The 112368-nt window shown below is 43.8% G+C and overlaps 2 protein-coding genes and 1 pseudogene across 6 annotated transcripts; 1 reads left to right on the plus strand and 2 right to left on the minus strand.

Moving 5' to 3' along the window:
* The first annotated feature begins 3167 nt into the window (after positions 1 to 3167).
* KIAA0319 (KIAA0319 ortholog) lies at positions 3168 to 80072 on the plus strand. 5 transcript variants are annotated; one of them, XM_055406212.2, is made up of 22 exons: positions 3340 to 3505; positions 5261 to 5318; positions 32524 to 32680; positions 37225 to 37967; positions 40545 to 40722; positions 43342 to 43440; positions 47040 to 47137; positions 48093 to 48180; positions 49310 to 49402; positions 51364 to 51496; positions 54984 to 55212; positions 58664 to 58787; positions 59434 to 59566; positions 60880 to 61028; positions 62755 to 62906; positions 66420 to 66558; positions 67252 to 67411; positions 69404 to 69546; positions 72133 to 72255; positions 73564 to 73654; positions 76168 to 76259; positions 76530 to 80072. In XM_055406212.2, exons 3-22 carry the CDS (start codon positions 32626 to 32628, stop codon positions 76706 to 76708), a joined length of 3201 nt encoding a protein of 1066 aa, XP_055262187.2. In that variant the 5' UTR covers positions 3340 to 3505; positions 5261 to 5318; positions 32524 to 32625; the 3' UTR covers positions 76709 to 80072. The 5 variants fall into 5 exon arrangements, 4 of the variants coding, with proteins under 4 accessions (XP_055262185.2, XP_055262187.2, XP_055262186.2 ...); XM_055406210.2 differs by lacking the exons at positions 3340 to 3505; positions 5261 to 5318 and adding an exon at positions 3168 to 3329; XM_055406211.2 differs by lacking the exon at positions 5261 to 5318.
* Positions 80073 to 86559: 6487 nt separating this feature from the next.
* Positions 86560 to 109973, minus strand: ALDH5A1 (aldehyde dehydrogenase 5 family member A1). Its single transcript, XM_055406578.2, has 10 exons — positions 109613 to 109973; positions 102396 to 102479; positions 101509 to 101679; positions 100127 to 100243; positions 97909 to 98052; positions 94741 to 94884; positions 92999 to 93157; positions 91035 to 91204; positions 88735 to 88793; positions 86560 to 86801 (listed from the first exon to the last, which is right to left on the minus strand). The coding sequence occupies exons 1-10, from the start codon at positions 109937 to 109939 to the stop codon at positions 86596 to 86598; spliced, it is 1581 nt and encodes a 526-aa protein (XP_055262553.2). The 5' UTR covers positions 109940 to 109973; the 3' UTR covers positions 86560 to 86595.
* LOC148774201 (putative ribosome-binding factor A, mitochondrial) lies at positions 103267 to 104858 on the minus strand (annotated as a pseudogene).
* Positions 109974 to 112368: the final 2395 nt, after the last annotated feature.

The following is a 112368-nucleotide window of genomic DNA, read 5'->3' on the forward strand; positions in this document are numbered from 1 at the left end:
TAGATGGAAAAACAGTGGAAACAGTGTCAGACTTTATTTTTTTGGGCTCCAAAATCACTGCAGATGGTGATTGCAGCCATGAAATTAAAAGACGCTTGCTCCTTGGAAGGAAAGTTATGACCAACCTTGATAGTATATTAAAAAGCAGAGACATTACTTTGCCAACCAAGGTCCGTCTAGTCAAGGCAATGGTTTTTCCCGTGGTCATGTATGGATATGAGAGTTGGACTGTGAAGAAAGCTGATTGCCGAAGAATCGATGCTTTTGAACTGTGGTGTTGGAGAAGACTCTTGAGAGTCCCTTATACTGCAAGGAGATCCAACCAGTCCATTCTAAAGGAGATCAATCCTGGGTGTTCATTGGAGGGACTGATGCTAAAGCTGAAACTGCAATACTTCGGCCACCTCATGCGATGAGTTGACTCACTGGAAAAGACTCTGATGCTGGGAAAGGTTGGGGGTGGGAGGAGAAGGGGATGACGGAGAATGAGATGGCTGGATGGCATCACCGACTCTGTGGACGTGAGTTTGAGTGTACTCTGGGAGTTGGTGATGGACAGGGAGGCCTGGCGTGCTGTGATTCATGGTGTCGCGGAGAGTCGGACACGACTGAGCGACTGAACTGAACTGAACTGATCATTTCCTTCATATGACTCAGCGTCCAAGTTAAATACCTTCCCATTTACTGCTTATAGTGACAAAATCTAAGAAACGAGTTAGAAGTGAATAAGAATGATAAAACTACTTTTCATCTGCTTTCCATAGGCAATAGTTGTTAATGCAAGAATAAAGACACTACTACTCAGTATCTTTTTTTAATATTTATTTTTAATTGATGGTTGGTTTACAGTATTGGTTTGATTTCTGTCATACAACAACATGAATTAACCATAGGTGTACATATGTCCCCTCCCTCTTGAATCTCCCTCCCACCTCCTGCCCTTTCCCACCCTTCTAGGTTATTACAGAGCCCCTGTTTGAGTTTGAGGTTTTACTTTGAATCTCAGGTTTTCTCAGTATAGTAGCTTTGTGTACCTTATTTCCGGTCTTGTTGAAATTCCAACTCAGAATCTTATGTATCAATATGGTGAGCAGCATCTTTGCCACTGATATGGAACGTACTTGAATCATGCTAGACCTGTTTCTCCCACCTTCAAAGAAGTGTACGTCCTTGTCTTTTATTGTGCAGTTCAGTTAAGAACAAATGTCCCAACCAACAGCATATAAAGATCAGATAAAGTCTGGAAAGATGTACTAAAAATACATCATTTTATCTTTAGTATTTATGATAGGGTCTGGCATGTAGCAGGAGCTCAATAAATGCTGAAAAGAAATGACAGTGGCTTCTCATTTGTGTCTTAGAGAGGCAGCTAATATTTTCATAATTCAGTATGAAAATAGATATTATATGTATTGTGAAGTGAAGCTGCTCAGTTGTGTCCAACCCTTTGCCACCCCATGAACTGTAGCCTACCAGGCTCCTCCATTCATGGGATTTTCCAGGCAAGAGTACTGGAGTGGGTTGCCATTTCCTTCTCCAGGGCATCTTCCTGATCCAGGGATTGAACCCAGGTCTCCCACATTGCAGGCAGATGCTTTACTGACTGAGCCACCCGGGAAGTTCACCGATTATATGTATTACATATATCAAAATAGATATTCATTATAATGACTCTGAGTTTAAAAGTCTAGGCTAAACTTACATGTATATGTAAGCATATATATATATATGTAAAGATTTTTAAGCCCATGTATTAATTACTTAATTTTTATTTAGAGACTCCTGGGGAACAGCCTTATTGTCTGAATACATCAGATTTCTTGACGTGGGGAGAAAGGGCATTTGGGGGTACAGTGGAATGCCACTGTAAGAAGAGAAAGGACAGTGTCTTGTAAGCTTTGGGTTTCCTTTGAAGGAGGGTCTTGGAATCAGAGATTGGTCCTGTTGGGTTACTTTTTTTCAGAGGCAGGTTGGGAGAAGCAGGGATTAACTATGGATTGGGCACTGTCACGAGGGAAGGAGAATTCAGCAATGGGGTATCACTGGTTACTAATGGAAATAGCGAAGCAAAGGGGGGCGGCTGGTAGGAAAGCAGTCATTGTAAGGGGAGGTTATCATGTCATTTTACTGCTATTGCATGACTTTGGGAGAAATATTTCCTGTTAATTTCACTTCTGGGTTAATCTATACCTGTCCTCCCAGTCTGATCAACTGGTGTTTCCACTCCTTCAGTCCTGAATAGTTTTTGTCCTTTGTGCAGTCCTCAGATCCCCACAGTCATCTTACACAAGTGCTATTACCATCTCTATTTTATAATTGACAAGATAGGTTTAGCAAGTAACTCATTCAAGGCTCCGCCATAGCCAGGGCATAGCCTAGAAGGGGATGGTTCATCAAACACTACTCGGGACTGAAAGAGTGGAAATACCAGTTGATCAGGCTGGGAGGACAGGTACAGATTAATCCAGAAGCGAAATTAACAGGAAATATTTCTCCCAAAGTCATTGCTTCCAATAAGCACTGCTCTAAACTTAATAGTCATGGGCATGTACAAGGAAGCCCTCAGCAGTGCCCTGGCTTTCTTTTCGGTCCTATATTCCCATACCTCGATGTGTGCATCTTTCTTACAAGGAAACTATAAATGCAAGGGAGAATCTTACACAGGGGTTTTCTATTGTTCAAATGATCACCTTCCCGTAATGCAATACTTCTATCTAACACCGGTTTCCATCCTTGTTTTAGAAAGCAACACGTGCTCAAAATTCGTGGTAAGCCTAAAGAGGCTCCTGCCGGAGGAGTAGGATGTGTGCATCTGGGGTGACTTTGCTTTGGGGGAGACATTTGCAAAGGGTCTTCGACCCAAGTACTGTGCTCACACCTCATTTGAACCTGGCCCGGGTATTTGGAAGAGGTACTCATCCCCTCAGGCTGTTTAGGACCAAGGTGGCCTGAGGTTGGTGAAGGAAAGGTGGAGCAATGCAGGCCACCCTGCTGCCCGAAAGCCTTCTGCTTGGTCCCCTGATGGGTGGGGGTCCGGGTAGCTTGCGTACCCATCTTTAGAGCACGAGCTGGGAGCCAAGAGCTGGGTAAGGACTGCTGCCCTCCCATCCCTGGGGGCAGGTGTGCGCGTGCGCGCGCGTCGCCGTGGTAACCACGCAGCAGAAAGGCGCTGAATCACGGGCGCGCGCTATCCCAGCTCCAGCAGAAGCTGCAGCGGGGGGCGGGCGGGGGCCCTCCTGGTTGCATCTTGGCTAGACCCGTGCCAATCCGGCGGGACTGGCTGGCCTCGCGCAGAGAAGCGGTGACCACAGTCGCTGTCACTGCTGGAGGTAAGAGCGCAGCAGTAGCCTCATCCCGTCTCCGGTTGGGCAAGTCTCTCCTGGCCAGCAACGCCTCGATAAAATATCCCCCTTCCCAACCCTCTGGCCGAGTAATGGGAAGAGAGGGCAGGAAGTAGGCAGGTTATGACAAAGAAAAATAAAATCAAGACGCCCTGAGTTAGGAGGTGAGTTTCTTAAGGTTCTTCTGGCCATCTAGGAAAGGGTTTATTCTTGGTTGCTGCACCGATTGATTGTTTCTTAGTAGGGTGGAGTCGAGAAAATTTGCATCTTTTCCCAATCTCGTGAATTGCATTTCTTAGCCCTGTAGAATCGGTTTTCTTTAAACTTCGTTTGGGATTATTTATGTGATCTTTACTATCATTTGCTAAATTCATTTTGTCTGTGTATCTTAACCATAATTTGAAGCTAAAAACCTTTTCATGGCTTTTTCTTCCTTCCCTTTGAACTTCCTCTACAGAATGGATATTCTTCACTATATTATTAATCAAGAGCATAAACCTCGTTTGTGAAAGTCATTATTCTATCATTCATTCCCTTAAGTATATGGAGTGAGAAAAGAATATGATATGCACACTCATCCATTTTTATTGCTAGATTTCTCATCTAAACATTTTTGTTTGTGGGTTAAATGTTAGTGTTTTTTCCAGTGCTTAAATAGAAAAATTGAATGATATCTTTGATAATAATAGAAAAAGTCAATTTCAGACAACCCCCTCAAAAGAGCAAGAAATTTTGAAGGGAGTTTTAGTGTTTTTCTTTATTCCTGAAATGTATGTTCATTGTCCAGATGTTTCAAATTGTTCCTTACAAGAAGACCACAATCATGGAGACTCCTGAAATTATGCCAAATGTAAAATTTTATCTTGTGCTTATTACTATACATCATTTTTCATATAGACAAGGGAAACTGGAAATATCAGTTCAGCTGTAGACTTTTGTTTTATATGGAAAACTGAATTCCTCTTTGAATTTGAGAAATTTGAAAAAGAGAAATACAAATATATATCAAGACTTTTTTAGGACCTCAGGTGATAGATTCATCATACCTTTGCCATCTAAGATGCTAATTTAGGAAATTAATTTTCTTTCAGAATAACAAAAATAATTCAGCCAAACTCACTATGCAATGAAAATAGTCGAAAGAGAGCTTCAGTAATTGTTAACTGTAAAAGAATGGATTTGCTGTTAAATTTTCTCAATTTTTTCTAGTCAAACAGGAAAGATGCATTCTCTTTGAATGAATTTGTAGGATCAAGCATGACTGTTTCTTGGGCAGTGGTGTCGATTGCCAGGTCAGGTGGCCTGGGTTTGGTCATCCGTCTGCCAGTTAGTGGGTGTGTCACATTTGACAAATTCCTAACTTCCTCTTAGACTCAATTTTTTCATCTGTAAAATAGGGATAATAATAGGAACAACCTAATGGAATTCCTATAAGAATGAATTAAAGCAGTACGGATAAGAACTCTTTACTCATTGCCAGGCATGCAGTAACACTTCAGTAAAAGGTGAAATTCTCTCAGCCGAGTCCGACTATTTGCGACTCTGTAGTTCATGGAATTCTCCAGGCCAGAATACTGGAGTGGGTAGCCTTTCCTTTCTCCAAGCGATCTTTCCAACCCAGGGATCGAACCCAGGTCTTGTGCATTGTGGGCAGATTCTTTACCAGTTGAGCCACAAGGGAAGCCCACTTCAGTAAAAGTTAGTTGTTATTATTGTTCTCAACATAAGTTTTCTTTTCAAAAAATATTTTCTATGTCTTCAGAATAACTTGGCACTAAAAATAGAAATATTTTGATCTGACCAAAACTTGTTCTGATTTGTAATGTCAAATCATCAGAAATGCATAAATATTTCTTTGCAGCATCTTTACAACAACAATAATAAGTATAATCACAATCTTAAAGGCATGTCAATTCCAGGTAATTATATTTGATTCCATAAGGAAGGAGCTTCGCTGTAATGGGCCTGGTGTAATTGGTGAGTTATTGCTCTGTTTATTTTTTTTAATGTGTATTTTTAGACACTATTCATGTGAATTCCATAGTGAGAAGCTTTATTTCTGTTAAGCAGTAAATATGGTTGGACCAAAATAGCATCTATTTTTGCATCATTTGGCAGAGTCTTTTAACCATAGGTGGTTGTTTCAAAATAAGTCTTCTTAAATGACACACAGATAGATTAAAGATACGGTGTTGGACTGTAATCCCTTCCAAATAACATTGGTCAAGTATGTTACCTGTTGGAAAGTGGTATTATGTCTAGCCTGCTGTGCATTCTTTTCCTTAAGTTCATAAAAGCAAGGGATTCTAGGAAAGATCTGTTTAATTTAAGCAATGTAGCTAGAGACAGGATAATTCCAATTTCAAAATAAAATTTCAAAGTTAGTTTTATTCTGTGCTATAATTTAGAGAATTATTAAGTATAGAGGGTAAATTAACTCAATGTTGCCACCTACAAATTTTATTTTTAAAAATATTTATTTGGCTGCACCGAGTCTTAGTTGCAACATGGAGCTCCCAGTTGTGGCGTGTGGGGTCTAGTGCCCTGACCAGGGATAGAACCCAGGTCCCCTGCATTCAGAGGGTGGAGTCTCCACCACTACACCACCAGGGAAGTCCCCACCTACAAATTTTAAATGTTGGTGTATGTGGTATGTTTTTTCATGTGATGGGGAAGTATGGATTACTCCTCTCTAGGATAAAGGTCCTGTTATTCTAAGGTTGTGATTATCAGCATACTTTACCACGTATTTTCTATCCCCCTCATTAAAATAAAGAGTAGGATGTCTTCTGGTCAATATAACATAGTTTTCATTCTTTCAGTATTTGTCTCTCCTGTTCTCTCTCCCAGTGGAGTTTTCTTATTGTATTTTAATAGATTCTCTTCACATTTTGAGTCTTTTTGCATATTTTAATGCTTCTGGCCATGCCTAGGAATGGGCTGTCTCTAATTAGTGCTCTATCTGTGTATTTGTCTGCTTTATACAGAGATGCTGTTGCTTCAAAGAACTTTGCTGATCTTCACCAGCCTGGTTGTATTAACCCTTGTGCTCATATTTCTTTCACTAATTTGATGTCTCTAATGATGAGGAAACATCTTGCGTTATTCTCTTCACTGTCTCCTTAATTATCGGATTCTTAGAACACTGTTAAAAGAGCACTTTGACTTTTCTTTTTTTCCTTTGGCTTGTTTCCCCTCCTGTTTATTGCCTGGTCTGCCCTTTGGAGCATCACAGAATCTGTTCAATCGCCATTCCACATGAATGCCCATCCTGTGTTTAAACACCAATGCTGGATCATGTTTCCCTTAATTCTAGTTGATTGCCTAATAGGAAATCATTTTATACTGTAATTGTAAGGCATTATCTCTGTTGCCAGTAAATTCCTGGGTTATCCTCTTTGTGGGTTGGCACAGGTTTTTTCTAGGACTAACTTTATCCTCTTTCGGTGGAGAAATTCAGACCATAGGTCACTGTACTGAAACATTGCCCAGTGTTCACCTTCCTGGCCTGGCATCTAGTCGTGTCTGGGCTTCCTCCACCACCTTACTTCCTTGGTTTGTTGGTGAAGATCTGAGGCCTTGAGAGCCCTTTGTAGATGCAAGAGCAGTGGGTTGAAGCTTCTTCCACAGGTACTTTCTGAGCTGCTTAATCTTCAGGTCCACTCTCCAGGCTCAGGCAGGTCCAGGATGAAGGAGTGTGACTCATGAAGAGTTTATCAACTGCCTTGGCATAGGCAGTGTTAAAAGTGAAAAAGATCAGGAAGAAGCAACCTTGACTGTTTTTCATTCTTTGTGTTCCTTACCCATTGAAACTTAGAGACTTGCTTTGGAGAAACTGGAAACTAACTTCTGACTGGTGAACCACAGAATTTCAGCTCATTCAACCAGAATATTCTATATACCTGTTGTGGATGACACGTGTCTGTCTTACCTCTCTCAGATTCTTAATGGGAACTTCAAATAATATGAAAATAGTATGTAAAACTGCCTTGTGAATAAAAGGACTATTATCAATGGCTATTATACTGTGATGATGATGATGAATATTATAAACCATTTAAAAAACTTTCTTGTTATTAATAGGATAAATTATTAACCTACAATAATAACCTATTTATATTAACCTATTTTATTCCTTTTCTTACATAGGGAATAAATGAATAATTACTTAATGCCAGAAAGTGAAATTCTAAAGGAGAATTTTTTTTTTAACAAAGTATAGTTGATTTACAGTATTACGTTAGTTTTAGGTATACAGCAAAGTGATTTGAATCTTTTCTTCCAATTCTCTTTCCACTATAGTTTGTTACAAGATATTAAAGATAGTTCCCTGTTCTATATAGTAAATCTTTGTTGTATAAAGAACTCTTAGACCATCTAATTATAGACATGGTGATAAATATTAATAGAATTGAGGGCTTGAACAGTCTCAGAATTGATGAACAGTTTGCCGGTTTCAGAAGTTTGGTAATCATCACCTGTCTTTAGAATTTGGCGTAAAGCAGATTCATTGTCATTGACACAAAACCTCTAGTGTCTGAATTTAAACATCGCTGAGCACTGACTGGGTTTTCCCCTACAGTGGGTGGCAGATGGTGTCTGCACTCTTCCTGGCCTTTCCTCGTGCATGCTCTCTAAAGGTGATGATTTAATTTTTAGAGCGCAGGACAAAGCATTTATTTAGAAAGCAATGTTGACCCCATTAGTAGGAATTAAATTTAGGGAGAAACAACAATGCTGAGCCAACTGAACGCTAAGCTATTCCCATAATTAGGGAGATTATTTAAAGCTCCAAGATGTACACTCAAGGTTTCACCTTCTGAAAAAATTTCCCTTAATGTAGCAATAGTGTCTCCAGGAATACCAGTGTCTGGTGTTATTTATAATATGAGGACCCTGAGACAGTGTGTCCATTGCTAGAAGTTCAGAAAGGATGGTTTACTCTAGGAATCAGTACCTAAGTAAATATAACTTCCCTTTATCTTTTTTTTCTCCTCACATCCAGCCTTTCACTATCCACCTGTCCTTTGAATTGTTTGACTGTTTTATCCAGTTACTTCCAGGAAATCACCATGTTCCTCTCTAGCGTCACTTTGACTCCTTGAGTGCAAGATGCTCAGATGGTAGCCCAGGGCCTGCAGTCACCCCTGTGGATAAAGACTGCCTCAGCAAAGACAGCTTTGGCCACAGTAGTGACTGATAAAGCTTGGAGGCTCAGATGGTATAAGAATAATATGACAAACAGAACACCTCGAGCCGCTCCCAGGGGCTAAGTCGGAATAGCAAAATACAGCTTATCTTGCTGGAGTTCACTGGCTCTGAAAAGCAAGAGTTTACCAGCCTACTTTTGCTAGCCAGTTAACTGCAAACAGGACCAACTATAAACACAGCCTGTTCCCGAATAGCCCGCAGGAAAATGCTGTCCAGAAGATCCTTGAGGTCTTTGAAATGAGGCCCCATTTGAGCTGTTTTCATTTCCCTCAGGCAGACATGCTAGAGCTTGTTTTCTTTCTGAGCCTGTAGAAGCATTTCACTGCACCATTACTGATAAAGGCCAAATATCAGAAACAACCAGTCATCCAGCAGTAGGGAAATGGCAGCCCACTCCAGTATTCTTGCCTGAAGAATTCCATGGACAGAGGAGCCTAGTAGGCTACAGTCCATGGGGGTCCCAAAGAATCAGACACAACTGAGCAGCTAACACTTTCACAAGGAAATGGTGAAGTCAGTTATAATAACCACCTCCATGGGATATTGCAAGATAACAGAAAAGAATAATGAATAAGAAAGTAGCAATGAGGGATAATGAGGGATAGAATGTGAAATGAAAATGAGAGCTATATTTCACGAAGAGGATAGCTGAATAAATGGAAGGAGAGCCTGGAAAGAGAAAATAGCGATTCATTAGTATGATTTGAGTGTAATGTTTTTAGTGTACATTTTGGTCATCGTAGTTAAAAAAGGAGTTATTTCATTCATTCAGCCTCCATCCGGGCAGTGTACCGGAGGTTGGAGACACAGACAACAACTAATAAAAGGCAGTTCTCCTGGGTTTTTGTAATGTATCATTTTAAAAAACAAACTTTTCTCTTTGATCAGAAATGTTAGCACAGAAAAAATGGCAGCCGTGGAGTAAGAGCAGTTTCATCACGAAGTTGATCTTTCATAGCTCCTTCTGGCTTTTCGTTTCAAAAACTAGCAGCAGCCATAATAAACCATCACCACGCAGTGTCTGTAACTTCTGGCTACAGTGTATCATGGTCTGGATTGGAATATCCTGAAGTCCTTTACCATTCATCCTACCTTGGTTCTGATTTGGCTGGTTTCCTTTGGGCAGAGATGAAAGAAAATCCCCAGTGTGTGGAGACCTGAGTTATTCTTTCTTCTCCCTGTAAAATGGTTGGCTTTTATTTGTTTTGTCCACCCTTGAACTTAGAAATGCTGTCTGTTTCAGGTCCTCTGTGGGGTCAGTAATGGGAAAAGTGGGAACATTTCAGAAAGCCCTTCTGTCGAAAAGGACAAAGGATGGTGTTGTATGTTGCACTGTGTCCTCCCCAAAAGATAAGGTGAAGTCCCAGCTCCTGGTACCTGTGAATATGACATTATTGGAAATAGGGTTTTCACAGATGTACTTGAGCTAAGATGAGACCATTAATCCAGTATGACTAGTGTCCTTGTTAGCAGAGAGAAATTTGGACCCAGAGGCAGCCTGGGAGAGCATCATTTGACACAGACGAAGACTGAAGTGATGGAGTTACACGCCCGGGAATATCAGTGACAGAGGCAAAGGGGGACTTGCCCCAGAGTCTCAGAGGGACTGTGACCCGGTGATTTCAGACATCTGGCCTCTAGAATTGCGAGTGAATAAATTGTTACTGTTTTAAACCACCTAGTTTGCTGTGCTTTATAACAGCACCCCCAGGAAACTAACACATGTGAAAAGCAAGGGTTATAGTCAGTAAATAACCACTTCGATGATCATCGGATGGGAACGTAGAAATGGATAAGGCATTCTGGACCTGGTCAGGCTTTTAAGCCCCTCCAGGATGATGATGCTTGAGAACTTTTGTCTGAGTCAAACACAACATATTAAAACAATTTAAAGAAGAGAACTTGCAGGCTAGAAAACAGGAACACATAAGGTTGCTCAGAAAACTTTTTTGCACTGAAAGCCAACGACTTTAAAAGTGGGAAAATTTCCCTCCAGTCTAGGTGGGTAGGGACTCCCCAGGTAGCCATGGGGAGGAGAGCTCTGCTCTTGAGGTGCATGGCTTGGGAATGGTATATGTTTCCTTCCAGGACAGTCTTCACATTCTCTTGGTTCTGCTTTTTTCATAGGCCCTCTGCTGCCACTGACACCCTATGAGAACCAATCTCTCTTTTTTTTCCGAGATTAAAAAAATTATATATTTATTTATTTTTGGCTCCCCTGGATCTTTGTGGCCGTGCACAGGCTTCTCATTGCGGTGGCTCTCTTGTGGACACAGGCTCTAGCCACACGGACTTTAGTCGTTGCAGCATGCAGGCTCAGTATTTGTGACACACGGGCCCAGCCGCTCCTCAGCATATGGAATCCCCCCAGATCAGGAGTCAAACCCGGGTCTCCTGCATTGGCAGGCAGATTCTTCTCCATTGCACCACTAGGGAAGTCCCAAATCTCTGTTTCCTAAGAGAGAAGATTCCTGGCATAAGCTTGAGACCTGGCGTTCACAGAGGTTGTACATTGGCCCATCTTGTCTTGGCTTTCATGGGCTCAGGGCTCCTCCAATGCTCCCTGAAAGTCCTGTGCTTCCCCAGTTTCTAGAGAATGGGTTTCCTTTATTTCCTCAGTTCCATGCCACCTGCTTCCTATCTTCCAGGAATTCTTTGGAGTTTCTGGTCTATTAGTAGTTCTCATTCTTATTTTTCCAGTGTTAGGGTTTCTTTTGTCCCATCTGTTCATATGTCCTGCTGCCTTTCCGCTTTATTTTCATTTTTCAGAAGAAACATAGGAAAGAGGGGAAATAGATGTCCTGTATCCAGTCTACAATTTGGAACTAGAAAATTTTCTTTTTCTTCTCAGTTATTTAGTGAAGCTGATTTCAAAACTCCAAAGTCCTATTAATCCTGTTAATGAAGCTAATCCTTTTAATGAAGCCAGTTCCCCCCAGGAAGATTCAGGTGAATATATTTGCTGTGTGGGCTGGGTCTCTTGGTATAATGGTGACCCTAATTTCCAGGATCTGCCCCTTTGGAGAGCTCAAACAGCAAAGGTGGAATGGTCCTTCTCTAAGGAACACCTGGGGACTTGGTCGAGTACTACAGCATCTGGCTTGTCTCCAGCTGCTTTGAGGACAAAATGGGTGTGTTAAGAAGCTGTAATTAGAGAACTACAAAGCAGACACCTATCCTCCATCTGTCTCCCATACCCTTCTGTCAAAAATACCTAAAATAGCCCGTGGTCACTGGGAATCTCCTGTGACATCCTCATAAAGAAAAAGACCTTAAGGTTTCATCAAGTAATAACAGCCAACAATTTTGCCTGGAAGCCTGGGTTTATAGAGACCTGCGGGGAGGGGAACCAATGGAGGGGAAGGGAGAACCTGACCAAGACTCCCTGAAAGGGGTGTTGGTTTAGTCGCTAAGTCGTGTCCGACTCTTGCAACCGCATGGACTATAGCCCTTCAGGTCCCTCTGTCCATGGGATTCTCCAGGCAAGAATTCTGGAGTGGGTTGCCATTTCCTTCTCCAGGGGATCTTCCTGACCCAGGAATCGAACCCCAGTATCCTGCATTGCAGGCTGATTCTTTACTGACTTCCCTGGTGGCTAAGACGGTAAAGCGTCTGTCTACAATGAGGGAGACCCGGGTTCGATCCCTGGGTCAGGAAGATCTCCTGGAGAAGGAAATGGCAACCCACTCCAGTACTATTGCCTGGAAAATCACATGGATGGAGGAGCCCGATAGACCCCAATCCATGGGGTTGCAAAGAGTTAGACACGACTTCACTTTCACTTTCTTTACTGACTGAGCTACAAGGGAAACCATCCCCCTAAAAGGGGAGACAGGCATAATTGTGTGCTTCTCAGCTCTGTGTTCCAACACTCACTGGCTGATCTCTTGTTGCTTCCGTTTCTTGCTTCGAAATGAAATACTAAAGAGAATTGGCAGCAGGAAGATGAGTGCTCTGCATGCACAGGCCCAATGAATAGGGCTAGGTTTAGGGCTAGGCTGAGGATACAGAAAGCAAAAACTCAGTTATGGATTGTCAGCATTCCCTCCAGGGTAGAAACGGCAGAGGCCCTCATATTTGGAATCTTCCAAGCTGAGATTACAATCAAGCTCTGAATTGCTGCAGCCTGGCTTACCAAAATGCCTTTTTAGAAGTTTCTGAAGTAGAATTGCATAGTTTTGCACAAAGTCTGACTTTCCTACTCTCCTCCAATGTTGTTAAAATATATTAAAAATAAATTTCTAATCCCCCCCCCCAGTGGTATATTATTAATGGAGGAGATACAAAACTGGGTTTTACATCAATTCTTCTGGTAGTGGTAGAATTGGCAGTGATCGGAATCCACTTAATGGTCGATGTTGTTGGTTAGTTCTTTCATCCAACCAGAGCTCTGTTTGGTTGGCCCTGGCTGAAGTAGCCAGGGAGCAGCTGCCATGTGATTTGCACTCCCTTTGACAGCAAAATGTAGTGCTCTCTGAATCACAAGACGTTATTTTAAGGTTTTCCCCTTTGCACATCAGGGCCTCCCCACGGGTCCACCTGACTCGGTGAGAGCGGTCGTTGATGGACCCGTTTGAAGACAGGCCGGTCCCTCCACTCCGCGCTCAGGGTCACCACTCAGGCAGTTCTCCCCCCGCCCGGTCTTCTCTTTCCTTTCTGTTTATACTTCTCCCCCGCAGTGCTCTTAACCAGTCTTGCGGCTTTTAAACCCACTGTGTGGCTCCGCGTTTATACCTCCGGCTCCTCTCCCCTCCGAACTCCAGGCCTGTTTACCCAGCGCCCTGATCAGCACTCCACTTGGCTGTCTTGAGTTGCTCCCCATTTCGTGTCATTCCAACCCCATTCTTCCGGCTTCTCCGTCATCCTGATCACTTGTCTTCATCTCGGGCCCTCCACCGCATCCAACAGCAAATCCTGCAGTCTCTACCTGCAAAATAATTCAGGTATTTTGAGACCCAGACCCTCACTGCTGCCACCTCGGGGCAAGATGCCATCCCCCCACCTAGATAAGTGCATGGGCTTCTCAGTTACCTCTCTGCCCTCTACACTCCCTTCAACGTGGAAGCCTCAGCTGACAGAGTTAATGCTGCACCACTTCCCGTCTCAGAGGCAAAGCCGGAGACCCTTGTATTGACCTGTGAAACGGTGTGGCCTCCAGTTGCCTCCCCAACCTTTCCCTTTAGCCGTGCTGACCGTCTTGCAGTTTCTGGAATACAAGGCACATTCCCTCCTCAAAGTCATTGCATTTCAGGTCCCCCCTGCCTAGAACTCTTCTTTCTGTCCACATGTTTCATTGTCTCGTCTCTTTAAGACTTCGCTCAAATTAGACCATTTAAAAAAAAAAAAAGTTTATTTTCTTAATTGAAGGAAAATTGTCTTACAGAATTGTGTTGGTTTCTGCCAAACATCAACATAGTCAGCCATAGGTATACATACGTCAAATAGGACCTTCTGAGTTCATGAATTCTTCAGTAGTGTCTAATCTGCTCTTTAACTCATCTGTTGAGCTTTTGATAGCAAAAATATCTTAATTACTTTACCCTTGTGCTTGGTGATTTTTCAAATCTGCCAAGGTCTTTTTTTTTTTTTTGGTAGTAATCTTACATCTTACTTTTCGTAAACATTTTAAGTGTCTTATTTTATAGTTGTAGGTCAGGATTTTATCATTTGAAAATCTCAGGAACCAGATTCTCTTGTCTTTCTTTTCTGTTGCCTTTCTTCCTGGTGTCTGTGTGTTTTGCATGTTTATCTGAGTTCTCCCTGAGGGTTGAGGCGAGTTCTTCCAGAAAGGATTTGTCATTGCCTCTGCCAGGTATCTGTGGGTACTACCAGCCCAGAACTACTTTAAGGTAATTTCTCCCCTTGGTTTTAACTGAACCAAACTTGTAATGAAAAGTGGAGCCCAGACCTGTGAGGGGCAAACCTGTGGTTGTCATTTCTCAGGGGAGAATCATTTCTTCCCACAGAGCACAGTGGCCAGGGTTTTATTTTTATTTTTTTCTCAGTTCATCCTTTTACCCACAAGGATGCATCTCTTAAAGGTTCCTGGTTTTCCAAGGCACCGTAGTTCCAACCCCTCATCTTGAATGTACCCGAGGCTCCAACTTCTGTGTTGTAGCCATTAGACTCCTGTCTCTATGTTCTAGAAATCAACAGGTATCTCTCTCGGGCAACTACAACCTCAGTATCAACTTCCAGCTCTCTGTTTGTTTTCAGCCTTAGGGGATTTCTCTTATTTCCCTGTGAGTGCAGTTATATATTTGAAAAGTGTCTGTCGTATTTTCCCCCAGAAATCTCGGCATTGTATGTGTTCCCATTTTGCTAGACATAGAAATCCAGACTTTCCCCATGTATTTTCTTTTTAAAATATGCATCTTTCATGAATTGATAATGCTGGACCATGGGCCTCATCGTAATAATACATGGGTATTATATATCAATAGGGTATACAATTATATTTAACTATACCCTAATATTGGATATTATTGCTTTTATACATTAGAAGAAAACCCAATTAGCTTTTTTTTTTTTTATGGAGAGACACATAAGGCAATACAGAATAGTGGCAAAAACGTATTCTGTGGTGTCTGACACACTTGGATTGGATTCCAGTTCTTGGGCATTTTAGTTTTTCTGAGCCTTGATTTCATTGGATGATAATATGCAATTGGAGGGCTTTCAGAGGATTAAAATGAGTGCCAGGGACATTATGAAATAAATGGGATTTTTTACAGAGGTTAGTTGTACTTCATACAATATTTACTTGTGATAATAATCTAGCCTTGGAACATGTCTTGAGGGGAGGGAACAGTGACTTCAGCTTGGAGATTATGTTCAGGAAGCTGAGGAAGGCTTCTTTTTTTAAAATTTATTTATTATTATTATTTTTTTTTACTTTACAATATTGTATTGGTTTTGCCATATATTGACATGAATCCGCCATGAGTGTACATGTGTTCCCCATCCTGAAGCCCCCTTCCCCTCCCATCCCTCTGGGTCATCCCAGTGCACCAGCCCTGAGCACCCTGTCTCATGCATCGAACCTGGACTGGCAATCCGTTTCGCATATGATAATATACATGTTTCAATGCTATTCTCTCAGATCATCCCAACCTCGCCCTCTCCCACAGAGTCCAAAAGACTGTTCTATACATCTGTGTCTCTTTTGCTGTCTCACATACAGAGTTATTGTTACCATCTTTCTAAATTCCATATCTGTTCTGTTCTGTTCAGTCGCTCAGTCGTGTCCGACTCTTTGCGACCCTGTGGACTGTAACCTACGAGGCTTCTCCATCCATGGGATTCTCCAGGCAATAATACTGGAGTGGGTTACCATTTCCTTCTCCAGGGGATCTTCCCGACCCAGGGATCAAAGCCGGGTCTCCCGCATTGGAGGCAGATGCATTAACCTCTGAGCCACCAGGGATTAGAAATGTTTTAATTACATACACCCTATTTTTTTAAACTCAGTAAAACATACATATTTTATTTTTTATTTATTTTTTATTTTTTTTCCAATTTTATTTATTTTTTTCAAGTTGAACAGACTATTTCTTTAAACAAACTTACTTATACTCCAGAGTCCTTTAAAAACTTAATAGCATTTATACATTGAAGGTATTTGATTTTCTTGTAACTAGCACTTCAAATGCAACAAGCATTTGAAGCAACAAGCATTTGACCCAACAAGTAAAACTTTCTACAGTTCATAACTTTTATAAATAAATTAAATGTACAGTGAATAAGTTCTCTGAAATATTTCAATATTTCTGCAGGTTTAGTAACATCGTAAAATACATTTCAACTAAAATTCACAAATCTAAAAACCTGTTAGGCATTTTTAGGCGTTTTAAGATGGAAATGAAGACCAATGTTACATCGTAATATGCCAATTACAAATAGTACTTCAAATAGCAAATACTACAGTTTGTCCCAAACTTAAAAACTATTCATGAACTCAACACTGAACTATTGATGGCTATGAGAACTGTTTCCTAGCCTTTTTGAAAATTTCAACCCATTTACGTTTAAGGTAATTATTGATAAGTACGATCCCGTAGCCATTTTCTTTATTGCTTTGGGTTCAAGTTTATACACTCTTTCTGTGTATCCTGTCTATAGAAGATCCTTTAGCATTTGTTGGAGAGCTGGTTTGGTGATGCTGAATTCCCTCAGCTTTTGCTTGTCTGTAAAGCTTTTGATTTCTCCTTCATATTTGAATGAGATCCTTGCTGGGTATAGTAATCTGGGCTGTAGGGTATTTTCTTTCATCACTTTAAGTATGTCTTGCCACTCCCTTCTGGCCTGAAGAGTTTCTGTTGAAAGATCAGCTGTTATCCTTATGGGAATCCCCTTATGTGTTATTTGCTGCTTTTCCCTTGCTGCTTTTAATATTTGTTCTTTGTGTTTGATCTTTGTTAATTTGATTAATATGTGTCTCGGAGTATTTCGCCTTGGGTTTATCCTGTTGGGGACTCTCTGGGTTTCTTGGACTTGGGTGATTATTTCTTTCCCTATTTTAGGGAAGTTTTCAACTATTATCTCCTCAAGTATTCTCTCATGGTCTTTCTTTTTGTCTTCTTCTTCTGGGACTCCTATGATTCGAACGTTGGAGCGTTTAACATTGTCCCAGAGGTCTCTAATATTGTCCTCATTTCTTTTAATTCGTTTTTCTTTTTTCCTCTCTGTTTCATTTATTTCTACAATTCTATCTTCTAGTTTGCTTATCCTGTCTTCTGCCTCTGTTATTCTACTGTTTGTTCCCTCCAGAGTGTTTCTGATCTCATCTATTGCATTATTCATTGTATATTGACTCTTTTTTATTTCTTCTAAGTCCTTATTAAATCTTTCTTCCATCTTCTCAATCCTTTTCTCCAGGTTATTTATCTGTAACTCCATTTTGCTTTCAAGATTTTGAATCATTTTGACCATCAAAATTTGAAATTCTTTATCAGGTAAATTCCCTATATCTTCTTCTTTTGTTTGTGTTGGTGGGCAATTATCTTGTTCCTTTACTTGCTGGGTATTTCTCTGCCTCTTCATCTTGCTTATATTGCTTTGCTTGGGGTGGCCTTTCCCTCTTCTTGCAGTTTGTGGAGTTCTCTTTATTACGTAGTTTCTTCGCTGTGTGTGGGGTTGGACAGGTGACTTGTCAAGGTTCCCTGGTTAGGGAAGCATGTGTCGGTGTTCTGGTGGGTGGAGCTGGATTTCTTCTCTCTCCTTTAGAAGACAATGGGCTGCTTTTCTGGGAGCCTGATGTCCTCTGCCAGTATTCAGAAGTTGTTTTGTGGACTTTACTCCGCGTTCAAATGTTCTTTTGATGAATTTGTGGGGGAGAAAGTGGTCTTGTCATCTTATCCCTCTGCCATCTTGTTCCTTCCTCCCCAGAACACTGGATTCTTATATTCCACTTGGTCGTGGAGTATCTCCTCCCAGCTGCTCCAGCAAGGCGCAGCCGCTGTACCTTACCTTGGACGAGGGGTATCTCCTCAAGGCCGCGCCTCCTGCTTTGAATGTAGATCAGCTCCTCTCGGCCCTCCGGTGCCCAAGCAGCCACGGCCTCCTGAACATGGTACAGCTCCTCTCGGCCACCGCCCTAACCCTGGGCGCGGGGTAGCTCATCTCAGCCACGATTCTGCATGTGGTCGGTTGCGCTGGAGCTGGGCGTCTCCCGCGCCTGCGCCGCCGGAGCCGGGCGCCTCCCGCGTCTAAACATACATATTTTAAAGAACAGTTTTCAGATTTCTCCCACGTTTGCTTTAGGTATAGGTGGAAAGAGCAGATAAGCTCTAGGTTTCTTATGATCCAAGTTATAATGAAAATACTGAAGCTAACTCCCCATTAAAGAGAAATATAACGAGGCACTATTTCTAGTGGCTGATCCCCTCTTTCAAACCAAGAGGAAAAAAAAATGGTTATGGGAATGAATAGCAAGGTTGTCATGTAACACTTTCTCATTTCTAGTACTTGTTCTGCTTACTTTAGAAAATAAACTCATGTTTAACTATTAACTAAGTAATATATATGTGTTCAATTCAGTTCAGTTCAGTCTCTCAGTCATGTCCGACTCTTTGCAACCCCACGAATCACAGCACGCCAGGCCTCCCTGTCCACCACCAACTCCCGGAGTTCACTCAAACTCATGTCCATTGAGTCGGTGATGCCATCCAGCCATCTCATTCTCTGTCGTCCCCTTCTCCTCCCGCCCCCAGTCCCCCCCAGCATCAGAGTCTTTTCCAGTGAGTCAACTCGTCACACGAGGTGGCCAGAGTACTGGAGTTTCAGCTTTAGCATCAGTCCTTCCAATGAACACCCAGGATTGATCTCCTCTAGAATGGACTGATTGGATCTCCTTGCGGTACAAGGGACTCTCAAGAGTCTTCTCCAGCACCACAGTTCAAAAGCATCAATTCTTCGGCGATCAGCTTTCTTCACAATCCAACTCTCACATCCATACATGACCACGGGAAAAACCATAGCCTTGACTAGATGGACCTTTGTTGGCAAAGTAATGTCTCTGCTTTTTAATATACTATCTATGTGCTAGTATACTGTATTGGTGTTTTTCTTTCTGGCTTACTTCACTCTGTATAATAGGCTCCAGTTTCATCCACCTCCTTAGAACTGATTCAAACGTATTCTTTTTAATGGCTGAGTAATAGTCCGTTGTGTATATGTACCACAGCTTTCTTATCCATTCGTCTGCTGATGGGCATCTAGGTTGCTTCCATGTCCTGGTTATTATAAACAGTGCTGCGATGAATATTGGGGTACATGTGTCCCTTTCAATTCTGGTTTTGAGGAAGGCTTCTTTGAAGAACTGATTTTTGAACTGGATATAGGAAGGGTCAAGGAGGTTGTGGATGTTGGAAAGAAGACCGGGAAGACAGGGGTGTCTTGTGATGAGTTTGCTCTCCTCTCCCAAGGTGTCTATCCTGGCATAATCCAGGAATTTGTAACACTGGCTCCAGTCAGCATTTGAACCAGTCTATGTATTGGGTTGGCCAAAGGTTTGTTCGAGTGTTTCCGTACCATCTTATGGAAAAACCCAAGTGAACTCTTTGGGCTACCCAGTAACATGCACGCAATCACCATCATCCTAGGAGACCTGCCATGGGCCAGGAGGTGGTTCCTACTTGGTTGAACTGAGTTCATAGGTCACAGCTACTACAGTGACTTTTTCTAAGATCAAAAGTGAACTGCAGTGAAATGGAAAGAGAAATATATGAATAATATATTTCCTGCTATTCTCCACAAGATCGTTCTGGGCAAACCTTACCAAAAAGCAAGGCAGTTAGGAAGCAAATATCAGATATGTCAGATTTTGGCTGTCACATACAGGATTTTTTCTTTCTCTTTTTCATGCACTCAGCTCCAGCTGAGATGAAATCTGTCAGCTGACTTTGAAAAGTAATTTGTCACAGAGAACCATGGTAATTCTATCTCTCTGAAATAGAGATTACTGAGTTTAAAAGTCGCAAATTAAAATATGAATATAGCCCCTTTTTTCAGTGACTTATTTTCTAGGTCTTCCCCTCACTTTGGTTCTTTCCCTGAAAGTGAAGTGTTAGTCACTCAGTCATGTCCAACTCTACGACCCTATGGACTGTAGCCCACCAGGCTCCTCTGTCCATGCCTGGATTTTCTAGGCAAGAATACTGAAGTGGGTTGCCATTTCCTTTGCCAGGGCATCTTCCTAACCCAGGGATCAAACCTGGGTCTTCCCGCATTGCAGGTAGATTCTTAACCATCTGAACCACCCAGGGAAGCCTCTTTGCCTGAAATGATGGTAACTCCTTCTGGTCTTAACAAGTTGTTCATGCTTACCTTAAATAATTTCACAGATCCATGGGGAGTCAGCATACTGTCTGAATCTGGGTCAGACTGTTTCTTCTAAGGTGAGGTATAAATGTCAGCTGTTTCTCTCCATGGTGTTGTATGGATAGACCTTCTGAGCAGGGATGTATACTAGTTGTAGCTCTAACTAGCTGCCCAGGAAAGCCCAGGCATTTTCTTCTAGAGTGGGCTGCCTGACAAAATACAGTATAGACATGTCCCAAATATTGCATAATAAAAATTATTTGTTATTTATCTGAAATTCACATTTGATTGGGAATCCTGTGTCTGTTTTTGCTAAATCTGGCTGCCTTTCTCATAGCCCATCCCCCTCTATGGAGGGCAAAATGGTTACACGCCCAGGTTCCTTTCCTGCGTGGAATCTCTTGTGCTATTTACTGAGGTCTTGATGCTCAGTAGATCTAAGCCTCCAGACAGAGCACAATGGCAAGAATATTAAACTTATTTATTTATGTATAAAATATTGAAGATATTCACGTGATTCAAGAGGCACAAAAGACTGCTTGTTGAAAAAAATTCTCTCTTCTTGCTCCCTCCCTCATCATCAGGTATCAATAACGGTTTCTTGGTTGTGTTCTTCCAGAGATAGTTAATGCATTTTCAAACAAGTTCATATTTATGTTTTTCCCCAGCCCATTCTCTTTTCCCACAAATGGTGAATACCATTGATACCATTCTGCAAGTTGCTTATGTCATGTAATGTTAGGTCTTGGTATATTACCAGCACGTGGAGAGCGTCCCTCTTTCTTCCTCACAAATGCAGAGAATTTCAGGGTATGGGCAGCCTTAATCTATGTAACTATTTCCCTGCTGTTGAAAGTTTGGTTGTTTCCAGTCTGTTTGTTAATACCAATATTGCACCCAAGCAATACACTAGTGTGCATATGATTTCATGAAAGGTTATGTATATTTTGTAGAATAAATTCCTGGAAGTGGAGCTGCTGAAATGTGCTTGGTGCCACTTTGCCCTCCATAGAGATTGTGCTGGTTTACATGCCCATTAATAAGAATGTGAATGTCTGAGTAGCCAAACTCTCACCCACACCGTGAAGTATGAATGTTTTTTTCATCTGTGACAATCTCATAGATGAAAGAATGGTATCTCTTAGCTTTAATTTGTATTCCTCTTCTTATGAATGAAATTGAGTATCTTTTGAGGTATTTAAAATGCATTTAAATTTCCTTTTCAATGTTGTATCTATTGATGGACTTTTCTATTAGAGGACACTTTTCTGTGTTAGGGAAATTATCTTTGTGATGTAAGCTGTAAATATTTTTCCCACTTCAGTTCTGTTCAGTTCAGTTGCTCAGTTGTGTCCGACTCTTTGTGACCCCATGGACTGCAGCACGCCAGGCCTCCCTGTCCATCACCAACTCCTGGAGTTTACTCAAACTCATGTCCATTGAGTCAGTGATGCCATCCAACCATCTCATCCTCTGTCATCCCCTTCTCCTCCCACCCTCAATCTTTCTCAGCATCAGGGTCTTTTCCAAGGAGTCAGTTCTTTGCGTCAGGTGGTCAAAGTATTGGAGTTTCAATTTCAGCATCAGTCCTTCCAGTGAACACTCAGAACTTATTTCCTTTACAATGGACTGGTTGGATCTCCTTGTAGTCCAAGGGACTCTCAAGAGTCTTCTCCAACACACAGTTCAAAAGCATCAATTCTTTGGTACTCAGCTTTCTTTATAGTCCAACTCTCACATCCATACATGACTACTGGAAAAACCATAGCCTTGACTAGATGGACCTTTGTCGACAAAGTAATGTCTCTGCTTTTTAAAATGCTGTCTAGATTGGTCATAACTTGTCTTCCAAGGAGCAAGTGTCTTTTAATTTCATGGCTGCAGTCACCATCTGCAGTGATTTTGGAGCCCCCCAAAATAAAATCTGTCACCATTTCCACTGTTTCCCCATCTATTTGCCATGAAGTGATGGGACCAGACGCCATGATCTTAGTTTTCTGAATGTTGAGCTTTAAGCCAACTTCTTCACTCTCCTCTTTCACTTTCATCAAGAGGCTCTTTAGTTCTTCACTTTTTGCCATAAGGGTGGTGTCATCTGCATATCTGAGGTTATTGGTATTTCTCCCAGCAATCTTGATTCCAGCTTATGCTTCATCCAGCCCAGTGTTTCTCACGTTTGACAATTTGACTTTAGAAATGGTATTGCTTCCATGAACAATTTTATTTACCCATTTTTTTTGTTAGTGGACATGATTTTTTCAGGCTTCCCAGGTGGCACTAATGGTGAAGAATCTGCCTGCCAATGCAGAAGATGCAAGAAATGAGTTCCATCCCTGGATTAGGAAGATTCCCTGAACAAGGAAAATGGCAACCCACTCCAGTATTCTTGCCTGAAAAATTCCATGGGCAAGAGGAGCCTGGTGGGCTATAGTCTATGGGTTCGCAATTGCAAAGAACATAATACATGATTTATTCATGTTTTCTATAATGATTTCTGAGTTCATTTCATACCTAGGCCTTCCCCACTCAGAGATTACAAATATAATCTCCCATAGTTTCTTTTCATTTAAAAAAAAGCAGCTTTAAGATACAGTTCACATATCATACAATTCACCTATTTAAATTGTAGAATTTAGCGGAGAGTCGGACACGACTGAGCGACTGAACTGAACTGAACTGAACTGAATATATTCACAGACTTGGGCAACCATCACCACAGTATATTTTAGAACTTATGAATTTACTATTTCAAAAAGAAACCCCATATACATTATATGAGATAATAGAAAAAAATATATACATATAGGTCTCTGCCCCATTGAATTTTCCTGGCATCTCTGTCAAAAACAAACCCAACAGTTTCTTATAGTGCTTTTATGGTCTTATTTGTACATTAGGAATTTATCTTGGTATGAGATATGAGGTAGGGATACAACTTATTTTTTTTCAAATGGCTCTCCATTTTTCAGTATCATTTATTTAATAATCTACCCCCTCCACTGATTGAGATGGCATTTTTAATCATGTCCTATAATCTTTTAAATATTTGGATTCATTTTTTGAATATCTGTCCATTCAGGGATCTATTTTTATACCTGTACCATCCCATTTTAGTGATTCTTACTTTATAATATGTTTTGCTGTCTGGAAGGACTAGCTAGTTCTCTTCTCTTCAAGTTTGTTGGCCTTCATGTTTTACTGTTTCTTCCATGTGATCTGAGGAATCATCTTTGTCTAGTTTTGCATTTGCCCAAATAAATTTCGATTTTATTTAAAAAAGCTCACTGTTTTTATTAAGAACATAGAAATTTACTTGTCAGTTTAGGAAAAACAATCATATTTTTGATATCATTTTGTCCAAGAATATTTATTCATGTTTTTATCTATTTATTTAAGCTTTTTTTATATTTCTCACCAGAAGTTTAAAGTTGTCTTAAAATAGGCAAATATCTTGTAAATCCATTCTTAGATCGTCATTATTTTTTTTGTTGTTGTTTGCTATTCTTTTTTATTATATTCCTTTTTGTTGTTATTTTCTTTCATTTCTTATTCTAACTGGTTGTTGTTAATGGTAAAATTTTAAGAGAAATTGCCTGCAACTTAATTTTCTATTTTTTAAAAATCATTTGCTCCTTGAGGTTTGAAAAAAAACATTTTTAAATGTATCTTCTGTGTTCACAATTGAGATTGAAAAGTTACTTGTCATGCATGCGAGCAAATTTTAAATCATCTGTCACTTTACCTCGTTTTCACCTAAAGAAACATTTTTATTTAAAATGCATTAAATATTAGCTCTTTTATTTTTTCTTTTAAATTCTTTTTGATTTTTCTTCTAGTTTATTGAGATATATTGACATATAGCACTATATAAGTTAAGTGTCAAGAGGAGAGTGAAAAAGTTGGCTTAAAACTCAACATTCAGAAAACTAAGATCATGCCATCTGGTCCCATCACTTCATGGGAAATAGATGGGGAAATAGTGTCAGACTTTATTTTTCTGGGCTCCAGAATCACTGCAGATGGTAATTGCAGCCGTGAAGTTAAAATGCTTACTCCTTGGAAGGAAAGTTATGACCAACCTAGATAGCATATTAAAAAGCAGAGACATTACTTTGCCAACCAAGGTCCGTCTAGTCAAGGCTATGGTTTTTCCCGTGGTCATGTATGGATGAGAGACTGTGAAGAAAGCTGAGCACCGAAGAATTGATGCTTTTGAACTGTGGTGTTGGAGAAGACTCTTGAGATTCCCTTGGACTGCAAGGAGATCCAGCCAGTCCATTCTAAAGAGATCAATCCTGGGTGTTCATTGGAAGGACTGATGCTGAAGCTGAAACTCCAATACTTTGGCCACCTCATGCGAAGAGCTGACTCACTGGAAAAGACTCTGATGCTGGGAGGGATTGGGGACAGGAGGAGAAGGGGACGACAGAGGATGAGATGGCTGGATGGCATCACCGACTCAATGAACATGAGTTTGGGTAAACTCTGGGAGTTGGTGATGGACAGGGAGGCCTGGCGTGCTGCGATTCATGGGGTCGCAAAAAGTTGGACACGATTGAGCGACTAAACTGAACTGAAGTTAAGTGTACAGCATAATGATTTGAATTTCAGACACCATGAAGTGATGACCACGGTTAGTTTCGTGACCATCCATCATCTCATACAGACACACACGAAAAGGAAAAAAAATGTTTTTCCCTTTTTAATGAGAACCAATGAACCAGTGAAGTTGCTCAGTCGTGTCTGACTCTTTGCTACCCCTTGGACTGTAGCTTACCAGGCTGCTCCATCCATGGAATTCTCCAGGCCAGAGTACTGGAGTGGGCTGCCATTTCCTTCTCCAGGAGATCTTCCCGACCCAGGGATCGAACCCAGGTCTCCTGCATTACAGGCAGACGCTTTGCCATTTGAGCCACCACGGAAGCCCTTGTAATGAGAAGTCTTATGATTTACTCTCTTAACAGCTTTCACATGTAACATATAGCATGGTAAATTATATTAATCACATTATACATTACATCCCAAGAGCTTACGTTTCTTATAACTAGAAATTTATACCTTTTGACCACCTTCAAGCAGTCGCCCCTCCCTAACCCCTGCCTCTGGAAACCACAGATCTGACCTTTTTTTCTATACCTTTGGTTTTTGAAGTATTATTAACCTCCAGTACTATTTTAAATGTGATGTACAACATTGTGATCGATATTTCTATACATTACAGCATGATTCGAAACATTAGCTTTTTTAAAACCTAAATTGTTAATGTTGGTAGATGAGAAATTAGTAAACTTGAAGTAAAAATATAGTCAAGCTGTGTTTTAAGATTGATGATCTTTCCTCATTTATAGTTTATTAGAGAGAAAATATGCATGAAAAATTAATTAATCCTATAAGGAAGTGTATGCTGACTCTTGTATAAATGGTTTCAGATTTCATGGGCATATCTGCCACTTTAAAAATGATTAAGTTATTGGACTTCCCTGGTGGTCCAGTGGTTAAGACACCATGCTTCCAGTGAAGGGGCTGCAGGTTTGATCCCTGGTCATAGAACTAAGATCTCATATGCCGTGCAGTGTGGCCAAAAAAAAAATTTTTTTTTAATTACTATTATAAAGTTTGACCTGTTATAGTATTTGAAATCTCCATGAAGCAACTGAGCTTACCTGAACCTAGGTATTTTACAATCCATAAACTGAAAAAAAAAGTAATCCATAAGTAATGTCACTTACAGATTAAAATGGCACCTGGTGCCATATAATGGAAAGTGCAATATGAGCAGTGGCTTAAATGAGGGAGGTAAAAGTTCATTTCCTCCTCAGAAAAACTCACGGGTTGGCAGTTGAGGATCAATACATCGGCTCCATATCATCAGGGACCTTTGATCTTTTTAGATCTGGCTCGCCTCCTCAGGGCCTCTACGTAGATGGAGACAGCCGCCGGGGCCTTAGCCTTCGGGTCCTCTTCCAGCTAGCAGGAAGAAAGAGGAGGAGGGCAAAAGGAGCTTTTTCTGGAAGTCCTCGCCAACAATTCCTTTATATTAATATCTCACTGACCAGAGCTTAATCACATGTAACCCCACAGTGCTGCAGGGGGTGTTGGGAAGTAATCTTTTAACTGGGTACCCCTGTGTCCCAAATAATCATTTTAAATTTTGTTACCAGGGAATGAGGGGAGGACGCTTACTGAACAGACACCAGCAATCTTTGAGTCTCACTCTTCCTGCTTTCTTGACCCTCCTCCCTTCCTGGGCCGGGACGAGACGTGTCCCATCAGTACTTGTTGAATACATTTCTCAGAGCTCTCTCTGATCTCCCTCCGTTCCTACAGCTCATTCACTCTCTGACCCCATCCCTGAGCTTTATATCATCGCTGAGTCAGTGACGTCATCACTATCATCCAAAGAGAAAGGACAGTTGGTGTGAGGCTTCTGATGGTTATGCTTGGCAGGAAGCTCAAGAGATGGGGTGACACTTATGAACAAAATCAGGCCAGAAGCATCAAGAATCAGAAATAGCCCTTTTATACATCTTGGTAACTTAAAAAAATATGCTATGTTACAACAACCAAAGCTTGCTTTATTTTTGAAATTAAAAGAAAAAATTTGTTTATTTATTTGGCTGCGCTGGGTCTTAGTTACAGTATATGAACTCTTAGTTGCTACATGTGGTATCTAGTTCCCTGACCAGGGATTGAACCCAGGCCCTGTGCATTGGGAGTGTGCAGTCTTAGCCACTGGACCACAAGGGAAGCCCCCAAACCTTCTTGAAAAATGAAAATACAATTGTATTTTATTAATACAAAGGGAAGATGTATTTAGTGTATTAAAAAATAGAATTTACAGATAAGAGAGGAAGGAAGAAAGGAAGAGACAAGAAATCACCAAAAGGAAGAAATAAAAATTATTCTCACCAGTTTTCACCTTAGAGGGGCATTTCTTTCAGATCTTCATGTGTATAAAGTTGATCCATGCAGAGTTTATGTAAGGATCTATGTATTTGTACTATTTATAGCCTTTTGAACTTGTTAAGCCCTATTTTAAAAGCCCTATTTTACCACTCAGATTCAATGCTGCCTTTGAAATTTTTAGGAAGCTAGTGAGGCTTTCTCTGTGAATTCTTTAATACTTTTCTTTTGTTTAATGAAAACATAAAACCACAGGAAGGTAGGCAAGGCAAGCAGCTGAGAGGGCAAGACTCTATCAAGAGAACCCAGCAGTTCAGAGATTGAATAATAAGTAAAAGAGGTCTTCTTCAGTCACCCAGAGTAGAATGTTCTAACTTTCCGAAACCATAGAGGAGGACTGGGGCAGCTACAGGGCAGGTTTGAGATCCAGAGTCTCAAGACTGACCCCAAAACTCAGTTTCCTTTTGTGTAAAGTGGGGATAATAAAACCTATCTCAGAGAGAGTAGTTATAGGGATCAAAGGGGAAAATATATGTCAAAATATGATTTAATCCATGAGGTGCTATATATATTTAAAGAATAAGATCAGGCCAGAAATATCAAGAATACTTGCAGAACCTGCAAATTGTTAGAGCAGAGAAGACTTGATAACGTGAAGTGCATATGCCTTTGAATGTTGAGGAAATGGAGATCCATTGTTTGCTTATATGAATGTGCTAAAGGAACCTTATAGACAATGTTGACGTTCAGTTCAGTTCATTTGCGTAGTCATGTTCGACTCTTTGCAACCCCATGGACTGCTGCACGCCAGGCCTCCCTGTCCATCACCAACTCCCGGAGATTACTCAAACTTATGTCCACTGAATCAGTGATGCCATCCATCCATCTCATCCTCTGTTTTCCCCTTCTCCTCTTGCCTTCAATCTTTCCGAGCATCAGGGCCTTCCTCAATGAGTCTGTTCTTTGCATCAGGTGGCCAAAGTATTGGAGTTTCAATTTCAGCATCAGTCCTTCCAGTGAATATTCAGGACTGATTTCCTTTAGGATGGACTGGTTGGATCTCCTTGCAGTCCAAAGGACTTTCAAGAGTCTTCTCCAACACCACAGTTCAAAAGCATCAATTCTTCGGTGCTCAGCTTTCTTTATAGTCCAACTCTCACATCCATACATGACTACTGGAAAAAACGTAGCTTTGACTAGATGGACCTTTGTCGGCAAAGTAATGCCTCTGCTTTTTAATGTGCTGTCTAGGTTGGTCATAACTTTTCTTCCAAGGAGTAAGTGTCTTTTAATTTCATAGCTGTAGTCACCAACTGCAGTGATTCTGGAGCCCAAAAACATAAAATCTGCCTCCGTTTCCACTGTTTCCTCATCTATTTGCCAAGAAGTGATGGAACCAAATGCCATGATCTTAGTTTTTTGAATGTTGAGTTTTAAGCCACCTTTTTCACTCTCCTCTTTCACTTTCATCAAGAGGCTCTTTAGTTCTTCTTCGCTTTCTGCCATAAAGGTGCTGTCATCTGCATGTTTGAGGTTATTCATATTTCTTCTGGCAATCTTGATTCCAACTTGTACTTCATCCAGCCCGGCATTTCACATGATGTACTCTGCATATAAGTTAATTAAGCAGGGTGACAATATACAGCCTTGATGTGTTCCTTTCCCTTTTTGGAATCAGTCTGTTGTTCCAAGTCCAGTTCTAACTCTTCCTTCCTGACCTGCATACAGATTTCTCAAGAGGCAGGTCAGGTGGTTGCAGGTCAGATTTCTCAAGAGGCAGGTCAGGTGTTGACAATAGGAGATGCTTACAGTTGCTGAGCACTATAAGTTGTCTCTAAGCTAATTGCTTTCCAGAGCTTTCCAAGTAGGATATGGTTTTCAAGATACATTGCACAAGGGCATCTGCCAAAGGGATTGGAAATTTGGCCCATGGCCCATTTACCAGGCTGTGTGCCTTTGGAGCAATGTCTGCCCAGAGATTCACCTTTTATTAATATGGTTGAAGTTATCCTATGGTACGGCAGGGGCCTAGTCTTGATCCATGGGGTTCTCAGCCAACCACCCTTGGCAGCAAGGGTGCCCAGGGTGTCTCTTCTGGGCAGTGTCTTGGCAGCAGGATAAATGCTATCACTGGAGGACCAGTTGCTCTCCTGCCTTTTAGGGCATGGTCAATCACCACAGACGGGATGTGGCCAATCTTTTCTTCTACCCACTTCCCATCCCAAACCACATTTTCGTTGCTTCAGCGAAAGGAAGTTATTAGTGGCAGACAGTTTGCACCAGCAGGCGGTCTTCCTCTGGGTTTTTAGGCCTGAAGCTTATGGGACTCTGATGTTCATGTTCTCTGCTCCCCCTGTGGAAGCTCATGTTCTGATGGCCTCTGTTATCCTGACACACAGAAACAACCTCCTGAATTTAACCATGGCCACCTTCACTGTGGTTCCTTTCCAGTCTTTTGACGTGACTCAGCTCAGTAACACGGGGGCCAGGAAGGTCCCCTTCTCTCCTTAGTGGGCACTGGCCAGTGATGTTTGTAGGCTGTGCAGAAACCTGTTCCAAGTGGTCAGTGGCAGAGCATCACTGCAGTTCAGTGGGAGGCCTTCTTGTGGTTTGAATTGTTTCTCGAGAAAGACTCAAAGCAAGGTCCAGCGGTTCCCCAACCCTTCTTCCATAGGATCCTGGGTTTGACTGTGTTGATAGACTCCTTGTCCTTTCTGGTTTCCTCTCTGGCTCAGTGGTAAAGAATCTGCATGCCAGTGCTGAAGACGCAGGAGACGCAGTTCGCCCCCTGGGTTAGGAGGAGTTCCTAGAGAAGGAAATGACTACCCACTCCAGTATTCTTGCCTGCAGAATTCCATGGACAGGAGGGCCAGGTGGGCTGCAGTCTGTGGGGTTGCAAAGAGTCGGACACGACTGAGTGACTGAGCACCCACTGATAAAGCTAATTCATTTATCAGGATGTATGAAAAGGAAGATGCCCCAGTGGCCCGGTCCACATCCCAAATCTAAACCACAGTCCATATACACGTATGGGAGATGCTTGTCAAGGAACCCTTACACACACCAGCTGCAATCCTCCAGCTGTTTGCTTCCCTGGTGGCTCAGATGGTAAAGGATCCTCCTGCAATGTGGGAGATGTGGGTTCAATCCCTGGGTTGGGAAGATTCCCTGGAGGAGGGCATGGCAACCCACTCCAGTATTCTTGCCTGGAGAGTCTCATGGACAGAGGTCCTGGCAGGGGGTTGTAAAGAGTCAGACATGACTAAGCAGCTAAGCACAGGTCAGCTTAGTTTGCTGAAGCACTTCACCCTAGAAAACAGGACCTGCTCGCCTTGTAAGGAAATCTCTGACTTCCTAGTCCGTCGTGCCCTTTCTCGGCAATGTTGCTTCTAATGTTCAATAAAACTCATTCTTGCCCCAAATCTGAGAGTGGTCCACTGCTTAGATGCTCTCTACTCCCTCAATCCATGGATTGTGTTCCCTTGAATAAAGGACAGCCAGCACATCACAAAATGTTTTGTTTTGCCAGTAATAATCCGCTTCCACCTCCCCCAGAACCACATCATTCTTAAAATGACGAGTTTGGAGGCCTCTGCTGGGTTGTGTTCCACTCTTTGTAATCCCTGCTCCTCTTGTAAATTTCTGAATGAGATGCTTCTGGAAAGGGGACGGGAAGAGGAAAAGTAAGGTGTCTTTTTCTCTCCCAAAAGCCTGAGTGTAAGTGTGCTTGGGGAGGGAACGAAGATTGGGTGGGAGAGAGTGGTGTGAACTTGAACTCTAGCTGACCATAGCGTATCAATTTGCAGCTCACGGCAAGGCTCTGGCACACTTATTAGGAAGCCCTTATCTAGCTGTGCTTGCTCCTGGGAGCCTTGTTACATTAACAAGCACTTGGAGTCCAGACCTTCCTTGTACTGCTTCTTCTTCACCCTTGAGCAAATCAGTGAACTTTCAGTTTTATCATCTTCATATTATCTAAAGCATTGATAATAATGCCACCTGGGTTATTGTGAAGATCATGTTGAAGAAAGTGCCAGGCAAAAACAAGATGCTCGTATTGCTCTAGATCATTGAATCTAAGATACTAGCGATTAGAAGATGCATCATTATTTTAAATACCACAAAGGAAGAAAAAAAATCCTGTCAATGATACCATAGCACCTCCCTTTCGTATCCTGTAAACTGTTTCTGCACACTGAAAGGGATTTTGGGGAGGTTGCTTCAGGCAGATTTTTCTCCTGTGTCATTCTTGGGCATATATAAAAAGGAAATATATGTGAATATACACTAAGATATTTTAAAATTTCCTGACAGTCTAAGTGCATTGCTGCTGAGTCACTTGTGAAGGCATTTAGTGAGGTCTGTGTTTTTTCTGTACAATCTTACCTCTGTGTCATCATGTGCATTGGGAGTGTAGCATTTCTGAAAGAGGGCTTTGCATTGTCTTCTTTCAAGCTCCTGACCCCAGTTCTCTTTGATTTCCTAGGTTTGGGCTTATAAGGCAAGAGAGCATGAGAAACCCTATTCCCCTTCTTAGGAACTGTTCTTTCTGTTTAAACAAACTTCAGGTGGATGGTTTGCCTGAGAAATGGTTGTCAAGAGGGGCCCTCTGTGTGTGTTTGACTGGTCAAATAATTATAATGACATAAGGTAGGTTAACAGGAGAAAACCAAATTTAATTGCCTATTAAATTTGCAGTTTAATAAGAAATCCACATAACGTGAGAGATTCCAGACAAAATGAGAGTCGAGTATAATGAGGTATATTTGTCCTCCTGGACCAAGGAGAAGCAGGTAGAGATCTGGGACTTTAAAGGGAAGGAAGGCAATTCGCAGGAAGATGAAAAAGAGCCAGTGTTTGGAAAATGGATGTTTTCCGTGTCCTATGGAGATAGTGGGACACAGAGAGGAGTTTTAAGAAGCAGACTTTGCTCGGTTCCTCCATGTCTGCTGCACCTAGCTCATATTATACTGCATTTATTCATGGTGATAGCTGCCTTCCTCAAACAGGTCCTCTGTCTGAATCCTTTTCGGCAGTTAGAGGGATGGACAGAGTTTCATCCTGAGTCCTTTGGACTTTGTTGAAACAATCCACGTGCTAGAGTGGCACATCTAGGGGTGTCCTGCCCTGAACCCCACTGTGACCCTGGGGTGTTACCAAGATAGGCTTCCCATTGCCATGAATAAATGATAGAGATAACTGTGTTTCTGCATTTACCCATTTTTTTCTTCCTGTTTTTCCTTTGAAGTTCTGAGGCCAAATCTGGCTCCTAAGAAACAGAAAGGAAGCTGCAGCAAAGACCTCTCAGGGCTGTCTACGAAGCCTGCCTGCAGCCGCTGTGTGAGGCAGAATGGCGCCCCCTACAGTTGCACTAGCGTCATTGCTGCTGCTGGTGACCTTTACAGGTAGGAAACCGTTACCCTGGAGACACCAGCCTCACAATTGAACTTCCTCTCTGACTTAAGCAACTCAGATCAGCCTGAGGAGATGAAGGTGCTGTGTGTTTGCTTTCCAACAGCTTTATTTTGCATATAAAAAGGAAGACCTCATGCATAAGTGGTTTCTGGAAACAGGCATTTAACTTTTTTGTCACGACTATTTTGGGGAAAAGAAATTCGCATTTCATATATACTAGGAAAACTTCATGTATTTATTTCAAAGAACTGCATAGTAGATCTTTTTTAGAAAGCAAATAACAGGCTTTTTTTCTATCTTAAATCTTTATTTTCATATAGTCTGTTTACTTATTGTGGATACACCATGGCATAAAATTGTTGGTCAGCATCAGCTCTGGTGATCCGTGCCCCAGCTAGGCCAGCCAGACCCCTTTGAACTTAACGAAGACTGAGGATGGAGATATGGCTAGGGAAACTGATTTTATATCCAGGGTTTGTCACAGTGTAGTATAACCACGCTGCAGTTTACCTGGGAGTGACGCTTGTTAAAATGTGTCTTCTTAGGCCCCATCCAGACCTACTGAATCAGAACTCCTAGTGGGTGTGACTCAGGAGCCTGAAGCATCTAAATTTTAAGAAGCACAGTTTTAGGTCATACAAGAGCTACTTCCGGAAATACTACAGTCAGGAAAGCTTTATCATTTCCTACATATTACTCTCCTCACCCCAATCGTCCATCTTATTAAACTCACCACTGCTTAGTATACAAGGCAAAATGATCCTTTATTCCATGCTTGATGTACTCTGTACTCTGGAAATTGCTGTCATTAATGTTTGAGCTCTTTTTCTTCCCTCTCAAATCCCTACCTTTTCACTGCTTTTTGTCATTTTCTTATGGGGTGTTTTTCACTTTCTCAAAATTCCTGAGTTAACTGAGCCCCAGTAATGTTATTTAGGGCTTGTCTGTCTTTTCTCTCTATCTTCTTTGCCTTTGACAAGATGCTAACCATTGATTTTACTGATTTGTCAACACCCGTGGAGTGCTTACTATGTTCATGGATTGGACTGGGGATTTATAGGGGGAACAAACCTATGAGTGTTCTCCTGTCTCTTCAAGAACTTTCTTGAGTGAGTCTAATAGATGGTTTAGTTGTTGGGATACCCACCTTCTCAAACTTCTTTATTTAATATTCAGATCCACTCTTAAGGTATGTTTATCTAAACAGCCCATTCAGGTGATTTTTTGCAGAACGAAATTATGATCTGCCCTAGAGGTTTATGGAGACCACCACCGCCAACCTGAGAGAAAACTGCTTTTGAGTTTTGTGTTGAAGACTTCTGCCAAGCTTCTTAACCACATGTAACAATTTGCTTGTTCCAGGATCACAGCCTTTTTCCTGTTTAATGGTTTCTTTGACACAATTTTACACTTATACTTTTAAGCTTCTGGTGTCCAAAGCCAGAAATGAAACATGATCGTTGTTATGAATCATATTTTTCGAAAGGAAGTGACCCAACAGTTGTTCAAGGGAAATAAAATGTATCCTGCCATTTGTGTTTGAAAGAAATTTCTAGCTTGGGTCTTCATTTAAAGGGATGTAGTGATATCTTTACAAGCAAAGACAGTATTTTTGAGAGTGGGGCTGGGAGTTGTAGATTTACCTACCTATTTTATCCCCTTTATCATCTCTTGACCTTGATTATAAATACTGGTTTGTCATGTTCAGCACAGAGTATTTTCCCCCTGCTTTTGAACTGTGGTGTTGGAGAAGACTCTTGAGAGTCCCTTGTACTGTAAGGAGATCCAGCCAGTCCATTCTAAGGGAGATCGATCCTGGGTGTTCATTGGAAGGACTGATGCTAAAGCTGAAACTGCAATACTTTGGCCACCTCATGAGAAGAGTTGACTCACTGGAAAAGAGTCTGATGCTGGGAAAGGTTGGGGGCGGGAGGAGAAGGGGACGACCGAGAATGAGATGGCTGGATGGCATCACCGACTCAATGGACATGAGTTTGAGTGAACTCCGGACAGGGAGGCCTGGTGTGTTGTGATTCATGGGGTCGCGGAGAGTCGGACTTGACTGAGCGACTGAACTGAACTGAACTGATATCTGATAAAAGATTAAGCTTTTCTTTAGAAAATAAAACGCTAAAACTATTAAAGTGATTTTTTTAAAAAGTAGATTTGGTTTGAGAAAGTATCATTTCAGTTGAAGTAAAGCAGTTTGCCTGCTTATTTACTGGGAAAGATACATATTTATATCTAATTCTTATTGGATGAGACCAGTTAGACTTTCCTATTGAGTCAATATTTGGTACTGAATGATTCTTAAAAATTTATAATGGTGATGATGTGTATACAGGTGAAAAAAAGAAATGATTCTTATTTTGATATGGACCGTTTTATAAAGGTCTGTGTTGGATTTGTTACAGTGTTGCTTCTCATTCTTGTTTTGGTTTTTTGGCTGGGAGACATGTGGGGTCTTAGCTCCCTGCCCAGGGATGGAACTTGCGCCCCTGCCAACGGACTGCCAGGGAAGTCCCAAGGGACATGAATTCTTGTACTGTGTTTAACCATTTCTCTTACCTCCAATTAAAAATCATCTCTAACTGTCATTATGAAAAATGTAACAGTTATTAAGAGAATAATCAGTGATGAGGACTTACTAGAAAGATCTTTTGCTCTTCAGAGTTCAGCAGAACCGCATTCCTGGAACTATATGTGATGAGGGACCAATTTGTTTTTATTTCCAATTCACCACAGACAGACTCTTTGGTAAAATATCAACAACAAGTTGTCTACTGAAAGAAAAACATGCAATGCAAGAGTTGTAGGTTTCAGTTTTATTCAGGGACCTTCCTGAGGACTATAGCCCAGGCAACAGCGTCTCAATAGCTCTGAGGGAACTGCTCTGAAAAGGTGGGAGAAGAAGCCCATAGGTACATGATTTGGGGCAAGAGAATGCATGCAATCAAGCACACCTCTTGGTACACAATCGCTGCTAGTCACAAGGAACAGGTATCTCAGCTGACAATTTTAGTGCTTTTCTATGTATGGGAAGATGCAAGAATCTGGGCTCATTAAAATTCTTCCTGAGACATGTATCCAACTATCTAAAGGGCCTGTTTTTCCAAAGCAGAGTGCCTCATCCTGCTTTCCGTCCTGAATTCCTTTCTGGGTGCCCTGTCTGTCAGTGACTGCAGTGGGCAGTGACTTCATCCTTGTAGAACCGAATGGTGGGCAACATTCTTTATTTTTTTAAATTAATTAATTTTTATTGGAGTGTAGTTGATTTACAGTGTTGTGTTAGTATCTGCTATACAGCAGAGTGAATCAGTTATACATATATCCCCTCTTTAATTAGATTTCATTGCCACATAGGTCATTACAGAGTATTGAGTAGAGTTCCCTGTGCTGTACAGTAGGTTCTTAATAGTTCTCTATTTTACATATGTTAGCTATGTATACGGAGAAGGCAATGGCAAGCCACTCCAGTACTCTTGCCTAGAAAATCGCATGGACAGAGGAGCCTAGTGGGCTGCAGTCCATGGAGTTGCTACTAGTCGGACACAACTGAGCGACTTCACTTTCACACATTGGAGAAGGAAATGGCAACCCACTCCAGTGTTCTTGCCTGGAGAATCCCAGGGACGGCGGAGCCTGGTCGGCTGCCATCTATGGGGTCGCACAGAGTTAGACACGACTGAAGCGACTTAGCAGCAGCAGCTATGTATATGTCAATCCCAGTCTCTCAGTGTATCCCTTCCTCTCTTCCCCCGCTTGGTAACTGTGTGTGTTTTCTACATCTGTGACTCTGTTTTGTAGATAGGTTCATTTGTACCATTTTTTAGATTCCAATATCTGCTCTGTTTTACAGCGTAAAAAAGGAGAACAGTGATTTTGTCCTTGGGTGCCAGGGAATGACAAATTGCTGCCAAGTTTTCTAGAAGTCCTGGGTTCTCTTATCATGCCGTGGACTGGTCCCAGAGTTTGTGGGCTGCCCCACTGTGTCTGCAGCTCACACTTAGGTAGCGCCACTTTCCTGCCTACTGATTTGCCAGTTGGCAACGTTTGTGGTTCATTATTTAGAATCGGCTTAAAGCTAGTTGTTCCAGACCTATATTTAGGATGAGTTTTTCTCTCTTTTGATAATTCCCTGTCATCAGAATAAGCTGAGCTGTTTAAAAATTCAGTTAATAGCAACAACAATATGACATTGTTCCTAAAGTAACCTGTATAACTGGATTTTGGGTGAGGAACAAAATGTTACCAACAGTGTAAAAGCAATACACAGGTAGAAAAGAATGCTTCTCTTCACTAAGTGGAATAGCGCCATATAAAGAGAGAAGATGGACGGTTAGATGGACGGATGGAAGAATCTGTGGATGGATGGGTTGGGGTGGAAGGGTGCGAGGTCAGGTGTCCGGATGGGGGTGTTGATGGGTGGGCTGTATGGTAAGGCAGTGGACTTCCTGTAGGAGATGCTGGTGGTTTATTTGCTTGGCAGAAGTGACCTGCCTCGCTTCCTGATTGGTGGCTGGCGTGTTTGCAGGTTGTGCCTGGACACAGTGCAGTGAGGGGAGGACGTTTAGAAATGCCATCATCTCTCCTAACTTGGAAACTAGCAAAATCACGCCGGTGCCTCAGACCACCCCCCTGGGCGACTGCACATCCGCCTGCTGTGACCTGTCCAGCTGCGACCTGGCTTGGTGGTTTGAGGGCCGCTGCTACCTGGTGAGCTGCCCGCACAAAGAGAGCTGCGAGCCCAAGGAGATGGGCTCCATCAGGTCTTATCTGACCTTTGTGCTCAGGCCCGCCCAGAGGCCCGCACCGCTGCTGGACTACGGGGAGATGATGCTGAACAGGGGCGCCCCGTCGGGAATCTGGGGGGACTCACCTGAGGATATCAGAAAGGACCTACCCTTCCTGGGCAAAGATCGGGGCCTGGACATGTCTGAGTATTCAGATGACTACAGGGAGCTGGAGCAGAACCTCTTCCAGCCCGTCAGCAAGCAGGAGCCCCGGGGGAGCGCCGAGTACACAGACTGGGGCTTGCTGCCCGGAGGTGAGGGAGGTTTCAACTCTTCTGCTGGAGACAGCCCTGCAGCACCAATGGAGAAGCAGCTGGAGGATCCAGAGCTCCATAAGCTGAATGAGTCGGCGTGGACCCTGGCTCCGAAACCCTCTCCGGAGAGGTTGTGGCTTCCTTTGGTCACTACCCCACCTCCAGGAGAAGAACTGGAGAGAGAGACTTCTGAGCTCCACCGGCAGGCCGGCAACAGCTCTGGGAAAGAGGTGGGTGTGGCTGGTGTGTGTGTGTGATGGGAGGGGCTGAGTTCACTTTGGAGCCAGGCTCAGTGGTGCTGATGCAGGAGGCGCCTCCGTGGATCAGGGAAGATCCCCTGGAGAAGGAAATGGCCACCCACTCCAATACTCTTGCCCGGAAAATCCCCTGGACAGAGGAGCCTGACAGGCTACAGTCCATGGGGTCACCGAGAGTCGGACGTGACTTAGCAACTAAACAACAACAGTCTCATTAGGTGGGGGACACAAGAAGGTTCCTCTTAAGGGCACCTATTAAGGTATTGGCCAGAAAGAAGGCTCTCGGAACCTTCCAGACCTAACATCTTGTTCCTCTGTTGGGCTCTCCTGACCAGACTGTTTAAAAGAACAAATAGTTCTCTTGCCTTCACAAGTCAGCCACCTAGTGATGATTTAGATGCTTCTGCTGGTATCTAAGATGAATGAGGGTTTTTTAGAAGTTTTGAAGCCAGCCCATATAATGCAGCGTGTATAGACAGAGGCTTTGCAAATCTCTTGTGGTAGGTTTTGTAGGAGCAGAAAAAATTTTTTTCTAAGTGTTTTTATTTCCTCCTGGTTAACAGGAGAAAAATAAATTTACTTTTCATGTGTAGGAGACCCCATAAAAATATGAGACATGACCAAAGAAGGAAAGCTTTCTGTTTTTTTAAACAAAGAAGCAATAAATCTGTGAAGAATTGACAAGCCAAATGGGTTTAGGCTTGGGGTAGTAAATTGGTGACAAAATATCTGTTAAAGATAAGTATCAGTTAAAAAAATTAAGCTGAAACATATTAACATTTTTAAGAGTTTGAACAAAAATGCATTGAAATCAGGCAACATCCAGTATAGCAGATAGAAAGGAGTTCCAAGGAGCTGTACAAAATGAAAGACATTTTTAGGCAGAAGGGAGTTGGACACAAGGAAATCATACAAGGCAGGCAAGTGGGTTGATTATTGCAAGGTTACTTTCCTTTAAGAGGCAGTGGAAGTTTATCAAGCAGATTGCTGCTACTGCTACTGCTAAGTCACTTCAGTCGTGTCCGACTCTGTGTGACCCCATAGACGGAAGCCCACCAGGCTCCCCCGTCCCTGGGATTCTCCAGGCAGGAACACCGGAGTGGGTTGCTACCTCCTTCTCCAATCAAGCAGATTACCTTAAGATTATTCCTGATTGACTGGTTTAAGCTTCCATTTCTGGGAGAGCTGAAACTGTAAGTCTTGCTCTGGGTACAAAATAAGCGACTCTATTTTGGGCCTGTTGTTTTAACACAAGGTTTGTTTATTCAGGCTTCTCAACCCTAAATTTCTTCTCTCTGGTGAAAAGGTTACCTTCTGTCCTACTGGTACAATGCTTTATTTTCCACTGAAATACAAATTTCCCCCTACAGTCACAGTTAAATTTTTTGAGCTGCATTAAGTTGTAGATAATCCTCGAAAGGAAAGGTCCCTTTCCCATGGAGATTTGTCTCTTGTTTTCAGGGGGACAGAGGAGGGTCGGTCAGAGTGTTCTTTTTACATCGACAGCTTTCCAAGTACCTGTAATTCAAAATAATCAGTTTGCCGGAGTGTCTTATTTGGGGATGATGTATTCTCAACCCACTGCAGTTTCTTCCAGACCCAACAGATTCTGAGGTTGCTAGAAACTCATTAGTGACATGAATCTGTTGGATCGGGTGTGCGGGATACTAAGGAGAGGACATAAACTGTATGGAATGTCCCATGAAAAACACAGGTGAAAAGAATGGGAACCTTTGGGAGAGAAGATACACCAAGGCAGAGAGAAGGTTCAAGTGCTAAAAGCAGAAGCTCAGGGAGGTAGACACAGAGGCTGCCCTGGAGGGAGAACAGTTGAAAGTCCAGAGGCTGCTCGCTTGGGAAAGGTCGGGACTAAGTGAGGTGCAGTGAGTGAGTTGATCCGGGGAAGCCAAATGCAGCTGGCAATACAGTGATCGGAGGACAGGTCATGGGAGAATTTAGTGTATTTCAAAGTATAAGAGGGCACATCTGAAGATAAAAGAACATAAACCAATTAAGACTTTTTTTTTTTTTTTAAAGACTGTTATTTAAGATCTCAGTGCTTAGGTTAGGGTAAGTAAGGAAAGCTGGATTGAATTGACTGTGCATTATAATCTCAACCATTAAAAATTGCTAAACAGTCTTTTAAGTAGTGATATTATCAGAAGTGGTTTTTTTTTTTCCGCTTTGGTGTATGTTTCTTTTCAAAGTTTGCATATTTTTCTGTCCTTGTAATTGTCTTAAACACTTCAAGACTTTCCGTTAAAAAATAAAGTATCACAGGTTAACCGTGTTCTTTTCCCCCACCACTAAATATTAACACATTTCACCTTCTTTTATGTGGCCAAGTGAACTGCAAAAGTGAGTAGCTTTTCCGTAAATACCAGTGCTTCCTTCTCCAGTTAATGTTTGCATTACAGCTTTTCTTTCTGTGGATTTCGCACTCCAACTTCCCCTTTTGGTCCCCTGTCTTATTAGCCTGAGTTTTACTGACCTGGCTCTATTTGACCTTGTTTCCCCTCTAACAACTTATCCTTGTAATTGATCGCCTAGGTCCTAATGCCATCCCATGATCCTCCTCCAGCCAGCCTGGAGGTCAGCCCAGCCACTGTGGAGAAGAGCCCAGTTCTCGCAATCACCCCGTGGAGCACAGAGCATAGCATTCCAACCCTTCCCACCAGCACCATCCCATCTGAGCAACCCAGATCTGCTCCCACTGCTCCCAGGACAGGTAAGTTAAAAAATACACCTGGAGGAAATGTGCTGAAGACATGCTATATTCTATATTCATATACTATGAATAGTATATTCATAGTGGTGACAACTTTTAAAGTTGGCTCATTCCCTCTGGACGCATGGTTGAGCATCTGTTTGCCAGAAATAGTGCTAGGCGCTGGGAATTTAAAAAATGAATAGATATTGTCTTTTCCCTCCATGAGTCTATGATCTAGAGGACCAGACTAACAGATAAATAGATGGTTTGATACAGTGTGGCTAACAGTATGGCAATACAGTATCTCATACAATATGCTGTGGGAGACTGCTATGAGAGCAGAGAGGACGCTGAGGTATATAAACACCTGGAACGGAAAATTAGCTGAGTAGTTGGGCTGAAGATAAAGAGCTAGATGTCACTGGGGGAGAGGTGATCATTGAAGGGTGTCCAGGGAGAGTGGGGAGGTGAGCTGGGCAGAGGCCTGAGGGGTGGAACATTGGGGTTGTCGTTGTATTAGGAGCTGGGGGAGCAGAAGGAGCCTACGGAGCTGACCAGGTGGTCACGGTTGACAGGCAGGAGAGAGCGAGTAGACGGGGACTGACGGAAGGAGAGAGGCGCGGGCTCCACGTTGGAAGCCAACACACGTTGTGTGTTACGGGACGACCGAAAAGCTCCCGTTAGATTTAATACTCAAGAAGTTACTAGATTCTTCTGTCATGTTTCCTGAGCCTTTCTGTGGGTGAGATCCTTTCAGGATTACCCTCTCTTCTTTTGGGCTTCTCTGGTAGCTCAGTTGGTGAAGAATCCGCCTGCAATGCAGGAGACCCTGGTTCAACTCCTGGGTCAGGAAGATCTGCTGGAAAAGGGATAGGCTACCCACTCCAGTATTCTTGAGCTTCCCTGGTGGCTCAGCTGGTACAAAATCTGCCTGCAACGTGGGAGACCTGGGTTTGATCCTTGGGTTGGGAAGATCCCCTGGAGAAGGGAACGGCTACCCACTCCAGTATTCTGGCCTGGAGAATTCCATGGACTGTATAGGGGTTGCAAAGAGTCGGACATGACTGAGGTATTTTCACTTTCACTCTCTTCTTTGGTTATTTGATCCTGAGCTTCAGTAGCGAGAAGGACAATGCTGGAGGAGATGCTGGATAGTACTATAATGAAAAGGAAGCTGGCCTGGGAATTAGCATCCTTGGGTTCTAATAGCATCTGTTGCCTAGAGATGCCTTCATCCTAGAGGATGAAATGAATTGATCATTTTAAAGCCCTTGGCAGTGTTCAATCTGGTAAATAAACGACTGTTGAAATGAATACATGTAAATTAGTTAAATGTCTGTTGCTGGTGATCCACATAACCTTGGGCAGCTCCCATTGCCTTTCTAGGGCTCAATTTCTAAAGTGAGGGGTTGGAACCAGTGTCCCTTCTTAGTTCACAATTGCTGATCTTTCTTACAAAGAATCAGTGACAGGGAAGAGGAGCCAGAGAGGGCAACGAACCCTCTATAGCTGGTCTAGGAAGGCACTCAAGGGACTGAACACAGACCAGGAGGAGAAAAGTGGATTTAAATGAGCCACATGTCCCTCTAACATCTCCAAGTAGCTGGGACCTCTAGAGAGCACTCAGCTTTTTTTTTTTTAATCTTTGCTTTTCTCTGTGTGATACCTTGACCTATCTCAATTGTGTTTTACAAGTGAGACTGATGTCCTGTTGAGTCCAGCCAATTGAATGTATCAATGGAATCTTGGCTATAGAGCAAGGAACCATTGTTCTGAATGCTGATTTAGTGAGAGTGGATGTGCCTACTGCTTGAGTTAAAATAGCCTTTTTACCATTGAGGTTGCCTGGATTTTCTCCTGGAAATGTTCCAAGAGCAAGGCCGTTGCAGCAGTGCGTGGGGCTATCAGAAGAACTGAGTGGTGTATGAATAATGATTCAGAAACACTTATGATTACACTCCATCTTTTTATGATTAAAAATAGCACCTACTAGAGAGTCAAGTCAGAGAAGGCAATGGCAAGCCACTCCAGTACTCTTGCGTAGAAAATCCCATGGATGGAGGAGCCTGGTAGGCTGCAGTCTGTGGGGTCGCTAAGAGTCGGACAAGACTGAGCGACTTCACTTTCACTTTTCACTTTCACACATTGGAGAAGGAAATGGCAACCCACTCCAGTGTTCTTGCCTGAAGAATCCCAGGGATGGGGGAGCCTGGTGGGCTGCCGTCTGTGGGGTCACTCAGAGTCGGACACGACTGAAGTGACTTAGCAGCAGCAGCAGCAGAGAGTCAAGCAGAGCTGGTAGCAAGAGAAATAAATAGCCCTGATCCGCAGTATCCCACCTGTTTCACACAATTCTTGTCACTGACGCCTTGCTCAGTCAACCTGAAGCATTATTTTCCCCACAGTGCCTCCTCACATAGGCAGTTTTAAATTGATGAAGTGTACCCTGCAGCCTAATATGGGGTACAGTTCAGTTACTAGTCAGAGGGGAAAAAGCATCTTCGATAAACTCAGATGAAGAACTGTTACAGAAATGTGTTATTTTATTTCATGGATACTAAAAAAATCTATTATAGGACAGTTATGTAGCATCATTAAAGTATATGATGAAATATACTCTTTCTAATTAACTTTCAGTGAAACAACTCATGGTGTCTGCTGGCGAGAACCTAGTCATAACTTCACCAGAAGATGCAGTTGAACTGAAGGCTTCTGTTGTGCCAGCGCCACCTGTAGGTGAGAGTTTGACTTTCCTCTGGGACCAGTGGGCTTCCCTGGTGGCTCAGACTGTAGTATGGAGAGAGCTGGGTTCGATGCCCAGGTCAGGAAGATCCCCTAGAGAAGGGAATGGCAACCCACTCCAGTATTCTTGCCTGGGAAATCCCACGGATGGAGGAGCCCTGGCAGGCTACAGTCCATAGGGTCGTGAAGAGTTGGACATGACCGAAAGACTTCACTTTTCTTGCTTTCTGGGACAGTGGGCTTCCCTGGTGGCTCAGAAGATAAAAAAAAATCTGCCTACTATGCAGGAGACCCAGGTTCCATCCCTGTGTCTGGAAGATCCCCTGGAGAAGGGAATGGCTAACCAACTCCAGTATTCTTGCCTGGAGAATTCCATGGACAGAGAAGTCTGACAGGCTACAGTCCACGGGGTCGCAAAGAGTCGGAGACGACTAAGCAACTAACTCACTGGGACCAGTAGGGGTGTGTCCTTAAGGAGTCTTTACTGGTTTTTTACAACTTGGATTCCTTTTCACAACCTGGAAATGTCACTCTTGAGGCTTTGGTGATCATAAACTTTAAAGTTTGTTGAAATAGTTTAAAACAGACTAAGAGGATAGGAATTAAATCCAGTACATTTCCTTTAATTGGTCAGAATAAAAAGTCATGCATTTTCTTCTTTTTTTAAGTCGAGAATTATGTCTTTTAAAAAAATACTTATCTATTTATTTGGCTGCATTGGGTCTTAGTTTCAGTACACAGGATCTTTGTTGGGGTGCATGAACTCTTTAGCTATTGCTCATGGATTCCAGAATCTGCAGGCTCAGTTGTTGCAGTGCTTGTGCTTAGTTTCTCTGCTGCATGTGAGACCTTAGTTCACTGACCAGGGATCGTCCCCTGCATTGCAAGGCAGATTCTTAATTACTGGATCACCAGTGAAGTCCCAAGTCATACATTTCCAATGATACAAAACAGAGTGGTATCTTTAGAACTGGAGAGGTTTCCACATGCTTGTTTTTGACTTGTAATGAGAGGGCTTCACAGGTGGCGCTAGTAGTTAAGAACCTGCCGGCCAGTTCAGGAGACATAAGAGACACAGGTTCAGTCCCTGAGTTAGGAAGATCTTCTGGAGAAGGGAATGGCACCCCATTCCAGTGTTCTTGCCTGAAGAATCCCATGGACAGAGGAGCCTAACGGGCTACAGTCCATAGAGTTGGACACGACTGAAGTGACTTAGAATGCACAGCCCACAGAACCTGGAATAATTCTCCTGTCAGGTGAGGGAGATAGCATGTGCTCAAAGGTTTGTTTGCAGACACTGTAGTGATGACAGCTTGTTCAAAAACATGTTGTTTAAAATGCTCTTTCTTCTGCTGGCCCAGCGCGCTGCTGTTCAGCAAACATTTGCCCTTGTGACCTGTCAAATACATTCTTTTCCAAAATATATTCATTCCTCTGGTGTTTGACTATTTCTCATTCAGGTTAGTTCCTTTATTCCTTTCTCCCTGTCACACATGTATCAAAATTAGGCGTAAATGGTAATACTTGGTGTTTTTAATTTATTCCTTTCAGGTGAAGTACATCATGCCTTAATGACTAATATCACAAAGTAGAAGATAGGTTCGTCTTGACATATAGAGGTTTAATCTGTTCTTACGTCCTTACATAAACCCCTACAACAGATGAATTAAAATCTTCTTGCTTTTTATTAAAAGGAAAAAATAAAGGAGAAAAAAATCCATAGCACAGTGGATTCAGTTCAGTTCAGTTCAGTCGCTCAGTCATGTCCGACTCTTTGCGACCCCATGAATCACAGCACACCAGGCCTCCCTGTCCATCACCAACTCCCGGAGTTCACTCAAACTCATGTCCATCGAGTCGGTGATGCCATCCAGCCATCTCATTCTCTGTCGTCCCCTTCTCCTCCTGCTCCCAATCCCTCCCAGCATCAGAGTCTTTTCCAGTGAGTCAACTCTTTGCTTGAGGTGGCCAAAGTATTGGAGTTTCAGCTTTAGCATCAGTCCTTCCAATGAACACCCAGGACTGATCTCCTTTAGAATGGACTGGTTGGATCTCCTTGCAGTCCAAGGGACTCTCAAGAGTCTTCTCCAGCACCACAGTTCAAAAGCATCAATTCTTTGGCGATCAGCTTTCTTCACAGTCCAACTCTCACATCCATACATGACCACGGGAAAAACCATAGCCTTGACTAGACGGACCTTTGTTGGCAAAGTAATGTCTCCGCTTTTTATTATACTATCTAGGTTGGTCATAACTTTCCTTCCAAGGAGTAAGCGTCTTTTAATTTCATGGCTGCAATCAGCATCCGCAGTGATTTTGGAGCCCAAAAACATAAAGTCTGACACTGTTTCCACTGTTTCCCCATCTATTTCCCATAAAGTGATGGAACCAGATGCCATGATATTAGTTTTCTGAATGTTGAGCTTCAAGCCAACCTTTTCACTCTCCTCTTTCACTTTCATCAAGAGGCTTTTGAGTTCCTCTTCACTTTCTGCCATAAGGGTGGTGTCATCTGCATATCTGAGGTTATTGATATTTCTCCCGGCAATCTTGATTCCAGCTTGTGCTTCTTCCAGCCCAGCGTTCCTCATGATGTACTCTGCATATAAGTTAAATAAGCAGGGTGACAATATACAACCTTGACGTACTCCTTTTCCTATTTGGAACCAGTCTATTGTTCCATGTCCAGTTCTGACTGTTGCTTCCTGACCTGCATACAGGTTTCTCAAGAGGCAGGTCAGGTGGTCTGGGATTCCCATCTTTTTCAGAATATTCCACAGTTTATTGTGATCCACACAGTCAAAGGCTTTGGCATAGTCAATGAAGCAGAAATAGATGTTTTTCTGGAACTCTCTTGCTTTCTCCGTGATCCAGCGGATGTTGGCAATTTGATCTCTGGTGCCTCTGCCTTTTCTAAAACCTGCTTGAACATTTGGAAGTTCACGGTTCACATATTGCTGAAGCCTGGCTTAGAGAATTTTGAGCATGACTTTATTCGCATGTGAGATGAGAGCAATTGTGTGGTAGTTTGAGCATTCTTCGACATTGCCTTTCTTTGGAATTGGAATGAAGACTGACCTTTTCCAGTCCTGTGGCCACTGCTGAGTTTTCCAAATTTGCTGGCATATTGAGTGCAGCACTTTCACAGCATCATCTTTCAGGATTTGAAATAGCTCAACTGGAATTCCATCACCTCCACTAGCTTTGTTCATAGTGATGCTTTCTAAGGCCCACTTGACTTCACATTCCAAGATGTCTGGTATGTTAAAATTTATATTGTATAGTCAGGTGTAGCAGTCCGGAAGAAAAGTCATCAAGTGCAAACAATGAAATTAGGGCCCTTTTTTTAAAAAAAAAAACTCCCTATATTTTCTCAATTTTTATAAGTTATAGTTCTTATAATAAAAAAATTTTTACATTCAAAAGATACATAAACCTTATTTTTCGTTACTTGGATGATAGTTGAAAGTTCGGTTCAACATACCTAACTTAATTTCTGCTAGTAGATTGAAGACTCTCACTTTCTTTCCTCTGCCCAGATTATAGTGACTTCTAAGAATTTATAACTACTCATACTTCTCTTTGGCTCTCAGAAACAACTTACAGCTATGAATGGAGTTTAATAAGCCACCCTGAAGACTACCAAGGAGAAATAAAGCAGAGATACACGCAGGCTCTTAATGTCTCTCAAGTAAGTAACTGGTTGTAATTGACAACGTAGCTAAAAATTCAGGTGTCACCTTCTTAGCTGTTGAACCCAGAAGTCTCTGTTATGGTTAAGATTAAAAGGAGAGCCGTGGGCAGAAGAGCCTGGTGGGCTACAGTCCCTGGGGCCACAGAGAGTTGGATGTGACTGAGCAACCGAGCACTCACATTAGTGAATTACATTTCAAGCGTGTAGGTAGACAGGCAGATATGAATAAAGGGACTCTCAGGAACTTTTTCTTCGTTTGACTTACTTGGCATATCAGTCTGGGGAAGAAGGCTGGTTGCCCAGGCTGACGTGGGTCTCTGTAGTGAGGTTAAAGCCTGTGTTCCAACCCTCGCCCCTTTTGCAGTGTCAGAGACACTCTGGTCATCTCTGATTCTTAGGCACATTTCTAGGATTGCCAAAAATTCATTCCAGTTCACAATGGTTTGACTACCAAATATTGCTCCAAAATGTAAGCTGTCACAGGAGGAAACATGTCCTCATTCTAGATGGCCATAGACAATTATGTTGTCTTCATTTCTGAGACTGCACAGCTTCTGTGCAACACAAGTTAGCATCACCATCCCCTTGTCACGGAGCGCTGTTTCTCAAAGACTGGTACCTGAACCATGGACAGCTGACCCACCAGACCTACTTTGTAAAAATGCAGGATTCCCATGCATACAACTTTGTGAATGGCTGCCCTTGGCTGGTCCATCTCACGAATGCCTCTGTAAGGCCTGTGGACGTCTGTAATGAAGCTGAAGTCCTTGCCCGGTGATTGTCAGCGTTCTAGAGTACAGGCTTCAGATGTGGCAGTGTGTCCCTAGGTCCCAAGCCCCCGCTCTGTGCTGACTTCAGGAGAACAGCTTCTGGAATATTTAAGGATCTTCTAGGCAGTGGACTGATCCTGTTGTTGGCATGTTTACTGGTGTAACTTTTCTTTATCTTGCAGTTGTCAGTAGGACATTATATCTTCAAAGTAGCAGTTTCTGGTGAAAATGCCTTTGGAGAGGGATTTGTAAATGTCACCGTGAAGCCAGGTAAGCTTGTGGAAGAGAATAGCCTCCAGGTCTACCTTGCCTTTTGGTGCCTGAACGACACGGTAATATATTATTTAGTTTTACATTAGACACCATTGTAAAGATGACATGGGTTTTTTTTTTTTCCTTTCTGCTTTCTTAGTATAGTTCTTAGTATTCACTTGACACTGCTGGGTTGCAAGGTTATTGCTTTCTCAAGTGTTAGTCACTAAGTCTTGTCCGACTCTTTGTGACCCCATGGACTGTAGTCCACCAGGCTCCTCTGTCCATGGGATTCTCCAGGCAAGAATACTGGAGTGGGTTGCTATTCCCATCTCCAGGGGATCTTCCCCACCCAGGGATCGAACCTGGGTCTCCTGCATTGCAGGCAGATTCTTGACCATCTGAGCCACCAGGGAAGCATCAAGTCAGTGCAAATTGTCTTTTTCTTAGCCTCCTCCATCTGACACTCTTCTGCCTTGGTTCCCTGTGACTCAGCTTGACCTTAGGTGAAAGAACTTTTCAGATTCATTTAACTGAGCACCTCCAGGGTCAAGGAAAATGCATGCCATGGGCTTTCAATCCCCCTGGTCCTTTCAGGCCACCACTAGCCCATAGGTCAGTGCACTTATGTGAGTTAGAAACAGTGGCCCTTTGTCAGGGTGGGCACAGCTCTGGCTCTGTGTATGGAGCGTGGTGTGGTCTTGAACATCCTCCATCCCCTCCACCAGACATAAGGGCAGTGGACCAACTGGGTGCCAACGCCCGCTCCAGCCTCTACCTCAGGGGTGATGAGGGAGCCTTCGGTCAAAGATTGAAGATCCAGTTAATCATAGGAGCTGGAACCATACTCCAAGGTTCCTCTTCTGCAGTTGCTGCTCAAACTCTGTCACCAACCCCTTGGTGGTTATTACACGTGTTCATTGAGCCTGGGGTTTTTGTACAAAAATCTAAACCTGCAGATATGCTCCTAAAATGTATGGAAACATCCCAAACCATCAACAAGCACTCTGCACATTCAAGGCCTGTCGGATACACACCGTCTGGCCAGGATATCGATGACCAGTGTGTTTGAAAGTCAGATGGCGTATTTCGGTGGTGCTGTATACACAACATGACTCAGTCCCTGTCATTTTTTTCTGTCTCGCAGCCGGAAGAGTCAACCTGCCTCCCACGGCAATCGCTTCTCCCGAGAGACAGGAGCTCTCCCTGCCATTGACATCGGCTCTCATCGATGGCAGCCGTGGGTACCCTGCCTCATGTCAGGGATTTTGCCCCACGAACCACGAGATGTAACGGGAGCTCTCTGCTGAAGCGGAGAGGACTTACAGGCTAACTCATCAATAGATGGGCATCTGTCTGTATATTCAAGTCCTTCAGCTACTTTAGCAAAACTTCTCTGCCTTGGGCTGAATTTCCCTTCAGCTGTGTATCATTTTTCTATGAGAAAAGTCCTTTAGGGTCTAGCTATTGGATCGGAATTAAAGCATTTAGGAAAGACTCTTCTTTCAATGCAGTCTATGTGATGAGCCTTTGGAAAGGCACTTTTAACAAATGGTAGAAGGGGTATCTTTAGTGAGGGCAGGTAGAGTTTTGTTCATTTAATTCAGGCTTCATTCCTTCAACTAAAGTGTATGTGGAAAGGGCCCCAGTGTAACTTCATGCGTCCAGCCAAATGAGAATAGATGAAACATATCCTGTGTTTGACACTATATGCAAAATATGTTCAGCGTGTCAGTGTCACTGGTGTTTGCACTTATGTCTGTCAGATCACAAAGCTAATACCAAGTCTGGTGAGTGAAGAATACTTGCCTGGGTTCCTAGGAGAAGAGTACCTGTCAGTCACTAGTGCTGCTCCTTTTTGCAAGTCTGCACAGATACAGAAATATATTCAAATCACAATGACACAGTCTTTTGCATCTATTCCAGTATAAATGTCTGTATTGCTCCCTTAGCAACATGAAAATAAAGCATATTTTAAATGAAAATATTTATGAGAAAATACATTAGGTCTTGATTCCTGTAATTCACTGTAGCTTGGTTACAGGAAGCTGTTCAGGATTATTAATCTGTCACATGGAAGTTTCTTTCCTTAAATGAATGAGATGAAACTGGCTCCCTTCTAGGTCTAAATTACTGTTATTTTGCATAGTACATTTTGTTTACTCTCTTTTGAAGTAGAGGTGGGAGGTTTTCATGTAGGGTACAGTCTTTCTCTGGAATGATGCTTAATGATTAGGGCGGTAAAAGGTGTTTTGTAATTATATAGAAGCACAGGAAATTAAAAGACGCCTACTCCTTGGAACGAACGTTATGACCAAACTAGATAACATATTAAAAAGCAGAGACATTACTTTGCCAACCAAGGTCTGTCTAGTCAAGGCTATGGTTTTTCCCATGGTCATGTATGGATGTGAGAGTTGCACTGTGAAGAAAGCTGATCGCCGAAGAATTGATGCTTTTGAACTGTGGTGCTGGAGAAGACTCTTGAGAGTCCCTTGGACTGCAAGGAGATCCAACCAGTCCATTTCTAAAAGAGGTCAATCCTGGGTGTTCATTGGAAGGACTTATGCTAAAGCTGAAACTCCAATACTTTGGCCACCTCATGCGTCAAGTTGACTCACTGGAAAAGAGTCTGATGCTAGGAAGGATTGGGGGTGGGAGGAGACGGGGACGACAGAGAATGAGATGGCTGGATGGCATCACCGACTCTATGGACATGAGTTTGAGTAAACTCCGGGAGTTGGTGATGGACAGGAAGGCCTGGCATGCTGTGATTCATGGGGTCGCAAAGAGTCAGACACGACTGAGCGACTGAACTAAACTGAACTGAACCTCTCAATTCTTTATGAATCTGTCAGTCAGATACTTACTTAAATTATCAGTAAGATATCATGTGCTGTAGTTAAAGTGAGTTTAAAAAAAAAAAGCAATAGTGCCTGTCACTGTACCCCTTAAATCCACAACTGAATGGAAACACCCTGACTCAAATCTGGTGGAAATCTGGGAGAAAAATCATGATGATAATTTAGGGAGAAGAAGAAATCTTCCTTTTAACACATACTATATGGCCATTGAAATCTTTGCAATTAAATAATTTCAAATAAATACAAATTTAAACACCCAATGATATTAATCATGAAGTTGATGTTTTAGTATCCTTGTATTTAATTCTAGTTTTCATTTATTTTTCAATCTTTCTAGAAAGTACAGATGATACTAAAATAGTGAGTTATCACTGGGAAGAAGTTAATGGGCCCTTCCGAGAAGAGAAGACTTCAGCTGATTCCCCCGTCTTACATCTGTCTAACCTTGTTCCTGGAAACTATACTTTCAGGCAAGTGGGCTCAGTTTCCAGCACTGATCATTTGACTCTTTCCTTAAATTGATGCATCTTTTCATTTTCATCAGGAGACAGGGCAGATTTGGTTTTGTCGGGGGTTTTGGTTGGCAGTCACTTTATAAAACTGTGGTCAATAATATAAACTACAAGTGTCTGTGTATGGGAAATGTTTGGATTTGGTTGTCAGTAACAGTATGGGATGGCACCTATTTTGCTGTGTTGAGAAACATGAAAGAAAATTTCTATCTTCTGAGTCCCTGTGAGGCAGAGTTATGTGATTTATCTATTTCTTTATCTTTTTATAACTTTTTTTAATATCTTTTTATAACTTTTAAGCTGAAGTATAATAAACTGCATGTATTTAAGATGTAAAATTTGATGAGTTTTGACATATGTATATACTTGTTGCACCATTGTCAGAATCAAGATAATAAACATTCCCATCATCCCCAGAGTTTTCTCATGCCACTTGGCAATCCCTTCCTACCTCCATCCCTCTCTCTGGGCAACCACTGGCTTGCTCTCTGCCACTTTAAATTATCCCAAACTTTCTAGAATTTCATATAAATGGAATTGTACAGTTCAGTTCAGTTCAGTTGCTCAGTTGTGTCCGACTCTTTGCAACCCCATGAATCACAGCGTGCCAGGCTTCCCTATCCATCACCAACTCCTGGAGTTCACTCAAACTCATGTCCATCGAGTCGGTGATGCCATCCAGCCATCTCATTCTCTGTCGTCCCCTTCTCCTCCCACCTCCAATCCCTCCCAGCATCAGAGTCTTTTCCAGTGAGTCAACTCGTTGCATGAGGTGGCCAAAGTATTGGAGTTTCAGCTTTAGCATCAGTCCTTCCAATGAACACCCAGGACTGATCTCCTTTAGAATGGACTGGTTGGATCTCCTTGCAGTCCAAGGGACTCTCAAGAGTCTTCTCCAACACCACAGTTCAAAAGCATCAATTCTTCGGCGCTCAGCTTTCTTCACAGTCCAACTCTCACATCCATACATGACCCCTGGAAAAACCATAGCCTTGACTAGACAGACCTTTGTTGGCAAAGTAATGTATCTGCTTTTTAATATGCTCTCTAGGTTGGTCATAACTTTCCTTCCAAGGAGTATGGTTTTCATTTGCATTTTCCTGATAACTAATGATATTAAGCATATTGTAGGCGTTTATTGACCATTCATGTAACTTCATTTGTGAAGCTCCATTCAGATCTTTTTCCTAGTTTAAAAATTACATTGTTTGCCTTATTTAGTTGTAAAATTTTTTACATTCTGTTGTAAGATTTTTATACATTCTGAAACAAGTTCTTTATTTTATATATGTGTTATAGATATTTCCTCCCCTATATGAAGTTTTGTTCTCTTAACAGTACCTTTTAAAGGGCAAAAGTTTTAAATTTTGACTGTCTAATTTATCAGTTTTTTTCTTTTATGTTTCATGCTTTTTGTGTTCTATCTGGGTAGCTTTTGTTTATTCCCCAAATTGCAAAGATCCTGGTTTCTTTAAGTTTTTGTATTTCTGAGTTTTATATTAAATCTGTGATCTATTTTGAGTTAGTTTTATATATTGTGTGAAATTTTTGAATAAGTCAAGCTTACATTCATGGAGTAAGCCCTATTTGATCATGATATTCTTCTTATATAGCATGGGCTTCAACTTGATAATATTTCTGTAAATATTTTTATGTCTGTCCTCATGAAAGATTTGGTTTATGCTTTCTTCTGTCTTTCTCTACCTCTGCATTTGTCTTTGTTAAGGTTTGGTGTGAGGATTATACTAGCCAAATAAAACAAGTTCATCTCCTTTATTTTCTGAATTTTTTTTATGAATAACTGGTGATATTTTTTTCTTGAATGTTTGATAGAATGAACCAGTAAGATTGTCTGGGCCTGGAATTTTGTTTTTTGGGAAAGTTTTGATAATAAATTTGATTTCTTTAATAGATGTAAGGCTATTTAGATTTTCTGTTTTTTACTTTTTCTTAAGTTTTATATTGGAATATAGTTGATTAATAATGATGTGTATCTGTTTTTCTCTTGTGTCAGTTTTTCGAAGATTGTATTTTTCAAGAAGTTTGTGCATTCCTACTAAATCATATTTTTGGGAATTAAGTTGCTCATAATATCTTCATATTATCCTTTCAAGTCTATAGGATCTGTGATGATAACCCCTTTTTCATTTCTAGTATTGGTGATTTCTATTCTCTTTTTCTCTCGATTAATTAAGGGATTTATTAATTTTATCTTCTCATAGAACCTAACTAGAACTGCTTTAATCTATTTGCTTGTTTTCTAATTTATTCTTTTCTGTTCTTATCTTTACTATTTACTTACTTCTATTTACTTTTGATTTAATGATTTACTTCTACTAATGGCTTCTTAGAGTAGAATCTTGGGTCATTTTCGAGTTATTTATTTAAGGACTTAGAATGTATCCTGACTAAACTTGGTAGTGGAGGAAGGGTCTTAGGTGTTTGGTTTCCTGTCAGAGTGAGAACTGGAGTTCAGATCTTGGTTGTATGTGATATGTGGGCTCAGTTCAGTTCAGTTCAGTCGCTCAGTCGTGTCTGACTCTTTGCGACCCCGTGCATCACAGCACGCCAGGCCTCCCTGTCCATCACCAGCTCCTGGAGTTCACTCAAACTCATGTCCATCGAGTCATCTTATTCTCTGTTGTCCCCGTCTTTTCCTGCCCCCAATCCCTCCCAGCATCAGAGTCTTTTCCAGTGAGTCAACTCTTCGCATGAGGTGGCCAAAGAGGCCCAGAATATCTGGGCCCCCTGTAAGTACCTTACCTACAAATATGTCCTGTATTCTTTCCAGAGCTTCATTCTCATAGTCCTGTTTGTACCTATTAAACATGCACTGCTACTCTGAATTAGCATCTTTATTCCAGAAAGATACAGTGGCCTTCTTTCACTGACCCAGTTGCCACAGCACCAGTGAGTTTACTTCAGGAGGGTCAGTGCAACTCTTTCTCAGTTGTTTGTGTAGGCTGGGTATCATTTGTATTTGAAAGTGCTTAATTCTAAAATGGCTTTGCAAGGAGTGTCCTGAAAACACTTAATACTTAGTACTCTAGGAAAGAATGAGAACATTAAAAGGCTTTGTATCAAACTTGAGAGTGATTTTCTGCCTCTACATGTTCAGGCCTGAGGGCAGGTCTTAAACTGATACATTCTGAATCTCCGGTGATAGAGAGAGGCTTCTGTGTTGGCTGGGGTTGTTTTCTTCACCCAGCATCTAGAAGAATCATGAGAAATCCACATAAAAGAAAACCCTATCGTGTGACTATATTGCTAGCTAAAGTACATCAACAGCAAAAAATATATCCTCAGGTCTCTTCTTTCCTCAGCTTCATCCTCAAGTTTCTGCTCTGAGTTGTTCTGAGAAATATACATAGGCAGACTCAGTTGACCACTTGCCTTAAGATTTGGCATATTCATGCAGTGTAATAGCCTCTTGTCCTTTCACTAGGTTGACTGTTACAGACTCAGATGGAGCCACTAACTCCACAACAGCAGCCCTAATAGTCAACAGTGCTGTGGACTACCCACCAGTTGCCAATGCAGGACCAAATCAGACTATAACTTTGCCCCAAGACTCCATCACTTTGAATGGAAACCACAGCAGTGATGATCACCAGATTGTCCGCTATGAGTGGTCCCTGGTGCCTGGGAGTGAGAACAAAGAGGTGGCTATGCAGGTGAGTTCTCCATCCTGCCTTCAGACTTCTGTTTCTCTAGCTATTTGTTCATCTGTCTCTCAGTCTATCCATCTTTCTTTCTTTCTCTCTGTCCATCCATCCATCTAAAATATTGGTACAAGGGGGAAGCTAAATTTGGAAAACAGGTTTTATAAAGTTGCCTGTTACAACCATCAGAAGAGTAGCTAAACTCACAAAACTTCTAAATTTATGTCACTTTCCTCACTCACGCTATGTAAGCCCAGAATAGCAACTAAGCAGGTCCTAGTTGAAATGTCGACCTTGAATGTTGAAAACTTGACCTTGAGTTTCGTTTGGGAAAAGGCTGACCCAACATTTGCTACAGATTAGGATAAACGTTAGAAATAATCTAATCTAAACCTCATTAGCAGAAAATTCCTGTGTATTTTGTTCCTCCTAGTTTTAGAAATTGCATGTTATCATCTCTAGATCCAGCGGTCTCTTGTTGAGATCTCTTTGTATTTACCTTTTGATTGATTCAAATCTCTAAAATGTTTGTCTATAATAACCTTGAAATGTTGCTGTATTTGTATGTGAGTGTGTGAGCTGCTTGCTTATTCTTCTTTTGGTGATGGCCAGAGCTATTGGTTTTTGTTGCTAACTAGCTTGGTACCTTTGAAGTTATGTTATTATTTAAGAGTTTAATGGAAAAAAGATAGTACCTTACATTGACCCCTTCCTCTTCTTCAAACACCGTCTCACCAGTCCAAGACAAATTTCTCGTTAGTGTTTGGGATGAAGTCAGACAGTCCATGAAGACTGACCTACTTTACTTTTTGATCTTTCTGGGAAGAGCTTTGTGATTGTGATGAATTAAGAATGACCAATTGGAGCATAGAACTTGAAAGAGCTGGGAGTGGTCTGGAAACCCTTAGAGAGCATTTGGTATAGTGTTCATCTCTCCCTGAGAGTTGTGGCAAATGCTGTTTGCAGCTGTTGGGTTATGAATTCGTATTCAGAAGAGTTTGGATACAAAAAGAAGATGGACTATTTTGTATTTTTTCAGTTAAAAAATATTTCGAAATTTCTTTCCCTTAATTTCTGAGAATGATGTGCCCAGAGCTAATGGGACAGTGCATTCATGTCTACGGGACCTGGATCCACAGGAAGTCACTTGTACCAGACTGCAGGGCTCATCTTGTTCCTCTGTGTACCTGCCTACTTGCTGTAAATACTCTCAGATTAGCTACAGTAAGGATGCTGCTGCATTGTGGTTTACTGATTAAGGTGTCAAAAGGAGTGATCCTTTTTATGAATTGGGACAATCACAAAGATAAGCTCTTAAACCAGACTCCTTTATACTTAGACTAAAAATTCTCAGTAAATTTGATTGCTTAGTTCCCATTTGCCGCAAGCTTCCTTTTAACTGTGTTCATAGCGTTCCTGTAACCATGTTAATTTTGAGTCATGTACCGGAAATTATACTTTCTCTACGAGCTTTTCAGAAAAAAAAAAATACTTTGTTCTATTGAGTCAAAGTAGGGGAAGGCTCTTTCTAAGGTCTTAAAAGAATGCATTTCAAATTTCAGCAACTTCCCTTGTGATAGCACACTTGATTTTCTATTATTTAAAAAAAAATTCCTTTAAAACTAAAAGAAAAACATGAGCAGAAATTTATCTATAGACAATCATAGGATCTGTGAAAGTAAATACATTATGATAGGACTTAAATTTAAAAATCCTTTCCAGGATGCCATGAACTTTAAGCATAGGCAACAACTGGAAATATTTCCAACAACACAGGAGCAAAAATAACCAAAGGGGTATTAACCTGGAGGCAACAAGGTTAAACTACTGTATACTCAACTGAAAAAAATGCCTTATTGAAAAGTTTTGTTGTCCCAGCAATTTAAAATTTTATTTTACATCAAGGACCTACTGTATTGGGCTTCCCTGGTGACTCAGATGGTAAAGAATCTGCCTGCAATGTAGGAGACTCAGGTTCAATCCCTGGGTCAGGAAGATCCCCTGGAGAGGGCAAGGCAACCCACTCCAGCATTCTTGCTGGGAGAATTCCATGGACAGAGAAGCCTGGCAGGATATCGTCCAAGGGTAAACTACTGTATACTCAACTGAAAAAAAAAAAGCCTTATTGAAAAGTGTTGTCCTAGCATTTAAGAAAGTTATTTTACATCAAGGACCTGCTGTATAGCACAGGTGTTGAACTCTAATCAATATCTTGTAATACACTATAATGGAGAAGAATCTGAAAAAGAATATGTGTATGTGTAACTGATTCACTTTGCTATACACCTGAAACATTGTAAATCAACTATACATCAGTAAAAATTAAAAATAAAGAATACATGCACAAAAAGAAAAATTCAAGAGATGATAATATATGGGGGAAAATAACAAAAAATTATTTTTGATCATGATTTATTTCCTGTGGTTAAAAAAACTCGAATTATGATAAAGTGGAAACACACCTTGACCTCAACCAAGTCCCTTTATATGAGATAATTACTTTGATGAGTTAAACCTATGTGTGTCCAGAATCTTTTCTCTGTATTTGTATGTAAAGTACATATAATAGTACTGAATGAGGAATTCCCCAGGTCTGTAGGTGCCCAGTATGCTACTGGAGATCAGTGGAGAAGTAACTCTAGAAGGAATAAAGGGATGGAGCAAAGGCAAAACCAATACCCAGTTGTGGATGTGACTGATGATAGAAGCAAGGTCCAATATGCTGGGAAAGGTTGGGGGCAGGAGGAGAAGGGGACGACCGAGAATGAGATGGCTGGATGGCATCACCAACTCTGTGGACATGAGTTTGAGTGAACTCCGGGAGTTGGTGATGGACAGAGAGGCCTGGCGTGCTGTGATTCATGGGGTCGTGGAGAGTCGGACACGACTGAGTGACTGAACTGAACTGAACTGAACCACACTGTAGACATTGTTGCACAGTTTTCTTTGATTTATATTATGCATTTGATATCTTTCCACTTTTTAATGTGTACATCTACTTCTTTCTTTTAGAAGTCTTTCTTTTCAGCTAGCATCCCATAGTGTATCATGGTGGGCTTGGCCATTTTTCTTTTGATGATCATCTGGATTGTTCCCTTTTCTTTTTTTTTCTGTAGGCAATGTCTTAGCATCCATGGGCGAGTCTCTGTTATTACACACGTGGGCTTTTCTTTAGGGTAGAAACTCGGTAGAAATTCTGGGTTGAAGAGTATGTACTTTTAACATTTGAATGGATGCTGCCATGTTGACTTCCAAAAAGACTGTATTAATTTATATTCTTTAAACAGTGTCTGAGGATATACTGTGGGCTTTAGATCCCGTTTTCCTGGGACATGTATATATTCTTTAAAAGTAGGCTCTCCACATTTAGTAAAATCACTCATTTTTCATTCTGTCATGCTAATTACTTGTGCTTCTTTAACATTATTTTTTCTTTTTCATTTTTGTATTTGCTATGACTCAGGGAGTAGAGACACCATACCTTCATTTGTCTGCAATGGAGGAAGGAGATTATACGTTTCAGCTGATGGTGACAGATTCTTCGAAGCAACAGTCCACGGCTGTGGTCACCGTGACTGTCCAGCCTGGTAGGTGAAATAGGAAAGGAATTTAGCCCCAGCGATTGAAACAGAAATAACATCTGGGCTTCTGGGCTTCAGACCAGTCAAATTTGATGCAAATTCTCTTAAGTCTTTGGACTGTCAAGAGATCAGGGCTGCAGGAGCTAAATCTTAATATAGAGCCAATTTTCTTTTGTGGTTCTGAATTGTGTCCTGATGGTGTCTCTAAACTACAGCACAAGGAACAAATGAGAGCCATCTGCAAAGTCACTGTGGGCTCTTAAGCCATGTCCGACTCTGCTGCAAAGCTCAAGGGCATTCTTGAAGAGGCTGGTAGTTAAGTGCGGCTTGATACTCAGAAGGCTTGTGGCCAGACTTTGGCAATTGACTACAGTTCCACTCCATGACTGTTGAGGTCTCTTCAAGAAACCAGAGGTGTACATATTACAGAACAGTATTTCTTGCTATCTCTCATCTCAGTCTAAACTTGGAATATTTAATTCCTGGGTCAGCTAAGAGATTGCATGTATCCTCCCAGGATTCCGAAAGGACAGGGCACACTCTAGTGGCTACCTCATCTGAATATGAGTAATTTGCTTAAATCAAGAAATCAGAGGATGACAGACTTCATACAAAGAGATGTTACTTCTTCACACCATTTCTATAATTCTAGAAAACAACAGGCCTCCAGTGGCTGTGGCTGGCCCGGATAAGGAGCTGACCCTCCCAGTGGAAAGCACCACCCTGGATGGGAGCAGGAGCAGCGATGACCATGGCATTGTCTTCTACCACTGGGAGCGTGTCAGGTAGTCTGCTCATCTCATCACTGAGTGCTGGGTTCACACCCTGACTTCTCTGGAGGATCCAGATGAAGCAATCAACTTGAGATTGTTGAGGGGTCAGGATTTAAGCTCGTTTCTAGAAGTGGAGAGGCACCATCGTTTAAATTCTCCATCAGGCGTGGATGGACAAGATGGGCATTTCTTGACAGTGGAGGGGAATTGGCAGCAGGACAGTTGGACAGGGCAGTCTTGGGGTGAGGTGAGCTTCATGACAGAGGAGGTGCAGGGGAACCTGGGTGGGAGGTCCTCATGACAGCCCCCCCCACACACTCTCAAACCACCTGCAGTGACTGTAGACAGCAGAAGTGCAGAGTTCAAGGGGATTCCTGTATCCTCAGACATTTTTTTGTACTTTACATGCTTAATCTTGTGGAATGCTAGATCAGTTCTTAAGAGGTAAATACCATTATTCCCATTTTAAAGGTAAAGCAACTGAGGCTTGCAGAGATAAGTGAGATCACAGGGCTTACAGTTGTCCAGACAGAGCAAGAGCTGGGAGTCAACCTGGGTCTTCCTGACTATAGAGCCCAGTCTTCACAACTCTGCTGTAATTCCTCTCTTAAATCAGTTACCTGGCTCGATCCCTCCTCTTCCATATTCTCCTGAAAGATAGCTGAGGATTTCAGCAGATTTTATTTAAAGAAGAAATAGCAGAGGGAATTCCCTGGCCATCCACTGGTTGAGACTGTGCACTTCCACTGCAGGGGACACAGATTTGATCCCTGCTCAGGGAACTAACTAAGATCCTGCATGCCACACAGTATGGCCAAAATAAAAAAGAACGAAAGAAGTAGGAGTGGTTTCTAAGGCTCCATCTTCTAAAAACAGATCATTTCACTGACAGCTCAATTTTAAAAAAAACAACAAACAGGAACCCCAAAATCCTCTTCCCAGGAATCCAGCAGCCTTTGTCTGAAATAGGATTTAGCTTGTGCCTCTTACACAGAATTCGAGAATCTAAATGAATAAAAAGTTATCTTAGAAATCTCTGCTGCTGCTGCTGCTAAGTCACTTCAGTCGTGTCCGACTCTGTGTGACCCCATAGACGGCAGCCCACCAGGCTCCCCCGTCCCTGGGATTCTCCAGGCAAGAACACTGGAGTGGGTTGCCATTTCCTTCTCCAATGTGTGAAAGTGAAAAGTGAAAGTGAAGTCGCTCAGAATTCTCTAGATGGTATATATTATTGCCATTAAAAAAAAACCGTTTATAACAAACAACATGCCTGCCATCGACTCCCATACCCTGAACCCATTGTTAATGACTGTCGTGTTTCATAGAGGCCCCAGCGCAGTGGAGGTGGAAAACTTCGACAAAGCTATAGCCACAGTAAGCGGTCTTCAGGTGGGTACCTACCACTTCCGTTTAACAGTGAAAGACCAGCAGGGATTGAGCAGCGCGACCACCCTCACCGTGGCCGTGAAGAAGGGTGAGTCGGGGCAGAGGGCGGGTGGCTCTGCCGGTGGAGGGGCTGGGCGCCTTCTGCTTCTCGGTCTCACAGACCCTTAGCCACGTGGTTATCCAGAAATGCTGGTGTTTGCTCATTGGTTCCTAGCAGATGCTGAACTCTGCTTGGCCAAACAAAGGTCATTCCCTTTCCGTCCATGTTAGCAGTTTTCCCGCCTCCCTCTGCGAGGACATGGCATTCTCTTTTGTTTGTGGAGTGCGCCTTCTGATGGCTTCACTTTTCTTCTGTGACTATTGGCAACTACCGCCCTGAGTCCCAGTGACCACATGGTGCTTTCTCTCTCCCTTGGAAATCTAAGCACAGAGATGGTTTCAAGCTCCATGAAACCATGAATATGAAATGTGTGGTCCAGTCTTACACCATCTTGCTTTAGGTACTCGTCTCTTTGACTTTTCCATTTGACCGTGAGTGGTTGAAGACCTTTATTGCAGGTATTTGTTTCCTCCGTGTGGCACAGTGCTAGACTCAGAGCAACTCATCAATGTTGGTTCCTTCAGTCAATGAGTGAATGATTGTGATGTATTGAAGCTCAGAAATGTAAAAGAGCATGGCTGGACGGGAAAATCCAGCTGGATATTAGGGACCAGCAAGAGTGTCAGAACACTGGGGAGGGTAGCCAAGTCTCTGGCTCAGCCATAAAGGATTGTGTATTGTGTTGTGATGAGTAGTTTGAACTTTATCTATTGCGCAGTTGGGAGAGGCTGAAGCAATTTTCTCAGCACACTGACATCAATTTGAGTTTTTTTCAAATGTTTCATTGTATAAGTTTTCAACCACATATAAGAATAGAGACTAACCCTAATGGACCATCACACACCCATCTCCCAGCTTCAACAGTTAGCAACATTTTGCCCATCTTATTTCATCTTATCAGTTCACATTTTCTTTGATCCTGGTTGAAGCAGTTTGAGGCAAACCCTAGCATTGTGCCATTTTTACCTGAAAATTTTGGATTTTTAAAAAGATAATGCTTGTGGAGAAGTGGAGTGGACAAAATGGCAAACTAAAAATAGCACCAGTTGGCTCTATTTCAGTCTCTGGTCTCTTTTTTGAGGAAGAAAGTGGCCAGTGACCAGTGGGGTGTTAATTACTCCTTTGGGTCAATATTTGACTATCCTCACCCGTTTTCTATTGACTGATTTATTGAATCCCGGAACCCCATCTAAACAACCCCATCTGCCTCATAGCATCTTCTTTATATCAGAAATGGCTCTAACATTGTTCCTTATATTTGATACCCAGTCAGAACCATGAGGTCTATTTATTTCTGACTCAAGTTCTTTATCGTATTTACGCAATCAAAATTTGGCATGACTAGAAACATAAGTATTTCTGTGGCCAGATAGCGTGGACCAGTACAGAAAGATCCAGAGCATATTTTAAACCAAGATAATTTCATTTTCCAGATCCCAAACGTAAATAAGATCATGGTTTCTCAAAAAGAGAAAAACTGTAATGATAATAGAAAACTGTCCAACATTTTGGCTGCCAAATTATATGTAGCTGAGTGCAAAGGGAACTTAAAGTCTTTAGTTTATCTTATGGGTTTGGGCAGGAGATGATGCTTTCTGGATATTTTAAATATACATATCTACAAGATGGAATAGTCATGGGTATTTTATGACACACTTATCACAAGTATTTTAAATCAATTTCTTTGCTTTCATTTCTGCTGTATTTGACTTAGAAAATAATAGTCCTCCCAGAGCCCAGGCTGGTGGCAGACATGTTCTTGTGCTTCCCAATAACTCCATTACTTTGGATGGTTCAAGGTCTACTGATGACCAAGGAATTGTGTCCTATCTGTGGATCCGGGATGGCCAGAGTCCAGCAGCTGGAGTGAGTACTTGAAGAGAACTGCCCCTGGACCACTAATCATTACATCTGTGTTAGTTTGCTAGGGCTGCATAGCAAAATACCACAGGCGGGGTAGCTTCAACAACAGATATTTATATTCTCCCAGTTTTGGAGACTGGAAGATCCAAGGTCAAGGTGGTAGACGATTTGGTTCCAACTGCCTCATTGCTGTGTCCTCACATGGGAGTAGGGCTGGAGAGGGAGAGGAAGTAGGGGAGAGAGAGGGAGACAGAGGGGAGAGAGGGCTCTTGGGTGTCTCTTCTTCAGTTCAGTTCAGTCGCTCAGTCGTGTCCGACTCTCCGCGACCCCATGAATCACAGCACGCCAGGCCTCCCTGTCCATCACCAACTCCTGGAGTTCACTCAAACTCATGTCCATCAAGTCGGTGATGCCATCCAACCATCTCATTCTCTGTCGTCCCCATCTCCTCCTGCCCCCAATCCCTCCCAGCATCAGAGTCTTTTCCAGTGAGTCAACTCGTCGCATGAGGTGGCCAAAGTATTGGAGTTTCAGCTTTAGCATCAGTCCTTCCAATGAACACCCAGGACTGATCTCCTTTAGAATGGACTGGTTGAATCTCCTTGCAGTCCAAGGGACTCTCAAGAGTCTTCTCCAGCACCACATTTCAAAAGCATCAATTCTTCGGCACTCAGCTTTCTTCACAATCCAACTCTCACATCCATACATGACCACAGGAAAAACCATAGCCTTGACTAGACGGACCTCTGTTGGCAAAGTATTGTCTCTGCTTTTTAATATGCTATCTAGGTTGGTCATAACTTTCCTTCCAAGGAGTAAGCATCTTTTAATTTCATGGCCGCAGTCACCATCTGCAGTGATTTTGATCCCCAAAAAATAAAGTCAGCCACTGTTTTCACTGTTTCCCCATCTATTTCCCATGAAGTGATGGGACCAGATGCCATGATCTTAGTTTTCTGAATTTTGAGCTTTAAGCCAATTTTTTCACTGTCCTCTTAAACTTTCATCAAGAGGCTTTTGAGTTCCTCTTCACTTTCTGTCTCTTCTTACATGGACACTAATCCTATGGGATCAGGACCCCACCTTTATGACCTCAGTTCAGTTCAGTCGCTCAGTTGTGTCCGACTCTTTGCGACCCCGTGGACTGCAGCACGCCAGGCTTCCCTGTCCATCACCAACTCCTGGAGCTTGCTCAACTCATGTCCATCGAGTCAGTGATGCTATCCAACCATCTCATCCTCTGTCTTCCCCGTCTCCTCATTATGGCCTCATTTAACCTTAATTATCTCATAATAGACCTTATCTCTAATAGAGTCGCATTGGAGGGTTAGGACTTCAGCCTTTGAGGGGACACAGTTAACTACATTTCTGTGTCTCTGTTATGATCTCATCTCCCTTTCCATGCCCCTCTAAGATGTTTATGATTCTAGGTTTCCTTTGATGGCTGGGTGCAGGAAGCTGCTATTCAATTTAAATAAATCTGAAGTCCTTTCTGACTTTTTCCCCACCCAGACTTTGATAGAGTCAGAAACCGTAGCCTGGAATCTTCTCACGGAACTCATTCTGCTCCTCAGCTTTCCTATTATTCCTATTTTGATCCACATGGATTCTTTCCTTTTCTTCAGCATTGTACCAGATAGGTCACTAGATCCTGGATTGCCATTCCCATTGCATAAGTATAGAAAATCAGATGCAGGGATGGAAAATGATTTGGCCAAGGTTGATTAACTCATCTTTAACCAACCAGATAGGCTTAGGTTTTTAGTTCCTAGCAGGCATTTTTCCACATTAGAGCACTCTGCCTTTTTGGCTATAAATGTAGGTACATGTTCGTTCCTGGTGTTGCTAAGGACTTGAAAGATGAAAGTTTAGTCTTAGAGATGTACCGAGGGAGTGGTCCTGGGGAAAGAACTGAAAGTGCTTTATAGTTTCCAAAGTAACTCTGGAATGAATACTGTTCAGCCAGATGGTAGATTGGCTTCTGAGTGTAATTATAACAGCTCCCTGATCAGAGCATTTGTTATGGTTGGTTACCACCCTCTTCTGTTAGCAGGTTCAGGGCAGGGGTCTAGGAGATTCTTCTCAAATGCTTTCAGCAGAGAGGTCTCTACTGAGGCTCTTGGGTCATGAATGTGACACTCCACGAGGAATCCTAAGCACTGTGAAACTGTCTTTGAAGATAAGACCCAGAAAACTCTTCAGAGAGAGTGCTTCACACTCCAGGTCTTTGCCCTAATTTCAGGGGTTTCTGCCTCTGCTGGGTAGAATTTGGTCATTCCTAGAGCCCTTGAAGCACAAGCTGGAATCAAGATTTCTGGGAGAAATATCAATAACCTCAGATATGCAGATGACACCACCCTTATGGCAGAAAGTGAAGAGGAACTCAAAAGCCTCTTGATGAAAGTGAAAGAGGAAAGTGAAAAGGTTGGCTTGAAGCTCAACATTCAGAAAACAAAGATCATGGCATCTGGTCCCATCACTTCATGGGACATAGATGGAAAAACAGTAGAGACAATGTCAGACTTTATTTTTTTGGGCTCCAAAATCACTGCAGATGCTGATTGCAGCCATGAAATTAAAAGACGCTTACTCCTTGGAAGGAAAGTTATGACCAACCTTGATAGTATATTAAAAAGCAGAGACATTACTTTGCCAACCAGGGTCCGTCTAGTCAAGGCAATGGTTTTTCCCGTGGTCATGTATGGATGTGAGAGTTGTACTGTGAAGAAAGCTGATCGCCGAAGAATTGATGCTTTTGAACTGTGGTGTTGGAGAAGACTCTTGAGAGTCCTTGTACCGCAAGGAGATCCAACCAGTCCATTCTAAGGGAGATCGATCCTGGGTGTTCATTGGAAGGACTGATGCTAAAGCTGAAACTGCAATACTTTGGCCACCTCATGAGACGAGTTGACTCACTGGAAAAGACTCTGATGCTGGGAGGGATTGGGGGCAGGAGGAGACAGGGACGACAGAGAATGAGATGGCTGGATGGCATCACTGACTCGATGGACATGAGTTTGAGTGAACTCCGGGAGTTGGTGATGGACAGGGAGGCCTGGCGTGCTGTGATTCATGGGGTCACAGAGAGTCAGACACAACTGAGCGACTGAACTGAACTGAACTGAGAGCCCTTGGGAAGCTCCTGTAACAAAGTCTTGTCTGAGTCTTATGTCCTCTGGTGCTTTAAAAGTAGAAGAGGGACTTTCCTGGTGGTCCAGTGGTTAAGAATCTCTTCTTCCAATGCAGGGGACTTGAATTCGACCCCTAGTTTGGGAACTAATATCCTACATGCCGTGAGGCGTGACCAAAATATAAAAAAATTTTAAAACAAATAAAAATAGCAGTGGAAGAGATACCAAGGATTACCCAGACCTTTGCTAACATCCCCTCCCCACTTCCTCCTCAGCCCGTCCCTTAGACTCATGCATGTGTGACAAAGACGAGAGACTGAGATTTGGGGTCCGCAGAGGCCCGGGTTGGGAGCCGAGTACAGACTGTGAACGTGTTATTTCTCAGGATGTCATCGATGGCTCTGACCACAGCTCGGCCCTGCAGCTCACCAACCTGGTGGAGGGCATCTACACTTTCCGCCTGCGAGTTGCTGATGGTCAGGGGGCCTCAGACATGGACACCGCCACAGTGGAAGTGCGGCCAGGTGAGCGCTGGGCTTCTGGGCCTGTGTTTGTGGGGCTGGCCTGTGAGCCAGGGTCGGTGGGGGGTGGTCTGCCTTTGGGGCTCTTTGCAGGTGACAGTGGAACCCAGTATGGGAGGCCAGGCCCACCTTGTGGTTTTCTCTACATGTGGTCATCTATCCCCCAACAGATCCAGCCTCTGAACTCTTAGGGAGAACTGGGCCTGACAGCAAGACTTCTCGGTCACTTTGGTTTTCCTTCCAGAAGACAAAGAGGTCTTTTAAAGACAAAAGACCTCATGAGATGGACATGAGGGCTTTGCTCCTGGGAGTGCCATGAGGGCAGCTCCAGTGAGGTGGCCACACCAAGCTCTGGCATGAACTTGGCTGGGCCCACAGCCCTCAGGGACTGAGTTCTCATTCTGCATCAAGGGGGTGTGTGTGAGGTCCCAGAACATTAAGTGAGCCCCAAGGCTGACTAAGCACATCTTTCTATCACCTGGAGAAAAATTAGTAGACAGCGAGCTGGTATAAAACAAGGAAGAAGTCCTCACAGACAATGGCCTCTGCGGCTTTTGGGAGAATTGAGCTGAGCCGTAGAACCCAACACAGGGGTCACTTAAAGCTCTGTGAACTCTTGTGCAGGCCTTGCGCCTCCTGTTATCAAGCCTGGGGTTTTCAAGTGGAAAGAAAGCCTGTGACTTCTCATTTCCCCAGACCCGAAGAAGGGCGGCCTGGTGGAGCTGATCCTGCAGGTCGGCGTTGGGCAGCTGACGGAACAGCACAAGGACACGCTCGTGAGGCAGCTGGCGGCACTGCTGAACGTGCTGGACTCAGACATCAGGGTTCAGAAGGTTCAGGCCCACTCGGACCTCAGGTACGAGCCGCACAGTCCAGCCTGATGGTGTTCGTCGCCTCTCTCGTCCTGTGTCTTTGCACACACGTTTATCCCGTTCGTATTCTTTTTTTTTTTCCTCAAAGGGCAGCAGCAAGGGCATGATTATAAAGGTCCTTCCCTCAAGGCTCAGTAAATGTTTGCTGATTGAGAATGTTCTGACTGAAGGAGTTAGGGACCATCAGAGGGAGCTGGGTTTTAGTTCTGGTATCAACAGAGGGCATGCAAATGGTCTGGGGCATGCATGGGGCGTATCTCATAGCCAGATTTCATTCCTGCCTCATGTTCATGGGGCTGAGCCTTCTCTCACTCTGAGAGGATCTTGGATTACCACTTCCCTTATAGCTCAGTTGGTAAATCATCTGCCTGCAATGCAGGAGACCCAGGTTCGATTCCTGGGTCGGGAAGGTCCCCTAGAGAAGGAAATGGCAACCCACTCCAGTATTCTTGCCTGGAGAATCCCATGGACAGAGGAGCCTGGCAGGCTGCAGTCCACGGGATCGCAAGAGTCGGACATGACTTAGTGACTAAACCACCAACTACCTTCTGTAAGGTTCAACCTCTGCATTGATTTCTTATAGGATTTATGATTTTAACTAAAATTTTTAAAAACCTTTATACACCCAGTTTGTGGTATGATTTTTATGGCAACATTTGGAGAGTAATATAGATTTGAATAGAAATTTCTTTTTCTCCAAAGATGATATACAAGTGGCTAATGAACACATGAAAAGATGTTCAGCATCATTAGTTAGTAAAGAAATGCAAATCAGAATCATGTGGAGCTACCACTTCATATCCACCAGGATGGCTTTAATCCAGGAGAGACTGTAACAAATGTTGGCGAGTATATGGAGAAATTGGAACACCCATATATTGCCAGTGGGAATGTGAAATGATGCAACCATGGAGGGAAACACTTTCATAGTTTTTCAAAATGCTAAACATAGAATTACCATACGACTCAGTAATTCCACTCCTAGATATATACGCACGAGAAATGATACACATATGTCCATACGAAATCCAGGACGTGGACGTTCACAGTGGTGGTATTCATATGGCCCAAAAGTTGATACAGTCCGAATGTCATCGACTGACGAGTGGATAAATGATGCCTATTTATACAGTGGAATAATAGTTGGCATTTCAGAGGGGGATATACATGCTACAACTTGGATGAACTGTGAACACATTATACAAAGTGAAAGAAGCCAGGCACAAAATGACACATACATATTCCATGTATATCAAAAGTCCAGAATAATCAAATCCACAGAGACTGAAAATAGATTAGTAGTTGGCAGGAGCTGGAGTCCTGGAAATGGTTGCTGATGGGTATGGAGTTTCTGTGATGATGGAAATGTTCTGGAGATAGATGGTGGTGGTTGCACAACTTTGTGAATATGCTAAAGGCCACTGAGACACACTTAGAACGGTGACTTTTATTGCAAGTATATCATAGCTCAGTGAAAAGGTAAAAGTGAAGACGCATCTGAAGGTTCTCATGCTGTGTGTGGTTGTATCTGTTTGAAAACATTGCTCTGCAGTGCAGGAGACGTAAGAGATGCGGGTTCAATCCCTGGGTCAGGAAGATGCCCTGGAGAAGGGCATGGCAACCCACTCCAGTGTTCTTGCCAGGAGAATCCCCATGGACAGAGGAGCCTGGCAGGCTACAATTCATGGGGTCATAGAATCAGACATGACTGAGTGACTTAGCATGCATGCACTCACACATCGCTCCATTTATCTGAAGACCTGCCCCTCATCAGTTGAATTCTGGGACCAAAGAGCCTTGATTTGTGAATAGAAGCCAATCAGCTCCTTGGCCCCCAGGATACACCTATGTCCTTGCCAGGCTGCAGAGCTGTGGCCGTCTGCCTTCTCGGCCCCACAGGTCTGATGGCTGCAGTGGATATGTCACGCTGGTCACTGGCTAACCATGTGGCTGGCCCCTTTCTGTCTCCCCTGCAGCACCGTGATTGTGTTTTATGTACAGACTGGGCCACCTTTCAAGGTCCTCAAAGCTGCCGAAGTGGCCCGAAATCTACACAGGCGGCTCTCAAAGGAAAAGGCTGATTTCTTGCTTTTCAAAGTCTTGAGGATTGACACAGCAGGTATGCCCCCATCAGAAATATCTTTATTTTTAGAGGTCAAGTAATGTAAATATATAATTGTTGTATATTCAGAATTGGATTCCCCTGGACTAGACATAAGGCTTCCCAGGTGACTCAGTGGTAAAGAATCTGCCTGGAATCCAGGAGACCTGTGTTCAATCCCTGGGTCGGGAAGACCCCCCTGGAGAAGGGAATGGCTACCCAGTTGTATTCTTGCCTGGAGAATCCCATGGACAGAGGAACCTGATGGGCTATAGTCCATGGGGTCCCAGAGTTGGATATGACTGAGTTACTAACCCTAAACACTATGCAGTAGACATGCCACCCAATTAAATGCAATGGTAATAGTACAGAAACATAAATAACTACCCAGATTAAAGGAAAAGATTTCTTGGAGGAGGTGAAATATGATTTGGTTCCAATATGGGAGGACTATAGCCAGGTCTCATAGTCTTTTTTGAGTTAGGTGGAAATAAAGTTCAGTATTTAATTATCTTTCTAATTTCTCCATGCCAACTCCTACGGGAATATTCTAAAAGAATCAGATTTGCTAATCAGGGCTACATTTTGCTGGCACAGAGAGGAGACATGTGGACAGCTTCACTTTAGCATCCAGGGATTTGTTTTGCATTTATTTCTCCAGTCGTTTTCCTGCAACACACATTTGCCAACTATGCTTTGTCTTTGAGGGAACCTGGAGAGAAACAACTCATGGTTCGTTTTTCAAACTGTATTCCCATACACTGGTCACTGTCGGAAATTTCAGACTCAAACAGTCAGAATGCTGTTAAAGACAGATAAGTATTAACAGCTGAAAAATTGATTGACCTGGGACATTGTGGCTTCGGTTGTGAATAGATGTTATGTAGGTTATTGGGAATTTGGTTATTCTTTAGTCGCTAAGTCGTGTCCGACTCTTTGCGACCCCATGGACTGTAGCCCGCCAGGCTCTTGTCCATGGGATTTCCCAGGCTAGAATATTGGAGTAGGCTGCCATTTCTTTCTCCAGTGGATCTTCCTGACCCAGAGATTGAACCGGTGTCCCCTGCATTGCAGGTGGATTCTTCACTGCTGAGCCACCAGGAAAAGTGAAAGTGTTGGTCACGCAGTCATGTCTGACTTTTTGGGATCCCATGGACTATAGCCCACCAAACTCCTCCGTCCATAGGATTCTCCAGGCAAGAATACTGGAATGGGTAGTCATTCCCTTCTCCAGGGCATCTTCCCAACCCAGAGATCAAACCCAGGTCTCCTGCATTGTAGGTGGATCCTTTACCATCCGAGTCACCAAGGAAGCCCATTGGAAATTTAAGATAGCTTATAGTGCCTTCCAGTGGGACCTCTTTTCCTAACCGCTTGCTTGCTGCCTCTTCCTGGTACCAAATCCATTCCCATGTGTGGCTGGAAATGTAGTCTTTATCCCAGGTCTCTGTCCCCACCTTCCAAGGGACATGAATACCTTATTATGTTAAAAGGATCATTTCAGTAGACGCTGGGGACCATGATGATATTTGTATAGTAAAATTTAATTTGTCGCAGATGTGTCTCTAACCACAGTTGACTTTCTTTGTAATGTGGAGTAAATTAATTTTTAAGAAGTTTTTTCTTGCTACAAAAGTAATTTTTGTTTATTGGAGGAAATTTGGAATACACAAGAAGATAAAAACTAGAATAATCCTCTAGATTCTAGAGTCTAGAATTCCCACCATTCGAAGATAACTTTTGTTAATAAGTTGATGTTTTTCCTTCTAGTTCCCCCATCTCTAGACACATATAATGCAATCAGGATAATTTGATCCATATTTTTAGATCTGCTTTAAAATTCAAACCATATTATGATCATTTTTCAAATCTCTTAGAATTTATCCCTCAGTAAGATATTCACGGTCACATAGTACTCCATCCTGGATGTGTTCCACAATTTATACAACCGATTCTCTACTCGCAGACTGTCAGGTTGATTTTTAAATAAAGGTAGGTTGTTTCAAGCCTTCAAGTTTGCAATCATTTGTTACAGCAGCAATTGGATACTGACACAGAGAGAGTATTCCCTGGTGGCTCAGACGGTAAAGAATCTGCCTGCAATACGGGAGAGCTGAGTTCAATCCCTGAGTTAGGAAGATCCCCTGGAGAAGGAAATGGCAACCCATTCTAGTATTCTTGCCTGGAGAACCCCATGGACAGAGGAGCCTGGTGGGCTACAGTCCATGGGGTCACAAAGAGTCAGACATGACTGAGTGACTGAGCACACACATACACAACGTAGATCAATCTTTGTGTGCATCCCCAGTCATTTTCACTGGAGAAGTCATTAGCGTTTATCATTCTTGGGCCAGAGGGTCCTGCATTTCTGCTACATGTTTAAGGCTTTTGTTTCACCGTACAGGTGTTGACATGTTTCTGCCATTCACCTCCTGATGAGATTGTGAGTATGAGAGTCCATCCCTGGACCACTGTCCATACAGTAAGAGGCGCTTGACTCAACAAGGTGCCTCTCTTCAGGGTCTATGGAAGAAAAAGACAGAGCTGAAGCCAGGGAGCCTCCTTTGCTCCATGATGACCTCTGCCTCACTCGCCTCCTTGCAGGGTGCCTTCTGAAGTGTTCTGGCCATGGTCACTGTGACCCCATCACAAAGCGCTGTATTTGCTCCCAGCTGTGGATGGAGAACCTGATCCAGCGTTATATCCGGGATGGGGAAAGCAACTGTGGTGAGTCCTGGTGTGGTGGGTGGCTCCGGGTGAGGAAGCTTCAGACAAATCATTCTGAACTGTCAGAAATAACTGCCTGACTGTACAGCTGTAAATTCAATACTTTTCTCACCCAAAGCCCATTGAACCAGCTCATGTGGTGATGGGTCAAGATATTCCCACAATTCACCTTGGAGGTGTGTTTAAGACTTTTCCTTAAAACTTCCTGCTGAGGAAATTCACCTCAGCAGAGCAGATGTAGCTAACTATTGCTGAGAAGGTTGCTTTGGGCTACATGGACCCCATGTCCAGACTGTACCTGCTGTGGCTTGAACTGGGTGTGACCTTCTGGTGAAATGGCCCATGTTGTCGACCTGGCTGGAATCAGATGAGCAAGAAAGTTGACCCACTCACCAGGCTGTCTGCCCAAGCAGACTCCAAACATTGGAGCCACCATCTCAGCTAGCATCTGCCTGAGCCACCGCCTCAGTTTATTCTGAGGAGGAAACTGTGTTTTAATGCCAGTCTGTTTCTAAGAGTCATTTTGCCTTCTTGGGAATGCTGCTGCTGCTAAGTCACTTCAGTCGTGTCCAACTCTATGTGACCCCATAGATGGAAGCCCACCAGGCTCCCCCGTCCCTGGGATTCTCCAGGCAAGAACACTGGAGTGGGTTGCCATTAGGACATAATTGGCAGAAAAATTAGGACGAGCTCCCTGCCAAATTATGTTCCTGTTTCTACTTCTTAAAAATTTGAAAATAACCAGCCCTTGAATCATTATTCCAAGTAGTGTTGTAACACTTAATGGAGTTAAACCTTGTGTCTTTGCTCCATTGATTTCTCTCTCCCTGGGTTGTTGCAAAGCTTTTTACACGATTTTTGTAAGAATGTGGAAGAAGTGAAGTGAAGATGAAATCATTTCTGAATGACTGTCGGGCTCTATGATAAGTATTTTCATGTCTCAGGCAGCCATACAAATAAACACCTTATTTGCTTTATTGAAACCAGACCAGAACCAGTTTTGAGGTTCTGTGTTTCTGGAATGAATGTTTTGGTGTGCCTTACATGGGTGTTTAAGAAGCCTTCTTAATTGATGGATTTATTTTTTTCAGTTTCTTCTGAACCAGTTCGACAAATGTAGGATGGTTTTAGGTTGTTCTTGATTTGTTAGTATTGTACCAGGCCCTGCAGCCAGCCTGGTGAGGTGGTCACAACACCGCAGATGGCCTTTGCTTGTAAGGGTTCAGAAATATTCATTGAGAGTTATTGAAATAAAGCTGTTTTGCAAAGGGTGTGTAACATGTCCGCTCTGGTTTTCCTGTTTTTCAGAGTGGAGCGTATTTTATGTGACAATACTGGCTCTCGCTCTCATTGTGCTGACAGGGGGTTTAACGTGGCTTTGCATCTGCTGCTGTAAGAGGTACCTGGCATGGTTATTTATTTCTCTGAAAATAAAGACACAACATTAAAGGTGATATGATAGGTTTAAGGGCTGTTGCTTGGGTTTGTGAAACGGCTCAACTTTTGACAGTCCCTCTTTTTATGAAGAGAGACTCAACTTTAAAACCACATAATACATTCTCCCCCACAGGGCTTGTGTGCCTACTAGTTAAATGGACTGATACTAGAGGCAGCTTTTTTTCATTGCAGCTGTCATATTTTCTAGAAGATTCCATGCTTCTGTATCAAATCTAGTCCTCTTTTTATCAGTCTCACATCACTAGAACACTACCTAAGTGGCCTAATCCACTCTCAGTAGAGAAAGGAGTTCTAGAATATACTAATCCAAACGGTAGGTTTTCATTAGTTTGCATTTGTGAAGCAACAAATCTACCTGAATTCTTTTTCCTAAATGCAAAACTTTAAGTGAAGTGGCACCATCATCAAAGAAAAGTTTTGCTTTAGGTTTTTCCTTCTTTTTTTTTTTTCCCCATGAAGCTGACCGCTGAGGAGCCCCGGACTTACCTTATGGTCTGAACCTTCCAGAACCCCATGCCCTGCCCTCTGTGAGGACATTCATAAGAATAATGATTACTCAAGTCCTTAGAAGGCAGCATTAGGTCCACTTTCCTGCATGGAACTCTATGAATGCTCTCCGAAGAAGATTTGATAAACAGAACATAATGGTATACCATAATAATAGTTATTTTTCAGAGATCACTTATCAATTTTTGGAGTTTTCTTTGTGATTACTTTTCCAAAGGTAAGACCAGGGAACAAGTGCATAGGCAGAAGTACTTAGCGGCCTCTGTCCCATTACATTTCCCCAGAACCATCTGGGATGAAGGTTACCCTACTGTGCGTGGCTTTCAAAATTCTGCACCTTTGTGACATTTGTATCAGGTAGATGATGATGATGATAAGAGTGACTGAGCATTTATTAAGTGCTTGCCGTTATAATGAATGCTTCTAAGTGCTTTCTGTGTGTGATCTTACTGAGTTTTCCCATCAATCATATGAGAAAGGAACTATTCTTATTCCCATTTTACAGGTGGGAACATGCAGTCAAAGAGATGACAACAAAATGGCCTCACAGTCACCCAGCTAGTAAACCCAGAGTTGGAAGCCCATGCTCTTAATCACCAAGTTCTCAGAATGTTGCCTTTGTTTGTTCTCTATGAATCTTACCATAGTGTTGATGTGTATTTTCAAATTATCCTCTAAAGCATAGGATGAAGTCCATAGGATCAGCTTGGGTGTCTTGATGTGTTGTGAAAAAATGAAAGATTGAGTTATTGTTTATTCCTTTGGAAGAATTTATTATTTCTGTTGATTTTTTTTCTGATTGCTAGTTATGTCATCTTGTCATTCTTGCATGTTTGCACATCCCAGGGTAGTATAGGTTCAGGTGGAAGCTTGTTCATCCAGGTTTTTCTGAGGAATTCCTCATGGAGAAAAGCTTGCTGGACCAACACACAGGGTTGCTGGAAAGGTCCCTGCACCTCAGTTTGAGGCTTAGGTGAGAGGCTGCAGTTAGGTGATAACTGCAGTGCTGCTCTGACATGTGTTTCTTCAGGATGCATGGCATCATTAAGAAAGAGACTCACAGACTTAGAGAACAGACTTATGTTTGGGGGGAAGGATGAGGGGGAAGAGATTGTTAGGGACTTTGGGATGGACATGCACACACTGCTGTATTTAAAATGGATAACCAGCAAGGTCCTACTGGACAGCACATGGAACTCTGCTCAGTGTTATATGGTAGCCTGGATAGGAGGGGAGTTTAGGAGAGAATGGATACATGTGTATGTATGGCTGAATCCCTTCACTATTCACCTGAAACTATCACAAAATTATTGGCTGGGTCAGTGGTAAAGAATCCAGGAGATGCAGATGCAGGCTCAGTCCCTGGGTCAGGAAGATCCCCTGGAGAAGGAAATGGCAACCCACTCCAGTATTCTTGCCTGGAGAAATCCATGGACAGAGGAGCCTGGACAGCTACAGTCCATGGGGTCACAAAAGAGTTGGACACGACTTTGCAACTAAATAACAACAATATCAAATAAAAAGTTTAAAAAAAAAAAAGGTACATGATGTATCTCAGACTCACCAAACCCAGATTGGGCTGTGACACACATCATTAATAAAGAAGATTTTTCGTGTGTCAGACACTCAGTCGTGTCCTCCGGGCTCCTCTGTCCATGGAATTCTCCAGGCAAGAATACTGGAGTGGGTTACTATTCTCTTGTCCAGGGGATCTTTCCAACTCAGGGCTCAAACCTGGGTCTCCCACATTGCAGACAGATTCTTTGCCATCTGAGCCACCAGGGAAGCCCCACATATCATTAATAAAAGATGCAAATTAATAAAATGTAATTCTAAAGGCATTCTAAAGGCAAAGCATTTCCTTTTGTGTCCTCCACATGTTTTAAATCCTGGATCCCACCTGCCTCTCTGAGAATCTGAGTTGACCTTTTTCTTTGTCCTTTTCAGACGAAAAAGGACTAAAATAAGGAAGAAAACAAAGTACACCATCCTGGACAACATGGATGACCAGGAAAGAATGGAGCTGAGGCCCAAATATGGTAGGTCTCCAAGACAGTTTCCCAGTGCCTTGCCAATGTGTAATTTCAGCATCTGAGAGTCACCCTGTAAGAATGCAGCTGATAAGTGATGAAGCTTGGGCTTTTAACACCCCTTTTAACACCCACTGGGGAACTGCAAGTGCCTGCTGCCTCATAAGTGATGGCTTTGCAGGTGCAGAGTGCAGGGCTCGGTGCACGGGACCAGAATGATGGATGGCGGAGAGGGAGGATACCACTCCCCTCCAGAGGCGTCTGTCCGCTTCTCCCTAGGTATCAAGCACCGAAGCACAGAGCACAACTCCAGCCTGATGGTGTCCGAGTCCGAGTTTGACAGCGACCAGGATACAATCTTCAGCCGAGAGAGGATGGAGCGAGGGAATCCGAAGGTTTCCATGAACGGATCCATCAGAAACGGAGCTTCCTTCAGCTATTGCTTAAAGGACAGATAATGGAGCAGTTGGTTGTGAAACAGGACGCCTACAGGAATCCTTTAATCCCGGAGAGTCTGTGGGAGTTACAGACAAAACTCACTCTTGTTAGAATAGCATGTTCCCGTCCTTTCACACTGGGCTGGAGGTGTGTCCCCATAATTGAAAAGACCTGTCTTCTTGGGGTTTTCGATACACAAATGAATGTATCGAATGAAAACAACGCTCTTTTCACTGAGATGCTTGTTAGTAGGAATAAAGGTGGGGTAAGACACTAAGGTATATGCTTCAAAGAGCTCTGTGTTTTTGTAGCTAACACAGCGTTATATTCCTATGTTAAGAAAAAGATGAATCTGTTTCTGTCTGCAGACCCCTGGGGAAGGCGAGTTCAGTACGGATGCAGAGGACTGACTTCTCTTAGGAGCAGTAATTGCCTTTAAAGATGACTTTCCCAGTATGGTTTCTGTCATAGGAGCCTCGGAGCCTGAGGTCTGTGTGTATTCAGCTGATTTATCTGCGGTGTGGGTTGTCATCTGTCCAGCCAGTTTCCTGTGCCAAAGAGACACATATACAGAGCTGAGGTCTCCGGTTTTTGCTGCTTCGAGACAGCCAACCACCATTTCTGTGCTGTTTCTAGCGAGTAGCTCTAGGAAGTTTGAGAGCTCAGTAAGAACTGTATTCTGAGGACCAGAAGCAACAGAAGGAGGTGGGCTTTGCTGACTTGTGGGTTGAAAATCGAAGATAACATTTTAACAGGTTTTACCTTTTATTTCTCCGAGAAAAACAAACTATTGCTGAGGCCTCTCTCAGCTTCACTTTATAGGAAACACAAGAAAAGTGATTAGTAACTCATTAGCGGTTTATCATGTGCAATAGGCCATGCGTTTGGACCCACCGGTAGGAATAAAGACTCAGCAACTTTGTAATATACATAGTCAGGGAGGTGGGCCCCGTGTCCGCAGAAGTGGTAAGGGGGAGGGCTGAGTGTATTCCCAAACTCTGAAATACCACCACTCTTAATGAGAATGGTATGCTTCTGATACTTGGCCCCTGTAGTTACTCTGCCTAGTAACTTGACATAGATATCCACTTAATTTGTTTAAAACTATATTTATTCTGCCATTTTCTACTAAATAGCTTATTTTAAATGTATGGAAAAAATTAAAGCATCTCTAACCACAAAGCTGCATCCTAGAGCAAGGAACTACAGTGAGCTGTAGCCTGAGAACTCAGCTGGCTGCTGATCCTTTGCCGTCCGCTGTGGTCCTGAGGCTGATGGCCTGGGCGGTGCCCTTGGCATTCTTTGTGAAGAGATCAGCATGAGAGATGGGGCCTGTCGCAGACAGAACCAGGGCTGTGGCATCAAGCATGACCACATTTAAGCAATATTCTGTTGCACAAGCTTTTGACACAGGAGAGGGAAACTGGGATTGCTTTGCTATGATTAAGTGGAGAAGCAAGGCCATTAAACCATCAGGTTTAAATCATCAGGACAGGACAACAGAGAAAACAGTTCCCATGGGCCACTGAAAAAAAACGAAGCTTTCCGGTGCTGTTGTTCTCGTTGCTAATATCCATCCCCTTGAGACCATCTTGTTTTTAATTATTCTGTTTTCCGGGAAGTGGCAAAAGTAAAAAGCATACAGGTATGATTTTTATCTTTAAGCATTTCTTTATGTCTGCACTTTCTGTCTAGTCAGCCAGTTCAGTCTTATTGATGGTGTTAGAAGGAAAATGTGATGCTTTCTACATAAATATTTAGCTTCATAAACTTAAAATCTGCCCTACCCAGTGGCCAGTTATATTATTTTTGTGCGCAACTGGAAGTTTCTGGCACAGAGGATGGCAGCCTAAATATGTCGGCAGAGCGCAGTGATGGAGAAGGCGTGATCATGTGTTAAGTGCTATGTACATAATACATGTATTTCACCTACTCTATTGATCCTTACAATCAAGCTGGAAAGGTAGCTGTTATTCTCATACTGAACATAATAAAGGCCCAGAGTTTAAGTAACTTGCTCGTGGTCACGGGCAGTCAGTGGTGGATATAGGAATAGAGTACAGATTTTGTAAGCTGCAAGGCCCATGCCTTCCACCCTCCTCCCCTATACACAAAGGACTCCCATGCCCAGTTATTGGAGGACAAATTCTGATGGGTCTTTTGGACCACTTGGAAGTCTGGTTCCTAGGACCAAGAATTCCCTCTGTGAAGGGAGCAGAAGGCAAAGGGGGAGAAGACTTCATGTTTTCTGTGGGATCATACCCGAGGCTGCCCCTCTGGGTGGCTGAGCACTGCTTCTACCACTGCTCCCTTTCTGACCCTGTCTCCAGTCCAGCCGGTCTGATCCTTCTACCACCGATGGATCTTGAATCTATGGTGGATCAAACGTAAACACCACACCAGTGATCGGAAAGTGAGTCGTCTCTTGTGATCCCACTCATCAGAGGAGCCAAGCGTGAGGTGGAATGCAGCCAGCATTTCTCACTTGTGCACTTTGCATTAAGGGTCTTGGGAAGATGAAACTCTGCAGGAGCTTAGGTTAGCAAAGCAGGGCCCAAGAATGTGGGAGAGGCCAGTGGTAGGACTCACAAGATGACCAGAGTATTAGCTGCTGGCTAAAAAAATCAATGGCGGAGCATTCAAACCCACAGTATTAAGAGGTCAAGCACGTGTATGACTAAGGAACCTGCTGAAAAAGACGCAGTGAGGTACAGAGTAATACCATGTGGCATGCCAACACCACCTCCTTTATGGGCAGAGAGGAGGGGCGGTACTGTTCTTTTCTGTGTGTGACCAAACCATCATGGACTTTGGCTGAAGTCTCGGTTTTCTTTACCTTTTTTTTTTTTAATGTCTTTTCCCCATGTATTGACAAGGTATCATTTCTAATATAACACTATTAAATGTATGTGCTAATCTGAATAAAGGTGTCTGCATTCTCTGTAATGCCTCCATGTCGTTCTGTGGGTTGGGGTGATATTCATTCTTTATACTTCTGTGTAGAGGGATTTACCAGAGAGGAGGCAGCAGACTGGCCCATGACCTGTTTTCGTGCAGCCAGTGAGTTAACAATGGTTTTTACATTTTTAAATGGGTGAGAAAAATCATATTTCTGTGACGCTTGAAACTCACATGGAATTCAGATGTCAGTTCAGTTCACTCATTCAGTCGTGTCCGACTCTTTGAGACCCCATGGACTGCAGCACGCCAGGCCTCCCTGTCCATCACCAACTCCTGGCGTTCACTCAGACTCGTGTCCGTTGAGTCGGTGATGCCATCCAACTATCTCATTCTCTGTCATCCCCTTCTCCTCCTGCCCTCAATCTTCCCACCATCAGGGTCTTTTCCAATGAGTCAGTTCTTTGCATCAGGTGGTCAAAGTATTGGAGTTTCAGGTTCAGCATCAGTCCTTCCAATGATGTCAGTGTCCCTAAACAAAGTCTTATTGGAACACAGGCACATGCATTCATTCCTTTGTGCTACAACAGTAATGAGTAGTTTCAACAGAGACTGTGTCCTAAGGATATAATGTAATTAAATAATCTGACAGAACACCTGAACAATCACTCTTGCCCACTAACCCACTGGGACAGCAGTGTTGTCTATGGTCTAAATTGTGGCCACTCCTTCCTGGTTAGCTGATAAAATGGATGGATTATAGGTAGATTTACAGACCACCAATTTCCAAACCCACTTCCACTTACTTATAAATAACATACAAACAGAATATAGCCTTTCAATATTCACACCTAGCATGACCTATTTTTTTTTTTCCAGGACAGATTTCCCATGCTCAATAAATGAAAACCACATTAGTTTGCATTTTAATTTGTTGCAAGCTAAGTCAGAGTCAAAGAAACTGTAACAGGTGAAAATTTACTGCTAGAAATAGTAGGAAGAAGAAAATACACTTCCAAGCGAAGGCCTAGACTAAGCATGGAGAAAACCCACAAACTGAGTGTAAAAAATAAACAGAAACCTCACTAGACAGGCAACCAGAAGAGGGCGCTTTCACCCCCTGTGATGATAGTGGAGCTGGACAGAAGAAAGGCCTCTCTTTCCTGCTAGGAATCAGCCAATGAAAAGCCATGAACTCTTTAAGCCCAACTTCCTTTTCCTCCCTATAAAAGCATTTTTCTTCTGTTGATGTGTAGGGACTTTACTTGATGCAGCTGGCCATGGTTGCCAATCTCATGTTTTAGTTCTTTGCTTGTCGAACTAAACCCATCTTTGCTGGAGCAGTATCTGGGAGTTCGTTTCAGGTCAACAAGAGGTAAGTGGATCATTTTTCCTGGTAACAAAGTAATTTTAAAAATCAAAAGCAGATTAAGAGAAACGCATGAATAAATGGAATGATAAAGGAAGTTGGGCTTCCCTGGTGGCTCAGAGGTTAAAGCGTCTGCCTCCAATGCGGGAGACCCGGGTTCGATCCTTGGGTCGGGAAGATCCCCTGGAGAAGGAAACGGTAACCCACTCCAGTATTCTTGCCTGGAGAATCCCATGGACGGAGAAGCCTGGTAGGCTACAGTCCACGGGTCGCAAAGAGTCGGACACGACTGAGCGACGGAACGGAACGGAAAGGAAGATGGGTTTCCAGGAATGCTGTTCTTTTTTCCGAAGAATGCTATTTTTTCTTATTTTGTTCAAGGCCTACTGATGTAACTTGGATTCAGTGAGGCCTACGTGAAAACTGAAAATATAAATGAACACTGGATGAAAATATAAGATGTGCTGTCTAAATAATTAACAGTGATTTTATCTGAATAGCAGGGTTTCAGAAAATGTCTTCCTCATACATTTCTGTAGCCAAGAAACCCAAACTTCGAAAAAAGTACATAATGGATAACAGTGGCCTGCGTAGGAGAAAGACTGGTGAGAAAGCCAGAGGATCCTCCTTTCTTAGACAGCCACACCTGCAAACCAGGTAAATTCCAGTTTAATTCAGCAAGCAGGTAATTAGCACAAGCCATGGGACAGGCTTAGACTCAGTAAGCCTGTACTTAGTCTCAGGAACCTTAGACTCAGTAGAGTCTAAGCTCCTACTGCTCTCCGTACATAGGCCAAAAATTGAGAGACGGGTTGTTGGGGCAAGAAATAATGATTTTATTCAGAAAGGCAGCAGGCTGAAAATGTGGTGGGCTCATGCTCCAAAGAACTATCTTGCTTGAGTTAGAATTCAGGTTTCTTTTATACGAAAAGAGGAGAGAGTAAACTCAACACTTCCTGGTTTCCATCAGCCTCTGTGAAAGGGTGTGTAGGTTTCTCCCTCCCTACAGCCATTCACAGATGGGCCTGGTCGGGATATTTCCTCTGAGCTAAACAAAGGTATTTTAGCTTAATGCTCATTACCTGGGAAGCAGGGTTCTCAGAGATGAGCCATTACGAATAATTTAAGCTTAACTTGCTGCTATTGTTTAGTCACTAAGTCGTGTCTGATTCTTGTCTGACTTTTGTGACCCCATGGACTGTAGCCCACCAGGCTCCTCCATCCATGAGATTTTCCAGACAAGAATACTGGAGAGGATTGCTATTTCCTCCTCCAGGGGATCTTCCTGACCCAAGGGTTGAACACATGTCTCCTGCATTGACAGGCAAATTCTTTACCACTGAGCTACCAAGGAAGTCTGATTATCTTGTAATAGAATACAAGTTTCTTCCCTATTACAGTCCCTCCTGTATGAATGTGCTAGGGTAGTAAATTTCATAGGCTGGCTCCCTGCCCAAGAGATTCATGGACTAATCAAAGGAGCATTGTTTATACATGTAGCAGACAAATAATTTTCCCTCTACTTTTCTGAGTTCTTGGCTGAGACCATTGCCATAAAAGATTAACAAGAGAAAAACAGACATTTTAATAAACTTCTCATGTATATCTCAGAGAGAAGTGATAACTGAGAGTGGCTTAAAGCATCAGCTTACATGGCATCTTCAACGAAGAGCAATAAATCTCTGGAGAAATGACAGAATAGAGGAAAACAGTTGTAGGCTTTCAAGGTTGGAGCCAAAGGCTAGTTGGTAAAATTTGTTATTTAGAGTCCAGGCTGATTGGGCCTGAAGTTGTCTCTGGGAGTTAACCTTTGTCCCTTCCTCTTGATAGAGAGGAGCCAGCTTTGTAAATTTTTATCCTGCTTTTGGGGCTTCCCCGGTGGCTCAGTGGTAAAGAATCCACCTGCAATGCAGGAGACATGGGTTTGATCCCTGCGTCAGGAAAATCCCCTGGAGGAGGGCATGGCAACCCACTCCAGTATTCTTGATTGGAGAATCCCATGGACAGAGGAGCCTGACATGCTACAGTTCATGGGGTCACAAAGAGTTGGACATGACTGAAGCGACTTAGCACTCATCCTGCTTTTAGGCAAATAGAGGGGTAACAAAAGACAGAGTGCTTTTCTTTTATCTGCTACTTAATTGTCTTCAGCTCACAAAAATCCTTATGCCAAAGTGGCACATTTTGGGGTGGTGTGTCCTGAACTCCTGCAGTCATATTTTGAGGGGAACATACATATCCAAACTGGTCTATTTAATCTCCAAAGTAAACTCAAATGATGAACTGGCAAGAAAAATCCCACAAACCAGAAACCTTCACTTAAAACAGGAAATTCTGTTAATTCAACCTTTATTAGTCACACACGGACAATTCTGCTGCATTGACACACATACACAGTTATCAAAAACTGGAAAGTGAACTATGTGTACGTTTTTTAAAAACAAAATGTTTTCACAGTTCCAACTACACTTATCCCCAAGTTTTATCCCACAAAATACAGCATTGAAAAAAAAACACACAGCATAAATATTATTCAAGTAAAATGCTATCTATCATAGCCACATATGAATAATCAAAGTCCTAGGCTTCAGCCTGCAGAGAAGGCAGTCATGTGGCACAGTTTAAAGTTAATGATCTAAGTTTACAACAAAACAGATTTATCTGCATTGTGCTTCTGATCTTTCACTAAGCCTTTCCATAAAAATTAAAGGTAGATGAGCCAACAGTTGACATAAAATTATATTTAAAAGCTACTCAAATGGATAAAGATAACAGGTACAGAGGAGGTTTAAAATGAGAATCCCTGCATAGCTGGGGAAAGTAAACTGAGAAGTGTTTTCTCAAGGCCAACAGACTCCCGTTAGCTGGGTGATTTCATATGAGTTATGTGACGATTGCTGGAAAATTCTTGGTGAGAATTCACTGGAGCAAGGCCTGGAAGAGTACTTTTTGCACAGTAGATGTTCAGTAAAATGAAATAATGCCTCATAAACTGGGGAAAGTGAATATCTTTCTCTTGGTTTAGATCAGAGGTTGGCAAACTATTTCTGTAAAAAACTGTCTGTGGTACAAATACTCAACTCTGCCTAAAAGGTAGCCACAGATCATATGGTAAATGAATGGGCATGGCTGGGCTCCAATAACATTTTATTTGCGGCTTCCCTGGTGGGTCAGATGGTAATGAACCTCCTGCAGTGCAGGAGGCCCAGGTTCGATCCCTGGGTTGGAAGATCCGCTGGAGAAGGGAATGGCTATCCACTCCAGTACTGCCTGGAGAATTCCATGGACAGAGGAGCCTGGCGGACTACAGTCCATGGGATCGCAAAGAGTTATGGACACTGATATCTGAATTTCAGAAAATTTTCATGTGTCATGATATACGATTCTTTTGATTCCCCGCCCCCCAACCATTTGGGAATATAAAAACCATTCTTAGCTCTGGGTTGTACAAAAGCAGACAGCAGGCCACATTTGGCCTGTGAGCCAACCCCTGGTCTAATGATCCTTTTCTATTTCGAGTTAAAACACACATTTTTAACAAATCCATCACATATTCCATCACATACTCGATCACCTTACTGACCAATAACCCCCAAAAATGTTCATTTAAAAAATACGTCTTTCCCCACAATCCAGATAAATTTTACTAAACAGTAAGCTATTTCCTTTTCAAATTATTTTAATTCCAAAATTAATCAAGGATATTGCAATGAGTCTCTGACCCTCAATTTATGTACCTGGTCAAAGAGATATACTAGAAAACTCAAAATCCGCCATCAAGCCAAAGCATCTAGTGAGTTACAAAGTTACAAATGTACTTGAATGTATTCCCCCAAATATTTCAAGCACTAGTATTCTGGACTTCTAAAAACTATTTAGAGCATTTTTATTGATAATAGAAAACAGATGGATACATCCAAACATTAAGTAATTAAAATGTTACATGAAACAACCCCAGAACTAATAAGTGCAAATTCACTGTCAACATGATGTGTGTGTGACTGTGGACAGGGTCTGGGCAGTGCCTGTCACCAGGAGGTGGACTTCAGCTGATTCCTTAGCTGGGCCTCAGGGGATGGCTGATGTAACCCAGGGCAAACACAAGGCAGCTCCAGGACTGGCCGTGGTACCTCTGCGCACAGGGACATCTTCAGCTCCCCATGGCTCAGTGAGGGGTGCTATGTTCTGGCTGGTCCAGGAGCAACTGCCTCCAGCACTCCTTTCATTCATGTTTTCCTTCCGCTCCCCAAACATCCAGAGGATGTCAGCGGAGTGTGCATACCCACACACACACAGTGGAAAACGGAGAGCTTCATCCCTGTCTGTTCCACCAGGACCGGCCTCCCCTTTCCTCAGGAGGTTTAGAGACACAGTACAGAAAAGCCTCCTGTTTTCTTAGAGTTTTTCTTTCAGAGCAACAGGAAACAGTGATCAGCGGGCTTTTTGTTTTTAAAAGAAGGACTATAAAAACTCATTGGATAAAAAGTGCCTCTTCCAGCTGGCAACTATGGAAATTATTATTCCTTTTGAGATCACTGTGCTCAAAGTGCTTTTGCTGTCTCTGCAGGTGAAGGAGCAGCATCTCATAAAGAGCAGGCTGTGGGAGACCAGCCCTCCTTCGGGCTCAGGTGCCGAGCAGGTGGGTACCAGCCTCCCCTCACCTTGGCAAAGCCACTGCTGGAGACCCAAGCCGGGCTGGGAGGTGCTACCCATAATAATGACAACTCCTGTACTTAACATCTAATTTTCACTTTTTGGCAAATATTACATGTTTGCTTTCTCTTAGGGTCACAGTATCCCATGGAGCTAAGTAAGGCATGAACAGAATCTCCACTGTACTGAGGGGTGGGTGTGGTAGGTAGATGGCATGTCTGTGCAGACAAAGCCCAGCCAGGCCGTTACCCGTGGGCCATCCTCCCACCAAGCCGCCGCTGCCACGCTCTGCTTTATGCTTACTTTCTATCAGAAACATGATGTATAAACAGCATAGAAGTGAACACAGAATCTTTAAGCAGTTGAGGATGATGGAGCCTTCAGTTTAAAAACTAGTCAAAAAAGAGAGAGGGGTTCTTTCATTTCTCAAAGAAATTCAGGCAATTCTGAGCTGTGTCTAAAGTTCTTAAAAAAAAACAAAACACTGCTATTCCGCCGCTGCAGCAACACCTCCGAATACCCAGCTGGCGGGTCACCAGGCATGCAGCGGCATCCTGCCCAGCCTGTCAGTCACTCTCAGAGGTTTCCCCCGCAGCTCCCTGGGTCTTAGCTCTGGAGCCACGTAGGTGCTGGCTATGTCATTGCCCAGGCTGTGGTCCCACCATGGTGAGGGGGCTTCAGGACCAGCTTGTTGCACCTTGCTCTGAGGCAGACCAGGTCATGGGTGGGGGGGTGGGTGGGGGCTGGCGATCCGGGGCCTCATCCTATAAACCCACTGCTGGTTCTCGGGGATCTGTGGCCACAGGCTTGTGGCATGTATTGGTCCCAAGTCAACTAAGGGGAGGTGTAGGATTTGTATCTGCTTATCAGGATTGGAAGATTTGTTTTTTAAAATTCCTAGTTCAGCTACCCTATGGGTTTATTTAAAATAATGGACGGCATGTCCCCATACATAGGTAAGCCTCCCTTTTTATTTTTTGAAGAATCCTATAAGCCTCCGAAGCACACATACTTGAGCTCCAGATACTCATCAATGCCGTACTTGGAGCCCTCTCGCCCAAGGCCGGACTGCTTCACGCCCCCGAAAGGGCACTCCACAGAGGAGATCAGTCCTTCGTTAACGCCAACCATGCCGACCTCCAGCCGCTCTGCCACCCTCCAGATCTGGGCCGGGTCTTGAGAGTAAAAATAACCTGTCGTGGGGATGAAGGACATAGATGTAGAATAGTCATTAAAGACATCGTGTCCACAGCTGAGGGTGCCATGGATGACCAGCTGCCTCGTCACGCGGGCTGGAACCTCCCTGCTTCCAAGTGGAGCTCCTAGTTGGTTCTGTGCATTCTTCATCTCACAACCTTTAGAAATCATCTTTTTGCTTCTGTTCCACTCTCACTAGCTCTCTCACCATCTCCAGCTAGGACTGTAACAACAGTGAACCCGGCTCCTATGGCCTCCTAATCAATCCACCCTGCACACATCCGTTAGGTTATCCACGTGATGTTTTTACCCAGACCTTCCAGCAACTCCTTGTTACCCATAAATAAGGTTAAGTTCCTGGTGGGTATTCGAACTCTCCCTAATGTGGTTTCGAAGAACATGTCCAGCTTTATCTTTATTATTCCAGTCACCAACCATCTCCAACAAACTCGTCCACCCAGTTCTCCTTGTCCTATTTTCACTTAACTCCCTAGGTCCCCCTCTGCCCAGAACCTCTCTCCTCCAATTTGCACCATCAGAGTCTTGCCCAGCATGGATGCCCTGGTTTGGGGGCTGGCTTCCTCCACCATCATCCCATCAAGAAGAGACGAGAGGAATACTGGGCTCAGCGTTATGGGGGCACTTGAGCACACATCTTCCTCCAAAGTTAGGCTCTCTTGAGTCAGCAGCTCAGACTCCTTGTAGCAGAATAAGGGACTCTACAGTGCAGACATCCTTTCTCTGATTGTCAGTGGTTCTTGTTGACCCAGATAAGTGCCTGTAGAGCCACAGCTGTATCTCTGTGTCTTTATATTTTTGCCAACACTTCATTCACTGCTGCTGCTGGTGCTAAGTTGCTTCAGTCGTGTCCGACTCTGTGCAACCCCATAGATGGCAACGCACGAGGCTCCGCCATCCCTGGGATTCTTCAGGCAAGAACACTGGAGTGGGTTGCCATTTCCTTCTCAAACGCATGAAAGTGAAAAGTGAAAGTGAAGTCACTCAGTCGTGTCCGACCCTTAGCGACCCCACGGGCTGCAGCCTACCAGGCTCCTCCATCCATGGGATTTTCTAGGCAAGAGTACTGGAGTGGCTTGCCATTGCCTTCTCCGACTTCATTCACTGCTGCTGCTGCTACGTCACTTCAGTCGTGTCCGACTCTGTGTGACCCCATAGACGGCATCCCACCAGGCTCCCCCGTCCCTGGGATTCTCCAGGCAAGAACACTGGAGTGGGTTGCCATTTCCTTCTCCAATGTGTGAAAGTGAAGTCGCTCAGTCGTGTCCAACCCTTAGCGACCCCATGGGCTGCAGCCTACCAGGCTCCTCCATCCGTGGGATTTTCTAGGCAAGAGTACTGGAGTGGCTTGCCATTGCCTTCTCCGACTTCATTCACTAGTGGATGCTAAAGATGGATTTGTTGAGTGTCTTCATGCACATCCAGTTTTGTCAGGGACACAGGGTACATACTGTGGCCACCTTGACCACGTCCAAACTGCAAGAACGGCAGCCACTCCGTGAGGCTCCCTCTGCCTGTGCTGTCATCCCTTCCTTTATCGCCCCAATGCTCTCAGTGAAGTCAAGCACTCTTTTGTTCGTGCTTGAACACGAAGGATGCGAGGAAAGCACTTGGAATTTCCAGGCATCGAGCCTCTGGGAACATGGGACTTAAGGGATGTGGGTGGTTCTCCCTAGAACAGTCGGCACTGCTGTTTCTCCCTCCACCATGCCCAGCTCCAACCAGGGAGCTCCCATCCCACATCCTGGCGACACGGCAAAGAACCTGGACTGGCACAAACCCGCCCTCACCCCTTGGAAAGCAATGAAACACGTGCTGCAATGAAGCGGACCTCTCAAAACCCCAGGTGACATTTAAAGGCACAGCTGGAGAAGTGACTATGATGGTCATCAAGTGAGGACAGACACCCACCTGCCAGCCCGACGTCGGCTGCGTTAGCGATCGCCACCGCCTCCTCCTCTGTGTTGAACCTGCCAAAGTCAGGGCGGGTCATCAGCAAAATCCCACAGAGGAAGGAAAACCAGCTGTTTTTCCTTCTGATCTGTTTCCCAAATAAAAGCCAGGGGTCAATCAGAGTTTTGCAAGGAGCAGAGAGGAAAACACCTTCATTCACTGCACACGCTGAGTTCAAGGCTAGGGAGCTTGGATCAACACTGGTTCATCTCTTCTAGGAGAACAGGAGACACGCAGGGAACTACAGTATATTCAGAATGTTGAATAAAATGCCTAAGGAAAGGATTACTGCTCTTGTTCCCTCTTAAGACGTGCGCCAATCATAATAACTACTTGAGAAGCAGCCGTGATGTGGGAGAAAGACAACAGCCAGGGCCTGCTGGGGCCCGGGATTCCAGTGTCGGCCCCGCCGCTTATGCTCTGAGCAGTGTGACAGTGCTGGGGCTCTGTTCCCCTCGGAAATGAGACGACTAGTACGGAAGCCCAATGCAGTCTCTTCCACCTTGATCATCTTATTTCTGAAACTAGATTTCAGAGGCCTTTTTCTGTTGCCCCAGAACTGTAACTGGGGGACAGAACATTCTATGCATCTCAGCTCCTTAAATCAGAGATCCAGCAGCAGCCAGCCCTCTGAAGGCTCGGGCAGAGCTGGCAGACCCCAGTCTGTGGAGAGGATGAGTGTGAGAGAGAGGTAGGGGACCGCAAGAGACTAGCTTGTTCCAAGGATGAGGAGCTCTTGTCTCTCCTCTGTAGAGAGCAAGCCATTCTGTCTGCCAGAGAATAAAAAGCAGGGCGTCACCACTGCCTACGTGTCCCTCGAAAATGCACTCCTCACACTGTCAGGTGGGACATCCTCGACGATTTCACCTTTTGAGTGTGAACTCCCTGGTGGCTTAGACAGTAAAGCGTCTGCCCGTAATGCAGGAGATCCAGGTTCAATCCCTGGGTTGGGACGATTCCCTGGAGAAGGAAATGGCAACCCACTCCAGTATTCTTGCCTGGAAAAGCCCATGGACAGAGGAGCCTGGTGGGCTACAGTCCATGAGGTTGCAAAGAGTTGAACACGACTGCGTGACTTCAGTATTAACATAATAACAACCACACTGATGTTAGGTGACGTTCTTTATGTCTATTACATCATTTAAACCTTACAACAGTCCTGTGAGGCAAGTTTTTTCGTTTGTTGTCATCTAGTCACTACGTCGTGTCTGACTCTTTGCAACCTTATGGACTATAGCCCATCAGGCTTCTCTGTCCACGGAATTCTCCAGGCAGGAATACTGGAGTGGGTTGCCATTTCCTACTCCAGGGATTGAACCTGAGTCTCTTACATCTTCTGCATTGGCAGGCAGATTCTTTACCACTGTTCCACCTGGGAAGCCATGAGGCAGGTACTAGTTTTTAGTCCTTTCCCCATCGAGGACCCTGGGGGGTCAGAGAAGTTAACTCATTCAAGGGGACATAGGTATAAAGTAGCAAAGGCTGCATTTCCAATCCCTGCATCCTTTTGGAAAATGTCAAGTTGATATTCTAGGTAAAAATTTTTTTACTGAAGGATGAAAGTTCTCCAAGTGGTCCATTCTCCCAATGTCAGATTAATCTATAAATTTCATTAGCAATGGAGGAGAGAGAAATACTTGGAGCAATAATGACCAAGAATTTCCCAGGACTAAACAAACACCTCAGATTTTAAATAAAGGCCTTAGGATCATGGATTGAGAAAAAGCTCACAGTATGCCACAGCTACCGTGGTAAAATTTAAGAACATCAAAGGCCATGAGTCTTGAAGAGAAAAAGATCCCTTCACAGGAACAAGAACCAGACATCAGCTTTCTCAATAACAACCCTGAAAATAAGCAGACCAAGGAGAGATATCTTGTGAAGCTAGATTTTTACGCAGGTAGATGATCATTTACTTGTGAGTATGGGATAAAAGGTCCCATACGAACACAGAGTTCATCTTCCACAGACACCCTTGAAAGAAGTCTTGAAGGATGTACTCCGTTATGAAGAAAAATGAGTTCGGCAGGAAGCAAAGTAGAGAATTTGGTACATTTTGTGGTCTAAACTGGCAATAATGAAAACCAGTTTTTAAAAAACCATGCCTTGAACTTGGCCCTTCCCCTGACACAACCCCACTCTCTGCTTTTCTCCCTCTCCCCCCAGGCCTCAAACGACACAGGAACTGGATTACTCTCCAGGCTTCCTTTTCCTTTCCTATTCTTCCTCCCGTCTTCCTACACGCTGGATGGCCTTACTTGATAACAGGTGCCACAGGCCCAAAAGTCTCTTCCTGAGAGCAGAGCATGTCTTGGGTGACGTTGCTGAGCAGGGTGGGCTCGAAGAAATTTTTCCCAATGTGATGTCGCTTCCCACCTGTCACAACGGTGGCCCCTTTGGAAATGGCATCACTCACGTGTTTCTCTACCTATGTGAGGAGAAAAGGAAGAGCCTTTGGGAAAGGGAATCCAGGATACTTGGAAAATGTTTAAACCATCAAAAACTGTAACTGGGCTTTTCTTTCTTTTTCAAATAGGCTTGAAACCATGTACCCCAGTTCCTTCTGTGTAGGAAGAACCAAATACACAGATACAGAGTCAAGAGGGCAGGTGGTGTGTACAATGCTGCCTCCTCCCCGATCACTGGAAGGACTGCAGCTGAAGCTCCAATACTTTGGCCATCTGATGCGAACAGCCGACTCACTGGAAAAGAACCTGACACTGGGAAAGGTTGATGGCAGAAGGAGAAGGGAACAACAGGGGATGCGATGGTTGGATAGCATCACCGACTCAATGGCCATGAGCTTGAGCAAACTCTGGGAGCTGGTGGAGGACAAGGAAACCTGGCGTGCTGCAGTCCATGGGGTCACACAGAGTCAGACATGACTTAGCGACTGAACAACAGCAACCCTGCTCTGTGGGTTTCTGGCTATTGGTCTTCCTGTTTGCTGAATGGCCTAATACACATACACTCGTGTCTTTCCAGGCCTGATGCTCAGCTGCCTTTCTGGATTTGCTCTCCTTGCCTTCCTGGGTTAGTTCCAGGCTCTTGGATCCCAGGCTGTTCTTGTCCCTGGACTTCTCTTTTACTTTGTTCTAATATTTTCGCCTTGCTAAGCTAAGTCACTTCAGTCGTGTCCGACTCTGTGTGACCCCACAGACGGAAGCCCACCAGGCTCCCCCGTCTCTGGGATTCTCCAGGCAAGAACACTGGAGTGGGTTGCCATTTCTTTCTGCCATTTCGCCTTGAGTACTAGTTATTTCAAAAAAGGTGCAGTGAAGATGGTTTATATTCAGAGTGTTCTGATAACTGCAGGTCAGGTTGTTTTATCTTGCATTGGCTGGTAATGGAATTTGGACCCCAAATAACTTTCCTTCAGAGTGTTGCGTATATTTCTCTACTTCTGGTGCAACAATGAACATTATAACTCAAAAATAGTTCTCACTCCTTTATGGGTTGATTTTCCCCACTCTAGAAGCTTCTTGAATCTTCTTTGTATGTTCCTGATATTCTAAAATTTTAGCAAAATACACCTGGGTTTTCTCTTTATTCTAATTCTATATACTCGGCAATTGGCAGAGTCTTTCAATCTGAAGAATTAAGTTATTTCCCCCTAGTTCTGACAAGTTTTCCTCTAGTATTTGTTTGATAGACCTGTTTCTTCCACTTCAAGTCTTCCTAGAGCTTCTATCACTAAACTGGATACACCCCTGTGTGGGTGTGTGTGCATGTTCAGTTGTGTCTGACTCTTTGTGACTCCCATGGACTGTAGCCTGCCAGGCTCCTCTGTCCATAGGATTTTCCAGGCAAGAGTATGTACTGTCTTCTCAAAACTCTTGGAGGACAATATTAGATTCCTAGAAATGTCTGATTTTAAAAACAAAAAGCCTTTTTCCTCTCCTTTTAGGTGTTCCAAAGATGAAAGAACTTTGTATTATAAGATGATAATTCCTGAAGCAGCAGGAGAAAGAATTATCACCACTGCAAGAGAAGATTAGGGACGGCAGTAGAATGAAAGTGGCAGATTTCATGGGGACTCAGCGAAATGACAGAGCTGGAAAAGCTTATAACCCGACGATGCCACTTGATTCATACAAACAGGCAGAAATTCATTTGTTTTTCTAATTTCTCCTTGTTTCCAAAACCACCTTGCTGGGTACCTTACCAGAGTGGTTTCTGATACTGAAACCAGGACACTGAACGGATAATAAGACAAACTTACCTTTTCTACAGCTTTCGCATTAATTAACGGGCCTTGAGTAGTTCTCTCTTCAAATCCATTACCCACATGCAGGTTTGTTTTAATTGCCTCAGCAAATTTTTTCACAAAGGAGTCATGGATACCACTTTGCACCAAGAAACGGTTGGAGCAAACACAAGTCTAGACAGAAAGAAACAAACTCATGCTGACAGTTCATCAGAAGCTGCTGACCCAACCAATAAACCTAGATTGCTGCTACCTCTGAATGTAACTGTACTTCCCAGGTGGTTCCTGTCCTGGGTCCCACCTCCATACTCGAGCTTAGCCATAAAGACAAACATGCCAAGAACATGTACTTCTCCAGGCCCCTCCACAGCCACCACACCTCTGTGGTTAAACAGGTAAGCGAATATAAATAATCTGTGAGCAAAGAGCCACTAACCCAGGTTTTTTTCAAATGGCTCATATTGGAACGAGAAAACCGACACAAGAAACTAGCTCCTTGAGACGGTGATACTCAGCGACAGAGAGCAGAGCTAGAAGGAAAAGGATTCAAAGGCTAATTTATGTCCTCTAGCTTATGAACCTTTCAAGAGCTTGGCAGAATCCAACATTTTGAAAATGGACACAAGACCATTCTTTCAGCCTAAATTATTGAAAAGCCCTTTGTTTATTATATTTTCTAGTTTAGACCTAATATTTTCAAGTTATAAAATATAAACAAATTACTGGAAGTGAGATTATCCTTCATACATTTTCTTCTTGACTTTTTTCTTAATTGTATATTTTCTAGTAGAAATAGTTTGTGGGTAATTTTGTATCCTGTGCATTTTTATTGGCTTAAAGCAATATACCCCAAAGTTGTAGCTTTGTAAGTGTAACTCTGAAGGTTATACATCTTTGCATTTTATGTTTCTAAAAGGAAACATACCTATTTCAGAAACAAGCAAACTTAGTTATGTGAAAGAAGAAAAATTAATTACCAATGGTCAAAACAGGATGAAAACTATTTAATAAAGAATATTATACATTCCACCTTTTTCCTCCTACATAACTTTCAATTTTTATTCCATTTCTGGAATACAGTTAAAATCGCTTATTGATGGTACTCTAAGATGAAGTGCTTACCTTGTATGAGATAACTTGGAAGGTTCCTGCTGGATCTAATGCTCTGGGATTCCCTAGAAGGTGTGAGCGCAGGCCACCACTCTCCCTAGGATAAGCTGGTCCCATCGTGGGCCACTGTGGTGTGTGTGGCCCTCTAGTGGAGGCCTGTCCTACCCATCCTCATCTCGGGAAGAGTGAGACCCAGGCAGTAGGGTTTTGAGTTTTTCAAGGCACCATATCAACATTTTCCAACCTTCTTTTCCTTAAGACTGTGGGCTCCAGACCCTAGCTGTTCAGGCTAATTTGTATCTGAGGAGATGTTTAAACCTGTTCAGCAGAGAAAAATCCAGCAAGGGAAAACTGAAAATAACCAGATTCAAAGAGGAGATGAAAGAAGAGAACGATTTGATTAAAAGGAATTTGCTGTTTGGAAAATTTTCCTTGAAGCCAGGGAGGAAGACACCTTATTTCCCTTCATACCCTCTGAGCCTAGCAGAGTCTCAGACAAAAAGAGAGCACTCACTAAACATCCAGTGAAAAAGGACATGCACGAAGAACGAAGGAAGGAACCTAGAAGTGCCCTTTCTCCCAGGAGGTGAGGAAGGGGGCAGGATCTTTGTAAAGCACACAACCCAGATAAATGCTCCTGGACTCACCTGTCCAGAGTTCCTAAATTTGGAGGCCATGGCCCCGGCGACAGCCTGGTCCACGTTGGCACTGTCGAAGACGATGAACGGGGCATGGCCACCTAGCTCCATGGACACCCTCTTCACAGAGTTTGCTGCATGGTGCAACAGGACCTGGGAGCAGACAGAGGATGCTATGAGCTCCCAATCAACAACAGGGACCGGTGAGCCTTTGTTTCAAAAAAGTACCCTATAGAGGAGGAAGCCAGGTACACAGTGGTGTATATGGGATGACAGTTTGCATAAGAAAAGGGGAAAATTTTATATATATATATATATATATTTTCATACTTGCTTATATTTGATAAACATGGAGAAGATGACAAGAAACTAAAAATAATTATGTATAAAAGCGAGGAAATCAGGAATGGGGTAAGGGTGAAACTTCTGAATATAAACATATTTATATTGCCCTGAGTTTTGAACCATGTCAGTGTATGACTTACTCAAAAAATTATAAACAGGTTTAACAATCACAGAGATAGGATAATAAAATCACCCAGAACCCCATAACCCATAGTTTACCACTGATAAAATCTTATGGTAATCCATCCAGAATTTGGCTATACACACAGATATAAAAACTTTTTTTTCTTAAAAAAAAAAAAAAACATTGTATTTTATATTAAGGTATAGCCGATTAATAATGTGATAGTTTCGGGTGGACAGCAAAAGGACTCAGCCATACACATAGATGTATCCATTCTCCCCCAAACTCCCCTCCCATCCAAGCTGCCACATAACATTGAGCAGAGTTCCCTGTGCTAGACAGTAGGACCTTGCTGGTTATCCATTTTGAATATAGCAGTATGTACATGTCCATCCCAAAGTCCCTAACTGTCCCTTTCCCTAAGTCTGTGAGTCTGTTTCTATTTTGTAAATAAGTTCATTTATATCATTTCTTTTTAGATTCCTCATCTAAGGGATGTCATACAATGTTTGTTGCTCTGACTTCACTCAGTATGACAGTCTCTTAAGTCCATCCATGTTGCTGCAAATAGCATGATTTCATTCATTTTAGTGACTGAGTTATGTTCCATTGTATATATGTACCACATCTTCTTTATCCATTTATTTGTTGATGGACATTTAGGTTACTTCTATGCTTTGCCTCTGTAAATAGTTCTACTATGAACATATGGGTGTGTTTATCTTTTCAAATTATAGTTTGGTCTGGATATATGCCCAGGAGTGGCACTGCCAGATCATATGGCAACTCTATTTTTTAGTGTTTTAAGGGACCTCCATACTGTTTTCCATAGTGGCTGTACCAATTTACATTCCCACCAACAGTGTAGGAAGATTTCCCTTTTCTCCATACCTTCTCCAGCAATTATTGTTTATAGACTTTTTAATGATGAATATTCTAACTGGTGTGAGTAAACCTATTTCTTTATTGGACTCAAGATAGCTATTTTCTTTAGAACTTTTAAGAAATGCTCTTTGCCAGGCCATTGGTTTTCCCAACTCGGCTTGCTCTTGGGTCGCTTGCCTCCACCTGTGTCCTCTGACTGAGTCTTCTTCCCACTCAGCACCCACGATGAGAGCTTGAACCCGACTCCGACTGCATGGTTCCTGCTGCCTACAATCCTGCTACGTCCTAAGGAGTCCTTTCTGCTCCCATTCCCCCTGCTGACCTTCTCGGGACTTCAGCTTCCAAAACTGAGCATGACTGCCCAGCTTACCTTTCTATGAGACACTCTGCCTCATAGCTGGTCATTGGCCAGCCTATGAATCTGTTTTCCTCAGGTCAAATGACCATTCATGGCTGAATGCTCTGTGGGGAGCAGACCAGGTACTCTGTCCCCTCCACAGGCCCTGGGAGGAGCGGTTGCCCTGGAAGGGGTAAGGACAGGGCCGCATCTCCAGAAGAGGCTGACTGACGGGGGTTTGGTTAGAGGCAAGATTCTATGTGCCAGGATCCAGAGCTGAGCCACTGATTCTCTGCAAAGATCAGCTCAGAAGAGGCTATTGGTATGGAGAATGGCTACTTATCAGTGATTCCTATCACTCTTCCCTTTAAACCACTTGAAGTGAAGCACTGTCCCGTGTAAATAACTTAAAAGGACAGTTGGACTTGAACATGGTCGACATTTTCCTGGGGGGTCTGTCCGTTGGGGACAGTTTGCTGAGCAAAGTAAGGTTAAGCAGTGAGTGGCTGGCCTCTGCCGAGCGTCTGGGTACTTTTTTGGCTTCAGTGGAAAGGTTTACAACCCTTCTTCTCCCAGGCTTCTTTCTTTTTCTCTAACGACTTTGAAACCCTCTGAGAATAAGTTTGCTCTGCAAGATCCCTGGATCAGGGTGGTAGCACTTTATGGATCTAAAAAGTCACGCTTCTGAAATGAATGAGTGGCAGGCTTCCCAAATATGAGTCTGTGGCATGACAAACGTGGTTACGGCTGGGAGTTACTAAAATTGGTTTATTTTCTCCTGCTTCTCATGGTGTCCAAAAAATGGCCAGTTTCACCAAAACTTTCAGATTAGATTTTCATTATTTTAATCTGATATATTTAGGTACTTCTCTAATATGAGCATATGCATGTATGTATATAAATACTAGCAGGAAAAATGTGTACTATCTGGAGAAAAACACCATAACTAAGAACTTTTGTTCTACTCTGCCTTTTGCCTGTTTTAAACATTTAAAAGGATAAATAAAAATGCACTCATGGGCACACAAATGAGGTTTTGGGGAAAGAACGTTTCACCATATAAGGGAGAAGAAAACTAGAAAAAAAAAAGAGCTTTCTGTTTCTGTAAGTACCTTTATACTAAGCACAATTTTTGTTCTAAGGCATCCATTTCTTTAATTCTAGATTATGAAAGAAACACACATTTGAGTGTTATGGGAATATGGTGGACAATTTTCAGCTACTTCACATGTAACAAATAATGGGAACCTTGTCTACCCTTAAACCTTCAGTTTTGTCAAACAGGAACCTAGATCATGTCACAACGAGGAACACCATCCAAATATTTCTGGAAGATGATCGGACATTACGATACGGGACAGAGCTTCTAATACTCTGCTGGAAACCTTCCTCCAAATGGTGACCGAGATGAAGTAGTATTTTTGATACTGTATAAAGAGAAGTTATTAGAATGACACTTGTTTCCTTTGAGACTTAAGTCACGTACCTTTCCAGTGGCTGTCGAACCAGTAAAGGAAATTTTAGACACGAGAGGATCTGTACAAAGTGCTTCCCCTACTTCCTTGGCCTTCTTTTGAGAGCAGGGAATCACGTTGTACACACCTGGGGGAATTCCAGCCTGGTTTGCAAGCTATAAAGAGAAACAGCAAACATGTGGCAGCAAATGATCAAACTGGAAAAACAGAAAAGAGAAATAAATGTTTTAACCCAGAAAGTAATGGCAAAAAAAAAAAAAAACCACACAACAAACATAGGCTGACTTTGGGGGCAGAATATATTTAGAACTGAAATAAGATTCTTACTAGTGCTAATGTGGTATTAAGGCTTCCCTGGTGGCTCAGATAGTAAAGAGTCTGCCTGCAATGCAGGAGACCCAGATTTGATCCCTGGGTCAGGAAGATCTCCTAGAGAAGGAAATGGCAATGCACTCCAGTTTTCTTGCTGAGAAAATCACATGGACAGAGGAGCCTGGTGGGCAGCACCCCATGGGGTTGCAGAGAGTCAGACATGACTGAGTGACAATGTGGTATGAATGTATTGCAAGTTTCCACGTGAATTTTAAGCAGTATTTTATCATGTGCATGTGGGTGTACACACATACAAGTATATTTCCCAGCCCTGCCACTAATAAGGCCTAGAAACAATGACCAGCCAGTAGCAATGACCATCCCTGGTGCCCTAAATGTAATCTTAAAATATCATTTCCTACCAGAGGAAATAAAGGCTTTCTGCAGAAATGGTTAATCCCAGGTCTGGGACAAGAAGTATATATGATAAGTCTAAAATATCTTGTCAAACTAGATAGCAAAGAAGGTCTCAAAAACTATTAGAGTTATGTTAAAAGATAAAAGAGCCAACTCTAAGAGGCTGCCATTGGCCAAAAGTGGGAGCAGTGTAAGCTTCATCAAGGATAATAACCACAAGAAAGTGGAACTCATCAAATACCAACACATTAAAATCTATTAGCACATAATGCTCCTTAAAAAACAAACTAATTGGGAACCTTTGGCAGATGACAGGAATAGATTCATTTATTTGAAAAACTGGTAAATAAAAAGAATCAAATATACTGCCTTTCCTCTGTGAATTCACCGCCGGGTAACCACAGAGTTGACGGGAAGCTTTGATTTATAGAAGTGGTCTGGTGAATAAATGAAAGAAAAAGGAAAGAATTAAAATATTACCATTTGGGCGACTCCTAATGAATTACCAGACTGAGCAGCATCATACAGCAATGGCTGCAGACGTGAAAACAGAGACATCCAGACCTTATTCTCCTGACAAAAGGACACAAGATGGGATCGAACCCGAGTCTGATGAAGTGTCTGGATACAGCTGCCAGTTTGGAAAGTGCAGTCAACAGAGGAACATGGTCCCTGATGTGCTGTCTGCAAAGCCCGGTTGATGGGGAGCTCTACCGGTCAGATGTCCAGTTTCCTCAAAAGACAGACTGTAAGGGAAGGAAAAGGATGGAGGGGAATCTGCCCAACAGAATGAACTCATCAGATGTTCTAAATTTTAACAAGTGGAGGCCACTGCAGGAACTCTGGATCGATCCTACTCTGCGTGACATGGGAAGCCATTAGAGGGTTTTAAACAGAAGAACAAGATTTGACTGAACGCAGATTGAGCTGGAGAAGGGAGTGGTTAATAAGAGGTGCCCTCAAAGTGAGAAATGGCCACCTTTTAGTCACATTAGTATGACTTAATAAAAATGATGGCTAGATATCATTGTTAGGGTAGCCTAAACAACAGCCTACAGATGTCAGAAAATTCATTATTTTTTTCTAAAAAGAGGAACATCTGAGTTAAAATAATGACTAGTGAATTAAAGCACAGCACATGCTAAAGCTGAAACTCCAATACTTTGGCCACCTCATGCGAAGCGTTGACTCACTGGAAAAGACTCTGATGCTGGGAGGGATTGGGGGCGGGAGGAGAAGGGGACGACAGAGAATGAGATGGCTGGATGGCATTACCGACTTGATGCACATGAGTTTGAGTGAACTCTGGGGGTTGGTGATGGACAGGGAGGCCTGGCGTGCTGCGATTCATGGGGTCGCGAAGAGTCGGACACGACTGAGCGACTGAACTGAACTGAACCATCAAACAGGAGATGCAGGCAAAGAAGGAGGCTTGGACAGTGCTTCCTCCTGTCCTAGATAGATAACATCCTCTTTTGGACCCAGTGCATAGAGGCTCACCTCAGCCAAGGCCAGGGCGGAGAAGGGCGTGTCCTCGGCAGGTTTCACCACCACGGTGCAGCCAGCTGCCAGGGCGGCCCCCACCTTCCGTGTGATCATGGCGCTGGGGAAATTCCACTGGATCAGAAGAGAGAGGAGGTGAGTGAGAGCAAGGGCGGCCCCCGGGTACAAAGGCAGGCGGGTCAAGACACCAGCCCGCAAGTTCTGCACACCTGCCTGGCAGAGGTGTTCTTACACACGGGAGCGCAGAACACCTGGCACCTGCTGGCTCCAGGGACTGTGGAGACAGGCTCATGGAGACAGAAACACCTTTAGAGTTTAAAACACTATAAAATTATCTACACTGGGTGAAAGCCAACTTTCCTTGTAAACGGCTGGGTAGTAAATAGCTCAGGTTTTGTGGGATGTCCAGTTTCTATCACAGCTAGACAACATGTATACACATGGGAGTGGCTCTGTCCCAGTAAAACTTTATTTACAAACATAGGCCTGATGGCTGTAGTTTGGTGACCCTTTGGGGAAAAATATTAGCAAAAGTGTTTTTGAAAATGGTATATTACTTCCCTCTCTAGATATTCATAGATAGCTCTCTGTAGATATTTATAGTGATAATATTTTATTTCAACAAAAACTTGTGCTTATTCTGACTTAGGTACTGTTGTATGCACTTTTAAACTATTAAATCCTCATCACAACCCAGTGAGGTTGGTATTTTTTCTCATTTGCAGGTTTGGAGACAGTGAGAAAGAGCAGTTAAGAAACTTGCTCAGGGTCACACAGCTAGTGGAGACTGAGTTCTGGGTCAAGCCTAGTCAGTCTAAACAGCGAGGGGAATGTTTCTCTGTGACTGTGGTGAGCAGGGAAGGACGAGCAGTCTTGAGACCAGCTGGCAGACGCCGTAGAGAAGTTAATAATGGCATCTAGCAGAAGGTGGACCCAAGAGAAGCAATTCATGTAGAGAAAGCCTACCAGGCTCCTCCGTCCATGGGATTTTCCAGGCAAGAATACTGGAGTGGGTTGCATTTCCTTCTCCAGGGGATCTTCCCGACCCAAGGATTGAACCCTGGTCTCCTGCGTTCCAGGCAGATGCTTTACCCTCTGAGCCACCATGGAAGACCAGACTAGAAAATGCCAAGAAGCCTTTAATGCCAAGTCAGAGAAGCCCCCAGGGTCCTCCTATGGGTCATCCCCCTCCTGCAGGCCTTAGAAAACGCTGGCCAGCACCACACCTCTCATTATCACAGAGGACCAGGAAACATGCCTCCGCCTCCAGCAGTGGTATCAGGAGGCCAGGAACAGGTGCCAGAGATAACAGGATGAGCACACCTGCTCCAGCCGCATTCAGCCTCCTCCCCCAGGATCTCGTTGATCCTGCCACATACCGGGGTGATGATCGCAGCCACACCAACGGGCTGCTTGAGGACGAGAGCCCGCCTTTCTTTTGCTGGGGTGGAGATAATGTCTCCGTAAACACGGCGGGCTTCCTCTGAAAACCACTCCAGGAAGTTGGCAGAATAGAGAATTTCTCCCTGTGCCTCCTTCATTGGCTTTCCCTAAATTAAATCAGAAGAGGACACACTCATTACCTTCTAATAACAAAAGCGCGAGTCTGTTTCTCAACTCTTCAAAGCTGCAAGCAGAGTACAAGAGTCTCCCATTACAAAACCCACTGGGTGGTGGAGAAATTTCTAGCCTCAGTGTGAGTCTCAGAAAGCAGAATCACAAATGGTGATGGAAGGAAGCCTGTCAGGTCACCCTGAGCCACAGTCATCATTTGCCCCCTCAACAGGTTTACAATCAGGAGGAGGCACCTAGAACGGCCTCTTCAAATTTTTTTCCTTCTGATATTTTCTAAATGTTGTGAACAGTGGAAAGTAATTTATCAGAGTGACCAGAAAGCTGGTACCTTTGCAAATGTACAAAAACAACATAAAAAATCTTAGCAGTCATGTGGGCAAAAAAACCTAGAATGGTGGAAAAGCAGTATTCACATAGTTCCACTCAAAATCGATTTCTTGCATATTATTAAAGAGTAAGTTACAACATAGAAATTTTGATTTAGCAAATATGTGTGCCTGATTTAATGAGAAAAATCTGCGCCCAAAATAATAACTGATGTCAGATCATGAGGTAAAGAATTCACATTTTCTTTAGCTACCTTTCTTTAGCTACCTAACCACTAAAGTTAGAAGCTCCTCCAAGCTTTCTTCTAAGAACTCTTGGGCAGTTTCTTCAAGTACTAAGTTAAGTACTAAGTTAGTGAACTTACACTTTCAGCTGTAATTATCTTGGCAAGGTCATCCTTATTTTGTATCATTAAGTCATACCACTTGCGAAGTAAAGAACTCCTCTCCTGAAAAAGAAATACAAAATAGTAAAATACCAAGTGTAAGAGAGACTATTAAATAGTCTTCAGTTTCCTAAAATATTTGCTGTGCAGTCTCATTCTTGGGGAAACATATATTGACCTGTTTTTTAAGATTGAGGTATAACTGACACCCAACATTGTATTTGTTCCAGGGGTACAGACCTCTCTTTGGTGAGTAATATCAAAGATACCATTTTGGGTGTGCTGAGTGATAAATTATAAAAGCGAAAAAAAGTTTTGTGGAACGACTGTTACTGGTCACTGTGCTGAACAGTGAATTTCACCACACAAAGGTATAGTTCCTTACTTTTTGCAGTAAAATACACGGAACACAACATTTACCATCAGTCATTTTTCAGTACGCCGTTCAGTGGTATTAAGTACAACACTTTCACACGGTCTTGCAGCCATCACCACCGTCCATCACACCACCTTTTCATCTCGCAAAACTGAGAGTCTGGACCTGTCTCTCCATTCCTCCCAGCCTTGACAACCACCATTCTATTAATACTTTCTGTCTCTATGAATCTAACTACCCTAGGAACCTGGGATAGGTAGACTCATACAGCCTCTGTCCTTTTGTGACTGGCTTATTTCACAGTGTCCTCAAGAATAGTTCTTTATTCTTTTATTTTTTTCACTAAGGTTTTTATACCCTTCCCGCAGGCCTTACCACCCCTCCTGCAACACAGCACGAAGGGCGCAGACGACACCTGCAGCTGCAGGAGGGCGCCCGGTGGCACCAGCAGTGCGCATGCGCCCGGAGCCGGGTCACGACCCACTCCCTTCTGATCCTTCTGATCCATCTCAGTTCCTGCTCTGCTTCTTGGAGCCCCACTCGTATGCCAGGGCGGGCTCCTCAGGAGGCCCCCTCGGTCGTCACTCCCCGCCCTGCAGGTAGTTCTTGGGAGAGAGGTCATCGTCCACACGGGGTCTGGCCTTCCTCTTCCTCGTCTGCTTCCTGAGCTCAGCCGTGTGCTCTGGCCACACGGGGCCCACGGTCCCGTGCCCCTTCTCTCGCCTCCTCTTGTACTCCAGGATCTGCTTGTTGAGTGCCCCGTGGTCAGTCCCACTCAGATTCGAGTGTGCCGCAGGGCCCTGGCTATCACTTGGTGAAGCAGTGTCCAGGGCCTCGGGGTCGCTGAAATCACTTTGCACAAAGTCTTCTTTGTCATCCCGGGGTCCAAAATCAGCAATTGCCAGTAGCCGCTCAATCTCCATCATAGCTGCGTATTTTTTGTCCTGAACAAACACTGTGGGCGGCACGTTCCTCGGGGTCTGCTGGGACACCAGAAGGGTGCTCCGCGTTCAGGTCGCACAGCTCCTGGCTCACTTCGGGAGTGCAAAGCAAGCCTGTGAGCACTTTGTAGAGGAGGCCGCTCAGTGCCTTCAGGCGCCCCCGGTCTTCCTTTCGGGTTCTGGAGGTGCTCTTCATCAAGCACTCCAACCCAGATGGCTTGTGGGTCAAGTGAGAGCCCAAGGAAGGACCTTCATACCCAAACTTCCTCCATATGTAATACAATGTAAATGCTACGAAAACAGCTGCCAGCAAGGCAAGTTCAAGTTTTGTTTTTTTAGAACTTCGTGGAATTTTTGCAGAACATTTTCAGTCCAAGGTTGGTTGAATCCGAGGATTTGGAACCTCAGACCCACGGTGGAATGTAAACATCACTTTGCTTTAAAAGTTCACTTTGCTTTTAGCAGACTTAAAACCATCACAACTGTATAAAAGTACAGAAAAAAGGCTGGGTGAAAAAACCGCAAACGGTGAAGGTGACGGGTGGGCTTTCACAAGCGGAGACCGCGCTTACAGACTTGGCTGCAGGCTCGGGCGCCAGGCTAACGCCCAGGTGAAGCCCCCACCCTTTGCAGGACCCCAACTTGGGAATATTACTTGGTTTTTGAAGCAAATTTATTGAGCAGGTTCTGGCCACAGGACACAGGCGAGCTATGCAGACCTCAGGAATCGCTCAGGGGCCCCGAGTGGAGCCCCCCACCCCCAGACCCCTGAGAGCGGCCCTCATCTTTGCTCAGTGACTGCCGACAAATGGCCAGGTCTTTATTTTAATGACTCCCTGGCAAGTTGTCCCATAGACTGGGGTGGAGGGTGTGGGGTCTGTGACGCTTAGGAAAGGGTTTTGCACACTTCAGAAGAGAGGCCAGGCACAACCTGTGGATGTACTTATGCCACCGAACTGTACACTTCCAAAGAGCTAAAATGGTAAATTTTACATTATCTGCATTTTACCACAATTTAAAAAAAATTCAAAGATAAAAGGATGAATGAATAAACTGGATTAAGTATATTGTGGAAGAAATGATTTCTTAAATTTTTTTTTAAAAAAGGAATTCATTTATATACTAAAAGAGCCCAGAGAACCCCGGTCAAGCAGACACACAGAGGTGCCCTGAAAGAAGGCATCCCCTGAGTTCAGGCTTCCTGCAACTAAACAGGCGTACATGAAGCAAAGGAGACTCTGTGGTTTATTCCTACCTGCCTGAGAGGTTGCCCATAGCAACGAGCAAACCTGGTCTGTCATTCTGTCATTCTAATCCATTTAGTAGGTATAAGATTTAAATTATTTTCTCATACCACTCGGGAGCCGAGAGCCTGAGACTGTGGAGATACCACCAACTGTCTTTCTCTGGGTTCTTTCCCCTCCCTATTTTGGATAAGCTAACACGCTTTGTTATCTTAGCTCTCAAGGGTGTTGTTGAATCTTCTGAATCTCAAACCCCCAGAGAAGAGGCATCGACAGCTCTTGAAACAGTATTACTACAGTCATTTCACCCTCTCCGTAGAGTGGTGGTGGTGCAGTTGTTAAGTCTAGACCGACCCTTGTGACACCATGGCCTGTAGCCTGCCAGGCTCCTCTGTCTGTGGAATTCTCCAGGCTGCAATACTGGAGTGGGTTGTCATGCCCTTCTCTGGGGGATCTTCCCAATCCAGGGGTTGAACCCAGGTCTCCCTCATTGCAGGCAGATTCTTTACCAACTGAGCAATGATGGAAGCTCCAGGGAGGCCTCTAGAAGGTGGAAAAGCCCATGAAACCCCCAGAACTTTCCCAGGGAATGCAGCCCAGCAAACCCCTCTTGGACTTCGGACCTCCAGGACAGTAAGAATGAGTTTGCGTTCTTGCGTCGTGTTAAATCCCTCAGTCTGGGGATGATTCGTCCCAGCAGCCAGAGGAAGCTAATGGACCAGGTGAGAAGGTGGTCAGCAAATGTCAGCTCCCTTCTCTCTCTGAACCCCTCCAGGGCTTCAGAGGGTGGGGAAGGCGGTGGGGACCAGCCACAGGCGCAAAGAAGCAAGAGTGACGGCAGGCTGTGCAGGCCAACGGCTCCCTGGCAGAAGTAATATAGAAGCCACCACCCCTCAGGAACCCGGGATGTGAATGGGCCTAGAGAGGGGAGTGGAAAATAGCCGGAGGTGGCGGGACAAGAGAGCCGCCTTACAAGCTGTGTATGCGCCCCGCCATCCAGACGGCAGAGGTGGGCAGCTGACCCCACCACTTCCTTAAGTCGGTCCGAGGCCCTCTTGAGAAGGAGGGTTCCCTGAGAGGCCCCAGGGAAGACCATCTGACTGCACCTAGAATTGCTTCTGGGCCCCTGAAACAGCCCAGCAGGGCAGCTTGAGGCTGCAGGCCCTGTGGGGGGTGGGCTCCAAAGCATGCCAGAGGGCCCGGGGCTCACCTCGATGCACACGCTTCCTGCAAGCTCTGCAAGCTCGTGTCTCCCACAGCTGTCAGCACTCCTGTGCGATATCTCTCTAGTTCAGGCCCCTGTCTCAACATCCCCCTTACACCCTCACTTCACGTCTAACAGACTCAGTGGGGCCAAAACTGAGCTCCAGTTTCTTGCCCCATGCCTCTCACCCCTTCCCCATCCCAGTGGGTGGTTTTCCCTTCTCCCTCAAGCGGCTCTGGCCAAAAGCCCTGGAGTCATCCTTCGGTCCTGTTTTTCACCTTCCTCCCCTTCTCCCTCCCTCAGTCTTGTTTTTCATCTCTCTCCCCTGTAACAATCTGTTGGGGAAACAGCTGTCTTCCACCTTTAAAACATATCCTTTATCAGAACACTCCTCACCGCCTCCAATACTAACTCCAGTTCTGGCCATCAGCATCTCCCATGTAAATCACCACCTCCTAGCGGTTCCTGGGCTTCCACCGTTGCCCCCACTACAGTCTATTCTCAGCTCTGTGGCCACAGCATCCTTTCCGAAAGCAAGTTAGATCTCTCTGAGAAACCCTGAAATGAAGCTTAGAGTAAGACCCCACTTAGTCCTTAGAATGGCTCACACCCCACTCCATCCAGCCCTCTCCTCCTAATTCTTCCCCACGTCAGTCTCCTCAGCACACGGGGCTCCTTGCTGATCTACGGCATGCTCCTGACTCGGTTTTTCCTCCAGCTGAATTCTCTCACCCTCTTTGGTCTTTGCATCTAATGTCCTCAATGAGACCTACCCTGATGTTACAGCCTGAATTCGGTTCCCCTGAATTCACATAACTCCCCAGTACCTCCGAATGTGACTGCATTTGAAGACAGGCTCTGGAAAGAAGTCATTAAGATTAAATGAGGTCATATGAGTGGATCCTAACCCAATATAACTAGGGTCTTCTCAAGAAGAGATTAGGACACTGACAAGTTCAGAGGAAGGAGCATGTGAAGATGGGGAAGATGGTTACCCACAAGCCCAGGTGAAAGGGGCCTCAGGAGAAACCAGCCCTGCCCTCATGTCTTGAGAGCAGGCTTGTAGCTTCCAGAACTCTGAGACAAGAAATTCCTATTTAAGCCACAGAGTCTGTGATACTCTGTTATGGCGGCCCTAGCAAATTAATCGGAGAAGGCAATGGCAAGCCACTCCAGTACTATTGCCTAGAAAATCCCATGGATGGAGGAGCCTGGTAGGCTGCAGTCCGTGGGGTCGCTAAGGGTCGGACACGACTGAGCGACTTCACTTTCACTTTTCACTTTCACACATTGGAGAAGGAAATGGCAACCCACTCCAGTGTTCTCGCCTGGAGAATCCCAGGGACGGGAGAGCCTGGTGGGCTTCCGTCTATGGGGTCGCACAGAGTCGGACACGACTGAAGTGACTTAGCAGCAGTAGCAGCAGCAAATTAATACCGTTGCTCACACTATTTACCTTGCATTTTGCCCCTTTTCTCTAGCCTCTGATCCTGCGAGCCTTCTCTACTTTTTCTCCCTCATAGCATCCATTACTTCTAACATACTTGTTTATTGTTGTTCGGTCACTAAGTCATGTCTGACTCTTTGTGATCCCATGGACTGCAACATGCCAGACTTCCCTGTCCTTCACCATCTCCCGGAGTTTGATCATTGGTGATATCATCCAACCATCTCATCCTCTGTCATCCCCTTCTCCTCCTGCCTCCAATCTTTCCCAGCATCAAGGTCTTTTCCAATGAGTTGGCTCTTCACATCAGGTGGCCAAAGTATTGGAGCTTCAGCATCAGTCCTTCCAAAGAATATTCAGCGTTGATTTCCTTTCGGATTGACTGATTTGATCTCCTTGCAGTCCAAGAGACTCAAGAGTCTTCTCCAACACCACAATTCAAAAGCAACAGTTGCTTGGCACTCAGCCTTCTCTATGCTCCAGCTCTCCTATCTGCACACGACTATTAGAAAAACCACTGCTTTGATTATAGGGACCTTGGTCGGCAAAGTGACTCTCTGCTTTTTGATACTGTCTAGGTTTGTCATAGCTTTTCTTCCAAGGAGCAAGCACACCTTGCGTGCACTAGGACCCAGGGGAAGGGAGCAGTGACTTGTTCAGCTATGTTATTTGTCACAGATTAAATCTCCTCCCACCCCTCACCTCCAAGTGAACTCCACCAGGGCAGGAATGTTTCTTTTGTGGAACTGCTGTATCCCCAGAACCTCCCACAGTGGGGGGCATAACAGGTGCTCAGAAAATGTCTGGTGGATGAATCAGTGTTCGATTCTCTTGGTACTTGGACCTCATTGCTGGATTGTCTTCGTTCAGACAAAGGATGCTGAAGGGCAGGGTAGAAAACGACCTCTGGGCTGACTCCCCTGTCATAAACTAAGGAGGAGGAAATCTCCCTGCCTCAACATCGCAGGCAATGTCTCCTCCTCTGACATCCCCCACCCCGCACCCCCAATTCTCTACTACCCTCTATGTCAGTTAATGGATGTATCTCCCCGTTCAGGCCCCAAACCTGGAGGGTGGTTCTGGGCTTGTCTCTTCCCTTGCACAAAGCCCCTGATTTTTTCCCCCAATTCTCTCCACTCCCCAGTTCATGACTTGGCCCGAGCACTCACTACAGCCTCCGTGTAAACCACTCTATTAGCCTCCTGCGTGGTCTTCCTGAAGTCAGGCAGGTATTTCAGATGCTCTGAAATCACTCGTGCTCTCACCTTTCCCGAAACCAACCACCCTTCCCCCGCGGTCTGGTCGCTTATAATTGCAGGTTCGTGTTCTGCTCCCCGGAAAGTGAAAGTGAAGTAGCTCAGTCGTGTCCGACTCTTTGCGACCCCCGTGCTCAGTCGTGTCCGACTCTTTGCGACCCCCGTGGACTGTAGCCTACCAGGCTCCTCCGTCCATGGGATTCTCCAGGCAAGGATACTGGAGTGGGTTGCCATTTCCTGCTCCAGGGATCTTCCCGTCCCAGGGATCGAACCCGAGTCTCCCGCATTGTGGGTAGATGCTTTACAGTCTGAGCCACCAGGGAAGCCTCTGCTTCCCTGCTGCTACTGCTGCTGCTAAGTCACTTCAGTCGTGTCCGACTCTGTGTGACCCCATAGACGGAAGCCCACCAGGCTCCCCCGACCCTGCTTCCCTGCTGCTGCTGCTGCTGCTAAGTCACTTCAGTCGTGTCCGACTCTGTGTGACCCCATAGGAGGAAGCCCACCAGGCTCCCCCTTCCCTACCCGACCCTTTATGAGGCTCGAGGGCGGGGCCATGCTCCCTAATGCCCGGCACCCGGCTTGGCACAAAATCGACACTCCAAACTTCTTTGTTGTTACGAAGTCTTTCCACATGGTGTATCCTGCAGCGCTGGGGAGGGGAGAGGTGACACAGCTGGTTTCTCTAGGGTACAAAGCCCCGATCGCCCCTGGATCCGGCGCGCACTCACCTTGGCCGAGACCCCCCTCCAGCTGCAGAAAGCCTCGTAGGCAGCGCGCACGGCGGCGCGGGCCTCTGGCACCCCGCAGTCGGCCACCAAGCCCAGCTCGGCGCCGCTGGCCGGGTCGTGCACCGGGAAGGTGGCGCCTGCCGAGACCCAGAGGCCGCCCACGAAGCCGTCGGTGCGCAGCAGGGCCGAGGAGAAGCCCGCCGGGCCTCGGGAGTAGCCGCGGATCTGGGCCATCGGGCAGTCGGCACGGGGGCGGCAGGCCCAGCTGGGAGGTGCCAGGCGGAGCTGCGGAGCGGCGCAGCTCCGCAGCCGCAGGCAGGTCGCCATGGCCCTGGCGGCGGCGGCAGGAAGCTGGCCAGCGCGCGCGCGCACCCGGGACCCAGGCTGCGGCGGGGGCGCGCCGGGCGGCGGGGGCGCGGAGCAGCGCCCTGTTCCCGCGCCCTTAGCGCCGCACAGCCGCCAACTCTAGACCTTGATTGACCGAGAGCGCCAGCGGGCTTGGCTTCCTGCGCGACCTGGGAAGGATAGCGGATGGGAATGGGAAAGCTCGCTGGTAGAGGCGCCTGCGGACCCGCGTCAGCTTTGTAACTATTCTTTAGCCCCTCCGCCGCTCCCTCTCACCACCAGTCCCGCAACCAGCTTTCCCCGCCGCTGGCATTAGTGCTTGGTCCATGGATGTGCCGATGTCAGCCCCCAGTTTCCTTAGGACGTGAGCAGGATGCTTCACTGTCGTAGCTCCTGTGCATTTAGAATTTGGGGCAAGTGCTCTTGGAGGGGGTGCAGTGTGGCCCAGCGTTCTGCTGCCTGGATGCTTGTCTATTTCTGCGTTAACTGGGAGCAGGGATGCCCTTGGTATAAGCGCCTTTGGAGAGGAACAGACTTGGATCAAACTCAGAATCTCTTGTTGACAAGCCGTGTGACCTTCCACAAGTCCTTTACCCTGGGTCCGCTGCTTTGCGGGATGAAATGATAATGATAACCTGCCCCATAGGTTTGTTGTGAGAGAAGGTATAAGGCTCGGTACAGTTGATACCTTAAATTCAGCTCAGTGTTAAAATCCATGCTAGCTGACCTGGGTCAAACAACTAGTGAGATTAAAGTGTCCACTAAAAAAGATGCACAATTTGAGAGTTTCTAGTTAAGTTTTATGTGGGGCAAAATGAGGACTGCAGCCTGGGAGGCAGCACCTCAGATAGCTCTGAGACTGCTCCCAAGAGGCAGAGGGGGGAGGTCAGTATATAAGAGTTTGGTGAAGGAGGGACTTCAATACAATCAAACGCTCATTTTACAAAAGGTTTTCTGCTAGTCTGGCTTCCCTTGTGGCTCAGCTGGTAAAGAATCCGCCTGCAGTGCAGGAGACCTGGGTTCCATCCCTGGGTTGGGAAGATCCCCTGGAGAAGGGAAAGGCTACCCCCTTGAGTGTTTTGGCCTAGAGAGTCCAGGAGGTTGCAAAGAGTCAGACACAACTGAGTGACTTTCACTTTTCTGCTAGTCAGGAGGCTCTGATGTCACCATGAAGAGATTTAATGCTTTCTAGATATGAGGAGATGCAAGTACTGGAATCATGAAATCAGTTCCTGAAAATATCCAACAGTCTAAAGACCTGTCCCACCAGATTCCCTGGAGCACAGAGTGCCTCACTCCACCCTGAATTCCCTCAGGGAGTGTTGAAGTCCAGCAGCTGAAGCACCAGGGGGTTCAATCTCTGCAAAGTTCAGTTCAGTTCAGTCGCTCAGTCGTGTCTGACTCTCCGAGACCCCATGAATCACAGCACGCCAGGCCTCCCTGTCCATCACCAACTCCCGGAGTTCACTCAAACTCATGTACACAGAGTCGGTGATGCTATCCAGCCATCTCATTCTCTGTTGTCCCCTTCTCCTCCCACCCTCAACCTTTCCCAGCATCAGACTCTTTTCCAGTGAGTCAACTCGTCGCATGAGGTGGCCAAAGTATTGCAGTGTCAGCTTTAGCATCAGTCCTTCCAATGAACACCCAGGATTGATCTCCCTTAGAATGGACTGGTTGGATCTCCTTGCAGTCCAAGGGACTCTCAAGAGTCTTCTCCAGCACCACAGTTCAAAAGCATCAATTCTTCGGCGCTCAGCTTTCTTCACAGTCCAACTCTCACATCCATACATGACCACGGGAAAAACCATAGCCTTGACTAGATGGACCTTTGTTGGCAAAGTAATGTCTCTGCTTTTTAATATACTATCAAAGTTGGTCATAACTTTCCTTCCAAGGAGTAAGCGTCTTTTAATTTCATGGCTGCAATCAGCATCTGCAGTGATTTTGGAGCCCAAAAAAATAAAGTCTGACACTGTTTCCACTGTTTTTCCATCTATTTCCCATGAAGTGATGGGACTAGATGCCATGATCTTTGTTTTCTGAATGTTGAGCTTCAAGCCAACTTTTCACTCTCCTCTTTCACTTTCATCAAGAGGCTTTTGAGTTCCTCTTCACTTTCTGCCATAAGGGTGGTGTCATCTGCATATCTGAGGTTATTGATATTTCTCCCAACAATCTTGATTCCAGCTTGTGCTTCTTCCAGCCCAGCATTCCTCATGATGTACTCTGCATATAAGTTAAATAAGCAAGGTGACAATATATAGCCTTGACGTACTCCTTTTCCTATTTGGAACCAGTCTGTTGTTCCATGTACAGTTCTGACTGTTGCTTCCTGACCTGCACACAGGTTTCTCAAGAGGCAGGTCAGGTGGTCTGGTATTCCCATCTCTTTCAGAATTTTCCACAGC

This window comes from Moschus berezovskii, chromosome 23 (genome assembly GCF_049115385.1).
Source record: "Moschus berezovskii isolate FMDL1 chromosome 23, NW_MosBer_1.0, whole genome shotgun sequence".
Classification (NCBI taxonomy): Eukaryota; Metazoa; Chordata; class Mammalia; order Artiodactyla; family Moschidae; genus Moschus; species Moschus berezovskii.

Excerpts from the sequence above, each read along its gene's own strand:
- KIAA0319 (XM_055406210.2), top strand. The coding sequence starts at position 32,626 with ATGGCGCCCCCTACAGTTGCACTAGCGTCATTGCTGCTGCTGGTGACC. Across the intron at positions 37,968-40,544 it reads GCAACAGCTCTGGGAAAGAG|GTCCTAATGCCATCCCATGA; the intron begins GTGGGTGTGGCT and ends TTGATCGCCTAG. Across the intron at positions 51,497-54,983 it reads CCTGGAAACTATACTTTCAG|GTTGACTGTTACAGACTCAG; the intron begins GCAAGTGGGCTC and ends TCCTTTCACTAG.
- ALDH5A1 (XM_055406578.2), bottom strand. The coding sequence starts at position 109,939 with ATGGCGACCTGCCTGCGGCTGCGGAGCTGCGCCGCTCCGCAGCTCCGC. Across the intron at positions 101,680-102,395 it reads AGATAATTACAGCTGAAAGT|GGAAAGCCAATGAAGGAGGC; the intron begins GTAAGTTCACTA and ends GATTTAATTTAG. Across the intron at positions 98,053-100,126 it reads CCGCCCTGGCCTTGGCTGAG|CTTGCAAACCAGGCTGGAAT; the intron begins GTGAGCCTCTAT and ends TTCTCTTTATAG.